Source organism: Lithobates pipiens, unplaced genomic scaffold (genome assembly GCF_037356315.1).
Source record: "Lithobates pipiens isolate NorthernLeopardFrog02 unplaced genomic scaffold, aLitPip1_a1.2 Scaffold_18, whole genome shotgun sequence".
Classification (NCBI taxonomy): Eukaryota; Metazoa; Chordata; class Amphibia; order Anura; family Ranidae; genus Lithobates; species Lithobates pipiens.
In genome coordinates, this window is record NW_027507758.1 from 613314117 (window position 1) to 613458295 (window position 144179).

The following is a 144179-nucleotide window of genomic DNA, read 5'->3' on the forward strand; positions in this document are numbered from 1 at the left end:
CGGAGAACTGCCCTGACTACATAGGAAGCGCTGGCAAGATAGTGTGGGACATGGTGTCACCCTTATTCGGAAAGGGGTACCACTTGTACGTGGACAATTATTACACAAGCGTGCCACTGTTTAGTCACTTGTTTGATCATCAGATTGGAGCATGTGGCACCGTGCGACCTAATCGCCGGGGCTTTCCCCAGCGGCTTGTAGAGTCCCGTCTTAGGCTGGGGGAGAGAGCCTGCTTGCGCAGTAATAATTTGCTCGCTATGAAGTGGAGGGATAATAAGAATGTTTTCGTTCTTACCTCCCTTCATGCAGACACGACGGTCCAAATTCCTACGGCGACTGGTATTGTGGAGAAACCCCTCTGTGTCCACAAATATAACCTTAACATGGGAGGGGTGGACCTCAATGACCAGTTGTTGGCGCCGTATCTAGTTGCCCGTAAGTCCAGACGCTGGTACAAAAAAGTGTCTGTTTATTTATTCCAATTGGCTATACTGAATGCTTATGTACTACACAAAGCTTCAGGACGGACTGGATCCTTCCTCAAATTCCAGGAGGATATCGTCAGAGCCCTTCTGTATCCAGGCGGTGCTCCACCTCACCTTCCCCTACCAGATGCAGTAAGCCGGCTGCATGAGAGGCATTATTCTTATGTCCTCCCGAGTACCCCTACCCAACGAGCCCCCCAAAGAAAATGTTGTGTCTGCAGAAAGCGCGGATTTAGGCGTGACACCCGTTCTTATTGTCCCCGCTGTCCTGGCAATCCTGGTCTTTGTCAGGGTGAGTGTTTTGAACGCTACCATGAACTAGTTGAGTATTAGCGTAGGGTACAGCATTGCACAAGCTAGGCACACGTTCACAGGGTCTCCCAAGATGCCATCACATTTTGAGAGACCCAAACTGCTGGAACCGTTACAACAGAAGTGTTAAAGTTACATAAAAAAGTGTTAAAAAAAAAACAAAAAAAAAAGTAAAAAAACCAAAAAAACCAAAAAAAATATAAAATAAAAAAACCAAAAATAGTTGTCGTTTTATTGTTCTCTCTCTCTCTCTATTCTCTCTCTACTGTTCTGCTCCTTTGTACTGTATTCTATTCTGCAATGTTTTATTGTTAACCATTTTTTGTTTTCAGGTACGCCATTCAGCTGTAGCGTGGATTTATTTATCTTGACAGCAACAGCGTTTGCTCCCACGATACGTAAAGCCACGACTCCAGCGCTGTCGGAGGTGATTTCACCACCACAGTTAAAAAAGAGCATATATGCCGAAGCATGGGGGCATAAGGGGTGGAGGATCGATTTTGCTCCTAATGCCGCGTACATACAGTCAAAATTCCAACGGAGGGCTTGCCCGTGGAAAAGTTTGAATGTATGTACGCGGCATAACTTTTTTGCGGGAGGATGCCCCCATGCTTCGGCATATATATATTTTAGGCACAGATTGTGTTAAATGTGTTATTTTTTGCGATTTTTTTTGTATTTGCTTTGCAGGTATGGTAAGTCCTACTGTTATACTGTAATGTTACTTTGTTTTATTGTTAACCATCATTTGCTTAGCAGGTACGCCATTCTGCTGCAGAGCGGATTTATTTATCTTGACAGCAACAGCGTTTGCTCCCACGATACATAAAGCCGCGACTCCAGCACTGTCGGGGGTGATTTCACCACCACAGTTAAAAAAGAGCATATATGCCGAAGCATGGGGGCATACGGGGTGGAGGAGCGATCTGCTCCTACCTTTTGCGGGAGGATGCCCCCATGCTTCGGCATATATAAATGGTGCATGTATGCCCACCATTAGAAAGTGGGTGGATGAAGGGTGGTATCTAATGGTGGGCATACCCACCGATCAATATTTTTTTTTCGTTCAGCCCACAGGCTGCATGAAAAAAAAATACAATATATGCCCAACCAGTTCCAGCAACATACTGGTATGTTGCGGGACTTTGAGTGCTTATACCAGAATGATGCCTGCAGGTTTAGGTATCATCTTGGTATCATTATTTTCAGCCAGCGGTCGGCTTTTATGTAAAAGCAATCCTAGCGGCTAATTAGCCTCTAGACTACTTTTACAAGCAGTGGGAGGGAATGTCCCCCCCCCCGCACCATCTTCCATGGTTTTCTCAGGCTCTCCTGTCCCAACAGGGAACCTGAGAATGCAGCCGGTGGTTCCGCCAGCTGACCATAGAGCTGATCAGAGACCAGAATGGCTCCAATCATCTCTATGGCCTAAGACACCGGAAGCTACGAGCATTTCATGACTTAGATTTTGTGGGATGTAAACAGCGCCATTGGGAAATTGGGAAAGCATTTTATCACACCGATCTTGGTGTGGTCAGATGCTTTGAGGACAGAGGACAGATCTAGGGTCTGATAGACCCTAATTTTTTTAAAAAAGAGTACCTGTCACTACCTATTGCAATCATAGGGGATATTTACATTCCCTGAGATAACAATAAAAATCATAAAAAAAATATATATAAATGAAAGGAACAGTTTAAAAAAAAAATAAAAAAGCAAAAAAAATAATAAAAAAAAAATAAATAAAAAAAAACACCCCTGTCCCCCCCTGCTAAGGCGCAACGCGGAACACAAGCGTTGGTCTGGTGGCATATGTAAACAGCAATTGCACCATGCATGTGAGGTATCACCACGAAGGTCAGATCGAGGGTACTAATTTTAGCAGTAGACCTCCTCCGTAAATCTAAAGTGGTCACCTGTAAAGGCATTTAAAGGCTTTTAAAAATGTACGTAGTTTGTCGCCGCTGCACGTTTCTGCGCAATTTTAAAGCATGTCGTGTTTGGTATCCATGTACTCGGCCTAAGATCATATTTTTTATTTCATCAAACATTTGGGCAATATAGTGATTTTTAGTGCATTAAAATAAAAAAAAGTGTGTTTTTTCCCCAAAAAATGCGTTTGAAAAATCGCTGCGCAAATACCGTGTGAAAAAAAAAAATTAAACACCCACCATTTTAATCGGTAGGGCTTTTGCTTTAAAAAAACACTTCATGTTTGGGGGTTCAAAGTAATTTTCTTGCAAAAAAAAATATTTTTTCATGTAAACAAAAAGTGTCAGAAAGGGCTTTTTCTTCAAGTGGTTAGAAGAGTGGGTGATGTGTGACATAAGCTTCTAAATGTTGTGCATAAAATGCCAGGACAGTTCAAAACCTCCCCAAATGACCCCATTTTAGAAAGTAGACACCCCAAGCTATTTGCTGAGAGGCAGGTCGAGTCCATGGAATATTTTATATTTTGACAAAAGTTGTGGAAAAAAATACATTATTATTATTTTTTTTTTGCACAAAGTTGTCATTAAATGATATATTGCTCAAACATGCCATGGTTATATGTAAAATTACACCCCAAAATACATTCTGTTGCTTCTCCTGAGTACGGGGATACCACAAGTGTGAGACCTTTTGGGAGCCTAACCGCGTACGGTACCCCAAAATCCAAGCACCACCTTCAGGATTTCTAAGGGTGTAAATTTTAGATTTCATTCCTCACTGCCTATCACAGTTTTGGAGGCCATGGAATGCCCAGATAGCACAAAATCCCCTCAAGTGACCCCATTTTGGAAAGGAGACACCCCAAGCTATTTGCCGAGAGGTATGGTTAGTATTTTGCAGACCTTCATTTTTGTCACAAAGTTTTGAAAATTGAAAAAAAGAAAAAAAATATACATTATTTTTTTTTTCTTCATTTTCAAAAACAAATGAGAGCTGCAAAATACTCACCATGCCTCTCCGCAAATAGCTTGGGGTGTCTACTTTCCAAAATGGGGTCATTTTGGGGGGTTTTGTGCTATTTTGGCATTTTATGGCCTTCAAAACTGTGATAGGTAGTGAGGTGTAAAATCAAAAATTTACACCCTTAGAAATCCTGAAGGCGGTTCTTGGTTTTTGGGGCCCCGTACGCAGCTAGGCTCCCAAAAAGTCCCACATATGTGGTATCCCCATACTCAGGAGAAGCAGCAGAATTTATTTTGGGGTGTCATTTCACATATGCCCATGGCATGCGTGAGCAATATATCATTTAGTGACAACTTTGTGAAAAAAAAAAAAAAAAAAAATAAGTTTGTAACTTTCCCGCAACTTGCGGCAAAATATAAAATATTCCATGGACTCAACATGCCTCTCAGCAAATAGCTTGGGGTGTCTACTTTCTAAAATGGGGTCATTTGTGGGGGTTTTGTGCCATCTTGGCATTTTATGGCCTTCAAAACTGTAATAGGTAGTGAGGCGTGAAATTAAAAATGTATGCCCTTAAAAAGCCTGAAGGCGGTGCTTGGTTTTCGGGGCCCCGTACGCGGCTAGGCTCCCAAAAAATCCCACACATGTGGTATCCCCGTACTCAGGAGAAGCAGCAGAATTTATTTTGGGGTGTAATTTCACATATGCCCATAGCATGTGTGAGCAATATATCATTTAGTGACAACTTTGTGAAAAATTTATAACGTTTGTCATTTTCCCGCAACTTGTGGCAAAATATAAAATATTCCATGGACTCAACATGCCTCTCAGCAAATAGCTTGGGGTGTCTACTTTCTAAAATGGGGTCATTTGTGGGGGTTTTGTGCCATCTTGGCATTTTATGGCCTTCAAAACTGTGATAGGTAGTGAGGAGTAAAATGACATATGTATGCCCTTAGAAATCCTGAAGGCGGTGCTTGGCTTTCGGGGTCCCGTACGCGGCTAGGCTTCCAAAAAGTCGACCACATGTGGTATCCCCGTACTCAGGAGAAGCAGCAGAATGTATTTTGGGGTACAATTCCACATATAACCATGGCATGTGTGAGCAATATATCATTTAGTGACAACTTTGTGTAAAAAAAAAAAAAAAAATGTTTTTTTGTCATAATTCAATCGCTTGCGGCAAAAAAATAAAATATTCAATGGGCTCAACATGCCTCTTATCAATTTCCTTAGGGTGTCTACTTTCCAAAATGGGGTCATTTGGGGGGGGTTTTGTACTGCCCTGCCATTTTAGCACCTCAAGAAATGAGATAGGCAGTCATAAAATAAAAGCTGCGTAAATTCCAGAAAATGTACCTTAGTTGTAGATGTGACAACTTTTGCGCAAACCAATAAATATACAGTTATTGACTTTTTTTTTTACCAAAGACATGTGGCTGAATACATTTTGGCCTAAATGTATGACTAAAATTGAGTTTATTGGATTTTTCTAATAACAAAAAGTAGAAAATATCATTTTTTTTCAAAATTTGCGGTCTTTTTACGTTTATATCGCAAAAAATAAAAATCGCAGAGTCAGTCAAATACCTTTAAAAGAAAGCTCTATTTGTGGGAAGAAAAGGACGCAAATTTCGTTTGGGTACAACATTGCATGACCGCGCAATTACCAGTTAAAGCAGCGCAGTGCCAAAGTGTAAAAAGACCTCTGGTCATTGACCAGCAAAATGGTCCGGTCTGAAAGTGGTTAAGGATATATTTTCCAAAAAACAGCGCACTGAGCGTGCCGTTAGTGAAGGCGATCATGCCGCGGGAGCCGGCAGTGCCGGCAGTGATGGCCCAAACATCCTTCTGAAATGGGCACTCATCAGAACCTAGAAAAAGTTTTGGTTCATATTGGGATAACCACTCCACTATCTTGGTGTTCCTCTACCTGGATTACAACTAGATACTCCTCACATCTCCATGCCAGTCTTATGCCACTTACACAAGATCGGAATTCTCGTCGGAAAAAGCTCTGATGGTTTTCCAGACGGAATTCCGATGGAATTCGGCTCAAGCTGTCTTGCCTACACACGGTCACACCAAATTCCGATCGTTTATAACGTGGTGACGTACAACACGTACGACGTGACTAGAAAAAGGAAGTACAATAGCTAGTAGCCAATAGCTTCTGTCTCGTAGTTGAATCTGAGCATGCGTGATTTTTGGTCGGAATTGCATACACACGATCTGAATTTCCAATAGAAAGTTTTTCCGTTGAGAAAATTGAGAACATGCTATCAAAATTCGGACAGCTAAATTCCGATGGAGCATACACACGGTCGCATTTTCCGATGAAAAGCTCTCATCGGTTTTTTTCTGGCCGGAATTCCGATCGTGTGTACGTGGCATTAGTATCTCATAAAAATCAGATTAAACATCCATCATTGAGCATCATTCATCTACTTAAAAAATCCTGATGACGCATGTGTGTGTGCGAAACACGTAGAGGCTTCTGGGTAACGGTTGACGTCACTTCCCGTCACTGACCCACATCAGATCGAGGCTTAGAACGCACGCCGATTCCGGTAATCAAATACGACCGGAGCTGAACCTTAAAACAAACTGCTGGAAAGACTCAGTGCTGGTCCAGAGGCACTTTAAATTGTGAGTGTAGATTTTAGACATTCTGGATATTGTTTTATTGGCTAAAATTAACATATTTTTAAAGCGGTAGTAAACCCGCATTTTTTTTTTTTTTTTTAAACCTGCAAAGCAAAAGGCATAATGAGCTAGTATGCACCGCATACTAGCTCATTATGAAATACTTACCTTAGAACGAGGCCCCGACATCTGGCCCGATCCACGCCGAGGGAGCCGACATGCTCCCTCAGCGTCTCTTCCGGGTATCGCGGCTCCGGCGCTGTGAGTGGCCGGAGCCGCGATATCGTCACTCCCGCGCATGCGCGCGGGAGATTGCAGTCCGGCCGGACGAGCGCTGCCGGATTTTCACGGAGAGAACCCCCTTGTGCGCATGCGCCGCTGCAGTCAGCGGCACATACCGAGGGGAATATCTCCTAAAACGTACAGGTTTAGGAGATATTTTTTTTACCTACAGGTAAGCCTTATTATAGGCTTTCCTGTAGGTAAAAGTAAAAAATGTGGGTATACAACCACTTTAAGTACATTGCGCAATGATGGATGTTTAATCTGATTTTGATGAGAAACTTAGCCCTTGTACACACGGTCGGACATTCCGACAACAAAATCCGTCGGATTTTGTCGGACGGATTTTGTCCGAAACTGGTGTTGCATACAAACGGTCGGACAAAGTTGTTAAAAAAATCTGATCGTACGTAACGTGATGACGTTATTTAGTTAGGTTGGGACTACGTTCAGGCTAGTAGCCAATAACTTTGGTCTAGGAATTTGATCTGAGCATGCGTGGCACTTTGTCCGATCGGAATTCTCTACAAACGATCGGACAAAGTCCGATCGGATCATATTGTCGGAAAATTTTTATATCCAGCTCTCAAAATTTGTCGGTCGGACATTCTGAGGGAAAACGTCAGATAAAGCCCACACATGGTCGGATTATCCGACAACACGGTCCGATCGGACATTTTCCTTCGGAATGCCCGACCGTGTGTACAAGGGCTAAGACTGGCATGAAGATGTGAGGAGCATCTAGTGGTAATCCAGGTGGAGGAAAACCAAGATAGTGGAGTGGTTATCCCAAAAAGGCAAAACTTTTTCGAGGTTCTGGTGAGGACCCATTTCAGAAGGTGGTGGTGGAAAGTTCACTTTTCTTAGAGCACGCATGTGGATTGAAGCACATTATCCACTTTGAATATATATGAGATACGGAAATGAACTCTGGGGATCGTTGAAAAATATTTATATTCTGGGGTTGTAATATTTTACCCATGATATTTTGCACATGATAATTTGCACTTTATAATGATTTACTGGCACATTGCACTTTGCAGTTTCTAGGTTTTATTGCATAAGTTGTATACAAAGTATAGAGACCGCTTTAGCGGTTATATTGCACAAGCACTTTTTGGATCAGCGCAGTTATGCCGCGTACACACGAGCGGAATGTCCGACAGAAAAAGTCCCATGGAATCTTTTCATCGTATATTCCAATTGTGTGTATGCCTCATCAGACTTTTTTTTTTTCTTTTTTTTTTATTCTAACGGACCTAGAAATAGAACATGTTTTAAATATTTCCGACGGAATCAATTACTATCGGGAAAACCGCTCGTCTGTGCGCTGTTCCGAAGGACCAAAAACGACGCATGAAGCAAGTACGAGACAGAAGCTTTTGGCTACTGGCTATTGAACTTCCTTTTTCTAGTCCCGTCGTACGTGTTGTACGTCACCGTATTCTTGACGATCGGACTTTGGTGTGATCGTGTGTAGGCAAGACAGTTTCAGAGGAACTCTGTCGGAAAAACCTTCAGAGTTTATTCCGATGGGAAAACCTGGTCGTGTGTACGCAGAATAACCCTCAAAGCTCCGACACACCTGAAGCTCAAGGCAAAGGGTCCTACTCACAATGTCCACAGAGAGCTCCTTATCCTGACATTCTTCAGTGAAAAGGGGTCAAAAATGCATGAAAATTCATCAAAAACTTGCAAACTTAACTTTTTTAGTGCATTTCTATGGGGGAAAAAAATGCTTCAAAAATGCCCCAATCTTCCCGACTTAAGCGACAAAAAAAAAAAAGCCACAAAGCTTTTTGGAGATTCAGGTGTTTGGATTCAGGCAACAAGGAGTGGAGATGTGAACCAACCATCTCCATAGGGAATAATTGATATTTTCTCCTGCGTTCTGGAGCTTCGAGCTGCAAAATGCTCAGGTGTGAATGGGACCTAATGCTAGCTAGGAGTTTGGCGCAATATGGTGAAGGGTTACAACGCCCAGCAGGTGGGTAGCTGTCCTATATAAGAAGAAGTGGGGCAGGGACTTACATGGTTTGGCACCGATCGCAGTTCTCCCTTACACCGAGCCTGCTGACTGGACAGGAGTTTTTATCAGATCCATTCAGAATTTCCAATGGGAATGAATGGGAGGTCGGCCAGATTTAATTTGCTCTACTTCATTTGATTAAACTGCAATTCTGCATGTAAAATTATTATTTTTTTTTTTTACAAAGCAACTGAATTGCCAACAAAAACGTGTGCAAAAAATTTCCAAGAAAGGAACAAACAAAAAGAGAAAAATGAGAGGAAATTAAGTTAATGTTTTGTAAAATCATAACAATAATCTGTTCAGCTCAGCAAGTTAATAATCAGCATAGATAGCAGGAACACGTCCCTTCCGCTGTCCTGGTCAAACTGGAAATGTCAGGGATAAACACCGCTGTTTGGATTACTGATCTGCAGGAATGACGGTAGAGTAAAGGTCAATGGCCCCTCTCTGCAGAAAAACAAGTTGTGTGCCTTCTACATGTCACTTCTGTAATACTGTCAAGTGAACACTAGAGGGAAGCAGAGCACTTCTTTTCACAAATCACTGCACATACATGACCTAGTCATACTGCCAATTGAGCACTAGAGGGAAACAGAGCTTCTCTCTGCACACCGCACTGTACTCATCTGATTCTTTCTGTCAAGTGAACACGAGAGGGTAGCAGAGCTCCTCATAGCACACATCTCTACACTTATTTGATTTTATGAAACTTCCAAGTGACCCCCTAGAGCACGGGTTTCCATACTTTTCAGTAAAATGGCCACATTATATATATTTCTAATTTTTGTGGACCAAAAATAAATACATTTTATAAACAAATGACTCAGAACAAAAGAGAAAGAACTTTAGTAAGAGTCCCCATCATGGTCCCCAATCAGAGTCCCCTTACATCAGGATCCCCACCAGAAACCCCTTACAGTAGGGTCCCCATCACAGTCACCCCTTACACCAGGATCCCCACCAAGGACCCCTTACAGCAGGGTCCCCAGCAGATCCCCCCTTACATCAGGGTCCCTATCAGAAACCCCCTTACATCACAGTCTCCATCAGAGTAGCCCCTTACAGAAGGGTCCCCAGCAGAGTCCCTCTTACATCAGACTCCCTGTCAGAGACCCTCTTTCATCACAGTCGCCATCAGAGTCATCCCTTAAATCTGAATCCGCGTCAGAGACCACCCTCTCCTTACATTACTGTTCCCATCACAGTCCCCCTTACATTGGGTCCCTGTCATAGATTCCCTTACACAGAGTCCCCCCTTACATTTGAGTCCCCTTACATTGGCTCCCTCTCATAGATCCCCTTACACAAAGTCCCCCCTTACATGTGGGTCCCTTGAGTCCCCATCGGAGACCCCTTACATCAGGATGCCCACCAGAGACCCCTTACATCAGGGTCCCCATCACAGTCACCCCCTTACATCAGGATCCCCATCAGAGACCCCTTAAATCAGGGTCCCCATCACAGTCACCCCCTTACACCAGGATCCCCACCAGAGACTCCTTACACCAGGATCCCCATCAGAGCCACCCTTTGCATCACAGTTCCCATCACAGTCATCCCCTTGCATCAGGATCCCCATCAGAGACCCCTTACATCAGGGTCCCCATCACAGTCACCCCCTTACACCAGGATCCCATCAGAGACCCCTACATCAGGATCCCCAGCAGAATCCCCCTTACATCAGGGTCCCTATCAGAGACCCCCTTACATCACAGTCTCCATCCAAATGTTTGTGGACTAAAAATAAATACATTTTGTAAACAAATGACTCAAAAAGAGAACAAAAGAGAAAGAACTTTAGTAAGAGACCCCATCATGGTCCCCATCATAGTCCCCTTACATCAGGATCCCCATCAGAGCCACCCTTACATCACAGTCCCCATCACAGTCACCCCTTACACCAGGATCCCCACCAGAGACCCCTTATATCAGGATCCCCAGCAGAATCCCCATTACATCAGGGTCCCTATCAGAGACCCCCTTACATCACAGTCTCCATCAGAGTAGCCCCTTACAGAAGGGTCCCCAGCAGAGTCCCCCTTACATCAGAGTCCCTGTAAGAGACCCTTTTTCATCACAGTCCCCATCAGAGTTATCCCTTAAATCTGAGTTCCCTTCAGAAACCACCCCCCCCCCTTACATTACTGTTCCCATCACAGTCCCCCTTATATTGGTTCCCTGTCATAGATTCCCTTACATAGAGTTCCCCCCTTACATTTAGGTCCCTGTCATAGATTCCCTTACACAGAGTTCCCCCCTTACATTTAGGTCCCTGTCATAGATCCCCTTACACAGAGTCCCCCTTACATTTGGGTCCTGTCATAGATCCCCTTACACAGAGCCCCCCCTTACATTGGGTCCCTGTCATAGATCCCCTTAAACAGAGTCCCCCCTTACATTAGGTCCCTGTCATAGATCCCCTTACACAGAGTTCTTCCCTTACATTTAGGTCCATGTCATAGATCCCCTTACACAGAGCCCCCCTTACATTGGGTCCCTGTTATAGATTGCCTTACAAAGAATCCCCCTTTACATTTGGGTCCCCATCAGAGTATCCCTAACATCAGAGTAATCCTCATAATATACCAGGGTCCCTATCAGAGTTTCTTTGTCATCAAAATCCCCCTTACATCAGAGTTTCCATCACATTCTCCTTACATCTCCCCTCAACCCCCTTTAATCAGAGCCTCCATCAGAGCCCCACCCTTACATCAGGATCTTCATCAGAGTCCTCCCTTACATCAGGGTCCCCATTAGAGTCCCCTTTACATCAGGTTCCCCATCAGTGTCCTCCCTTACTTCAGGGTCCCCATTAGAGTCCCCCATTACTTCAGGGTCCCCATCACAGTCCCCCCGCCCCTATAACCATTCTAATCCTTATAATATCACTATAGTAGCAGGGTGGGAGCTAGAAGGTGGAGCAGGTCTAGTCAGAGGTAGTTCTGTCCTCCTGTGAATGCTGGGGCAAGCACGTCATTGGTTGCTAGGACGCTGGCAGCCCTGGTCTCCAGAACCTGCTCTGGAGACTGTGATAAAAAAGGAGGGAGGTTAGAGGGGTAAGCAAAGACCATAGGCATCCTCTGCTGAGCTGAATCCTCATTCTGTGCACATTGAGGATTTGCCCCTGACCCTAGCCACAGGTTTGGAGACATCTACCCTAGAGGGCAGCAGAGCTCATCTCAGCACAAATCACGGCACTCACCTGATTCTGCCATACTGGCAAGTGAGCACTAGGAGGCAGCAGAACTCATCTCAGCAGTCATCGCTGCACTCACCTGATTTTATCATACTGCCAAACTAGCACTAGAGGGCAGCAAAAAGGCCAAGAATTAACCCCCCGTGTTGCTTGTATCACTTGCTTGCTTGTATCACTTGCTAAAAACTACCCATTCAAGTGAATTTGCATGGTTTTGACATGCTTATGCGAGGATCAAGGGGTTAGGGGCACCAGATTTTGGTTGGTTAGGAGACGTTTGGGGGAGGGATTGATGTGTTACTCACCCACAACAGGACAGAATCGTGTAATGAAGCCTGCAGCCTCAGAGGCACTGTGAAAAGTCTACTTAATTGGCTGTGGAAGATTATATATACAGACTGAGGTGTATAGTTTATGACTATTGCATTCTAGTTAGATTACATTATAATCATTATGTTATAATGCAGACTTCTGAGCCAACGTACAGGCACAATGCTCCGGAATGCTCAATATCCTTTAGACTGAACCGTGACACTGTAGCTTTATTATGGTGAAGGCCAGATAATCCCAAATATGAGTAAAACACAGAGAATGAAATGTAAGATCTGCTAGGGTTACACAAGAGTAGCTCACACTGCAAGCCTAGTTTCAGTTTTCAGCTGGTGTGTGTGTCAGTCAGTCAGATGTCAGGTCATGACCCTGCCTGGATTGTAAGTCTGTGTTTTCGGAGGAACTCTTGTATTATTGTCTGGAGCTGTGGAAGTGGAATGGGGTGAGAGAGCAGTGTGGGGAAAGGTAAAGGGAAAACACTGATTTTTAGGAATCTAAGCAATCAGAGGAGAGATGAGCGTCCAGAGATCAGAGTACAGCCAGGTCAGAACAATGCGCTACAGACCGATATATACCACCCGCGTCATCACTGACTGAGAACCTTCAAAATGTCCAGGAGAATTATGTACAAATCACAAACAACATGGACAGGGATTGTAGCCGTACTATGGAAACAACACAGCAGAGATCTGGATAGATAGATAGATAAATAGATAGATAGATAGATAGATAGATAGATAGATAGATAGATAGATAGATAGATAGATAGATAGATAGATAGATAGATAGATAGATAGATAGATAGATAGATAGTACATACAAACACACACAGACAGCACTATGTACAGGGTGAAGAGTTAAGGGGTGCAATATGTAATAAGTACAGAATTAAGAAGTGTGCTATGTACATGGTGCAGAATAGGGTTGAGCTTTGAGTTCGGGTCGAACTCATCTTCGACTCGAACATTGCCTGTTTGCCTGTTTGGCAAACTGAACAATTTGGGTGTTCGCGGCAAATTCGAAGTGAAACAATAAAAGTGTAATATTCCTTTAAATTTCGTACCTGGGAGGTGTGCATAGTATGCCTGTGAATGGGGCGCATGTTTCTTGTGCTTAGAACTGTCCCTTTCACAAAGTGTAATTTCTGAAGGAAAAAAAGTCATTTAAAATCACTTGCGGCTATAATGAATTGTCGGCTCCCGTAATACAGAGATCACTCATTAAAAGTCACACCGGCCAGGGTTGTGGGGATGAGGCCCTTGTCCTCATCAACATGGGGTCTAGTAGACCCCAGATCGTTTCAAAATGCGGACCTGTCATGGCCCATGCTACCACAAGGGATGTTGATCATCCCGTGTGATAGCAATAAAGTTGATAAAAAAGATACAGCGTAAAAAAATAAAAATGTTTATTAAATGTATGTAGCAACCCCTAGTATGGCTAGAGTGCTAGTGATAGGATTTTTTTTTAGTGTATGCAAATTCAGGCTTAGCTGACACCCAAGCCTGTTAGTTTATTTTCTGTGTCAGGGTTTTGAGAGACTCAGGAAGGGCTGGGTGACTCAACAGCATCTCTGGTGACTCCTCCCTGCTTGCTGGAAACTTTGAGAAGATTCCAGAAGCAGTTGGGAGAGGTCTAGGAGGCGCAGGCTGGAGTGGACTGAGGGCCCTAACCAATACCCAACAGATGGGTTGGCAGGCCCCCTCAAATACTCAGGGTCAGCCCAGGTGGGGCAGTGTGGAGTTTGGGTCAAAGATGGGTATGGAGTGTTAGGCTGTCAGAGACCTTTGAGGGTAGCCCCCTAGTCTGGGGGGTAAACTTAGGCCTGGGCTCGGATACGGAAGGGACTCTTCTTCATGACACACAGGGGGATCCTGACCAGGAGGCACAGGAGCAAGGAGAGGACAGCAGGAAGACAGTGTCGGGCAAATCACTAGGGAGGAAGACACCCAAGAGGGCTGGTAAATGGTACAGTAAGAAGACTGAGAGGCATGCCTGAAGGGACTGGATACAATTAGTCTGGGATGGATGTAGAGTCAGTCTGGGAAGACTGTGGAGAAGTAGCCAGGAGGACTAGTGAAAGGAGCAGCTTCAGCCAGGCAGGCTGGCAGTGCCTGAAGAGGTGGTACTGGGAGCAGTAGCCACAGGAAAAGTACAGCTGGCACTTTTTGCTACACTAAGGGGCCCCCGGTCCCTGCGTGCAAAGGGAATTTGCTATGGTCTGATAGCTCTTGTCAGATCTAGTGGTGACTGGTGTTTTATTTTTATTTGGGGGGGGGGGCAAACAATCTGGCTGCGTCACGGGGGCACCCCCCGTGTAGTCAGTTGGTATCTAGTGGTGACTAGTGTTTTATTTTTATTTGGGGGGGCAAACAATCTGGCTGGGTTATGGGGGCACCCCCCGGTTCAGTCAGCTGGTAGTCGGAGCCCTGCACTTACCTCATCTTGCGGGCAACGCTCTGGGTGGCTTATCTTCGGGCTGCTTCCTCACTTCCCCTGTGTCTCCGTCCCTCCTCCTTCTGGCAGCCAATCAGGGGACAGGTTTCAGGACCCACATCCTGATTGGCCGGGAGGAGACTTAATTTACCTACACTAACAAAAATTGTATCACTAGCACTCTAGTCCTGCTAGAGGGTACTACATGTATTAAATCCAATCCAATTTAGTCATATTTTTACAGTTTTTGTTTTGTTTTGTTTTTTTGTTTTTTTTTTCAATAATGTTTATTGAAAGATTTACAGGTAACAAAGATCATATAACATAAGAACACTTGTACACATCAACAGACATTAAAATCCCATAGTGGGTGAGGTACATAGTTAGATACAATTGGTACACTAGGATGTAGGTATATATGAGCGGATCTTTTAAACATGGCGTATCAAATTGACGGTTGGGAACTAGGTTAGGGGTATAGTCTTTTCCTCCCCGACACCCCAACTTGGACCACACTGTGTCGGGGAGGGAGACCACACCTCCCGCCCTCTGTTCCTTTCCATAGGCACTAAATAAATCTGATAACATACGTAACATATCTTTAGTGTTAATGTTGCATTCAGCTAGAATTCCTGTCCTATAACCCGTTTTTGCTTGTTGTATATTGTGTGTTTGGTGGAAAGTTATCGTTAGGAGGCATCTATGTCTCCTTGACTCCAAAGGTAACAAATCTTTGGAGGATGTAGAAATCCGCAATATTTGTATCATGACCTTTGTTTGTCATGTCTGCTCTGTTATCCTTATGAGGTACGCGTTAGTCTTATACAGTTGTAATTCTGTAGCATGGCGTGGTAACTTGTGGGTTATAATAGTAAAGGTAAAAGGAAATTTGGACTAGCCTAATTAGGGTCACAGGATGGAAAAGACGAGGGGAAGGGTTTCAGGACATCTGGTTGAAAACCGTGAAGAGGGATGAGGGATAGGAAGGACAGGGTTTCCATTCTCCTCCGCCTAGAGAATTTGGGGGTTTAACTCAGTTGGTTGGGTCATGAGTTTGGCGTATTCGTCTGTTGTAGTAAAGCGAACCCAGCATGACCATATCTTGGTAAATTGAACCTGAGTCTCCTTTGCTCGGTGGGCAAGTTCCTCCATCTCTGCGGTTTTATTTATGCGTCTAAGCAATTCTGCTATCGTGGGGGGGTTGGGGTCTCGCCACCAAAGTGGTATACACATCTTTGCAGCGTTTACCATGTGCATGGCTAGAGAGCAATAATATGTTTTTATCGGGGTGGTGGGGTGGTCTATTAAAAATTGTGCTGGGGAGAGGTCTAGGGAGAGTGTCGTAACTTGATTGGTAATACGGTGGATTTCCTTCAACCAGAAGGGTTCATGTTTTTACTGTTTACTGCTTGCATTTAAACTTTCTACATTTTTGTATCAATTTGTAGAGAATACAAATCATTTTGGTATTCCTTTGAGTGCCAGGAGACTGGGATAGATAGATAGATAGATAGATAGATAGATAGATAGATAGATAGATAGATAGATAGATAGATAGATAGATAGATAGATACATAGAGAGAGAGAGAGAGAGAGAGAGAGAGAGAGAGATAGATAGATAGATAGATAGATAGATAGATAGATAGATAGATAGATAGATAGATAGATAGATAGATAGATAGATAGATAGATACATAGAGAGAGAGAGAGAGAGAGAGAGAGAGAGAGAGAGAGAGAGAGAGAGAGATAGATAGATAGATAGATAGATAGATAGATAGATAGATAGATAGATAGATAGATAGATAGATACATAGATAGATAGATAGATAGATAGATAGATAGATAGATAGATAGATACATAGATAGATAGATACATAGATACATAGAGAGAGAGAGAGAGAGAGAGATAGATAGATAGATAGATAGATAGATAGATAGATAGATAGATAGATAGATAGATAGATAGATAGATAGATAGATAGATACATAGATAGATAGATACATAGATACATAGAGAGAGAGAGAGAGAGAGAGAGATAGATAGATAGATAGATAGATAGATAGATAGATAGATAGATAGATAGATAGATAGATAGATAGAGTGATGTAATGTGCCGTGGTGGAGGGTGCATGGTGTTTTCTCTCTCTCGTTGTTTTTCTTTGCAGTCAGGAAAACTTTGCTTGAAGTTTAACCAGAAAGTTTAATGATTACATTTTTATCTGATAACAACGGAACAAACAAGCCCTGTGAGAGCAGCGACTGGAGGACTGTATGAGACACAGAGGACGTGGACAGTGTGAGTATTCCTGAGGGCTGGTTGGAGATCCCTGGGCATGGGATCCATTGGGGCCCCACTGAGATGGTGGGCCAATCTGGAGTTCTTCCATTTTTGTTGTTCTTGTTATAAGTGGACATATTTTTGGTGGTCATTCGGGATTCACAATTTAGTGACATTTTGGGATCGATTTACCAAAACTGGAGAGTGCAAAATCCAGTGCGGGTCTGCAGGGAAACCAATCAGCTTCCAGGTTTTTTGTCAAAGCTTAATCGAACAAGCTGAAAATTGAAGCTGATTGGCTACCATGCACAGCTGCATCAGATTTTGCACGCTCCAGTTTTAATAAATCAACCCTTTAGTGACTGAGTTTGTTGCATTATAACTGCACAATAACCACATTCAGGGCTCAGGAGTTCCATTCATTACCAAGGAAACTCTCAGAGTTGGACACATTGATTCCCAGATCCTTGTTATTTGTGGAAGAATATGGTAATTTGTTCTATAGAACGTTGGCTTTCCTGTATAATGCTTCATATGGAGCAAAGGATGTCCAGATCAGCTTCACCTTGAGGAACTTACTACATTCTGTCCTCATGCCCTGGGTTCTAGGTATGTCCTGGACTCTGGGGAAACTGGCATGTCCTAGGTTCTAGGGGATCTGGGAATGCTTTGAACTCTAAAGGATTGGGGGAATCTGGGGATACTATAGAGGACCATAGGTTGTCCTGTGCTCATGGGGATTCTGGGATGCTCTAGGCCAGGGGTGCCCAACCAGTGGCCCGCGGAACCTTTAGTGACTGAGTTTGTTGCATTATAACTGCACAATAACCACATTCGGGGCTCAGGAGTTCCATTCATTACCAAGGAAACTCTCAGAGTTGGACACATTGATTCCCAGATCCTTGTTATTTGTGGAAGAATATGGTAATTTGTTCTATAGAACGTTGGCTTTCCTGTATAATGCTTCATATGGAGCAAAGGATGTCCAGATCAGCTTCACCTTGAGGAACTTACTACATTCTGTCCTCATGCCCTGGGTTCTAGGTATGTCCTGGGCTCTGGGGAAACTGGCATGTCCTAGGTTCTAGGGGATCTGGGAATGCTTTGAACTCTAAAGGATTGGGGGAATCTGGGGATACTATAGAGGACCATAGGTTGTCCTGTGCTCATGGGGATTCTGGGATGCTCTAGGCCAGGGGTGCCCAACCAGTGGCCCGCGGAACCCTCTAATGTGGCCCGCGACCTCCTGCTCTGGGATGGTGGTTTGACAAGCTCAGATCGCAGGTTGGCGACCCACCATCCCAGAGCATCAGTGTTGTGAATGAAGCCGGCGGTAGAGAAAGCAAGAAGCTGCAGAGCGGAGCCACATAAGCTGATGCTTCCTGTATAGCGCCACCTCCGGTCACAATCGATACCAAATGTACTCTGCCTGGGACAGCAACAGCCGGGGAAAACTGAATGGAAGACTGTTATTAAAGGTGTGTTTGTTACTGAAATCAGTGTATATATGGGCATATCTGTTCTTTAATGGTTACTAGGCTGCTGTTAAACTAATCCCGCACCTGCAGGTTACCTGCACTGAGCCATAGACTTCTGTTATTACCTGTGGGTTTGGTGAGCTTTGAGAAAGTGCACTATACCGTAAGGATATAATAGAAGTCTATGGCAAAGTGGAGCTAACCTGCACTTTGCCGGTGCATCAGTGTGAAAGCAGCCTTAGGACCCAATCGGACCTTCCATTCACCTCTATGTCCATTTACCCCTGCTTACCTTCAATCTGATACGCTAAAAAAAAAAAAAAACAGAAGGGGAGCCACCCCCTTCTATCAGATTGAATTGAAGGACTCATAGAGTAGCATGGGCTGTGTCCATATCCGTTCTGCATATGCAGCATAGATACAGACCTGTCATCCGCCCATTACACTTATTTTGGCCTGTGACTGGTTACCAAGTTGCTTCGTTCGATGGTCCTCACTCATCAAAAGGTTGGGCACCCCTGCTCTAGGCTGTAGTGAAAACGAGAATTCTCTGGGATATGGGGAATTTGGCCAAGCCCTTAGCTCTGTGAGATCTGTGGGCAAGCATATAACAAAAAGGAGGAAATCGAACCATTAAGACGGGGTACATCACAGTACCAACCGGTATTTATCCACACACTCAATACGAGCGGGGCTCAGTGACCAAAACAGCATATGAAAAAATAAGCACTGAGTCCGATAGATGACACAGTACCAAGTGCCACATAGGTGAGCCCTGGGAAATAATTACCAGAATTGTATAATAGTAAATTTAATGAATTTCAATGCCTACAGATTGAGGGAAACACATCACTAACCAAGCCTATATCTTATTAAATTGAAGGCAACGGCCGTTGTAGTATAAAAAAAAATGATATATAAAAGGGTATATGCCAGTCCGTGGCTAAAAGGGGATGGGGCTGTGTGACAGGGTCAGTCCAAGGAGTGAGAACAGAAAAAGCCGTCTGCAGGTCCATAGGTCATATGTGGTTCATTTGGCTATGAAGGGTAATCAGAGTTGCAAGTCCACAGATTAATGTCATTCAAAGGGCCCCTGCAGATGGCTTTTCTGTTCTCACTCCTTGGACTGGCCCTGTCACACAGCCCCCCCATTAGCCACGTACTGGTATATACCCTTTTATAAATAATTTTTTGGAATACTGCAACGGCCATTGCCTTCAATTTAATGAGATATAGGCTTGGTTGGTGATGCGCTTACCCTAATCTGTATATACAGTGCATTATTGGTGACAATATTTTATTTGGGTGGTGTCTATTATTTTGCCTTGTGTGTGTTTGTTGTTTGTGCTTGTGCCAAGACTTATATGTCTATTTATAGCGTTAGGTGTTGAAATGTTGTATTTTCTACAATTGGTCTTTTTTCAATAATTTCATAAAATTTACTATTATACAATTCTAGTAATTATTTCCAAGGGCTCACTTATGTGGCATTTGGTACTGTGTCGTCTATCTGACTCAGTGTTTTGTTTTTGTTTTTCGCACAAGATCTGTGGGCACCCTGGACTCCAGGAGATCTGGGCATTCCTTTGGGTCTGACAGATCTAAGGTTGGCCTGGGCTCTGCGTTATCCGTGGATGCACTGGGCGTTTGGTAATCTGAGGATGCTATGGGTTGTCCTGGATCTAGGAATGTTCTGGGCTGTGGGGAATCTGGTAATGCCCTGGGCTCTGAGGATTCAGGAATGCTCTGTGAAATTTGGCAATGCCCTAGGATTAATGGAATCTGTAGATGGTCTAGATTTTACCAGCTCAGGAGAAGTTCTGGGCTTTAAGAGACCTGGGCATCCTCTGGGGCTTAGGGAATCTAAGGCTGCCTTTTGTTCTGCAGAATCTGATAGTTCTCTGAGTTTTAATGATCTGGGGATGCCCTGGGCTTTGGGGGAACCTGGAACTGCCCTGTGCTTAAAGGGATCTGTGGATACTCTTGGTTATGGAGAATTTGGGGATGCTTTGTGCTTAATAGGATCTGAGGATGCTCTGGGTTCTAGAGGAACTGGCAATGCCCTGTGCTTAATAGAATCTAATGATGCTCTGGGCTCTGGAAGATCTGGTCGTTCTCTGAGCTTTAAGGGGTTCTGGGGATGCACGGTGCTCTGGGGGGTCTGCCATGGGTTATGGGAGATCTGGGGATGCACTGGAGCCAGGTGGATCTGGTGGTTTTCTGGTCTACAAGGAACCTGGGGATGCACTAGGCTCTGAAGCATCTGGTGGCTCTCTAAAGTTAAGAGGATTTGAGGATAGCCTTGGCTCTGTAGTATCTGGTGGTTTCCCGGGCTTTAGAGGATTTGAGTATGCTCGACACTCTGAAGAATCTGGTGGTTGACCGGATTTGTGAAGTCTGAAGATGGACAGAATGTTTTCCTCTATTTGGAAGTATTCAGAACATCTTTCTGCCAGCGTAGCTGCTACAATATATGATAAGAAATTGCTGACGCAGCAGCCTGCTCCGTTCACAAACAACTTCCATCACATGTGATGTTTTCCCCAAAGTAAAATCAATATCCACATATGTTCTGTAATTCCGATTTGAATGGAAGGGTGACGACTGTCTACAGGCCAGGAAATGAAAGGAAATCTTTCCAACCGGGACATAAATAGCACTACAAGCCCGACAGGTTGACTCATTACTGCAGGAATGTGAAGTTGGCTTTTAAATGTATTTGTATACATTTGTAATCAGAGCCCTCCTCGACACCTGAGAGCAACCTAACTAAGACCTGCATTGTGCCTCGGCCTGTAGGTCAGTATACCTGAAAAGAGGGCATACCCTGTATGAATACCTGCTTGCTTGTAAATACCGAGAAAGTGGGAACCGGGAGGGTGGGTACCCGGAAATAGTCACAGACGTCGTCACAGCCAGGGAGGGAGGCTTAAATAGTGCCCGGGCTCCTCCCACAAATACAGGCTGGCCTGCGGCCAGCCTTACAACTTGTAATCAGAGCCCTCCTCGACACCTGAGAGCAACCTAACTAAGACCTGCATTGTGCCTCGGCCTGTAGGTCAGTATACCTGAAAAGAGGGCAAAAAGACACGTGGATAGGTGAATAAATAGAGTGTTTGATGGTGCTGCACAAACCGAGATTCATTTAACGAAGAGGCGAATGCCCTGCTGACTTCTTCCTGTGGATCGGGGATATACCTGCTAAAACAGGCGGAATTCCAGCGCCCCATGTGCTTGATGATATGAGGCGGCACTCCCTGTTTGGATGCGGCAGATGCTGCCCCGATTCTGAATGAATGACCCGTGAATGATTTGGGGTCCAACCCCAACTTGGCGATTAACAACCTAACATGTGTCATGAACTGTTTGGATGTCACTGGATCGGATGGAAATGGTAACAACGGGCTGTGCTGAGGAGATGCCGCAAAAAACACGCCAAGCGCATCAAGTACCTGGAGTGGACACCACCTACTGCTGGTACCATAGAACTTAACTGCATACCCCTGACCCACCTGCTTGGGCTTGTTATTGTTAAGCTGCAGAGCGAAGTGGTCCGAGAACCTGCTAAGACTACCCTTGGACAGAAAAGGTGCATGGTTGCTGACCCGTGACACCTCCCCTGGTCTGAGGAACCCAAAGAAACTTAAATATACCGCTGCTTTGATCACCAGACTGGGACCTACGCCAAAAGTGGATGCCGAAAGTAAATCCGAAATGTCCCGAACCATCCAACCAGAAATGGGCAGCCTGGCCGCCTGAGCCTGACCCTGAGCTTTCTGCACACCCCTCAGCAAGGCTTTGAGAGGGTGAATGGCAAAAATGGACGGACTAGCAGGGTCTTGGATGGACCTAAAATGCTGAATGCCTGCGAGATAAGATTTGATGGTACTGGCGGACAAAGCCAACTCGCTGTGGCAATAGGCCGCAAATGCCATGACAGAACGGATATCCCACGGGCTGCTAGAAGGATGCCATCTCAAAAACCTGAGAAAACTCCTCCACCCCGTGGAGTAGGCTTTAAACGTATTGCGTTGGCCAAACTGATCATCTGTGTCCAGAATCTTGTCAGTCCATGGTGAGAAGGCAAAAAGGAGGGACTGGCTTGCCCAACCGTTCTGCTTCCGGATGCTGTAAGAAAAATTGACTGAATTTGAAACGTGACAAAGCATCGGCCGCCCTATTAAAATCCCCACTGATGAATTCCCCCTGAAAATGGAACCTGTGAGTCAACCCCAACCATGTCAATCTGCGCATGAAGGCCATAATGGCCAGGGACCCTGACCTGCCTTTGTTGATGATGTTGGCCGTGGCCTGATTGTCCGTGAAAAAAATAACTGAACTTCCCGTCCAGACCGGCCCCCAAGTGACAGCTGCAGCCACAATTGGGTAGATTTCAAATAAAGCCGAAGTCTGAGCGAATTTCGGTAACTGAAACACCTCCCGAGGCCAACGACCAGCCAGCCATTCCACCCCACACATGGCCGCAAACCCTCCTGATGCCGCTGCATCCGAGAACACCCTGGGTGAAGAGCTGGAAGGCTGAGGCACAAGCAATGAAATGCCATTCCAGTCCCGCAAAAAGTGATCCCACATGATCAGGTCAGCGCGTGCGTCAGCTTGCAAGCTGACACGAGCGTCCGCATCCTGGCTAAGGGGCAAGAGGGCCAAAAGTCTGGAAACAAAAGCCCTGCCTTGCGGAATGATTCGCATCGCATGATTGAGCATGCCCAAGAGTGACTGCAACTCCTTTTTTGAACAGACGGCCGAACAAACAAACGCATGGATGGTCAGACGTATTCTGTCCAGCTTCACCTTGGGCAAACTTGCAATCATGCGCCTGGAATCCAGCGTGATGCCTAAAAAATGTATGACCTTGGCGGGACCTTCCACTTTGTGGACAGCCAATGGCACGTTCAGCTCTGTAAACAAATCCATGAGATACTGCAGGTCCCTAGGAGCCCTGGATGGATCCTCCACGAGCAAAAAATTGTCGAGATAGTGCACCACCCCCTGGCAGCCTTTTTGATGACCCAGGATCCAATGGAGAGCCTGGGAGAAAATATCGAACAAACAGGGACTGCTTTTGGCCCCAAAAGTTAACTTTGTGGCAAAATAATAACAGTCCCGCCACCTGATGCCATGCCATTGCCAGCGTGCCGCACTGATTGGGAGTAACTTGAACGCATCAGCAACATCCGCCTTGGATAACCAAGCCCCTTGACCCAACTGAAGAATAAGCTGAATGGCTGAATCAACCGAAGAATACTTCAAAGAAAACTCTTCCGAAGGAATCAGTGAGTTGATGCTGGGAATGCGTGAGCAATGAGGAGCGGACAAATCGTAGATGAGACGGTATTTATTTGAAAATTTGCCACATACAACCCCAATGGGGCTAACCCTCCACATGCCGAACGGAGAGGAAGAAAAAGGCCCGATCACAAAACCTTTGGCAACTTCTACACCCAACAATTGATCAACTAATGAGGCATGTTGGTCAGCAGACACAAGGTTTCTACACTCAAACGTTTCCATAGGCAACGTGATCAACCCTGTGTGGAACCCAACCATGAAGCCATTCAACAGAAAATCCCTGACCACCGTGGATGGATGATCCTCTAAATAACCCCCTAAAGCAGCAACATTCACCCGGCCTAGTCATGTGGTCCCAAATGGTTTGACCATACAGGACGATTTGGGATGAGCCCGGAAGTAATTAGAACACACATGCAGGAGTCTGCACTGATTGTAATTGCAGCCAGCATGATTGAAATTGTTGCAAACCTGCGATTTTCCTAAAAAATGAATGGTCCTACCCAGCTTGTCCACCTGGCCTGAAGGACCCGTGGAAGAAACACCAACCCCCTGTCTGCTAACCGCTGACGGACCCGGGGCCTCAACCACAGGACACCAAGCAGCGGTATGCGTTGAAGACTGACAGGAGCTGCATACCGGGGACTTCTGATTGGCAAAATGTCTGCAAAACAGCTCCATGTCAATGTTGCTCCAACACATGACCACCTGGAACTGAGTCCAAGTGGCCGCCACCTTGGCCGAAAAGGAACGGTGATAGTCATAGAAACTGCAACCCCCATACTTGTGAGCCAGATCTACCACCTTGTGGAGATAAAGGTCCAACTCCACCCTCCTATCCGGACTGACCGCGCAAATGATGTCCCGGAAGATGCCGAAAGCCAGCACAAACTCAGCCACATTGAGTTTGCGATTGAGTCTGGGGTCTTTGACTTTCAGCACAACCGACACCTCACCGCAAGCATACGATTTGTTTTCAGTAATGTCTTGCGATGCAATTAGTAAAGAGGCTAGATTCACATCCTTCCCATCCAAAATGTCTCTCTTCAAATTGGCAGGAATGAAGTGAGACGGTGACACAGATGGGGGAGCTGCCAACGGTGATGGAGCTGTGAAAGGCAGGGGAACGGCCATGTTACCTGTGAGAGCACCGGAAAGGACTGGAGCTGGGGACACAGGAAGCACCTGCGTTCTGGCCGCATGCGCTTCCACCACCTCCATTCTATCCTGCATCTGGGACATGGAAGTGGATAATGAGTTCAACAAAGCATGAATCTGTGTAAGGGAATTCTGCACCGAAACCTGCGACATGCTGTTGTCGGGGAGTGGCTGTCCCGTGCTGGATTGCAATAGCCTAAAAAGTTCAGCTTTCCTGGCAGTAGCTGGAAAAGAAATTCCCCTGCGCCGAAGTTCCGCCGTGAGCCTGGGCACCGTCCAGCTCCTTAATGAAGGGGTGCTGCCATGCACAGACCCCCCGGTGACAGATGGCGGAATGAACGCAAATTCGTCACTCTCAGAAACATGTGACATGATGAATCTGCGGTAAAAGCACAAGAACATGAGAAACTACATACTGACCCGGCCCCCCCCCCCTCTCTCCCTGAAAGTACGGACCTAACCCTGCCAAGGATGTAATCATGTAACAATCAGTGCATGAATGAAAACCTGAAGCGCCCCCCCCCCCCCTATACCTGAATGAGTGTGCTGAGAAAGCCCGAGCGACCTGCGGCGCTACAACAGGTAAATTAATAACGAACACTCAGGGCTAAGAACAAAATACCCACAGAGCGTGGTGGGTACCGAAATAAGCGTATGAAGTGAAGTGCGACGTATGACGTATGAAATGTTGGCTGCGAGCCTGTAACCTATGAAAACTAAGTGAATCCTGGCCCGTAAGGATCTAAAGACGAGATGAAAACCTGACCTGCCCCATGTGAAAAACCCATGAAACCTGAAGAAATACACGCACCTTCTGTTTGCGAAAAGTTGCGACAAGACGAACGAGTCACCCGCAAGGTAATGTACCTAACATGAGTTAACACGGACAGAAAATCAAGCACATTACTTACCCTACTGAAGAAATGAAGCGCCTGACAAACCCCTACTAACCCTGACACCCCCCTCCCCCCATCCCTGAACACACCTGATAATGGCAACCAAAGCACGGCTTCCTGACAATCCTACAATGCTTGAGCTAGGAACAGAACCTGTGGAGCAAACGTGAAACTTTGAAAAAAAAAAAAAACGAAAAAAGGTGCAAAGCCTGGATGGCCATCAGATGCCCCCCCCCCAACACCCCCACCCCCCTCACCGACTGAGCCCACAATGACCATGCCGCATGCCCCAAACGCCCCTGCATGCGCCTGACTGCCCTGAGATGCCCCCAGTGATACCAAGCAATCCACCCCCCCCACGACCCTCCCCCCACGGTAAGACCACCAGACAGCTAAGTAGCTGCCCCCGCCATGACCCCGTCAACCTACGACTGATGAGGAATCCTAAATGTGTAGAAAAAATGCTAACCACATGCGTCGTGCTTAGGACCTGAATGAGTGATGCGAACGAATGAATGAACAAGCACTAACGCGTACTTTGAGAGAATGCTGTGATGAACTGCTCCATGGCACCACCCATGGCCGATTGACCCCACCTGTCGCATGAGTGACTGTGCGAGCACCTGGCATGGCTGAGACACATGCGACCGGGGCACTGCCCTGTACCCTGACACAGAACCAGCAATGTACCTGATGGAAAAGAACAGCAGACTGACCAAGCCAGCTTGTGCGGGGGGGGGGCTGTATCTCCCCTGACGGACGTGACTCCCCCCCCCCCCCACGGAACGGCGGCCATGCTGAAAGTGGATATGCCTTCCCGTGGGCCAGAAACATGCCCCCAAATGATCCACCAGTGATGGTTTCCACACATGGAATAAGCCCCACCATCAGCGCCATCTGCGCCATCCGCACCACCGCTGTTGTCAGTGCCGTCCTCCCCCGCCCCCCCCCCCAACACCACCTACCTCCCGCCAGTCCAACAGCCCGTCCGCCTCGCTCCACGAAAGGCCCGGTGCTGCGGTTTGCAAGAATCACGTCTGGAACGCAAACCGGAAACCGCGATACCGGAAATAGTCACAGACGTTGTCACAGCCAGGGAGGGAGGCTTAAATAGTGCCCGGGCTCCTCCCACAAATACAGGCTGGCCTGCGGCCAGCCTTACAACGTGTCTTGCTGTTTTATGCTGTGATTGGTTGTTGGGTTTGGACACCTGGGTCAGATGACATCTTCTGTTTTCATATTTCACATCCAATCTCTTTCTAAATCTTGCCGCCTTAACCTCTGCGACATCTCCAGGATTCGACCCTTCCTGACTAAGGACACCACAAAGCAACTTATGCACTTATGCACTCAGTATTCAATACAGGTTATTTCCCGCCTTGACTACTGCAACTCTCTCTTTAATGGCCTACCCTTACGCAGGCTATACCTCCTTCAGCCTATTATGAATGCTGCTGCTAGACTAATACACCTCCCTAACCGATCCATGACTGCTGTTCCTCTCTGCCAATCCCTTCACTGGCTTCCCCAACCCCACCGTATAAGATTCAAAATACTAACCACAACATACAAGGCCATGTGCAGCATCGCCCTGAGCTACATCACCAACCACATCTGCAGATATCACCCAAATCGTCCCCTCCATTCCTCCCAGGACCTCCTGCTCTTTAGCTCCTTTGTTACCTCCTCCCATACTCACCTTCAGGACTTCTCCAAAGCCTCTCCCACCCTCTGAAACTCCCTGCCCCAGTATGATGGTCATCCCCTAACCTGTCCACCTTTAGGAGAGCCCTGGAAACTCATTTATTCAGGCAAGCCTACCCCACACCCACCTAAAAACTGTACCCCCGTCAAATCATTGGCACAACTGTTGGCGCTATATAAATCGTCTATAATAATAATATTTGTCTTGGTGCACTTTATTGGACTCCTTAATGCACAAGACACAAACTACATTCTGACTGTACAATCTCCTTTCGACCTACCAACAACTATGTCGTATAAGGACCTGCTTGATTGGTTATAAATCGATTGGATAGTTTAGGTACGTTCTCATTTTGCATAGTTGTAGATTGTACAGTCAGATTGTAAGTGTATGATGAGATTTAGTCCTGATACAAGTCAAGGAAGGACAATTCCAAAGTTGAATTAACTCTCTTCTGAGGCAGTGTACTTCCAACAAACATCCATGAGCTCCTCTAGGCAGTTATTCGAGGATCTGACAATACGGATTATTGGCTCCTAGACAGTGAGGGACTCTGTGAAAGAAAATCGAAATCTTCCAGGTTGCAATTTCCACTCTTCTGAAATGTTGTTAACAAATGGAAGTCCAGGAGAACAAACAAGCTTTGGCGGTGTTTTGTTGTGTCTTTTGTAGACTGGTCAGAATAGCAACATCTCACCCACTAATAATATTACGGGGAAGCTGCTGGAAGGTCCAGATGCCACCAGGAGTGGGGCACTGGGAAACCTTATCTGTGATGACATCACAAAATTCAGCACCTGGGGAAGCCAACCCTGACATAGCACAGAGGAATCTATGGAGACAAGTGCAGTCTGTGGCCTATGCTGAAGAACATTATACAAGCCATTTGGGTACAATTGCTAAAATCACCCAACTTAACAATCAAATACTTAGTAGAATCCATTCTTCCTGTGAATGGATCCATCCAATCCATTCTTTATGTATATTTGATTGTTGCTGAAGACTAAGGTGGGTGATTTTAGCAATTGAACTGTGAAGCCTGGAGGTGGACCTCTCATTGGTTATCTGGCAGCCAGCAATACAGCAAATACTAGGCAAGTGGAATGAACAGGAAGAATGTATTCTACTATGTATCACCTTTAAGATAAAGTCATGCGTGAAGAAACCAAAGCTGTAAACAGGTCAAGCAGACCATCAGGACAATCCATAGAAAAACTTATGGCCAACTCTGAACTTCTCCAATGATCCCTACAGTGTCCAGAGAGGCCCCCCAGCCCTGAAATAGCAAAGCAAAATCAAGTAAGCCTGTGGTCTGTGCTGAGGAGGATGAGACAAGATGATTGAGTACATTTACTAAAAACCACCCACCGTGGTTTACAGCAATAATCAAAGTACACCCTGCCACATGTAAAGCCTGGTGTTGGATCCCTCACAGATTACCCAGAAGCCAACAATACAACAAATACTACACTAGTGAAGGAAATGGGAAGAATGCATTCTACTACCAACTAAACCTCTTGTGTGAAGAAACCAGAGATGTAAACAGTTCAAATAGACCATCAGGGCAATCCAAAACACAACTCAAAGCCAATTATGAATGGCTTCAGTGACCCCTACAGTGTACAGAGAGGCAACACAACATAGCACAGAGGAATCTATGGAGCCAAATGTAGTCTGTGCTGGGGGGGGGGGGGGGAGGGGGGATTCATTTGAGTAAAATTGCTAAAAAAACACCCACCTTGCTCTACGATGACAATAAAGGTACACCTTACTAACTGTGAAGCCTGGAGGTGGATCTCTTTGGGGCTGTCTTACACAACAAATATTACAACAGTGGAGGTAGAAGAGAGGACAGATTGTCCTAAATCTTAACAAAACCTTTAATATGTCTTGTGGGAAGGAACCAAAGCTGTAAGTGGGTCAAATGGACCATCAGAACAATCCAAAACATAACTTAAAGTGCACTGTGTGTCATGGTCAGGGCTCAGGCTTGGAGACCAGTAGCTATAGCAGTAGAGGGGCTCCCACCAACCAGATGGATTAATACAGAAGCAGGTCACTCTGGCAGATGACAAGGGCTAACCTGTAATCTAAGCACCAGAGCTTCTGATGATGGTAAACTGCAGTTAGGCCAAGGGTGTCCAAACCTTTCCACCCAACTGTACATTTTTAAATAGCGTTTTCACTCCGCCAGTTTTTTCCTTAGTGTATACTGACCCAATAATCATGAAAAGGTAATATAGTACATGGAATTTCTCAACAGGTTCAACTACTGACCCCCAACCATGAGAGGAAGCCGTAGATACAAGCATGTTATCGAGACCCCTGATCCTGGGAAGTGGGAGGTAAGTACACAATGAATAAGATTATGTGATATGTAATATGGATGTGATATTTGACTTCCTTATTATGGTCCCCAGTTAGCTGGATATGAGGAATCTCTCCCCATCAGTGAGAAGTCCAATCCCATCACTCGGGAACTGGATAAAGCTGACCCCAACCAGATGGTGCAACTTCTGAGAGACTGTGATGCTGAAATATTTCAAGAGGAAGACGAGGCCATTATCAACTATAAGGTGAGAGGACAATGCTTCTCCTCCAGGACTACTGGATGTACCATAGAACAGAACACTGAGTAGGAAACATCAGCCTCTGCAACTGAGGAGCTTACACTCTAATGTCCTTCCACAGTCACACACTATTACTATTCATTTATATAGCTCTGACATACAGTATACGACAGTGCTGTACAGAGAACACTGAGCCAGTCACATCAGTCTCTGCACCAGAGAAGCTTACACTCTAATGTCTCCCCCACAGTCACACACTATTACCATACATTTATAGAGTCAGTCACATCTGTTTTTGCAACCAAGGAGCTTACTCTTTAATGTTTCCCCACAGTCACACAGTATTACTAAACATTTATATAGCTCTGATATATACCACAGTACTGTACAGAGAGCAAAGAGCCAGTCACATCACAACACTGAGTAGGAAAAATCAGCCTCTGCAACCGAGGAGCTTACACTCTAATGTCCTTCCACAGTCACACACTATTCCTATACATTTATATAGCTCTGACATATACCACAGTGCTGTACAGAGAACACTCAGCCAGTCGCATTAGTCTCTGTACCAGAGAAGCTTATAATCTAATATCCCCCCACAGTCACACACTATAACCATACATTTAAATAGCTCTGACATATATCACAGTGCTGTTCATAGAACACAGAGCCAGTTGCATCAGATTCTGCACTAGAGAAGCTTAAATTCTAATGCCCTGGTCTGTTACTTGCCCTCCCAGGCGGATGGGTGGCCTAGGTATGGTCAACCTGTGGTATTCTTTACTCTGATATTTTTTAAACATAATTTTAGTAATATGTTGGCAGGGGAATCGCCTGGGTGGGTTGGTATTTTTCAGTCCTGTTTTAGGCCTTTTCTACAAAGCTGGGAGAATGGAGTGCCAATAAAAAGCCTGAGGGTCCAACATGGTAAGCACTCCCAGCTTACGTTGCCCCTTGCCTGAAAATGCTTTTGCAGTAGCAAGTGACGGCGGAGGAAATTAAGTCTCTTCCTAGGAAGACCTTGAAGAGGAGGGTTGTTGAATTTACCTTTAGCGAACCACTGGCCTTGAGGGATTGCCCAGGCCCTGTTATGAGGGAAGGTCTGCATTTGATAAATCTGGAGAGAACCCCTTTAAAGTTTTGTGGTTTGGCCTGGCTCTTGTTCCATGGCAGACTCTATCTGAAGGGCAACCTGAAGCATTGCTCTACAGAGAACCATGGTTGTATAAGGGTGGAGTGTGGTGGGGTGAAGGAGACGATGGACCATTTCTTGTTTCAGTGCCCCTTCAAAATAGAAAAGTCTATAAGTGGGTGGGTGGGGCTCTGGGTATCCCTTTCCTTTCCTGCTTGAGTTACGTGGAGTGGTCTCTAAGACCAGATTCTTGAAAAAAGGCTGCATGCATGGGATCAATGTTTAATCGTTTCTTAGCCTGATGGGGGGTTTAGGTAGAGGTTAGGGTCGTGTTTTGCATAATGTTGTAGTTTGCTAGTAATACAATTATGTTTCTTTGTATATAGTTCTATTAATACTTTTTGGCAAAAAGCTGTTTGTGTTTTTGTTATCTGCTGATGTAAGTCTGTTTGTGTTTGTTTATTTATGTATATATTCTTTTTTATTAAATGTTTGTGTATATATGTAAATGTTTTAATTACAAACTGTATGCTTGCAAGATTTTTTTTAAACAAAAATCTACACTCTAATGTCCCCCCACAATCGCACACTATTACTATATATTTACAGTGCCTTGAAAAAGTATACATACATTTTTCCACATTTTCTCATGTTACAACCAAAAACGTAAATGTATTTTATTGGGATTTTATGTCAAAGACCAACACAAAGTGGCACATAATGGTGAAGTGGAAGGAAAATGATAAATGGTTTTCAAAATATTTTACAAATAAATATGTGAAAAGTGTGGTGTACATTTGTATGGTGCCCCCCTGAGTCAATACTTTGTACAACCTCCTTTCACTGCAATTCCAGCTGCAAGTCTTTTTGGGGATGTCTCTACCAGCTTTGCACATCTAGAGAGGGACATTTTTGCCCATTCTTTTTTGTAAAATAGGTCAAGCTCTGTCAGATTGGATGGAAAGCGTCTGTGCAATTTTCAAGTCTTGCCGCAAATTCTCAATTGGATTTAGGTCTGGACTTTGACCGAGCCATTTTAACTCATGAATATGCTTTGATCTAAACCATTCCATTGTAGCTCTGGCTGTATGTTTACGGCTGTTGTCCTGCTGGAAGGTGAACCTCCACCCCAGTCTCAAGTCTTTTGCAGACTATAACAGATTTTCTTCTAAGATTTCCCTGTATTTGGCTCCATCCATCTTCCCATCAACTCTGCCCGGCTTCCCTGTCTATGCTGAATAAAAGCATCCCCACAACATGATGCTGCCACCACCATGTTTCACGGTAGGGATGGTGTGTGATGTGCAGTGTTTGCTTTCCCCCACACATAGCGTTTTTTAATTTTAGGTCAAAAAATTACATTTTGGTCTCATCTGACCAGTGCACCTTCTTCTACATGTTTGCTGTGTCCCCCACATGGCTTCTCGCAAACTGCAAAAGAGACTTCTTATGGCTTTCTTTCAACAATGACTTTCTTCTTGTCACTCTTCCATAAACGGCAGATTTGTGGAGTGCACAACTAATAGTTATCCTGTGGACAGATTCTCCCACCTGAGCTGTGGATCTCTGCAGCTCCTCCAGAGTTACCATGGGCCTCTTGATTGCTTCTCTGACTAATGCTCTCCTTGCCCGGCCTGTCAGTTTAGGTGGACGGCCATGTCTTGGTAGATTTGCAGTTGTGCCATACTCTTTCCATTTTTGGATGATGTATTGAACAGTGCTCCGTGAGATGTTCAAAGCTTGGGATATTTTTTTATATCCTAACTTTGCCTTAAACTTCTCTGCAACTTTATCCCTGACCTGTCTGGTGTGTTCCTAGGCCTTCATTATGCTTTTTGCTCAATAAGATTCTCTAATAAACCTATGAGGGCTTCACAGAACAGCTGTATTTCTACTGAGATTAAATTAAACACAGGTGAAAACTATTTACTAATTAGGTGACTTCTAAAGGCAATTGGTTCCACTAGATTTTAGTTAATGGTATCAGAGCAAAGGGGTCTGAATACAAATGCACACCACACTTTTCACATTTATATTTGTAAAAAAAAATGAAAATTGTGACAGACTCACTCGGGACAGAAGATTTTTGGAAAGGACTGAATGCCAGCCTCTTGCTTTGCGATTATGGTCCCTGGCATTTGGGGGAACAGTTCTCTTTGGGAGCTGTAAGCCTGGGGACCCCTGAGGTCGTGTTACTTTGGAGTCAGGCCAAGACACACAGACTCTGGATATGTAAATGCCATATTAGCAATAGTGACTAAATCATACTATTGGGACACATACTGTTAGATGCTAATATCATCAACTCCAGCCACCTGTCTGTTGTCTTGTATAATGTAAATTAGTCTAGTCTGGCTTGACACAAATTCTAAAGAGTATTTCACCAATTGTATTTGTGCTAATTAACCCTGAAATTGAATGAAGGAGTCCAGTGTTGATTTAGATAATTAGGTCATGTTAATTCTGTTTCTGGCTACAGTTGTTTTGTTAGAATAATATGAGTAGGAGGGAGGACCTCCTCTTCTACTGTATTATAAATACTTGTCATTTTGGTTCTAATAAATCAGTCTATGCCAGCAGTGAAACAAGTCTTGTCTTGTGCTTGGGCTTGGAATATCTGATATCTATATTCAGACTGGGAGGAAGTGGTATATAACGAAAGCACTCAAGCGGAATGTAGGGACATTTCGTCACAAGAAACATTTATCATTTTCCTTCCACTTCACAATTATGTGCCACTTTGTGTTGGTCTATCGCATAAAATCCCAATAAAATACATTTATATTTTTGATTGTAACATGACAAAATGTGAAACATTTTAAGGGGTATGAATACTTTTTCAAGGCACTGTATATAGCTTAGACATGTGCATTCGTTTTCGTCCGAATTTCAGCTATTTTCGTTTTCGTTTTGACAAACGATAACGAAAGCACAAAATCCGAAAAACGAAAGATCCGACATAAATAAATGCTTTATTTTCGTTTTCATTGTTACAACAGTTCGATATAGAATAGGAGATTCGACATGACTCTGACAACAATCCAGCGATGTCTAATGTCATCCAGCGCAGCGCAGCATCCTTCTTCTGTCTCCTCCACGGAGACACTGCAGGCATTCCGGCGGATGACGTTTCTTATATATACGGAGGGCGGGGCCACCCGTCACCTGACCCCGCCCCCCTCTGACGCAAGGGGAAACCCGGGGTTCCCCGTGACGTATGGGTGACCCCGCCCCCCTCTGATGTAACGGAAACCTGCCTGTGTTACATCAGAGGGGTTCGGGTCACCCCTACGTCACAGGGAACCCCGGGTTTCCCCTTGCGTCAGAGGGGGGCGGGGTCAGGTGACGGGTGGCCCCGCCCTCCGTATATAAGAAACGTCATCCGCCGGAATCCTTGCAGTGTCTCCTCCACGGAGACAGAAGGACGAAGGATTCGCTGCGCTGGATGACATGAAACATCGCTGGAGAGATGATCGTCCGTCGCTGGATAGCAAGAGTGGATTACCGCCGCTGGAATCTTTTTTTTATTTTTTTATTTTTAATAAAGAAATTTTTCAAAAGTGTGTTTGTTTTATTTAACCATTTTTTACACTTTCTTTGTGAAATGGTAGGGGTACTTTTGTACCCCCTTACCATTTCAAACAGGGGGGGGGCCGGGATCTGGGGGTCCCCTTGTTAAAGGGGGCTTCCAGATTCTGATAAGCCCCCCGCCCGCAGACCTCCACAACCACCGGCCAGGGTTGTGGGGATGAGGCCCTTGTCCTCATTAACATGGGGACAAGGTGCTTTGAGGGGTCACGGACCCCCAAAGCATCCTCCCAATGTTGAGGGCATGTGGCCTGGTACGGTTCAGGAGGGAGGGGGGGCCGCTCTCTCGTCCCCCCCTCTTTTCCTGCGGCCCACGCTTTTTTATTTATTTATTTATTTATTTATTTATCAATGACTTTCAATGAGTGTTCTCTGTATTACGGGAGCCGACAATTCATAATAGCTGCGAGTGATTTTAAAGGACTTTTTTTCCTGCATAAATGACACTTTGTGCTGGGACAGTTCTAAGCACGGGAAACATGCGCCCCTTCACAGGCATACTATAGACAACCCCCCCCTACGAAATTTAAAGGAATATTACACTTTTATTGTTTCACTTTAATCATTATTAAAATCACTGCTCCCGAAAAAACGGCCGTTTTTAAAACTTTTTTTTGCATTGATACATGTCCCCTGGGGCAGGACCCGGGTCCCCAAACACTTTTTAGGACAGTAACTTGCAAATTAGCCTTTAAAATTAGCACTTTAGATTTTGAACGTTGGAGTCCCATAGACTTTAATAGGGTTCTAAAGTATGCTATATACTAGCTCCGTCGAATCTTCTTTATACATTCGACAGACACCATAAGCCTTCAAAGACAGATTCGACCGTAATTCATGTGGATTTTCGGACGAATGCAATTTTTGAACGAAAAACAAAATAAATAAAAACGAATTTCGGGAGTAACTAAATAAATTAAGTTTTCAGACGAAAACGAAATTCCGAAACGAAATATTTTACTCTGCACATGTCTAATATAGCTCTGACAAATACCGTAGCACTATACAGAGAGCACTGAGTCAGTCACATCAGTCTCTGTAACAGAGGAGCTTGCACTCATATACTAATGGACCACTTCTTGCTTCAGTGCCCCTTCAATATAGAAGTCTACAAGCGGGTGGGGCTCTGGGTAAACCCTTTCCATTCCAGCTTGAGTTATGCGGAGTGGTCGTATGGGGCCGTTGAGACACATCGGGATTTTGATTTTGAGACACTTTTTCTAGTTAGCTAAGTAGTCCGTTTCTTCACATGGAATGCACAGTGTCAGGTTTCCATTCTGAAAAAAGTCCTTCCTGTCGAGGTGGTGGTGCACGACATTCTGGGTGAGGTCAGGAAGATTCGGGGTCTTGAGAAGCACAGGTGGTGGCCAGGGGCCTGGACAAAGGCGTGGAGGAATGTCAGGTCTCCGTAGCTGCTGTTTGTCTGTCTCTGGGTGTGCAGCTTTCTTTCTGTCCTTTCACATCCCCTAGATTTTTATATAAGATTGTATTTTTGGAAAAAGGCTGCATGCATGGGTTACATGTGTAATGGTTTCTTAGCCTGAGTGTGTTTTAGGTGGAGGTTATGGCTTTATTTAGGTTGGCATATTTTGTTTTCTTTATGTTTTTGCTATGCTGATGTAAGCTATTTTGTTTATATATTTTTTTATTTATTTTGTATATATGTAAATATGTTTTTATTATGTTTGTAAGATTTTTCATAAACAAAAATTTACACACTAATGTATTTCATAGCAGTGATATCTCACTTGTCTCCCCTCCCCAACAGAGGCTGTACAGTGAGTCCATCCTACAGACTGTAGGGGACATCGCCAAGCAGGTGCAGGACATCATAGAGGTAAGATGATGGTGGCTGGGGCATTTGATACATTCTGCTTGGCACTGTGTTTGGCGAGCCTACATGGATCTCTAATAAAGCTTGCTTCACAATAATGTGATACGATTTTTGTAAAATTCTCACTTTTACAGTAATAACGATATTTCAATAATTCATATTGATGAGGAAAGTTCCAAGCAAGTCTGTTCAGTTCTCATGTAAAAATTCAAGAATTTATTTAATAATAAAAATAGCAAAATATAACAAGAACAATGTCAAAGTATAGTATCTCATTAATAATGTATAATATTTTTTTCTAAAATCAGCCCCCACCTTCTCCTATAAAGGTTGGCTTAAAGGTTCTTAATTGACTTATAGTCCTACAGAAAATTGCTGGCTTTCCTGAGACTAGGGATGAGCCGAACACCCCCCCGGTTCGGTTCGTACCAGAACTTTCGAACGGACCCCAAATTCGTACGAACGTTAGAACCCCATTGAAGTCTATGGGACTCGAACGTTCGAAATTAAAAGTGCTAATTTTAACGGCTAATATGCAAGATACTGTCCTAAAAAGGGTTTGGGGACCTGGCTCCTGCCTCAGGGGACATGGGTCAATGCAAAAAAAAGTTTTAAAAACTGACGTTTTGGCGGGAGCACTGATTTTAATGATGATTAAAGTGAAAAAAAAGTGAAATATTCCTTTAAATATGGTGCCTGGGGGGTGTCTGTAGTATGCCTGTGAAGTGCCACGTATTTCCCGTGTTTAGAACAGTCCCTGCACAAAATGACATTTAACGGAAATAACGTCATTTAAAACTGCTTGCGGTTTTAATGTTATATCTGGTTCCTGCAATATGGTTGAAAATCATTGAGAAAAATGGCATGGGTAGCCCTCCCTGCCCATTACCAGCCCCTTTGGGTCTTGTACGGATATTAAGGGGAACCCCGTACCCATATTAAAAAAAGGAAATGCGTGTGGCCCCCAGGCCCTATATACTCAGAACAGCAGTATACAGGCGGTGCAAACAAGACAGGGACTGTGTAGGTTTGTTGTGTTAAGTAGAATTTGTAATTTTCAACTGGTACATTTTTAAAGTGTAGCTCCAGTCAAAAAATCTATTTTTAAGCTTTTTGGAAAACATAGGGAAGGGTTATCACCCCTGTATAATTTGTTTTGCCGTCCATCTTTTTTCATCTCACTTGCTGTTGTCTCCTTCCGTTTGCAAATAGGAGATGTTTGTAAGTTGGATGTTTGAAAGTAGGGACCTGCCCTATATGCTCTGCAGAAATGGCGGAACAAGGTGTTGGTTTTGCCACAACATTGTAAGCCCTCAAAGTGACTCTTGGTGGGCGCTAGAGTGCCCTGCTGTGAACGATTATATCAAGAATTGTAATTACATGCCATTGTTGAACAGTGGTAGAAAAATTGACCTTTGGTGGTTGTGGTGCTGGTGCCACAACACTATAAGTCCTCACAGTTATTCTCGGTGGGCACAGGAACGGGCCCTGCTGTGAAATATTATATCAAGAATTGTAATGACATGCCCCTGTTAAACAGGGGCTGAAAAATTGGGCCTTAGGCACTGGTGCTGGTGCCACGACACTGCAACCTCTCCCATATACTGTAGTTGTAGTGCAGGAATGAGCCCGGCTGCAAAGCATTGCATCAAAAATTGTAATTAAACGCCCCTGTTAAACAGGGGCTGAAAAATTGGGCTGGTGGCACTGGTGCTGGTATAGGTGGATATAATGGTGTATACTGCGGTTAGGGCACGCCGACAACACGCACAATCTCTTACAACAAGCTCTATTTAAAACGAGCAAGATAGCTAGCTATATAGGTGGATATAGCGGTGTATACTGGGTTCAGAGCACGCAGACAGCATGCACAATCTCCTACAACTGACTGCAAGCTCTATTTAACCACTTCTCGACCAGCGCACGACGATGTACGTCGACAGAATGGCACGGGCAGGCATATTGGCATACAGGTACGTCCAATATTCAATGCCGCCCTGCCATCGGGAGAGCGTCGCCGGCGGCGCGCTCCCGCGCTGGTCGGGGCCCCCGTGAGTCCGGTCGCGGGACCCGCGGACTCGATCGCCGCGGGCATCCCCGCGATCGTCTCACGGAGCGGCCAAATGGAGGAAATGCTGTGTAAACAACATTTCTCCATTCTGCCTAGCAACTAGTGACACTGATCTCTGCTCCATGTGATTGGAGCAGAGATCAGTGTTCACTAAATGAAAGCCCAACCCCCCCCACAGTTAGTAACACACCCCTAGGAACACTTAACCCCTACACTGCCACCCACTGGTTAACCCCTTCACTGCCAGTGTCATTTACACAGGAATCACTGCATTTATATAGCAGTGATTACTGTATAAATGACAATGGTCCCAAAAATGTGTCAAAAATGTCCGATGGGTCCCCCACAATGTCGCAGTCACAATAAAAATCGCTGATCGCCGCCATTACTAGTAAAAAAAATAATAATAAAAAATTATTAATAAAAATGCTATAAAACCATCCCTATTTTGTAAACGCTATAACTTTTGCGCAAACCAATCAATAATCGCTTATTGCGATTTTTTTTACCAAAAATATGTAGAAGAATACGTATCGGCCTAAACTGAGGGAAAAAAATGTTTTTTTATATATTTTTGGGGGATATTTAGTATAACAAAAAGTAAAAAATAATGCGTTTTTTTCAAAATTGTTGCTCTATTTTTGTTTATAGCGCAAAAAATAAAAACTGCAGAGGTGATCAAATACAACCAAAAGAAAGCTCTATTTGTGGGAAAAAAAGGACGTCAATTTTGTTTGGGAGCCACGTCGCACGACTGCGCAATTGTCAGTTAAAGGGACGCAGTGCCGAATCGCAAAAAGTGGTCTGGTCTTTGACCAGCAAAATGGTCCGGTCTGCAAGTGGTTAAAAAGAGCAAGATAGTTAGCTATATGGGTGGATATAGCGGTGTATACTGGGTTCAGAGCACGCAGACAGCACGCACAATCTCCTACAACTGACTGCAAGCTCTATTTAAAAAGAGCAAGATAGTTAGCTATATAGGTGTATATAGCGATGTATACTAGGTTCAGAGCACGCAGACAGCACGCACAATCTCCTACATCTGACTGCAAGCTCTATTTAAAACCAGCAAGATAGGTAGCAGTGGCGTAACTAGAACCTTCTGGGCCCCGATGCAGGAAACCATGGCGGCCCCCCCCCCCCGACCTCCGGACAGGGCTCTTTTCTCCGAGCCCGATGGTGGAACACCAGGGCCCAGTCCCAAGTGGGTGGCTGCATATAAAGGAACCGATTTAAAAAACATCAATTACAGCCACTGTGCCCATCAAACGCCACCACTGTACCATCTAATGCCACCACTGTACCATCAAATGTCACTACTGTGCCCATCAAACTCTGCCGCTGTGCCCATCAAATGCCACTGCTGTGCCCATCAAATGCCACCGTTGTGCCCATCAAATGCCGCCACTGTGCCCATCAAATGCTACCACTGTGCCCATCAAATGCTGCTACTGTGCCCATCAAATGCTGCCACTGTGAATCCCCACTGCCCGCTCACTGTCTGCCCGCCACTTACCCTGTCTTGGTGGGGCAGCGGGTAACGGCCATGAGCGGGGTCCTCCATGCAGCTACTGCCATCCTCATCTCCTGTCCTCTCCTCCTGATGGGCGTCCAATAGCTGTGTCTATCGTTTCAGCCAATCAAGTGATGGGTAAAAGACCCGCACACCTGATTGGTGGAGAGGCGGTTCAGTGTTAGGAAAGTGAATATTAATTCACTTTTCTAACACACCTGGCTGGGTAGACTGTGAGCGTCAAGCATGGCGCTCGCAGTTCACCTATTTTGAAGCCTATTACAGCCCATGGCTATACACACACACACACACACACACACACACACACACACACAAGCATGCTCACACACACACACAAGCATGCTCACGCACACACAAGCAAGCTCACACGCACATACAAGCATGTTCACACACACACATACAAGCATGCTCACACACACACAAGCATGCTTACACGCACACACAAGCATGCTCACGCACATGCACATACAAGCATGCTCACACACACATACAAGCATGCTCACACACACATACAAGCATGCTCACACACACGCACATACGAGCATGCTCACACACACATACATACAAGCATGTTCACACACACACACACACACACACACAAGCATGTTCACTCATACAAGCATGCTCACACACACACATAAAAGCATGTTCACTCATACAAGCATGCTTACACACACACACACAAGCATGTTCACTCATACAAGCATGCTCACACACACACATACAAGCATGTTTACTCATACAAGCATGCTCACACATACAAGCATGTTCACTCATACAAGCATGCTCACACACACACATACAAACACAAATACAGTAGATAGGCTTATTAAAAAAAAAACAGCAGACATTTACCTCTTCCTGGCGGGTACTGCACTCTAGGGGGAGACAAAGAGCACACACTGCTTTCACTAAGCCTAATGTGAGGAGCTGCCGCATAGTGCCGATTTCAGTTCGGCTGATTATTGTGAGCTCCTCTTAGCCTTCCCTCCTATCGCAGCAAGGGGCCCGGTTGCCATGGCGATCTTGGCGACCCCTATAATTCCGCCACTGATAGCTAGCTATATAGGTGGACATAGCGGTGTATACTGGGTTCAGAGCACGCAGACAGCACGCACAATCTCCTACAACTGACTGCAAGCTCTATTTAACCACTTACAGACCGGACCATTTTGCTGGTCAAAGACCAGACCACTTTTTGCGATTCGGCACTGCGTCCCTTTAACTGACAATTGCGCGGTCGTGCGACGTGGCTCCCAAACAAAATTGACGTCCTTTTTTTCCCACAAATAGAGCTTTCTTTTGGTGGTTTTTGATCACCCCTGTGGTTTTTATTTTTTGCGCTATAAACAAAAATAGAGCGTCAATTTTGAAAAAAACGCATTATTTGTTACTTTTTGTTATAATAAATATCCCCCAAAAATATATAAAAAAACTTTTTTTTCCCTCAGTTTAGGCCAATACGTATTCTTCTACATATTTTTGGTAAAAAAATCACAATAAGCGATTATTGATTGGTTTGCGCAAAAGTTATAGCGTTTACAAAATAGGGATGGTTTTATAGCATTTTTATTAATAATTTTTTATTATTATTTTTTTTACTAGTAATGGCGGCGATCAGCGATTTTTATTGTGACTGCGACATTGTGGGGGACCCATCTGACATTTTTGACACATTTTTGGGACCATTGTCATTTATACAGTAATCACTGCTATATAAATGCAGTGATTCCTGTATAAATGACACTGGCAGTGAAGGGGTTAACCAGTGGGTGGCAGTGTAGGGGTTAAGTGTTCCTAGGGGTGTGTTACTAACTGTGGGGGGGTTGGGCTTTCATTTAATGAACACTGATCTCTGCTCCAATCACATAGAGCAGAGATCAGCGTCACTAGTTGCTAGGCAGAATGGAGAAATGCTGTTTACACAGCATTTCCTCCATTCAGCCGTCCCGTGAGACGATCGCGGGTATGCCCGCGGTGATCGAGTCCGCGGGTCCCGCGACCGGACTCACGGGGGTCCCAACCAGCGCGGGAGCGTGCGGCCGGCGGCGCGCTCCCGATGGCAGGGTGGCATTGAAGATTGGACGTACCTGTACGCCAATATGCCTGCCCGTACATCGTCGTGCGCTGGTCGGGAACCGGTTAAAAATAGCAAGATAGTTAGCTATATAGGTGGATATAGCAGTGTATACTGGGTTCAGAGCACGCAGACAGCACGCACAATCTCCTACAACTGACTGCAAGCTCTATTTAAAACGAGCAAGATAGCTAGCTATATAGGTGGATATAACGGTGTATACTGGGTTCAGGGCACGCAGACAGCACGCACAATCTCCTACAACTGACTGCAAGCTCTATTAAAAAAGAGAAATATAGCTAGCTATATAGGTGGATATAATGGTGTATACTGCACTACAGAAAAGCAAGAACGCAAAATAAGCCGATAACAAACGGTGTATACTGTGTTGAAGGTACACAGAACACCCACTAACTCCTACAGACGCCAACACACTACACAAGGCCGCTGAACGTATGTTCGACTCGAACACGAAGCTCATTCCTTCCTGAGACATAGCTTTCCTCCCAACTCACACAAGGGTGGGGGTCAACATTCCCGAGGTGCGGGCCAAGAGGAGCTAACTAACTTTAACTAAGGCTGGCCATACAATATAAGTTTCCTTTAACTTCTAAATGAAATACTATATTTTATTTATATATATATATTCATTTAAAACACAATGTTCTTATTAATATCCTAATCAAGAAATCAAGAAATACTGTAATATAAAGGACTTACCTCTTAACTAACACATCTTTTAAATCTTAAAGTATGTGAATCCTTCCTTCTCATCTGATGGGGGAAGGTGAGAGCTCACTCTTAATTATTAACACATGATGACTCTACATAGAACTACTTATGAAGTTATAACATATACTTTCACGAGTATAAAGCTCTTATATAATTTCACTTTTCCATACATAGAAGAGATATAAACATATAACTCAATTATCCAGTAATATCTAATCCATTCATAAATATTAATATTCTAACAATTTTCATGCAACGTCCAGCAGTACTAAGTACTAAGTAGTATGACTTGCTTGCAACTCACTGCGACTTTTCTCGCAGAAGTCACATCAGCATTAAATAAGACGGGATTCCTGTGCGTCTTGGATAAGCACAGTGGGTTTTTTTTTTTAACCCTCACCTCTCCTCCCCGGTCATCCTTGCTGCCTAAAATTTCTTCTCCTAAGCACATTCCATTCAAACCTGAAAGTAGCACAATCGTGTTCCCGCTAACATTTTTTCCACGTTTTTCACTCTTAAAACACGTGTCACACATAGGGCAAGCCCGTTCAAACACCGTTGAAACACCCCCAAAACAGCTACATTTTTGGACGTGGAGCGCCCAGCGTTTTTTTTTTCAGTGTGCGTTTTGGCACATTTGTAGCACATTCGGTCATGTGACATGCTCACAGCAAAACATGAGTCTCCTAACTGAGGTTTGGGGTGTCACTAACAAATAGGCTGCATTCAAAAATGCTCATTTCAAAAATACACTGCAAATGCACGCCATGGTTCTGTCACCATAATGGCAACGGAGGCGCAATGTACATTTGCAGCACGTTTCCTAAACGCAAAGCCAACATTTTCTATGCAGGTTGCCACACGTTCAGGAAAGTGCAGATGTGAATGCAGCCTTGTTAAAGGGGTTGTAAAGGTTTGTGTTTTTTCACCTTAATGCATCCTATGCATTAAGGTGAAAAAACACCTGGCAGTGACCGGCCCCCCAGCCCCCCCCCCCCCCCATTTTACTTACCTGAGCCCTGGAACTTGATCCAGTGGGGACACACTGGCTCTCTGCCCGGGGTTCTCGGCTCTTGATTGGATAGATTGATAGCAGCGCAGCCATTGGCGGTACGTCCATAAAGGGCGCAGGAGCACCGCCCCCTCTCTCCTGGCACCGCTCTATCACCATAGATAGATTCATGCAATGCACAAATCTATCTATGGTCGCCGCTGACACCCCCTATTCAGGTGTCCGGCCCCTTTTCGGGTGTCGGACACCTGAATTACAGTGGTGGGGGTGTTTTTTGGAAGCACCTGATTAGAGCCGTAGGCTCTAATAGGCGCCCAAAAAAGGTGAACAGCGGGCACAATGCTGTGCATTCGCTGTTCACTCAGCTGTGTGCTAGCAAAGCTAACACTGAACCTCCTCTCAGCCAATCAGGTGCTCGGGTCTGTTACTTGTCACCTGATTGGCTGAAACGTCAGGCGCTGTGATTGGACACCTGATAGAGAGGATGGAAGAAGACATAGAGGAGCGTGCAGGACACCGCTGCTGACCCGCTGCGAGACAGGTAAGTGCCGGGGCGACGCACGCTGGCAGCATTTGATGGGGCACAGTAGCAGCTATTGATAGACACACTGGCAGCATTTGATGGGGCACAGTAGCAGCTATTGATGGGCACACTGGCAGCATTTGATGGGGCACAGTAGCGGCTATTGATGGGCACACTGGCAGCATTTGATGGTGCACAGTAGTGGCAATTGATGGGCACAGTGGCAGCAATTGATGGGCACAGTGGCAGCAATTGATGGGCACAGTGGCTGTGTTTGATGGTTTTTTTTTTCAGTTTGTTTGTGCCCCCCGAAAAATTTTGAGCATCATCCGCCACTGGCCATCGAATGCTGAACTCAGGAGCATGCCCGCAAGGTAACCCCCTCGGGAGAGCGCTTCTCCTAGGGGGTTATCTGATGCGGGGAGGAGCCGCGAGAGTCGCTGGGGACCCCAAAAGAGCAGGTTTGGGGCCACTCTGTGCAAAACGAGCTGCACAGTGGAGGTAAGTATGATATGTTTGTTATTTAACTGCTTCCCGACCAACCACCGTAGTTATACTATGGCAGGTTGTCTCCCCTGCGCGTGCCGTCGTAGCTATACGCTGGCTCCTGGAGTTGGGATAGCGGGCTCGGGCGTGCTGCCCAAGGCACAGTGGGGGTGCCGGTGCTCATGGCCAACGGTCGTAATGACTGCCGGCCACGAGCGATCGTGAAGAGGAGAGACAGAACAGGGACGAGTGTATGTAAACACACACTTCCCTGTTCTGTTCTGACAGGAGTGACAGATCGTGTGTTCCTATTAGCTAGGATCCATGATCCGTCACTTGCTCCAGTCAGTCCCCTCCCCCTTCAGTTAGAACACACACTAGGGAACACAGTTGAACCCTTCAACGCCTCCTAGTGTAAATCCTTTCACTACCAGTGACATTTTTACAGTAATCAATGCAATTTTATAGAATTGATCGCTTTATTAATGCCAATGGTCCCAAAATTGTCCTCCGTGTCCGCCATAATGTCGCAGCGATGATACAAAATCGCAGATCACCTCCATTACTAGTAAAAAAAATAATAATAAAAATGCTATAAATCTACCCCCATTTTTGTAGATGCTATAACTTTTGTGCAAACTAATCAATATACGCTTATTGCGATTTTTTTTTTTTTACCAAAAATATGTAGAATACATATCGGCCTAAACTGAGGAAAAAAAATATTTTTGCATATTTTTGGGGGGATAATAATTATAGCAAAAATTATCTCTCTGTTTTTGTTTATAGCACAAAGAGGCGATCAAATACCACCAAAAGAAAGCTCTGTTTTTGTTTATAGCACAAAAAATAAAAACCGCAGAGGCGATCAAATACCACCAAAAGAAAGCTCTGTTTGTGGGGGAAAAAAGGACATCAATTTTGTTTGGGTACAACATCGGACGACCACGCAATTGTCAGTTAAAGTGACACAGTGCTGAATTGCAAAAAGTGCTCTGGTCAGGAAGGGGGTAAATTCTTCTGGGGCTGAAGTGGTTAAAAAAAAAAAAGAACCCTAATGCCCCGTACACACGAGCGTACTTTTCGACATCCAAACTCCGACGGACTGAGTCCGTCAGACTATTCGATCGTGTGTGGGCTGCAACGGACTTTAGAAATGAAGCATGCTTTAAATTTTCCCGACGGAACTCCGCCGGACCCGGTCCCCTTCGAAAAATTCGCTCGTGTGTGTGCTACTCCGACGGACTAAAACCGACGCTAGGGCAGCTATTGGCTACTGTCTATGAACTTCCTACGTCGAATCCAGTCGTACGTCATCACGTTCGACTCCGTCGATGTTTGGTGTGATGATGTGTGGTCAAGTCCGTTCGGTCGAAAAGTCCGCCAGAACTCCGTCGGAACTCCGGCGGAACTCCTTTGGAGGTCTGTCAGACTTAATCCCTCTCGTGTGTACGGGGCATTACAATCACTTTAATGACACAGCATTCGTGGTAAGAATGCCATTACGGTAACAAAACAAAAATGCGTGGTGCTCCACAACCAAAAAGCTTCTTGAGCTACTTTGGGGCATTTGTCACCCATCGGGAAACCCATTCAGGAAAATGGGCTGCCTAATGGGCAACACACATTTAAAAAAGACACAGAACACGGGAACGCGTATGAGAATGGAATCTGCTTAGGAGAAGAATTTGTAGGCACAAAGGATGACCAGGGAGGAGAGGTGTGAGTTAAAAAAAAATCACTGAGCTTACCAAATTTGCACAGGAATGACTTCTTATCTAATGCTGATGCAACTTTTTGTGAGATAACATAGAGGTCTCTGGGGAGTCACACCAGAGTAGCGCAGAAACCATTTCCAAAATCGTACCTTACATTGATTAGGACTGGCATCACTAAAAACAATATAACTTCCCTTGTCGTGAGATTCCGTTCAACTCAAGAAAATAGACATGTGCACTGACAAAAAATGTGTTCATTTTCATTTCATTCTTTTTTTGCTTTTTTCACAAATTTGAAAATTCTAAATTTAGAAATTCGGAAATCCAAAAGTTTGGATTTTCAAATTTCAGAATTTTCCGAATTTTCGAATTTCTGAATTTCAAATTTTCAAATTTCCGAATTTCTGAATTTTTGAATTCTGAATTTTCGGAAATTCAGGAATTCGAAAATCCAAAAATCTGAAAAAAAGAAGGAAAATCAGTAAAATTCGAAATACTAACTAACTAATAATAACTATTAAATTATAGGTATTGGAATTTCCTTTCAAATTTTGCTTTTTGTGAACGCAACAAATACAAATTTATCTGAAGTTACAAATTATCCGAAATAATGAATGCCGCATCTAAACAAATGGAATGGAACAAATTAATAATAAATAATAATAATACAACAGTTTAATGTTATTGTTGTTGTTTATTATTATTAGATCATTATGTTCCATTTGTTTAGATACGGCATTCGTTATTTCAGATTCAATTCATTCAAATACGTTCACTAACAGCCAAATTTGAAAGGAAATTTCAATACCTATAATTTAATAGTTATTATTAGTTCGTTATTATTTCAGATTTTCAGGTTTTTGAGTTTTCAGATTCTCGTTCTTTTGAATGTTCAGATTTTCATTCTTATTTTTGGATTTTTCTGAAATTTCGACTTTCTGAACTTCGGCATTTCCAAAATTTTCAAATTTCTGAATCTTTCTGAATTTTTACATTTTGAATTTCTGAAATTTAGAATTTCCAAAATTACCAATTTCCGAAATTTAGAATTTCTGAATTTCGAATTTCCACAAATCTGAATTTCCAAAATTCCGAATTTCTGAATCTCCTAAATTCCGAATTTCCAATTTTTTTTTCGGAAATTTGGAAATTCTAAATTTGGAAATTTGAAATTTCGGAAATTGAAAAATTTGGAAATTAATGAATTTGTGAAAATTCGTTAAAAAACAAATTCGGAATTAAAGGTGTTATAAAGTAAAAATGTTTTATTTTTTTTAAATAACAAATATGTTATACTTACCTCCACTGTGCAGCTCGTTTTGCACAGAGTGACCCTGAACCTGGTCTTCTGGGGTCTCTCGGTGGCTGTCTTGGCCTCCCCCCCCGCAAGTACTTCTCACGTTCATGTGAGCTCCCTCGCTTGGTGAGAAGCACTTGCTGGCGCACTCCCATGAAACAGCCGGCTTCATTGGATGTGATGGACAGCAGCGTGAGCCAATGGCTGCGCTGCTTTCAATCCATCCACTCTAGCCAATCAGTGGCCAGGGTGATCGGTGAAGAGGACGTCAGGGGCAAGCGTGGGACTTTCGAGGGGTCAGGTAAGTAAAACGGGGGGGGCTGGGGGCGCCGGCACTGTCAGATGTTTTTTCACCTTAATGCATAGAATGAAAAAATATTTACCTTTACAACCCCTTTAAATGAATTGCAGATGTCTACAAGAAAGCTAAGAAAGTCCAACACTAGCTCTGCACCTACTGACAGCTCACTGCTGACCGGCTACTGTTGTTAAATTTTCTATTAAAATGTATTCTCTTCCCTAAATCTGACCTCCGGCCTTTCCTTCAGTCTTGCACAGTTGTACCGCCTCCTCTCCTGGACTGGAATGTGTTACTCTGATTTCACCACACACTGTGAGCTTCTCACAATATGCATTAGAAGATGCAGCAGGTCCCCTCCTGGGTGGAGGACATCTAGCTCTTTCCTCTCCAGGCTGTCTCGGGCCCCGCCCCTTTCATTCATTAGATTTAAGCTCTTTGTGTCATAATATAATAATGTCAATAAAAGGATATTCTATGGAAAGAAAGAAGAAAAGACAAAGAATGAGGGAAAGTCATAGTGTCACAATTGTCATTATTCCCCCCTGCAGAATCCCGATGATGGGCTCATCGTCCTGAGCGGATGCGGCACGTCCGGGCGTTTGGCGCTTCTCCTGGCGGTGAGCATTTCTAGTGATAAATTCCCATAAAGCAGCACAAGGCGTCACATGGTCTCCTCACTGCAAGGAGCCAAATTGCAGTCTCCAATAACATGAAACACCCACAATTGTCAAATGTAGCCAGAGATTTCCTGATCAGTAGACATGTGCACTGACAAAAAATTTGTTCGGTTTTGTTTCATTCGTTTTTTTGCTTTTTTCCAAAATTCGAAAATTCAGACATTGGGAAATTCAAATTTTCAAATTTCCAAATTTCCAAATTTTCGAACTCTGAATCTCTGAATTTTCGAATTCCTAATTTTCGCATTTTCAAATCTCCGAATTTCACATTTTTGAATTTTGAATTTTTGAATTCCACTTTCCGAATTTAGGATTTCCGAATTTAGAATTTTCCATATTTCGGAAATTCTGAGATTTGAGAATTCGGAAAATTTGAAAATTCGGAAATTCAGAAATGTGGAAATTCGGAAATTAATGAATTTGTAAAAATTTGTTAAAAAACTAATTCGAAACTAAATGAATTGCATATGTCTACTGATCATTGCCTAGGCTCACAGTCACACAGGAGGTCATTGATTTTCTGACTACCCTGTTGGATGGTGTAAAGGGTCAGCAAGGAAAACAGGTCCTTGTTTAACATTAACCTTAACCCTCCAACGCTAACCATAGCCATAACCCTAACACTATCTCTAATGCTAACCCTAACACTAAACCTAACTCTCTAACGCTAACCAACTCCAGTGCTGGCTCTAACACTAACCCTTTCTTTCTAACACTAACCGTAACAAAAGCCCTACCACTATCTCTAATGCTACCCTTAACACTAATCTTTACCCTCTAATACTATTCCCAGTGCTAACACTAACCCTAAATCTCTAACACTAACTATAACACAAACTCTAACACTATCTTTAATGCTAACACTAACCTTAACTTTAATCATATTAATGACCCTAACACTATCTCTAATGCTAACCAGAATATTAAACTTCCAACTCTAAGCATAACACTAACACTAGCTCCCTTTGCCAACCCTAACATTAACTCTCTAAATATAACCATAACAATAACCATCACACTATCTTTAATGCTAACCATAACACTAACCCCCAATCCTCTAACTCCAACCCTGAAATTAATCCTAGCCCTCTAACTTTAGCCATAACTACAACTCTAACACTATTTCTAATGATAACCCTAACACTAACCCTCTAACTCTAACCATAACCCTAATACTATTTTCCATGCTAACCCTCGCACTAACCCTAGCCCTAACCCTCTAACTCGAACTATTGACATAACCCTAACACTATCTCCAGTATTAACCCTAACACTAACCTTAGCTCTCACACCCTAACTATCCCACTAATCCTAACACTAACGCTAATGCTAACCCTATCACTAACCCTAACTCTCTAACTTTAAAGTGGTTGTATGGCCAATATTTTGACTTTTACCTACAGGAAAGCCTATAATAAGGCTTACCTGTAGGTAAAAAATATATCTCCTAAACCTTTACGGTTTAGGAGATATTCCCCTCGGTATGCGCCGCTGACTGCAGCGGCGCATGCGCACAAGGGGGTTCTCTCCTTGAAAATCCGGCAGCGCTGGTGCGGCCGGACTGAAATCTCCCGCGCGCATGCGCGGGAGTGACGATATCGCGGCTCCGGCCACTCACAGCGCCGGAGCCGCGATACCCGGAAGAGACGCCGAGGGAGCATGTCGGCTCCCTCGGCGTGGATCGGGCCAGATGTCGGGGCCTCGTTCTAAGGTAAGTATTTCATAATGAGCTAGTATGCGGTGCATACTAGCTCATTATGCCTTTTGCTTTGCAGGTTTAAAAAAAAAAAAAAAACAATTGCGGGTTTACTACCGCTTTAACCACAACACTAACCCTAACACTATCTCCAATGATAACCCTATCACTAACCCTAACTCTCTAACTCTAAACATAACACTATCTTCAATGCTAACTAGGGATGAGCCAAACACCCCCCTGTTCGGTTCGCACCAGAACCTGCGAACAGACCTAAACTTCGTGTGAACTTTAGAACCCTATTAAAGTCTATGGGACTCGAACGTTCACAATCTAAAGTGCTCATTTTAAAGGGTAATATGCAAGTTACTGTCCTAAAAAGTGTTTGGGGACCCGGGTCCTGCCCCAGGGGACATGGATCAATGCAAAAAAAAGTTTTAAAAACGGCCGTTTTTTCAGGAGCAGTGATTTTAATAATGATTAAAGTGAAACAATAAAAGTGTAATATTCCTTTAAATTTCGTAGCTGGGGGGTATCTATAGTATGCCTGTGAAGGGGCGCATGTTTCTGGTGCTTAGAACTGTCCCTGCACAAACTGTCATTTGTGCAGGAAAAAAAGTCTTTTAAAATCACTTGCGGCTAAATTGTCGGGTCTCCGTAATACAGAGAACACTCAATGAGTGCTCTCTGTATTAGCCGACAATTCATTCATTCATTGATAAAAAAAAAAAAAAAGCGTGGGGGTTCCCCTAAATTCAATTACCAGGCCCTTCAGGTCTGATATGGATATTAAGGGGAACCCCGTGTCAAATTTAAAAAAAAATTGACGTGGGGGTCCCCCTAAATATCCATACCAGACCCTTTATCCGAGCACGCAACCTGGCCGGCCGCAGGAAAAGAGGGGGGGACGAGAGAGCGGCCTCCCCTCTCTCCTGAACCGTACCAGGCCACATGCCCTCAACATTGGGAGGATGCTTTGGGGGTCTGTGACCCTTCAAAGCACCATGTCCCCATGTTGATGGGGACAAGGGCCTCATCCGCACAACCCTGAGCGGTGGTTGTGGGGGTCTGCGGGCGGGGGGCTTATCAGAATCTGGAAGCCCCCTTTAACAAGGGGACCCCCAGATCCCAGCCCCCCCTGTTTGAAATGGTAAGGGGGTACAAAAGTACCCCTACCATTTCACAAAGAAAGTGTAAAAATGGTAAAATAAGACAAACACACTTTTGAAAAATTTCTTTATTAAAAATAAAAAATAAATAAAAAAAAGATTCAAGCGGTAGTAATCCACTCTTGCTATCCAGCGATGGATGATCATATCCAGCGACGGGGGATCTCTCAGTCCAGCGCTGTCCATACATCCGTCTTCTGTCTCCACTCCGGAGACACTGCGGGGATCCCAGCGCTGATGTTTCTTATATTAGGAGGGCGGGGCCACCCGTCACCTGACCCCGCCCCCTCTGACGCTGGTGAGGAAAGCCAGGGGTTCCCCAGTGACGTATGGGTGAACCCGCCCCCTCTGATGTAACTCAGGTTTCCGTTACATCAGAGGGGGCGGGGTCACCCATACGTCACTGGGGAACCCCTGGCTCCACTCACCAGCGTCAGAGGGGGTGGGGTCAGGTGATGGGTGGCCCCGCCCTCCTAATATAAGAAACGTCAGCGCTGGGATCCCCACAATGTCTCCAGAGTGGAGACAGAAGATGGATGTATGGACAGCGATGGATGATCATATCCAGCGAAGGGGGATCTCTCAGTCCAGCTAGAGTGGATAGCAAGAGTGGATTACCACCGCTGGAATCTTTTTTTTATTATTTTTTTTTTTTAATAAAGGAATTTTTCAAAAGTGTGTTTGTCTTATTTAACCATTTTTACACTTTCTTTGTGAAATGGTAGGGGTACTTTTGTACCCCCTTACCATTTCAAACGGGGGGGGGGGGAATTGGGGGTCCCCTTGTTAAAGGGGGCTTCCAGATTCTGATAAGCCCCCGCCCGCATACCCTCACAACCACCGCTCAGGGTTGTGGGAATGAGGCCCTTGTTCCCATCACAGACCCCCAAAGCATCCTCCCAATGTTGAGGGCATGTGGCCTGGTACATTTCAGGAGGGAGGGGGGGCCGCTCTCTTGTCCCCCCCTCTTTTCCTGCGGCCTGCCAGGTTGCGTGCTCGGATAAAGGGTCTGGTATGGATTTTTAGGGGGACCCCCACGTCAATATTTTTTTTTTTTTTGGCACGGGGTTCCCCTTAATATCCATATCAGACCTGAAGGGCCTGGTAATTGAATTTAGGGGAACCCCCACGCTTTATTTTTTTAAATTTTTTTTAATCAATGAATGAATGAATTGTCGGCTAATACAGAGAACACTCATTGAGTGTTCTCTGTATTACGGGAGCTGACAATATAGCCGCAAGTGATTTTAAAAGACTTTTTTTCCTGCACAAATGACACTTTGTGCAGGGACAGTTCTAAGCACCAGAACCATGCGCCCCTTCAGAGGCATACTACAGACACCCCCCAGGTACCACATTTAAAGGAATATTACACTTTTATTGTTTCACTTTAATCATTATTAAAATCACTGCTCCTGAAAAAACGGCCGTTTTTAAAACTTTTTTTTTCATTGATCCATGTCCCCTGGGGCAGGACCCGGGTCCCCAAACACTTTTTAGGACAGTAACTTGCATATTACCCTTTAAAATTAGCACTTTAGATTTCTCCCATAGACTTGTATAGGGTGTTCCGGCTTTTCGAATTTGCTGCGAACAGCCCAAATTGTTCACTGTTCGCTGAACAGGCGAACAGGCAATGTTCGAGTTGAACATGAGTTCGACTCAAACTCGAAGCTCATCCCTAATGCTAACCCCACCACTATCTCCAATACTAAGCCTAATCCTAACTCTCTAGTTCTAACTATAACACTAACCCTAACACTATTTCCAGTGTTAACCCTACCACTAACTCTCTAACTTTAGCCACAACACTAACCCTAACACTATTTTCAATGCAAACACTAACTCTCTAACCTTAACACTATTTTCAATGCTAACCTATCACTTACCTTAACTCTCTAACTCTAACCATAACACTAACCCTAAAACGAACTTGAATGTGAACCATAAAACTAACCCTGTCTAACTCTAACCATAACACTATCCATAACACTATCTCCAATGTTGACCCTAACATTAACCCTAACCCTCTAACTTTAACCACAACACTAACCCTAAGATTATCTCCAACACTAACCCTAACACCATCTTCAATGACAACCCTAACAGTAACCTTTACTCCCTAATTGTAGCCATTAAATTAATCCTAAAGCTATCTCCAATGCTAACCCTAACTCTTTAACTCTAACTATAACGCTAACACTATCTCCCATGCTAACCCCAACACTAACCCTAAACCTGTAATATAACACAAACCCTAACCCTAACACTATTTCCAGTGTTAACCCTACCACTAATCCTCTAACTTTAGCCACAACCCTAAAACTATTTTCAATGCAAACCCTGACTCTCTAACGCTAACCTTAAGACTATCTTCAATGCTAAGCCTAGCTCTAACCTCAAAGTCCAACCATATTGCCAACTCTAACACTCCAATGATCTCTAACCCCAACACTTTGTTGATTAATTATTTTCCCTCCATAAAAGGAAATGATTTTCTTGAAAAAGTGCTAAAAATTATAATTAAAAATATATATGTTTAATAAAATATATAAAGCCCATTGAAGCCACCACAAAACACCTTCTTTCTATCTTCCCCATTGACTCCAATGAATTTCACTAAAGCAAACTAATTTTATCGAAGGTGTCCTGATGTCCACTAAAATTTCATAAAAGGTGAAAACTCAGTTTTTCTCATCTGGCTTACACATGACTTTAATAACATAAAATTAGAACTTTGTGAGAACACACATCAGCTTCCCTTTAGGCTTGACTGACTGACACACATTCTGCTGACTCCACAGAATTCCTTCAACCATCTTCTACAAGGTCTTCACAGGAAGCCATGTTACACGTACATCATAGCAGGAGGTGACAGGTGAGTGTGCGTCACTATAATTGTGTCATCACCCTCCCCCTCTGTCAGGGACATGCAGAGAGGGTGACGTCCAGTTTTCTATTTGTTTTGGCAGCAGTGGGGGTGTTTAGTGACTTATTGTCTTTGCAGGTCCATCGTGGCGGCACAGGAGGCACCTGAGGACAGTCCAATGCTGGGAGCACAGGAGCTGGAGAGGGTGAGTCCCACCGCTGAGTGGTGACCAATGAGTTTGGGTTTATTTCTGATATAAAGATTGTTCTTTGCCATAACAACTGTTTTTTTAGGCAAAGACAACCAATGAGAGTTTAAAAGTGTAGGATGACCCCAAAGCAGGATAACAGGCTACTGTTTTAACATCTCAGGGTGGGTCCTTGGGTTATTGGGGGGGTAAGGCAAATCATTGGGTGCCAGCCACCTTTAGTTTAAACTCCTGGAGAAAGCGTTAGGGGTACAAAATACTCAAAAACAGCTAAATCCCAGACCTTCAAGTTGCAGCAAAATTGATAGTGGTCCTTTAAAACAGCTTTCCAACAATACTTTGCTCTTTAATGCTATACTAACAGTCAAATGACTGGAAGTGAGTTTATGAGAGAGACATTGTGGTCTGCAGCAGTCCTTTAATAGTGGTTAACCCACCAACCCTGCGTGAGCAGCAACTTTTAAGCTGTTCTGAAAATCTTTAGCACAGCAGACTCCTCTAAAGATGTTCTATCCATACATGTAGCCACATTCGGATCCTATTTTCTCTGATGAAGCTCCCTCCAGATTTTTGTGACAGCTTTTCCAAAGATACCCCCTGAGGGTAGCCACCACCTTGTCCGCGTTTCTATGAATATGCACCTTGCAGGTTTCCACTTTCTTGTCCTGGATTCTCTGAAGAGGCTCTCCCTGGGTAGACGCCTTCTTGTTTTAGTTTCTCTGAAGATGATCTCTCCAGGTAGCCTCCTTCTTGTTCTACATTTTCTAAAGATGTTATCTCTGGGTAGATTCTTTCTTGTTCAAGATTCTCTGAAGATGCTCTCTCTGGGTAAATACCTTCTAGTTCTAGATTCTCTAAATATTCTTTCTCTGGGTAGACAGTCACCTTCTTGCTCTAGTTTCCCTTAAGATGATCCCCCAGGTAGCTACCTTCTTGTTCTAGATTCTCTGAAGATGCTCTCTCCAGGTACCCCTTCTCCCCCACTCAGGCAGTGTGGGAAAACCCTCAAAGCAGTGTGATAAACTAGAATTGTAAAATCTAATGGTGAGTCCTTGGGTTATTTTGGGGTAAAACAAATGGTTGGATGCCAGTCATTTTTGTTTTCAAATCATTAGTGATCCTTTAAAGGCAACCTCCCAATAATACTTGGCTCTTTAATCCTATGCTAGCAGTTAAGTGAGTGGAAGTGACTTTATGAGAAAGAGACATCATGGTCTGTAGCAGTCCTTCATCAGTGGTTGACCCTATGTGAGCAGTCACAAGTACCTTCAATTTTGAGTAATGAGCTCTCCATGCAATTTCCATCTGGCGGCAATTTCCTCTAAGCTCTCCTGAACAATTTTTAGCATAGCAGACTTCTTGGAACATGCTCCATACCATCTCATTATCCTAATTCTTCTGAAGATGATTCCTCAAGGTAGCCACCTTCTTGTTCTAGATTCTCGAAAGAGGGCCTTGAGTAACCATCTTCTTGTTCTAGATTTTTTGAAGATGCTTCCAAGTGTCTACCTCCCTGTTCTAGTTTTTTCTGAAGATGCTCCTTCCAGGTAGCTATTGTCTTGTTATAGTTTCTCTAAGATCCTCCCAAGTAGCCACCCAAGCAGGAAATAAATCCTTGCAGAGGACTGACAAAGACCTTTCCTGAAGGATGCTCCCCTTAGACCAGATTACTGGAACCGATCCCTCCATAATTGGCTGAGACAGATAAATATGAATACCATTGTTACTTCTCACATTAGCTGCTGAAGAGAACTCAACAAGAGCAGACAGAAATAATCAATGTCAGAGAGCTCATTGATCCATGTTGTCTGTAATCTCGGTTCTTCCTCCTCCACCAGAGAAGCCATACAGGCTCCATTTATCATTGGTCATCATTGGACTTTTGTGTAAAGACATCCGTCTATCTCCAGCCAATACTATGGCAGAGCTCCAGCTCTTCCCCATAATCAAATGACCCAGTGTGTGTCAGAGAACTCAGTGATCTCTCCTGTCTGTCATGTTGGTCCTTCTTCCTCCACCAGAAGTATTATTTTACATGTTGGTATGTATCGTTCCAGGTATGTGCTGGGAAGAAGAAGGTCATCTACCTGGGCATCTCCTGCAGCTTATCGGTGAGTACCAATCACCACAATCACCAATCACTAATATCATGGCTTAGTTATATCCACTGGATGACCTCACGTTGAACAGTGCTATGGAAGATGTTGATGCTATATCAATACTAACAATGAGTCCATTGACCTTGTCTTTTGTCCATACAGGCTCCATTCATTGCTGGTCAATTGGACTTCTGTATGAAGAATCTGGATGTCTTCCTGCCAGTCCTGGTAGGGTTTAATCCAGTTTGTACAGCCAGGTGAGTTGTGGAAAGAGGTGGACCCTGGGCTCCCCTGGCATAGAAGCAAGGCTGATCTCTCATATTACCTTGCAGGAATGAGAGGATCAAAGGTTGGACCTCCACCTTCCGGCAAGTGGCTGAGAGGATGCAGAGCCTCCATGACACACAGCGGGGCTATGTGCTGAACCCGGCCATCGGGGTAAGTCTGAAATGTTTATTCCTGGAAAGTCTGTGCAGAGACTAAAGATTTTCTTTTAGGGCCCAGTTAGGCCTTGGCATCCGGGCATGTTATTTTAATTCTGTAGAGCGACCACCCAGGATAAATGTCACACACCAACCAACTTTGCATTTTTGTTACAGCCAGAGGGCATCTGCTGCTCCTCACGTATGAAAGGTGGCAGTGCTACGAAGATCCTACTGGAGACACTGTTCCTGGTGGCCCACAAAGCCAGCTCCAACGTGGAGGTGACCGAGAAGTACGTGACCACAGGCTGAACCTACCCAACATCTTGCACTAGCCACTCATGGTGGGAGTTAGTTTATACTTGCTTCAAAATGTGGCTTTGGATGGGATTAAAAAAAAAAAAACCTGGCGGAGGATCAGCAGAGCTGTCAAGAGTGGAGCAAGAGAAACTAGTATTTTCACATGTGGTGCCCAGCATGGGAACTATATAGCGGAAGGGACGTGGAGACCAGAGAGAGAAGATGATCAGCAAGCCAGAGGCTCAGCAGAGCTGGGGGCTACTACTGAGTGGGGGATCAGAAGAGCTGTGGGTTGGCACTGAGTGGGGGATCAGCAGAGCTGGGAGTTATTACTGAGTGGGGAATCAGAAGAACTAGGGGTACTAGTATTTTCACATGTGCTGTTCAGCATGGGAACTATATAGCGGAAGGGACGTGGAGACCAGAAAGAGAAGATGATCAGCAAATCAGAGGCTCAGCAGAGCTGGGGGTTACTACTGAGTGGGGGATCAGAAGGGCTGTGGGTTGGCACTGAGTGGGGGATCAGCAGAGCTGGGAGTTATTACTAAGTGGGGAATCAGAAGAACTAGGGGTACTAGTTTTTTCACATGTGGTGTTCAGCATGGGAACTATATAGCGGAAGGAATGTGAAGACCAGAGAGAGATCAGCAAACCAGAGGCTCAGCAGAGCTGGGGGTTACTATTGAGTGGGGGATCAGAAGAGCTGTGGGTTGGTACTGAGTGGGGGCATCAGCAGAGCTGGGGGTACTGCTGAGCAGGAGCTGTGTGAAGTTGGCACCCCATGTTTGTAAAACCTGAATAAAAATATACCATTCGTTTGTGCCGCGTTTGTGCTGATTTGTGCCGCAAAAATTAGCGTTTGTGCCGGTTCGGTTTCTGAGATATTAAACATTCAATTTAATGCAAGCCCCGCCCACTTTGCACCCCACGTTGCTGAATTTGAAAAACAAACGCGCCATTTGTTTGTGCCGTGTTTGTGCTGGTTTGTGCTGTAAAAATAAACGTTTGTGCCGCTTTGGTTGCGGAGATATTGTGCGTTATAGTTGCTGAAACCCCGCCCACTTTGCACCCCACGTTACCGAATTTGAAAAACGAACGCGCCATTCGTTTGTGCCGCGTTTGTGCTGGTTTGTGCTGCAAAAATGAACGTTTGTGCCGCTTTGGTTGCGGAGATATTGTGCGTTATAGTTGCTGAAACCCCGCCCACTTTGCACCCCATGTTACCGAAATTGAAAAACGAACGCGCCATTCGTTTGTGCCGCGTTTGTGCTGGTTTGTGCTGCAAATATAAACGTTTGTGCCGCTTTGGTTGCAGAGATATTGTGCGTTATATGTTGTGAAACCCCGCCCACTTTGCACCCCACGTTACCGAAATTGAAAAACGAACGCGCCATTCGTTTGTGCCGCGTTTGTGCTGGTTTGTGCTGCAAAAATAAACGTTTGTGCCGCTTTGGTTGCAGAGATATTGTGCGTTATATGTTGTGAAACCCCGCCCACTTTGCACCCCACGTTACCGAAATTGAAAAACGAACACGCCATTCGTTTGTGCCGCGTTTGTGCTGGTTTGTGCTGCAAAAATAAACGTTTGTGCCGCTTTGGTTGCAGAGATATTGTGCGTTATATGGTGTGAAACCCCTCCCACTTTGCACCCCACGTTACCGAATTTGAAAAACGAACACGCCATTCGTTTGTGCCGCGTTTGTGCTGGTTTGTGCTGCAAAAATAAACGTTTGTGCCGCTTTGGTTGCGGAGATATTGTGCGTTATATGTTGTGAAACCCCGCCCACTTTGCACCCCATGTTACCGAATTTGAAAAACAAACGCGCCATTCGTTTGTGCCGCGTTTGTGCTGGTTTGTGCTGCAAAAATAAACGTTTGTGCCGCTTTGGTTGCGGAGATATTGCGCGTTATATGTTATGAAACCCCGCCCACTTTGCACCCACGTTACCGAATTTGAAAAACAAACGCGCCATTCGTTTGTGCCGCGTTTGTGCTGGTTTGTGCTGCAAAAATAAACGTTTGTGCCGCTTTGGTTGCGGAGATATTGTGTGTTATATGTTGTGAAACCCCGCCCACTTTGCACCCCACGTTACCGAAATTGAAAAACGAACGCGCCATTCGTTTTTGCCGCGTTTGTGCTGGTTTGTGCTGCAAAAATAAACGTTTGTGCCGCTTTGGTTGCAGAGATATTGTGCGTTATATGTTGTGAAACCCCGCCCACTTTGCACCCCACGTTACCGAAATTGAAAAACGAACGCGCCATTCGTTTGTGCCGCGTTTGTGCTGGTTTGTGCTGCAAAAATAAACGTTTGTGCCGCTTTGGTTGCAGAGATATTGTGCGTTATATGTTGTGAAACCCCGCCCACTTTGCACCCCATGTTACCGAATTTGAAAAACAAACGCGCCATTCGTTTGTGCCGCGTTTGTGCTGGTTTGTGCTGCAAAAATAAACGTTTGTGCCGATTTGGTTGCGGAGATATTGTGCGTTATATGTTATGAAACCCCGCCCACTTTGCACCCACGTTACCGAATTTGAAAAACAAACACGCCATTCGTTTGTGCCGCGTTTGTGCTGGTTTGTGCTGCAAAAATAAACGTTTGTGCCGCTTTGGTTGCGGAGATATTGTGTGTTATATGTTGTGAAATCCCGCCCACTTTGCACCCACGTTACCGAATTTGAAAAACAAACGCGCCATTCGTTTGTGCCGCGTTTGTGCTGGTTTGTGCTGCAAAAATAAACGTTTGTGCCGCTTTGGTTGCAGAGATATTGTGTGTTATATGTTGTGAAACCCCGTCCACTTTGCACCCCACGTTACCGAATTTGAAAAACGAACGTGCCATTCGTTTGTGCCGCGTTTGTGCTGGTTTGTGCTGCAAAAATAAACGTTTGTGCCGCTTTGGTTGCGGAGATATTGTGTGTTATATGTTGTGAAATCCCGCCCACTTTGCACCCACGTTACCGAATTTGAAAAACAAACGCGCCATTCGTTTGTGCCGCGTTTGTGCTGGTTTGTGCTGCAAAAATAAACGTTTGTGCCGCTTTGGTTGCAGAGATATTGTGTGTTATATGTTGTGAAACCCCGTCCACTTTGCACCCCACGTTACCGAATTTGAAAAACGAACGTGCCATTCGTTTGTGCCGCGTTTGTGCTGGTTTGTGCTGCAAAAATAAATGTTTGTGCCGCTTTGATTGCGGAGATATTGTGCGTTATAGTTGCTGAAACCCCGCCCACTTTCCACCCCAAATTGCTGAATCTTAAAAACAAATGCGCCATTTGCTTCTGCCGGGTTTTTGCTGGTATAGTTGCAGAGATATTGAGCAGTATATATTGTCAAACCACAACAACTTAGCACCTCGTTAATAAATCATACATACAACTAGATTTGTTTGTTAATGGTTTGTGCAGATTTGGTGGATATTATACATGTTTTACTTCATATGCATAGTTTTGCCACCCCCACAGGGATCCCCCCCTTTCCGATTCTCTAGTGCTGAATGAAAGAACAGACAGGGAGGGGGCAGGCACAGATGGCTCTGGCTCTAGTGAGCCAGAGCAGTTGTCAATCAGGCGGCAGGGTGGATCTCGACAGTATTGTCAGGATCTGTACCGGCTGCAGCATTAATCTGCACTGGCAGGATATAGTGGGCATTGGCCCGCCACATGCACATGAGTTTTTTTGTCACAGGAGAACATACTAAATGTCACCTTGTGAACAAAAAGAGAACTAAGGCCAAAAAAAGTTGGGACATAGTTCTCTTTTAACATAAGTTTAAACCAGACGGTAACCAAGAAAAACAGCACTCCAGCAGGAGAGAGAGGTTCGGAGTGGCCATCTACAACTTTCCAGCAAAAAAAATGAAGAACTAAGCTTGCAGGTGGGAGATACAGTGCAGATATTGGATTTGTTCCTCCAAGTGAATCCTCTGTACCACCCTTCATATGTCTCAAAGTAGGGGATATTTGCAGCTGCACATACTCATCAGAAAGAAGTGCAGATGACGGAGGGGCGGAGTTACTACATGGCGCCAAGCAGCAGCGTGATGCTGTGAGCTCCTAGGCATTCCCCCTGAGCGAATATGCTAAGTGAGCCTGATTTTCCGTGTTAAAGCGGAGGTCCACCCTAAAATGGACCTCCGCTCATCGGAATCCCCCCCCCCTCCGGCGCCACAATCGGCACCTTTCAGGGGGGAGGGGGGTGCAGTTACCTGGATAATCCAGGTAACTGCACCCACTTCCGGGCTAGCTCTCTGCGGAAAGGGGCGTACGTTACGCCCCTTTCCGCAAGCGCCCGCCCCCTTCAGCAAGTGCCCCGCTGCCTGCTGGGAAACACACAGCTCCCAGAGGCAGCGGGGACCGTCCGGATTGCGCCGCGCGGCTCGCGCATGCGCAGTAGGGAACCGGGAAATGAAGCCGAAAGGCTCCATTTCCTGATTCCCATACCCAAGATGGCGGCGGCAGGACCCGGCAGACGAGCGAGCGATCGGCTTCGGGTGCCGACATCGCGGGCGCGCTGGACAGGTAAGTGTCACTATTTAAAAGTCAGCAGCTGCAGTATTTGTAGCTGCTGGCTTTTAAAAAAAAAAAAAAAAACGCGGAGTCCCGGTGGACTCCCGCTTTAAAGCTGATTTGTGCCCCCACCATGGTAGCTGCTTATCGGTCTGTTACGTGCTGCTATCCACCTGCTACCTACCCAGTTTCCGGATCTCAGCTGGTCAGTCGTCTGTCTCCCCACTGTCCCTGGTTGATCGACCCGCAGTGAGCCATCTACTGGGCGGCAGTGGAGTAGCATGGGTTGTCAGCACCCGGGTCAAGGCAAGTAATTTGCACCCCCTAACCTGCGGACTTTTAGCACTCCCCGAGTCCCTTCAAATACAATAGCAGTGACCTACCTGATTCCTATACTGACCACTACACTAACCTACTTGATTAATTCCTTTACTGACCATTACACACTACACTGACCACTATACTATACTGTCCACTACACTGAGAACTACACTGACCACTGTACTATACTGACCACTACACTACACTGACCACTATACTGTCCACTGCACTACACTGTCCACTACACTGACCACTATACTATACTGTCCTACATTACACTGACCACTACACTGTCCACTATACTGACTACTATACTGTCCACTGCACTGACCGCTATACTGTCCGCTACACTATACTGACCACTACACTGATCACTAAACTATACTGTCCACTACACTGTTCACTAGGGATGAGCTTCGTGTTTGAGTCGAACACACATTCAACTTGAACATTGGCTGTTCGTCCGTTCGGCAAATACCGAATGTTATGGGCTGTTCGCGCCAAATTCGTGTGGCGCTCACGGCCCACAATGCACTGCGCCACCGCAGTGCATTGCTGGCTCATGATTGGCCAAGCATGCACTGTGACCCCGCATGCTTGGCCAATCACAGCGCCGACAGCAAGGAGAGCCATGATTGGCCACAGGCAGGATGCCTGTGGCCAATCATAGCTCAGGCTGTGTAGTACATGCCCCACACTATATAAGGCCGCCAGCGCGGCGGCCTTGTGTAGTGTATTGGCGTCTGTAGGAGTTAGTGGGTGTTCTGTGTACCTTCAACACAGTATACACCGTTTATTATCAGCCGATTTTTCGTTCTTGCTCTTCTGTAGTGGTTGTTGTCTGCGTGCCCTGACCGCAGTATACACCATTATATCCACCTATATATCTAGCTATATTTCTCTTTTTTTAATAGAGCTTGCAGTCAGTTGTAGGAGATTGTGCGTGCTGTCTGCGTGCCCTGACCGCAGTATACACGGTTATATCCACCTATATAGCTAGCTATCTTGCTCTTTTTAAATAAAACTTGCAGTCAGTTGTAGGAGATTGTACGTGCTGTCTGCGTGCTCTGAACGCAGTATACACCGTTATATCCACCTACATAGCTCTTCTCTAATTGAGCCATCTGTAGGAGTTAGTGGAAGTTGTGTGTGCCTCCAGCACAATATACACTACTCGAATGCTGCTTTTCCCATCTCTCTTCAGGCCATTACCATGTGTATAAGGCCAACAAGGAGAGGCAGACAGACACGAGCCGATAAAAGAGGGCAAGCAGGCTCTGTGTCTAGAGACAACAGTGCTGGTCCTGGACGCGGTGCATCGTCATCATCAGCATGTGGCCATGGGACACGCTTGTCCTTCTTTTCAGCAGCTGGACATGTTAAGCCGCAACATGCCGAAGACTTGGTATGACCAAGCCCTCTTCATCCTCCTCATCCTCTCTCACCCAGGCTCAGGGTACTAGCAAAGAAGCTGCCAACCCATCGTCTTCCCGCCTCTCAATGTCATCATCAGTGACTCCTTCCCTAGACCCACCACGTCCTCCTGAGGAGTCTCCTGAACTCTTTGAGCACAGTGTTGGGTACATGCTCCAGGAGGATGCCCAGTGTTTTGTAGGCTCTGATGATGATACTCAGCTAGAGGAAGGCAGTAGCGTGAGCGCAGAGAGAGGGGATGCTCAAGAAGGACAGCAATCTGGCAGTCATGTTCCACAAGCTGCAGCATACTGCCAGGTTTGCTCCAGAGATGAAGAGGGAGGGGATGATGAGGGCACTGACTCCACGTGGGTGCCTGATAGGAGGGAGGAGGAGAAGGCACATGTCCAACGAGGCAGGATGCCCTCCGGGGGCCAGCTTAGTGGCAGCACACCAACTGAATCACACCGCAGAGCTCTGCCTGTGCAGGGCGCTGCCTCTGCGCGTTATTCTCAAAGTTCTTTGGTGTCGGCCTTTTTTGAGACGAGTGCATCAGATCGCACTGCTGCTATTTGCAACATATGTCTCAAGCGTATCTCGCGTGGCCAAAACATCAGCCGCTTGGGCACCATATGCTTGACCAGACATATGTTGACCTGCCATGCAGCTCGTTGGCAAGCGTACCTCAAAGACCCACACCAAAGAACAAAGCGGACCTCTCCTTGCTCCTCATCAGCTGGCATCTCCAACCCCACTAGACCTTCAGTCCTCTCTGAAACCTGCTCTGAGAGGAATGAAGGTGTAGAATTAGGTGTGTCACAGCCAAGTGCTTCCGGGCACTCTGCTAGCAGTACACCCACGTCCGATTAGAGCAGGCAAATGTCCCTGCCCCAGCTGCTGGACCGTCGAAAGAAGTTCACTCCCAGCCATCCACATGCCCAGCGGTTGAATGCTAGCTTGGCTAAATTGCTAGCACTTCAACTGCTGCCTTTTCACTTGGTAGACTCGGCCCCCTTCCGTGAGTTTGTACAATGTGCGGTCCCTCAGTGGCAGGTCCCCAAACGCCACTTTTTCTCACGGAAGGCGATTCCGGCTCTCTACCGGCATGTGGAAGGCAATGTCCTTGCCTCGCTGGACAGGGTGGTCAGCGGTAAGGTGCATATTACCGCTGACTCATGGTCCAGCAGGCATGGACAGGGACGTTACCTGTCTTTCACGGCCCATTGGGTCACTCTTCTGGCAGCTGGGAAGGATGCAGGACAAGGTGCAGTAGTGTTGGAGGTTGTTCCGCCACCACGCCTCCAAAATGCTACTACTGGTTGTGACACACCTCTCTCCTCCACCCCCTCCTCTTCTTCTTCCTCCATGGCCTCTTCCAGTGCTCTGTCCTCAGAACCAGCGGTGCTCCGTAGGCGTTCCAGGGGCTACGCAAGTACGCAGGCAATACGATGCCATGCCGTGCTTGCGCTGGTTTGTTTGGGGGACAGGAGCCACACTGGGGCAGATGTTTTGTCATCTCTGCAGGGGCAGGCCGAGAGGTGGTTGACGCCACGCCAGCTTAAGCCAGGAATGGTGGTTCTCGACAATGGCACCAACCTCCTCTCCGCCCTCCGACAAGGATATCTGACCCATGTGCCCTGTGTGGCTCACGTCCTTAACCTGGTGGTGCAGCGGTTCTTGGGCAGGTACCCAGGCTTACAGGATGTCCTGAAGCAGGCCAGGAAAGTCTGTGTGCATTTCCGCCGATCATTTAATGCCTGTGCTTGGCTGGCTGAGCTCCAAAAGGAGTTGAACCTGCCCAAGAACCGACTTATAAGTGACATGCCCACCAGGTGGAACTCAACGTTGGCCATGCTGCAGTGGCTGCACACGCAGCAGAGGGCCATCAATGAGTACCTGTGCGACTATGGCACCAGGACAGGGTCAGGGTAGCTTGGTTTTTTCTCACCACGCCAGTGGGTCATGATAAGGGATGCATGCACTGTCCTGTCACTGTTTTAGGATGCCACAAGGATGGTGAGCAGTGACAGTGCATGCATCAGTGACACTGTACCTCTTGTCCACCTCTTGGAGCATACGCTGCATGGAATAATGGACAGAGCACTTGAGGCAGAACAGAGGCAGGAAGAGGAGGACTTCCTTGCCTCTCAAGGCCCCCTTTATCAGGACAGTGTTCCTGCTGTGCCACCCATCACACAGGAAGAGGATGAGGAGGAGGAGGAGGAGGAGGATGACTGTGTCAGCATGGAGGTGGATGCTGGCACTCAGCATCAGCAGCAGTCTTGTAGGGATGATTTACAGTCCCAAGAAACCCGTGGACTTGTACGTGGCTGGGAGGAGGTAGCTGCAGATCATGTTGTCATTAGTGACCCAGAGGACTCCGGACCGAATGCCTCAGCTACCCTATGCTGCATGGCCTCCCTGATCTTGCAAAGCCTGCGGAAGGATCCTCGTATTCTTCGGATCAAGGAGAGGGACCATTACTGGCTGGCCACTCTCCTTGATCCACGGTACAAGGGTAAGGTTGCCGACCTTATCTTGCCGTCGCAGAGGGAGCAGAGGATGAGACATCTCCGGGAGGCCTTGCAGAAAGGTCTGTGCAACGCGTTCCCAGAGACTGGGAGGTTACAAACTCCTGGTCCTGGACAACGTGTTGCTGAGGCATCAGTCAGAAGGAGCGGTGGAGAAGGTGCGTTCAGACAATTTTTTAGTCTGCAGCCCCAAGGTATGATCGGTTCCAGCAGCCATCGCCAGCGTCTGATTTACATGGTGCAGGAATACCTAGGGGCAAGGTCAGACTTGGACACCTTTCCCACCGAAAATCCTCTGGCTTACTGGGTCTTGAGGATGGATCACTGGCCAGAGCTTGCACAGTATGCAATTGAGCTACTAGCCTGTCCTGCATCCAGCGTTCTTTCGGAACACACCTTCAGTGCTGCTGGTGGCTTTGTTACCGATCACAGGGTGCGCCTGTCCACCGACTCAGTTGATCGACTGACCTTCATCAAGATGAATCAGTCTTGGATCACCCAGAGCTACCAAGCACCTGAAGCTGATGTAACCGAATAATTTTTTTTGAAATATCACATCCCTTCAAGACTACCTATGCTGATGCTGAGTGACTGTCCTGTTATGTTGATTGTCTATCCTCTTCCTCCTCCGCTGATATGTTGGAAGAACATTTTTGGTTCTGGGTGATGCCACCAGCCCAATTTTACAGCCCCTGCTCATTCCTGCACCACAACTAGAGTACATGGGAGAGGTTGCAGTGTCGTGGCACCAGCACCAGTGCCTAAGGCCCAATTTTTCAGCCCCTGTTTAACAGGGGCATGTAATTACAATTCTTGATATAATAGTTCACAGGAGGGCCTGTTCCTGTGCCCACCCAGAGTAACTGTGAGGACTTATAGTGTTGTGGCACCAGCACCACAACCACCAAAAGGTCAATTTTTTTTTTTTCAATTAATCGTTCACAGCAGGGCGCTCCAGCGCCCACCAAGAGTCACTTTGAGGGCTTACAATGTTGTGACAACACCAACACCTTGTTCCGCCATTTCTGCAGAGCATATAGGGCAGGCCCCTACTTTCAAACATGCAACTTACAAACATCTGCTACTTGCAAACGGAAGGAGACAACAGCAAGTGAGATGAAAAAAGATGGACGACAAAACAAATTATACAGGGGTGATAACCCTTCCCTATGTTTTCCAAAAAGCTTAAAAATAGATTTTTTGACTGGAGCTACACTTTAAAAATGTACCAGTTGAAAATTACAGATTCTACTTAACACAACAAACCTACACAATCCCTGTCTTGTTAGCATCGCCTGTATATTGCTGTTCTGAGTATATAGGGCCTGGTGTCCCCACGTCTTTCCTTTTTGTAATATGGGTACGTGGTTCCCCTTAATATCTGTACAAGATCCAAAGGGGCTGGTAATGGGCGGGGGGGGGGGGGGGGGGGAGGGCTACCCATGCCATTTTTCTCAATGATTTTCATCCATATTGCCGGAACCAGATATAACATTAAAACCGCAAGCAGTTTTAAATGGTGTTATTTCCGTTTAATGTAATTTTGTGCAGGGACTGTTCTAAACACGGGAAACACGTGGCACTTCACAGGCATACTACAGACACCCCCCAGGCACCATATTTAAAGGAATATTTCACTTTTTTTTCACTTTAATCGTCATTAAAATCAGTGCTCCCGCCAAAACGGCCATTTTTAAAAACATTTTAGGCATTGACCCATGTCCCCTGGGGCAGGACCCACGTCCCCAAACCCTTTTTAGGACAGTATCTTGCATATAAGCCATTAAAATTAGCACTTTTAATTTCGAACGTTCGAGTCCCAAAGACTTCAATGGGGTTCTAACGTTCGTACGAATTTGCGGTCCGTTCGAAAGTTCTGATGCGAACCGAACTGGGGGGTGTTCGGCTCATCCCTAGTTTAAAGTATTTCTGTATGTTACTACAATGATTTTACATTCTGGCTACCCCTGAACAAAGGATGTGTACAGTACATAGGGACATCAGTTATTAACACAACTAGTGTTGCCACCTGACCACTATATTAGGTTGATGTGCTAGTATTGCAAAAAAAATTGTTTGTATACACACAGCAAACACACGATCACCTATTCCAAATGTATTATTTTCACTGCAATTGAATACATTGCATACTTATTAATAATAAGTAAAATTAAAGATGTTAAAAATTTATTTACCCTGGATTCCCTGAGCTAGAATGAAACCATCAAGCAAAAAGTTGTTCGAGCTCCAATGCTGCCTTTTCCAGGGTACAGTATGAAGTGCAGTGCTTGGCACAGTGGGAGGAGATTTACATTAAGGAAACCCAAGCTGAGTATAGGTTCTGTAAGTTCTGTATGTAAGATGTAGTAACAAGGTGTAAAGTCAGTGTGGTTTCACAACATATAACACACAATATCTCCGCAACCAAAGCGGCACAAATGTTTATTTTTGCAGCACAAACGCGGCACAAACGAATGGCGCGTTTGTTTTTCAAATTCGGTAGCGTGGGGTGCAAAGTGGGCGGGGTTTCACAACATATAACGCACAATATCTCTGCAACCAAAGCGGCACAAACGTTTATTTTTGCAGCACAAACCAGCACAAACGCGGCACAAACGAATGGCGCGTTCGTTTTTCAATTTCGGTAATGTGGGGTACAAAGTGGGCGGGGATAACGCACAATATCTCCGCAACCAAAGCGGCACAAACGTTTATTTTTGCAGCACAAACCAGCACAAACGCGGCACAAACGAATGGCGCGTTCGTTTTTCAAATTCGGTAACATGGGGTGCAAAGTGGGCGGGGTTTCACAACATATAACGCACAATATCTCTGCAACCAAAGCGGCACAAACGTTTATTTTTGCAGCACAAACCAGCACAAACGCGGCACAAACGAATGGCGCGTTCGTTTTTCAATTTCGGTAACGTGGGGTGCAAAGTGGGCGGGGTTTCAGCAACTATAACGCACAATATCTCCGCAACCAAAGCGGCACAAATGTTTATTTTTGCAGCACAAACCAGCACAAACGCGGCACAAACGAATGGCGCGTTCGTTTTTCAATTTCGGTAACGTGGGGTGCAAAGTGGGCGGGGTTTCACAACATATAACGCACAATATCTCTGCAACCAAAGCGGCACAAACGTTTATTTTTGCAGCACAAACCAGCACAAACGCGGCACAAACGAATGGCGCGTTTGTTTTTCAAATTCGGTAACATGGGGTGCAAAGTGGGCGGGGTTTCACAACATATAACGCACAATATCTCTGCAACCAAAGCGGCACAAACGTTTATTTTTGCAGCACAAATCAGCACAAACGCGGCACAAACGAATGGTGCGTTCGTTTTTCAATTTCGGTAACGTGGGGTGCAAAGTGGGCGGGGTTTCACAACATATAATGCACAATATCTCTGCAACCAAAGCGGCACAAACGTTTATTTTTGCAGCACAAACCAGCACAAACGCGGCACAAACGAATGGCGCGTTCGTTTTTCAATTTCGGTAAAGTGGGGTGCAAAGTGGGCGGGGTTTCAGCAACTATAACGCACAATATCTCCGCAACCAAAGCGGCACAAACGTTTATTTTTGCAGCACAAACCAGCACAAACGCGGCACAAACGAATGGCATGTTCGTTTTTCAAATTCGGTAACGTGGGGTGCAAAGTGGGCAGGGTTTCACAACATATAACGCACAATATCTCTGCAACCAAAGCGGCACAAACGTTTATTTTTGCAGCACAAACCAGCACAAACGCGGCACAAACGAATGGCGCGTTCGTTTTTCAAATTCGGTAACGTGGGGTGCAAAGTGGGCGGGGTTTCACAACATATAACGCACAATATCTCTGCAACCAAAGCGGCACAAACGTTTATTTTTGCAGCACAAACCAGCACAAACGCGGCACAAACGAATGGCGCGTTCGTTTTTCAATTTCGGTAATGTGGGGTGCAAAGTGGGCGGGGTTTCAGCAACTATAACGCACAATATCTCCGCAACCAAAGCGGCACAAACGTTTATTTTTGTAGCACAAACCAGCACAAACGCGGCACAAATGAATGGCACGTTTGTTTTTCAAATTCGGTAACATGGGGTGCAAAGTGGGCGGGGTTTCAGCAACTATAACGCACAATATCTCCGCAACCAAAGCAGCACAAACATTTATTTTTGCAGCACAAACCAGCACAAACGCGGCACAAACAAATGGCGCGTTTGTTTTTCAAATTCAGCAACGTGGGGTGCAAAGTGGGCGGGGCTTGCATTAAATTGAATGTTTAATATCTCAGAAACCGAACCGGCACAAACGCTAATTTTTGCGGCACAAATCAGCACAAACGCGGCACAAACGAATGGTATATTTTTATTCAGGTTTTACAAACATGGGGTGCCAACTTCACACAGCTCTGAGCAGGGTATCTGGTGAGCGAGGGTACTAATAAGCTGGGGATCTGCTGACTGGGGGTACTACTGAACCCGTATTCTTCTTGGCCCCTTTAAAACAAATAGAAAATCAGCACACACACAGGGCATTAGCCACGCTTCATTAAAGCTTCAAAAAAGCATCACTGAAGCATCAAAAACACATAAAAAAAGCAGGATGGATCGTTAAATGAGCCCCTAAAGTATAGAAAGAGGAGGAAAAGTATTGCTCTAAGGTTGGCACCAACACTCAGAACCATCATCCCTCAACAGCCACTGTTGGATAAAGTGGACGGCATTGGGCATGGCTTAGCTATGGAGTCAGGGAAAGTAAGTACAATGTCACAAGGTGAAGCTAAATCAGAGAGGTTCACAGAAAAAAAAGTCTTTTTTAAACTGCTCTTAAAGGAAAATGTAAAACTTGTGACCTACACAAGATCCCTGAAGATAGCCTCTGGGGCCAGGATTAAGTTTTTTTTTTGTGTGATTCCTTCTCAGGTGTTTGTTGGAAATCTTGCGGACCTTTGAGAGGGCGCACAAGGTGACCTACTCCCACAGCAAGAAAGTAGCTGCATTGCTCAAGCAGTCTGCCACCAGGTGTGTACACAGCACTGTGCAATTCCTATATGCAGCCATGAGATGGCAGCAGAGCTCATGTGAAGCTTTCCATTCTGTCACAGACCAATCATATCATTACATGCACTTCTTATAGATGGCCACAAGATGGTACCAGAGCTCATGGCTGTATTACAGACCAATCATATCATTACATGCACTTCTTATAGATGGCCACAAGATGGTACCAGAGCTCATGGCTGTATTACAGACCAATCATATCATTACATGCACTTCTTATAGATGGCCACAAGATGATACCAGAGCTCATGGCTGTATTACAGACCAATCATATCATTACATGCACTTCTTATAGATGGCCACAAGATGGTAATAGAGCTCATGGCTGTATTACAGACCAATCATATCATTACATGCACTTCTTATAGATGGCCACAAGATGGTACTAGAGCTCATGGCTGTATTACAGACCAATCATATCATTACATGTGCACTTAATCTACGTGGCCACAAGATGGCAGCAGAGCTCATGTGAAGTATTCTATCACAGAACAATGATATCATAAAATGTGCACTTCCTCTAGGTGACCACAAGATGGTAACAGAGCTCATGGCTGTATTACAAAGCAATAATAGAATTACATAAGCACTTCCTTCACGTGGCCAGATGATGGCAGCAGAGCTCATGTCAAATGTTCCATTCTGTCACAGAGCAATGATAATATAAAATGTGCACTTCCTATAGGTGGCCACAAGATGGTAACAGAGCTCATGGCTGTATTACAGAGCAATGATATCATTACATATGCACTTCCTATATGTGACCACTAGATGGCAGCAGAGCTCACATGAAGTATTCCATTCTATCACAGACCAATGATATCATTACATATGCACGTCATATATGTGGCCACTAGGTAGCAGCAGAGCTTACATGAAGTATTCCATTCTATCACAGACAAATGATATTACTGCATGTGCACTTCCTACATGTGGCCACAAGATGGCAATACAGCTAATCCGAATCATTCCGACAAATTTAAGCATTGCATGTTACATTCTTTAATATAATTTTAATAAATTAATATCATTATTTAGACCAATACATCCATATACAAATATATCAGTTCTGATCGCTGCTCTCTCCCTATTGGCAGTCTACAGAAGAAGGGACATCTCTACATTCTTGGCTGGGGGACCCTGGGAATGATGGCGATCATGGAGGCGGCGGAGTGCGTGCCGGCCTTTCATGCAGGTACAGTCTATCACTCCCCTCTCACCTAGGTATTCTCTGAGATCAGTGAGTTCTATATCTTAACCAGTTCATCAGACTTGTGCTGACACACCCCCTGAACAGCTCTTCACTGGGAAGATCAGTGTGCTGCTGTTCCTCTGCCTCCCACTGAAATGCCTATCACAACTAAGCAAAGGAAATATCAGCATACTGCTGTTTCTCTGCCTCCTGCTCAAACACCTAGCACAACCAATCAAAGAGAATATCAGTGTACCGCTGTCACTCTGCCTCCTTCTGAAACATCCCCCCACACACTTAATTACTGAGAATATCAGGTTACTACAGTCCCTCTGCCTTCTCTTGACACCCCTCTTGCACAGCTCATCACTGGGGAGATCAGTGTGAGTGTACTGCAGTTTTTATGCCTCTTGCTCACATGCCCCCTGTGCAGCTCATTACTGGGAAGATCAGTGTGCTTCTGTTTTTATGCCCCTGTTCACATGCCCCCCTGTGCAGCTCATTACTGGAAAGATCAGTGTGCTGCTGTTGTTATGCTCCCTGCTTACCTGCCCCCCTGTACAGCTCATCACTGGGAAGATCAGTGCATTTATGGGGAATGATACCTAGGCACAGAGCACCTATGTGGAGCACCTATCATTCCCAATAGGTACCCTGTACCTGTATATCATTACCCACAGGTGATCTGTACCCAGGTATCATTCCCCATAGGTTCTCTGTGCCTAGGTAACCTTCCCCCGATATGCCCTATGCCCAGGTATCATTTACCACAGGTGCCCTGTACCCAGATATCATTCCCCATAGGTGCCCTTTACCCAGGTATAATTCTACATAGATGCCCTCTACCCAGGTATCATTCCCCTTAGGTGCCGTGTCCAGGTATCATTCCCTATAGGTGGCCTTTGACTGGACATCATTCCCCTTAGGTACCTTATACCTGGCTATCATTCCTCATAGTTCCCCTGTGCCCAGGTATCATGCCCCATAGGTTCCCCAGTGACCAGGTATCATTCCCCATAGGTGCCCAGATATCATTTCCCCATAGGTGCTCAGTGCCCAGATATCATTCCCCATAGGTTCCCAGTGCCCAGATATCATTCCCCATAGGTGCCCTGTGCTCAGATATCATTCACCATAGGTGACCTATAACTGGGTGTCATTCCCCATGGGTACTCTGTGACAAGGCATCATTCCCTATTGATGTCCTGTACCCAGATAGCATTCCCAATAGGTGTTCTGTGCCTGGGTATCAATCCCCATAGGGTCCTGTGCCAAGGTATCATTCCCCATGGGTGGATGAATGGCACAACAATGGGCCTCAGAATCTCCTAGCGGTATCTCTTTGCATTCAAAATTGCCGTCAATAAAATGCACTTGTGGTTCATTGTTCATAGCATAATCGAATTTGCCACGAACGCCCCATAATGTTTTGGTAATTCGCAGAATGGGCGAACACCCGATGTTCGAATCAGACTTACATTTGACTTAAACATCGGGACCATCCCTAGCAATGACTGAGTAGATGTAACGAGCATACATGAACTTGGACTCGTTATATATTAGGATTGTATGGTGAAGGGTATTGTCTACCAACCCCGGCCCCCCCGGCTGAGAGCAAACTGCAGAGACATAATCTTACCATATGTCTGGTGACTGGTGTAGCAAACCAGCTTATTTTCATATTTGCTCCTCATAGTTCCAGGGCCCAAAAACAACTTATTACCTGATTACAACAACAGAGGAGGTTTTTCTGCTCTCCCCGTTCTTCAAAAATATATAGGGTAAATGTCAGCTTCGTGTCTCAGGTCAGAGAGAGGAATTTTCTTTGAAAAACATATCAAGTTACTGAATGTTCTTTACCAGAAGAGATGCGGGAAGTGCGGGCAGAATATGCGGGGAATTTCCTAGATATTTGCCTGGCATTTGGAGCACTATGGGTTATTTCAGGTTGGAAAACCTCACAATCTACTTCCTTCTCTGCTTTTGACCTATTTCACTAAGGGACCCCAGAGAGGCCAGTCATCGAGGGGCCAAATTATTGACTGGGGATCAATAACTCTATACACCGACCTCAAAGATCTTTCTGTATTAGTTCCCATTCTACAATTAAATTGTCTCCCAGCTCCATCAGAAAAGAGCCCCCTCATGGTAGTCTCCACTTCAGAGTCAGACCACTGCACCCTGACACGCCCCCTCCCCGTGTCGGACCTACAGTTCTCCAATCAGCAATCTTGCTGAGGTAGCTAAAGGTAGCTGATCGGAGAGCTGTAGGTCTGATGCCTAAGGGGGGCGTCACACAAAGCCCAGCGGTCTGACTCTACAGAGTGCTACATGGGGGCTCTTCCCTGATAGAGCTAAGTGACAATTTATAATGAGATACAAAGGTGAGAAATGCAAATAGGACTATTTTGCTGCCCACAGATTACACCAATACAGTATAAACAGAGGCTAGAGTATGGGAATTCCATTTCTTGAAATGTAACCTTGTGGAAAGTATCCAGTAATAGGTGGTTAAACCAGTATGAGTGAGAAATTCAATCTTCTTTCAGCTCTATCCTGAGAGGTATAACTGATCATAACCCGATCCTTATGCAAATCACTTTCCTACATCTGTAGAGGAGAGATCAGCAGTGTAATGTGATCTAAGTACTTCCACATTGTGGTCACATAGAAAACCCCACTGATGTCATCTCTGAGGTCATCTTGATTTCTTGTACACTAACCCTAACACTAAATCTAACTTTAAGACTAACCATCCCTACCTCCCTAACCCTAATCTAAACTTAACTCTAACTCTACCTCCCTATCCCTAATTCTAACCCTAACTCTAGCCCTACCTCCCTATTATAATTCTAACACTGACAACTAAACTTAACGCTAACCCTACCTCCCTATCCCTAATTCTAAACCTAACCTCTAACCCTAACTTTAACCCTACTGTCCTATTGCTAATTCTAACCCTACCTCCCTAGTCCTAAATCTAACCCTAACCTCTAACCCTAACTTTTACCCTACCACCCTATCTCTAATTCTAACCCTAACCCTACCTCCCTATCCCTAATTCTAATTCTAACCCTAACTCTAACCCTACCTCCCTATCCATAATTCTAATTCTAACCCTAACTCTAATCCTACCTCCCTATCCATAATTCTAATTCTAACCCTAACTCTAACCCTACCTCCCTATCCATAATTCTAATTCTAACCCTAACTCTAACCCTACCTCCCTATCCATAATTCTAACCCTAACTCTAACCATACCTCCTAACTAGGGATGAGCTTCAAGTTCGACTCGAACATTGCCTGTTCGCCTGTTCAGCGAACAGTGAACAATTTGGGCTGTTCGCAGCAAATTCAAAAAGCCGGAACACCCTATACAAGTCCATGGGAGAAATATAAAGTGCTAATTTTAAAGGCTAATATGCAAGTTACTGTCCTAAAAAGTGTTTGGGGACCTGGGTCCTGCCCCAGGGGACATGGATCAATGCAAAAAAAAGTTTTAAAAAATGCAGTTTTTTCAGAAGCAGTGATTTTAATAATGATTAAAGTGAAACAATAAAAGTGTAATATTTCTTTAAATGTCATACCTGGGGGGTGTCTATAGTATGCCTGTGAAGGGGCGCATGTTTCCCGTGCTTAGAACTGTCCCTGCACAAAGTGTCATTTCGCAAGGAAAAAAAGTATTTTAAAATCACTTTCAATTGTCGGCTCCCATAATACAGAGAACACTCAATGAGTGTTCTCTATATTAGCCGACAATTCATTCATTGATAAAAAAAAAAAGCATGGGGTTCCCCTAAATTCAATTACCAGGCCCTTCAGGTCTGGTATGGATATTAAGGGGAACCCAGCGTCAAATTAAAAAAAAATTGACGTGGGGGTCCCCCTAAATATCCATACCAGATCCTTTATCCAAGCACGCAACCTGGCAGGCCGCAGGAAAAGAGGGGGGGACGATAGAGCGTCCCCCTCCCTCCTGAACCATACCAGGTCACATGCCCTCAACATTGGGAGGATGCTTTGGGGGTCTGTGTCCCAGACCTCATCCCCACAACCCTGGCCGGTGGTTGTGGGAGTCTGCGGGTGGGAGGCTTATTAAAGGGGGCTCCCACATTCCGATAAGCCCCCCGCCCGCAGACCCCGACAGAGTTGTCGGGAAGAGGCCCTTGTCCTTATTAAAGAGGGATTCCACCAAAAAAAAAAATATTAAAAGCCAGCAGCTATAAATACTACAGCTGCTGACTTTTAATAAATGGACACTCACCTGTCCCGGGTTCCAGCGATGCCGGCAGCCGAGGCAGATCGATCGCTCGGCTCTCGGCTGCTGTCGCCACCATTCTAGGTGAGGGAATCAGGAAGTGAAGCGAATCGGCTTCACTTACCGGTTCCCTACTGCGCATGCGCGAGCCGCGCCGCGCAATAGGAAATCTCCGCGCTGTCACTGGGACCCGTGTGTGTCCCAGCAGACAGCGCGGCAGGGCAGGAAATGGCGTAGACTCCCACGGGAGTCTATGCCCGGAGGTGGGTGAAAATACCTGTCTTTGACAGGTATCTCCACCCCCCTCCTCCCTGAAACGTGTCAATTGTGACACCGGAGGGGGGGAGGGATCCGATCAGCGGAGGTTCCACTTTAGGGTGGAATCCCGCTTTAACATGGGAACAAGGTGCTTTGGGGTGGGGGGGCGCAGGGCACGCCCCTTCCCCAAAGCACCCACCCCCCCATGTTGAGGGCATGCGGCCTGGTACGGTTCAGGGTGGGGGGCGCTCGCTCATTCCCTTTTCTGACCGGCTGGGCTGCGTGCTCGGATAAGGGGCTGGTATGGAATTTGGGGGGACCCCATGCTGAATTTTGAAGTAGGGGGTTCCCCTTAAAATCCATACTCTTAAAATCCATGGCATCACTCTAACTCTAGCTCTATCTCCCTATCCATGATTCTAACCCTAACCTCAAACCCTAACTCTAACCCTACCTCCCTATCCCTAATTCTAGCCCTAACCCAACCATAACCATAAAACTAACCGTAATTCAAACCCTCATTCTAGCCTCAACTCTAATCCTATTTCTAACCCTAACTCCAATCCTACACAGAACCCTTTTACCATCACATTGACATTTAGCTTTTGATTTAATATAAAAGTGAAGCTCAATCGGTTTATGTTTTGACTCTGAGTCTCCATGGTTGAAAGAGCTGAAGTCCAATGAATGAAAGGGGTGGACCAGGAACAGTCAGGCTGGGGAGAAATGTGCTAGGTGACGCTGGAAATCCTCCAGCCCGGAAATGAGGCCCTATCTGACTTGGTGCAGCTTGTGATGCACATTGTGAGAAACTCAGATCAAGTAATTTCAGGCCAGGAGAGAAGGCTGAATGTCAGATTTAACAACTTCTTCATGACCAAAAAAAAGTATGAAAAAAAAAGCTTTTCCTTTCTGTTTAAGTTAATAGATGGGCAGTTCTTGCACTGGGTCTCCTCCTGGGCCATGCCCTGCACTCTGATTGGTTAATTGATAATTGCTTGATTCATTTTAGCAAGGATGTTGCAAGTCAGTGGCTGACCGTGTACCATGTGACTTTTGTTGCAGATTGGAGAGATGTGCGTGGCTTTATAAATGGAGGATATCAAACAATGGAGAACAAAGAGGGGGATCTGACCTCTCTGGTGAGTGGTTGAAGGTCACTGGTAATGAAAACTTTCTAAAGTCAGACAGCTGGGCACATTTTATTTATTTATATACAATGCAAAGCCATGTTTACCCAAAACTATAATTTCACTCCCAGATGGCTTCTTATAGTATAAACTCATAGTCCTCATTTGAGTTCCTACAGTGCCTTGCGAAAGTATTCGGCCCCCTTGAACTTTTCAACCCTTTGCCACATTTCAGGCTTCAAACATAAAGAAATAACATTTTTATTTTTTGTGAAGAATCACCAACAAGTGGGACACAATTGTGAAGTGGAACGAAATCTATTGGATTTTTGAAACTTTTTTAACTAATAAAAAAATGAAAAGTGGGGCGTGCAAAATTATTCGGCCCCCTTGCGTTAATACTTTGTAGAGCCACCTTTTGCTGCGATTACAGCTGCAAGTCGCTTGGGGTATGTCTCTATCAGTTTTGCACATCGAGAGACTGAAATTCTTGCCCATTCTTCCTTGCAAAACAGCTCGAGCTCAGTGAGGTTGGATGGAGAGCGTTTGTGAACAGCAGTTTTCAGCTCTTTCCACAGATTCTCGATTGGATTCAGGTCTGGACTTTGACTTGGCCATTCTAACACCTGGATACGTTTATTTGTGAACCATTCCTTTGTAGATTTTGCTGTATGTTTGGGATCATTGTCTTGTTGGAAGATAAATCTCCGTCCCAGTTTCAGGTCTTTTGCAGACTCCAACAGGTTTTCATCCAGAATGGTCCTGTATTTGGCTGCATCCATCTTCCCCTCAATTGTAACCATCTTCCCTGTCCCTGCTGAAGAAAAGCAGGCCCAAACCATGATGCTGCCACCACCATGTTTGACAGTGGGGATGGTGTGTTGAGGGTGATGAGCTGTGTTGCTTTTACGCCAAACATATCGTTTTGCATTGGGGCAAAAAGTTCGATATTGGTTTCATCTGACCAGAGCACCTTCTTCCACATGTTTGGTATGTCTCCCAGGTGGCTTGTGGCAAACTTTAGATGAGACTTTTTATGGATATCTTTGAGAAATGGCTTTCTTCTTGCCACTCTTCCATAAAGGCCAGATTTGTGCAGTGTACGGCTGATTGTTGTCCTATTGACAGACTCTCCCACCTCAGCTGTAGTTCTCTGCAGTTCATCCAGAGTGATCATGGGCCTCTTGGCTGCATCTCTGATCAGTCTTCTCCTTGTCTGAGCTGAAAGTTTAGAGGGACGGCCAGGTCTTGGTAGATTTGCAGTGGTCTGATACTCCTTCCATTTCAAAATGATCGCTTGCACAGTGCTCCTTGGGATGTTTAAAGCTTGGGAAATCTTTTTGTATCCAAATCCGGCTTTAAACTTCTCCACAACAGTATTACGGACCTGCCTGGTGTGTTCCTTGGTCTTCATGATGCTCTCTGCGCTTTCAACAGAACCCTGAGACTATCACAGAGCAGGTGCATTTATACAGAGACTTGATTACACACAGGTGGATTCTATTTATCACCATCAGTCATTTAGGACAACATTGGATCATTCAAAGATCCTCGCTGAACTTCTGGAGTGAGTTTGCTGCACTGAAAGTAAAGGGGCCGAATAATTTTGCACGCAACAATTTTCAGTTTTTTATTTGCTAAAAAAGTTTAAAATATGCAATAGATTTCGTTCCACTTCACAATTGTGTCCCACTTGTTGGTGATTCTTCACAAAAAATTAAAATTTTATATCTTTATGTTTGAAGCCTGAAATGTGGCAAAAGGTTGAAAAGTTCAAGTGGGCCGAATACTTTCGCAAGGCACTGTAGCAGCAGCAAAACGCTGGAGCGAGAAGCACTAGTAGGAGAGCACCTAAAAACCCTTCCAGCAGCCAGCAGATCCCATCTATTAGTTTCCGCCTGATGCTGGCTGTTGGGATGGTATTTAGATCCTTCCCTACTAGTGTTTCTCACCCACTGGTGGACACCAAAACTACAACCTTCCACTCTGGGAAGTACAGTGCCACCAGCAGGTGATTCAGGTCCTGACAGTTGCAGCTGGGAACTCAGACCCCCCCCCAAAAAAAAGATCACCTAATACTGGTTTTAAGTAGAACAGCCCAAATAAATAAAACTAAATACAGATTGGTACACCAAAAATTATATTTTAGTTGTAAATGGAGCCTTCTGGGCTGATCCAGCTCCAAAAGGGAGGCTTCTTTGCCATAATTCTTAGCTCACTAAGACATAGAAGAAACTGTCAAGTACTGTAGTTTCAAATCCATTAGCTTTCAAATGCTGTAAATCAGTTTTGGGTGGAAAAGTTTGCATCTCTAAATGTTTAACTGTTCTTTAAAAGGAACTTTACTCTTTTATACAAACCATCACTTTAATTCACAAGGGTCTCACCTCCATATTGTTTTAGAGCTATGATGTGTGGACTTTTTGGCCAATAGATGGGTACGGAGGGCGGTCCCAAGCTAAATTTCAGGACAGAGGTCATGTGATGCGTGAAGTTAGAGCACAATCCTTATTACAGTCAGGTGACTAGCATTTCCACAAGCAGTTCAGCCATGGTGTAGCCCATATTGCTATTGTGACAGGTACACTTTAACACTTTACTCCTGTATTTTTCTAATACTATTGGGTTTAAAAGAGCTCTGTTGATGTCAGTGGGTCCCTTAGAGCGTCCCCCTCCAATTTAATGTTTCTGTTAACCACAGGGTGCTGAATTTGCTGTTTCCCATGAAGACTTTGTGAAGAGCATCCTCCCATCGATATCTGAGACAGACACTGTCCTCTTCCTCTTTACGATTGATGGTGAGTGAATATACCATTAAAAAATGAGATCTCCTGTCTTGTAAAGGAGTCAGCACCATTCCGCGCTCCTATATTGAACCTTGTAATCCTTTTAGAGGGGCGTGATTTACACCAGAAGTCTCCAAACGTTCTAAACACAGGGCCAGTCTTTACTGTCCTTCAGACTTTAGGGGAGGCAGACTTTGGCCTGTGGGAATAAACTATGCCCCATCATTGGTGTCAGTGGGAGGAATAGTGCCCCATTGTTGGAATCGGTGGGAGTAATAGTACCCCATCATTGGTATCAGTGTGAGGAATAGTGCCCCATCATTGGAATCAGTGAGAGGAATAATGCCTCATCATTTGTATCAGCGGAAGGAGTTGTGCCCCATCGTTGGTGTCAATGGAAGGAATTGTGCCCAATTGTTGGTGTCAGTGGATGGATTGGGGGCCCAAAAGCCAGATATAATCAAGCTAAGACATTATTTCCAACAGGGCACCAAAGTGATGTTTACAAAGCAATGGCATGTCAACATTTTAAATATTTGAGTAAAGGATTTATTGTTACCAGATGCCCAGCAGTATACACACACCATGATCATTGAAACCTTTTTGTATAAACCCCTAAACAGGATTTTCTTCTCAGACTGTAGGTGCAGGTACTGCCCCTCCACTGAGTTAACCCTTGCCTCTGCCCCTGCCCCTACCTACCTCTGTGCACTGAACCTTAGTTACACCACTAACCACCTCCTAGGACACCCCCTTTTAGAGAATACAGAACCAAGTGTTATTTTGTGGTGTTAAGTAATTTGTATGAAATGTGTTAATAATGATAAGATGAAAAGTAGTGAAATAGATCCCCTACAGCCAGCAACCATGGACCCCCACATCAAGGATAGAACCCCTTTACCAATGCACTCCCCAGCAACAACAGATGCCCCTAAGCAACAATAGAACCTCTGTAACAATATATCACCCCCCAGCAACAATGGACCCTCGCTAGCAACAATATATCCTCCCCAGCAACAATAGAACGCCTGTAACAAAATACCCCCCTGAAACAATAGAGCTCCGCTAGCAACAAGAGATCCCCCTGACAACAATAGAACCCTAGCTAACGCCTGAAAATCCCCCTCTCTCAATTTAGTGAGACTAAAATCAATGCAGTTTTTACAGGATAGAGTCACAAAATATGCAAAAGTCTGTCAGCCATGAACAGACCACTTGTTTGTGCTGAAAGCAACGCTGGACTGACTGGGTAAATGGGTGGGTGATTAAGTGGGTGAGTAGGGAGATGTCCCTCAGGTGGGGTGTGCCCAATGGTGGATACTGGTGGTGAGCCCTCTTAGGGCTTGGGCTGCTGCCTTTTTGGTATGACCTTAAAGTAATTTCCACATGCAAACTTGGAATAGTAAAAAAGGAGTGCCCATTGTTCAAAAGAATACACGTTTGATGGTGGATTAAGAGGTGTTTATTGAGAGTAGTGACAAGCAGTGTTGGTCATCTTACTTTAAAAAAGTAATTAGTTAAGTTACAAATTACTTCTCCCAAAAAGTAATTGCGTTAGTAACTCAGTTACTACATTGGAAAAGTAATTAGTTACTCAGCAAAGTAACTGTGACTTTTTTTTTTATATTCTAAGGGGAGGGTCTAGTATTACTGTAAGCAAGGGGTGCCTTCCCCCCTGCACGTCTATTTCCCCTCTGTACCGCCCTGCACATCTGTCCCCCCCCCACACATATATCTGTTCCCCCTCTGTACCCCACTACACGTCTGTCATCCCCCCCCCACAAACATATATCTGTTTCCCTTCTGTACATCTGTCCCCCCCAAACTCATGGATAGGATTGTTCCTCGGATCAGAGTCACGGATCGGATCATTTTTCAGATCAGCAAATGATAATTGAATTTGCAAAAACCTGTGAAAATTCCACCACCATATAGTCCTCACTGTAATATCCACAATCTCCCCCACTGTAATATTGACTGAGTATGGCTGGGTACGGCTGGGTATCCCTGAGTATGGCTTGGTATTACCCAGTATTGCTGAGTATGGCTGGGTATTACCGAGTATGGCAGAGTATGGCAGAGTATGGCTGGGAATGGCAGAGTATTGGCAGGGTATTGCAGAGTATTGGCAGGGTATGGAGGGATGGCTTTGACTGCAATTGTCACAGATCAGCGCTGTGGGAACTACAGACCCAGCCCACAGCGCTGCTGCCATCCGATCTCTCCCCTCCACTGTACAGATCTGTATACAGAGGGGAGAGAGGAACCAGCGTCATCATGACGCCGGTTTGTTTACAAGTGATCGCTCTGTCATTTGACGGAGCAATCGCATTGTAAATGGCCGACGGGTGCACCAAGATGGAGCTAGGCCAAAGCTGTGGCCTTTCCTAAGGCCAAAACCACGGAGCGCTCCGCAGAGCGCGGCGGGTGACGATACATTGCGCCCCTAGTGGCGGTAGATGTAATTGCGGTAAGGCCGCCCAAGTAATGGGAACGGCGTTACCATGAGGGGAAGAGTAATCAGTTAGATTACTCGTTACCCTCTAAAGTAACGACGTTAAGTAACGCTGTTTACTTTAACTCAGTAAGCTACATCACTGGTGACAAGTACATCAAGCCAACTCATTTCAGGAGAGAGGCTCTCCCTTCTTCAGGGCTATTGAACTAGTTTGAGAAATATACAGAAAACAGATATCTAAAAACGAGAACATAATGTCGAATATATAAAAGTAAAAATGCAAAAGAGAAGTGACAAGCAAGTATTCCCAAGGTAAAAATATGTTATAAAATTATAAAAAGAGTAAATCAAGAGCTAATGATCACAATAAAAATAAAAATGATCACGATAGGAATAATGATAATATTAATGCTAGGGGCAATAATAATGGTAGCTTGTTGATTATTATTTTCCGTTATTCCATTATTATTAGCACCATAATGTGTGAGTACAGTTTTGGGAACCCAGCTGCTCAACAAGTAGTGAGCCATATGAGTATTGGACGCTGTCAGTAATCCCTGTAGCTAAAGATTTGTAGTTCTTTGTGATGATGCTTTGATACATAAGACTCTAAGCCCTTGTACACACGGTCGGAGATTCCGACGGAATGTGTCCTATCGGACCGTTTTGTCGGATATTCCGACTGTGTGTGGTCTCCATCGGACTGTTTCCGTTGGAATATCCGACGGACCAACTTTTCCAACTTGCCGGTAAAATTTTCCGACAAAATGCTCCGATCGAACATACTCCGATCATGTGCAGCCTACTCCGACGGACAAAGTGCCACGCATGCTCAGATCAAATTCTTAGACAAAAGCTATTGGCTACTAGCCTGAACGTAGTCCCGTCGTAATGAAATAACGTCATCATGTTATGTACAATCGGATTTTCCGACAACTTTGTCCAACCGTATGTATGCAACAGTTTCGGACAAAATCCGTCGGACAAAATCCAACGGATTTGGTTGTCAGAATGTCCGACCGTCTGTACAAGGGCTAAGTGTACTAACTGCCTCTTACTAACTGTTGGCATCTGTCAACCCAAAGCCAAGAGCATGAGCTATTGTATATACATTGTCTATCTTATAATAATGTTCTCATAGGCTATAGGAAGATGGACAACAGGCCAGGGAACAGGTGCTAAGATTGGAAATTTGCCCCTCCTCCCCAGGTAATGGCATCCTCTGTCACTATGTCCATCTAACAGTATACATGCAGGCACCATGGGACCTCCCTCAAGGAGCAGAATCACACTACTGTCACCTAAAAACATATATAGAGAAGGAAACTCAGAGACACCTCAGATCCTGGCTTATCTGAGAGGGACAAGGTTTTATTGCATCTTCTTTGTTTGCTCAAGGAGCACTGGCAGAAGCATATTTCAGGCAATCTTTGGGGAGTTCTATGGGTACATGGATCCTGGATCCTGCCCAGTGCTCCCCTTCGGTTCAGGGATCAGTGTGCTGATGACTCTGTTCTGCCTGCAGATGAGCTCAGTGAGGTAGAGAAGCTGGTGGATCTGGTGAAGGAGAAGACGTCGAACATCTATGCTGTTTCTCATGCAACAGCAGGACAATACCTGCCGGTAAGTGAGCTGTGAGATTCTATGATTCTCTTTTCTCAGTTGTCCTATGTGTCCTAAATGTCTGTTATCTCCGCTTCCATCTAGTGCTTCTCACTCCCCTCTACACTCTAACTGATATCTAAAAATGATATTAATGTAACCTTTATTTCCATTAGAATTCTACCAAAAAGCTCATCCCAAACATCATCAGTATTACGTGGCCCATCCTGTTCCTGGAGTATGAGGGAGCCTTCATCCAGGTATACTTCATCCCTCAATCAGTGTCGTTTCTCATGACCAGTCAATGTGGTAAATGCTGGAGATTTGATAATGTCATGTGATCAATCAGAGCCAATGTAGTGAAAACTAGCAGTAGGATGATGTCAGGTGGTCATTTAGAGCCAATGTAGCAAAAGCTAGAGACGTGATAATGTCACGTGATTATGCAGAGCCAATGTGGAGAAAGCTGGCAGTGTGATGATATCATGTGATTATTTAGAGCCAATGTAGTGAAAGTTGTCAGTGTAGCGGGTGGCATGTTGTTGATGTCATAGCTCTTTTATTACTCTGTGTAGGTAGTATGATTTTCTTTTCTTCCATTCCTAACAGAAGTTCCAGAGGGAGCTGAGCAGTAAGTGGATCCTGAACACAGTCACCAGTGGGGCCCATGTCCTTAAGGGCCAAGTATACCGTAACTTCCCGGTGGATTTTAGAATCAGTAATAATAAACACTTTCATAGGGCAGTCTCTATCCTACAGGTAAGTCTCTGCAGCCACCTTCCAAATATAAGCTTCATTGTTTATCGTTCAGCCTTGTAACACAAATCTACGTCATCCACAGCGATTGACAGGACACTCCCAGACCCGGTGCAGAGAGGCTCTTCTCCAGTCCATCCATGGAGAGGAGATCTTGAGTGACCAGACTAAGAACACAGAGATATCCAGACATGTAGAGGTGGCTTTATCAAAGGACAAGGTAAGTAACATGACTCTGAGTGACCACCGAACTTGAAATGTAACCAGTAAAAGATAAGCGTCAATCTACACAAGGTTTCAGCAAACAATACATGTCACTTACAGAGATTTCCAGTATTGATATGTTTTCACCTTCACAGAGCTCCAGTGGAAATCTGTTGTCATCTTCTCAGAGTTCAAGTGGAAGGAGGATAGATTCCCCCACACTGAATTACAAAAGAGATAGGTGTCACCTTTATAGATATCCAGTTGAAGGAACCTACAACAGTTCCAGTGGAACACACAGTGGTGTCATACAGAGTTCCAAAACAAATAGGTGTCACCTCAATAGATTTCTGTTGGAAGGAAAGGTCACCTATTGATGGTTTCAATGAAAGATAGGTGTCAGTCATACAGAGTTACAAAACAGATAGGTGTCATCTTCATAGACTTCCAGTGGAAGCAAAGGTCATCTGCTAAGGGTTCCAATGGAAGACAGGTGTCAACCATACAGAGTTCCACAACAAATAAATGTAGCACTGACCCCCAAAGGAGCGGAGATTTAATTGGGCTTACCATTACCTTCTTGACCTCGTTTGTGTCTATAGGTTTCCCGAGGTAGATGGCCCAAGAACTGTCGAGACTGACGCCAGATCCACTTAAGGAATTTTTATTTGCAAAAAAGGATAAACGAACACAGTCTCTAAAATTAGGGTTAGAGGGTTTAGGTAGCAAAGTCCAGGTACTCTTAGTACTAAGTCAAATAGGAAAATGTCTCTCACACTAGGAAATCCAGAGAATAGCCATTCACAGCTGGATCCTCACTCTTATTGGATAGTCCTTCTCTCACCAGGCCTAGCAGCCAACAGGGTGTTTAAATCAAACCAAGTCTCTGCCACAGACTTGTTGTAGAACACTTGAATAAAGTCTCTGCCACAGACTTGCTGTAGAACACTTGAATAGAACTAAAAGATGTAGACAACTTGAAGAACCCTCGTATGGTACCATTGTCTTGCAGACGGTCTGCTGATACCACACAAGACCAGATTCACTTGGGGTCTTTCAACTTAGCCTCCAGGCTCCTTCTGAGAAACCAACCCTTGCAGGACCTTCTCCCAAAGTGTCCACCCCTGGATGCTTCCACGGTTGCTGGGCCTCTCCACAAACCGAGACGGCACAGGACCACCTCTAAATCCTTCTTTTGGTTTCTTTGCCTCGGGCCAGCCAGCCCCGAGATTTGGAGTTGGTGGATCCCCACCCTAGGTCATGAGAGCCCTGGGGGCTGGTCAGGAGGACTAGAAGCAAACAGTCAGAAAGCACTTCTGCACATGTCCAGTGCATTTAGGAGTGAATGGGCCCTCAGATTAAATCAGTACACCCACTGCAGAGCTAGAGCTCTTCAATCAATGAGGAGCATGAGTTTTGATGATTGGAGATCTCCATTGCTGCAGAACTTACCTGTCTCCTCCATGCCTCCTGTGGCTCAGTGTTCTCCAGAGCTATCCTGCATCCTCCATGCATACCCACCTGCTTGAGTCTATGAGTACCTCAGCCCCTGGGTCTTCCAGTGTCTCCATGTAGAAAAGCCTATCCTCTCCCAGGATGCTGCAGATTAGAATCCTTGTTCTCTATGTGGAAGCAGTGGACTCTACAGAAATCCGGCACCTCCCCCTGCTGAATCAGAGCCAGAGCTCTCCAATCATCCAAGCTCATGCTCCTCACTGATTCAAAAGCTCTAGCTCTGACTCAGTGGGGTTTTTACTGATTTAAGCACTCGCTAGATGCAATACGTATATATTCGTTACGGTCTGCAAGTGGTTTATTGGGATTATGGCTGAAGCTAGCAGCCATAACCCTGGTATCGTTTTTTTTTCAGTAGGCGGCCGGCTTTCTGATTAAACTCAGTGGCTCATGAGCCAGTGTTTCTCTGGCTTACTGTTTCCGCTGCTCCCATAGGCGATCAAAGAGTTAATAGGCTTTGATCAACTCTTTGGCCTTGGAGGACTGGTGCGACGCCATGACGTCACTTCCAGCCCAAGTTGGAAGAAATGTTTTTTTTTTTTTTTTTTAAACGAAAGAGAACCTGTCATCCTTATTTATTTTATAAGGGATGTTTGATTTCCTTGTAATAGGAATAAAAGTGATAAAAAAATAAATAAAATTAAAGGAACAGTGTAAAAATAAAAGTAAAATAAATAATAATAATTAAAAAACAATTAAAGCGCCCCTGTCCCTCCGTGCTTGCAAGCAGAAGCAAATGCATACATAAGTCACACAAGCATATGTAAACGTTATTCAAACCACACATGTGATCACTGCAAAAGTTAGACCGAGAGCAGTAATTCTAGTTACATCACTGGGTGGCCCCGCCCTTGGCTATATAACAGCTGTCACCATGAAAGGCGGAGTTTTTCCTTTTTTTTTTTTCTCGTGACCGTCTGGACCTTGATAGAAGAAGGATGGATATCTCGTTTTTACTTTTTTTTTTACACTTTTTTGGTGAAAGGGTACAATGTATCCCTACCCATTCACATGGGGGGGTGGGATCTGGGGCCTCCCTTGGTAAAGGGGGCTTCCAGATTCCGATAAGGTTGTGGGGATGAGGCCCTTGTCCCCATCAACATGGGAACAAGGTGCTTTGGGGTCCCCATGTTGAGGGCAAGTGGCCTGGTAAGGTTCAGGAGGGGGGGAGCGCTCTCTCATCCCCCCCTTTTCCTGCGGCCTGCCAGGTTGCATGCTTGGATAAGGGTCTGGTATGGATTTTGGGGGGACCCTCATGCCATTTTTAAAAAAAATGTTGGCGCAAGGTTCCCCTTAACCACTTTAATACACTGTGTTATATAAACTACACAGCGTGCATTGACTGAATATAGAGTATACACTATATATATATATATATATATATATATATATATATATATATATATATATATATATATATATATATATAGGCTACACAGAACACTGAATGCTGAAAAATAATAATAATATATATATATATATATATATATATATATATATATATATATATATACTGTATATATATATATATATATATATATATATATATATATTTATAAAATATGTAGCAAGATCCCTGGCCTCCTCTAGTCTAATGAGAACCTTTAGAGCCAAGAACTGCTGACATCCTTCCATATAGAGTGGGTTGGGCAAGTTACAAGTTTAAAGGAGATTTTTTTGCTAGAGAATAGGCATGAGCCCGCGGTTCGAGTTGAACGTAAGTTGGACCCGAACTGTGGGCTCATGCCTATTCTCTAGCAAATAATACTGTTTTAAACTTGTAAACAAAAAAGTGCCAGAAAAAACATGGTCAGGAAGTGATTAAACTGAGGGCAGCTAAAGGATTGCAATGTGTTGGTTGAAGGCTGAGCCATGCGTTGCTTCGCAATTTAAGGGGGGCAGCAAAGCAGGAGGGCTGTCCACTGATTGGTTGCTGTCCCAGTACTCCTAGATCAAGTAGTGTCGGTGGGAGCACGTCGGAGAAGAAACTTGGTGTTGGATCTCAAAAGAGGTGGGTGCTACAGTGGACAAATTACAAAAAGTGTAGCGCTAAAAAGAAAATATTGTGCATAAATCTGTGAAAACTATATCACATCCACGTATTTAGCCACGTAGACTCATGTGATTCTTATAACTTATGTTACATTGATTAACAACAAAAAGTGTTATACCACTTCCATATAAAAGTGTGCTTATATGTGTCCAGATATACACATAAATGAAAATAATCAACATGAAAAAGAAAATCGCGAATAAAGAGTCCTTTTTTAAAAAGAGAAATTCAAGTCCCACGTGTGCGATTGAATATCAGATGAACCATCCAATCCTAGAAGTATGGCATGCGAACACCCATGTGCCAATACCACCACCTTAGCAGATGCAGGCTTACCGGATATTTCTGACCCAAAAGAATGTATATTCCAAGGGTCATACACGCTTTTATGGTAACTGTAGAACAATCAAACTCGCAGGTGCTGGAATACCAAGATCAACAGAGAAATGTCTTCCAAACGCAAATGGATATAAACAGGTTCTCTCCAATCGCATAAAAGGCCCAACTCCAAATGGTGAACATATAGAATGGAAAGATAAGGCCATATAGCGTAATTCCGTTTAAAAATAAATGTATTAAAAAAGGTAATAAACTCAAATTTAAGTAGTTTATCAAGCGCTTTCAGTAAAAAATGGCAGCAGTGGAGTCCTCCCGACGCGTTTTGTCCTCATAGACATGGGTGCTACAGTGGGTCTTGGGAAAATTTGAATGTGATTACTGGTAGCAGCAGATGATCCTAAACCCCAAAAATACTGCACCTACAGTAATCATCAAAAAATATCTCCAGGCCAATAGAAGTTCAGTCCCAGTTTTCATCACCTTCACTGCTATAACTGAACTCTGGTTCAACCTCTCCCGAGTGCACAGTGTAGGGTTGACATCTTCTAGCATTTGTACATGGATTTCCCATAACAATAGGTAGCTGGTGAATCACACATTACTCATAAGAGGAATGCCCTTCCTGGCTGTATTGTATAATATTTATAGAGATATATTTTGGGTGTGATGATTTAGTGGTCATAATCTAAAGAAATTCTGCACATTGTTAGCACATTTTCTAGTTAGGTGATAATGGCAAACCTTTGATCTACCCATCAGGTTCTTCCCATGGCCATCGTGAGTTTGTTACGGAATTGCACTGTTCAGGAGGCCAAGACCCGCTTAGACTCCTCAGTGACCATCCGAGCCGCCATAGAAGCATCTTTCAGCGTTCCTGGAAGGAAAAGGGGGGCTGAGAGCACAGAGGAAGAGGGGCGCAGCTGATAGGTGCCCTGGAAGCCACATAGTTATTTTTTTATTTCTATTGTCATTTTTTTTTTTTTATGTGATCTTGTTTTTTACAAAATGAATATTCACCATATTTCAACCCACCAAAATGATAATGAACTGTGATAAACTCAATGATTGGAAGAAAATTTTGTTTTCTTAAAGGACCCTTAGGACCCTTTGGCTGAGTTCACACTGCAGCACAGAGCGGCTCACAGCAGGGGTCCAGTGCATCCCCGTTCATCGTTTCAGGTCCAAATGCTGTCAGAATTTTTGTCTGAATTTGGACCTGAAATGGACCAGAAGACGCACAGGACTCCTGTGCAATTTGCACTGGAGCCACTCCAGAGATGTGTGAAACTCTCTACGGACAATATCCTGACATGCAAATTGGATGCTGGGCAACAATAGTGTAAACCCAGCCTCAATGTTTTATTTTTCCGCTGATAGCACAGCTTATTTTTTCTAAATAGACCAACCTATGGTAGAGCCTTCTCACTTAGAGCGGAACTGAAACTTTCCCAATAAAAGTATTGTTATATTTGTAATTAACGCAATAACAGAGCCTTGGTTTTGATTTACTTCACACATTCCTATCCACAATTCATAGGGGTTTCAATCAATGTTGTACTTCTGGCTATGCAATACTAACATTGCTTTACCACTCTGTCCTCTGTCAAGTCCAGTAATGCAGCTACTCAGTGCCGTTTTTAAGGCAGGGCAAAAGGGGCAGCTGCCCTTGGTCCTGTCATTGTTATGTGGCCCAAAGCAGCTGCCTCATATTTTCCAACTATCCTGGTTAAAATTCCCTCGTCCCTTGAGGTTTTAGTCCCGCGCTGTGTCCCGAAATCTCAGTGTGAAGTGCTACTACTAATGCTGCCCAGCTCTGCCCTATTGTTGTGTTCAGATGACCCACCTGCAGACCCTGTGTTTACATGTAAATTACCGCAATTCATATGTAAATAGTGGTGGCATTCATATGTAAATAGCGGCGGCCGGCGGAATTGATATGTATTTCATGTCCCCCTGAGGTCATATCCACAGTAATCTCTAGAAACCAATCAACAAGCGAAAATCATGTGTTGTAACCTCTGGTAACTAATCAGTGAGCCGTAATGTGTGCTGTAACCTCTAGTAACCAGTCAGTGAGCGCTAATGATACACTGTAACCTCTAGCAACCAGTCAGTGAGCAGTAATGATACACTGTAACCTCTAACAACCAGTCAGTGAGCGGTAATTATACACTCTAACCTCTAACAACCAGTCAATGAGCGGTAATGATACACTCTAACCTCTAACAACCAGTCAGTGAGCGGTAATGATACACCGTAACCTCTGGCAACTAATCGCAATAGCTGCCTGATCTGATTCAGTAAACTGATTTTGAGTCTAGCTGCTATTTATTGTATGTCTCAGAGCAGGTGGAGAGCGAAACTGCATGGAGGGGGGTCCCCCAAGAAAAGTTTTTCCCAGGGTCCAATCAATATTAAAGATGGCCCTGCAGCTACTGGTTGTGGGCAGTGATGAAATAAAACACAGCTTCACACTTACCAACCCTCAACACCCACATAACTGCCCATCATCGTGCACTGAACCACCCATCACCACACATAGAACATCCTATCACTTCCACCATGCCACCATCCTGTCCAGAAATTACACTTACATAGATCCATTCGAGATGTCGTTTCCAGAAGACCAGTAAGGCAGATTAAATTATACACCGCTTCACTGTCACTGCCTTCAACACAGCCCCTCAACACAGAACCATCTATTATCCTCAGTCACTGTCCAGAAACTACACTTGGATCCCTAGGAACCATGGGATACATAACTTCTAGAGGTCCAGTAAGGCAGCTACCAGCTGTGGGAGGCGATGAAATAATCCACCACTTCACTGTCACCACCCCATAACTACCCATCATCGTGCACAGAACCACCCATTACCACCCATAGAACATCCTGTCACCTCCCACAGAACCACCTGTTGCTGTCAGTCACTGTCCAAAAACTACTCTTGGATCCCTGGGAACCATGGTACTCAGAGTTTCCAAAGGGTACCTGCTGTGGGTGGTGATGAAGTAATACACCACTTCACTGTCACTGCCTTCAACACAGCCATTCGACACATAACAACCCGTTACTCTCTGTCACTGTCCAGAATCTACACTTGGATCCCTGAGAACCAAGGGACACGTCATTTCCAGAAATAATAGAGGATCCTCCTGGTGCTCTGAACTTTCAGGAAGCCATTGTGTCTACATAATACATCACAGGTGTTTGTAAGATCTTTTTATGGTGATAGCGGCAGATATTATAAAATTTGTTTTGCAGGAGAAACAGCGGTGGTGAGAGCCAACAAACTTGGGGGAGTTGACTAGTTCCTGGAGTTGAGCTTGAACATGGAACTTTGAATTTCAAAGCGAATAGAATGCTGGGTTGTTGGCTCTTTCCCTCTGACTTTACTGCATTTTCTACTTGTTCTGTCTTCCTGTGTTCTAGTGAATTTCTGATAGCAAAATAATTCAATCATAAAGCAGGATATTTAGAGCAGTTCATTTCTGTTATGCAATAATCTCACATACATCTTGCTTGTAAAGAAGCTTTGGAAAACTTTTATTAGTTAAGAGCAACAGAAACAGCAACATGTTTCAGGAGAAAGGGATCACCTTTCTCAGGGCTTGAACTTATGGTCTGTCATAGAATTAGGATGGAATACACTGAAATGCCTGGGTTTAGGCTATCATGTCCTAATGAAAATGTGGACAGCTAGATTAATCCATTTGCCGCTAGGACGTGCTAGCCGTAATCCAGTACTAAAGGGTTGTAAAGGCAGAAGGTTTTTTTTTATCTTAATCAGATATAGCCAACATGTTTTAGGGGAAGGGCTCCCCTTCTTCGGGGCTGTATTGCAATAGGCATTGATTGGTTAACAGCATCAGATACAGCCAACACATTTTGGGAGGAAGGGAGCCCCTTCTTCAGGGCTTGAACAATGGATATTGAGTGGTGGAAATATCTTCCAGTCCTAACTCTTTGGTAGGTGTATGCTAGCACTGGACCGATGAGAATAGCATTTAGTTCTAATGAACATAGAATAAAGTGCTTTCTTCTTGAAGGAGGTAAGTCCTCAGTGAAAATGAGGTGCACTGCACCTGGTTCTAGTCCTGGGCTGCTACCTCTCTGTCCACGTTAGTCAAATCAGTCAACAGAATGAATTGCACTGTGGGGCCATAATTAATTTCTAATTTAGACTGGTTCCATCTAAAAGTTGTGTTAATGCTGGGATTTATTTGTTTAGGACATGAATGATGCATACTGGGTGGTAGAGAAATCTTTCAGTCTTAAATCTCTGGATTTTGATAGCCCTGGACCAATGAGTATGGGAATTTGTTCTAGAAAACATAGCATAAAGTGCGTTCTCCTTGCAGGAGGTAAGTCCATTATGATAGTAAGATGTTATAAACCCGATTCTGGTCCTAGGCTGCTACTTCTCTGATCATGAAAGTCAAAAAAGGTCAACAGACAGTAAACGTCTGGATGTTTGGTTAGGAAAACCTAGTACAAATGTTTTCTTACCCTGGAAAACATTTATTAGTTAAGAGACAGCCAACATGTTTCGGGAGAAAGGGATCACCTTTTTCAGGGCTTGAACTTATGGTCTGTAATAGAATTAGGATGGAATACACTCACATGCCTGGGTTTAGGCTAACATGTCCTAATGAAAAGTGGACAGCCAGATGAAATCATTTGCCGCTAGGACACATGCTAGCCCTCATCCAGCCTTAAAGGGTTGTAAAGGCAGAAGTTTTTTTATCTTAATGCATTAAGATAAAAAGCCTTCTGTGTGCCTCAGCAGTGTGCCTCAGCCCTTCTTAGACCCCTAACACCTACCTGAGGTCCCTCTCTGTCCAGCAATGTCCACGAGTGTCTTAGCCATCCAAGATTCTCCCTCCCTGATTGACTGAGACACAGCGGCACCACTGTAACCCTTCCAGACATCACAGTACTCCCCTTGACAATGCCTGCATCTGCTTTTCTCTCCAGAAGGATGGTGTCATCTTTGTTCAGCCATCATTCAAGGCCACCATCTATATCCAGGCACAAGATGCTTGTGGGCAGGGCAATTGGTTGGCACCTAGGGGCGGACTGACCATTGGGCCACTCGGGCACTGCCTGAAGGCCCTGAGCCACTAGGGGCCCCATCAGGGTTGCCAGCCTTGGTAAAACCAGGGACAGTATGTAAAAATCTGTGTTTTTTTTTTACATCTGTCTCTGAAATTTCACCTTACCGACATCCTTTTGGTCTAACAATCCCAAGATTATAGCTGCCCCACCTCTCTAGTACCTTCTCAGCCAATAGAAACATATCTGTGTATACGTTGTGTACATGTATGCGTATACTGTGTGATTGTGTGTGTGTGTATACTGTGTGACCCCCATAAACTCGGATTGCCCGGGGGCCCCATGAGTTGTCAGTCCACCCCTGTTGGCACCCAAGGTGGAGAAAAGGTCCACTGAGACCAAGTGGAGTGGAACAGGTACAGAAACTCTCAGCAATGTTATTGGCACAGTGGAATAGCCCCTATACGTATAGTGTTGCCTTGATGAAGCTTCCATTACTGGAACAGCATCTGGTTGAAGAGTGGCAGCTGTTGGGCAGTATGAGTGGCACTAAGAAGACCGATGGCCAATCCTTATCCAGCAAAGGTGTCCCTATTTTGTCCTTCCTCCTCAGGGAACTTTCCCTAGGACTACAATGCACTATTCCCAATGCACATCTTTCTCTGGCTGTATGTAAAAGTGGGTGCTGAAGCGACCACCGGCTGGAACCATGATCAGAGTGAGAGAGGTCACCAGCACACCATGGGTCTCCAAATTGGATCCAAAGCTTTATTTAGCGATCACATCATTACAACCAACAACAGCAGTTCTTTCCCTAGGACTAGATGCTCTGACCCTAGCCCATGTGGATACTCTACCTTGCCTATCCACTCTACAAATGCACGTCTACTGCAGTTAAGCAGTGCTATTTATTAACAATTCCCTCACAAAAGATGGCCGCAGAGGTCATCTAGTGTTGTAGAGTCCAGTCGGGCCACTGCTACCCTGGTGACACCAATGGAGGCTTCAGAGGAACAAAGTCCCTCTCATCCTCCATTCCCTCAGCATCACAGTACCACCTACAGAGGGGAGGATGATCCTGCCTACATGCTGGCTCACAATCATGTAAACCTGTGCAGTTCTTGCCCGTGTTCACAAATGTCTGACATGGGTCAGCTCCCGCTGTTGCTTCACACCTTGTGACTTGCTACAAACTTACAATGTTGCAGTCTGACCACTGGGGGGAGGGGAGATCAAGGAAATGCTTCCTCCTGCCTGCAGCAGAGCAATGACATCATCTCAGCCTAGACACAGTTCTCTGCAAATGCAGTAAGAAGAATTTAGATCTGTAACTGTTTAGGAAGCCAGAGGCGGCTTTGAGTCCTGGGCTATATGGTGGCCCAGACAAGCTAGCAAGTGGCAGTTCCCTTCTGAGGGATCACACAGGTATTTTCCTCGGCATCCAAATTCCAATGAAGTGGCATATTATGGACATTTATAACAAAGAATGGGTCGAGGGAAGGAATCCTCATTAAACAGAGGTCACAGGTGTGTAGAGTCACATAGTACACACAGTGCAGCCTCACCCTCTGCTGGGACGGCACAACACTTTCCATAGCCTGATAAGCACCCCTCTTATCTGAATACGGAGTCTGCATGTCTGGGCGGCCCAGAATTTCAATTATTTCACTGTAAGCACTTCTTGTTATGTATCATGGCTGTTCACAGTTTATGCCAGAGGCTGGCAAGGGGCAAGATGTAAATCTGACCTCCGGCCTTCCCTTCAGTCTTGCACAGTTGTACTGGCATCTCTCCTGGACTGAAATGGCTTACTCTGATTTTACTGCACACATTGAACTTCTCACAATGTGCATTAGCAGCTGAGGGCCCCCTTATTAAAGGGGGCTTCCAGATTACGATAAGTCCCCACCCGCAGACCCCACAACCACCAGGCCAGGGTTGTTGGGATGAGGCCCTTGTCCCCATCAACATGGGGGCAAGGTGCTTTGGGGGGGGGGGGCCCAAAGCACCCTCCCCATTTTGAAGGCAAGCAGCCTGGTGTGGTTCAGGAGGGGGAGTGCTCGCTCATATACACCTTTCCTGGCCTGCCAGGCTGCTTGCTCGGATAAGGGCCTGGTATGGATTTTGGGGGGGACCCCACGCTGTTTTTTTTAAAAATATTGCTGTGGAGTTCCCCTTAAAATCCATACCAGACCCAAAGGGCCTCGTAGGGACTGGGGGGGGGGGGGGGGGGTCCCATGCCATTTTTCTTAATTTCTTCTTAATTGTGTCATAGGGTTCCCCTTAACTACTTCAATACACTGTATCATATACTGTACAATGACTGCACTATATATATATATATATATATTAGACTGTCAGCACTGTATATGTAGTCTACACTGATTTTTTTTTATTTATATTAATACACTGCCTGCACTGTTTATATAGTCTGCACTACACCATGTGTGTGTGTGTGTATATATATATATATATATATATATATATATATATATATATATATATATATATATATATATATATATATAATACATTGGAGGGCAGGCAGGCTGTGCAAGGGGGCATGTCAGCACTAGTCTGACCATTACAGGACAGGCAGACTGTGCAAGGGGATGTGTCAGCACTAGTCTGACCATTAGAGGACAGGCAGGCTGTCAGCACTAGTCTGGTCATTGGAGGACAAGCAGGCTGTGCAAGGGGGCATGTCAGCACTAGTCTGACCATTGGAGAACAGGCAGGCTATGCAAGGGGGTGTGTCAGCACTAGTCTGACCATTGGAGTGTAGGCAGGCTTTGCAAGGGTGGTATGTCAGCACCAGTCTGACAATTGAAGTCTGGTCATTGGAGGACAAGCAGGCTGTGCAAGGGGGCCTGTCAGCACTAGTCTGACCATTGGAGAGCAGGCAGGCTGTGCAAGGGGGCATATCAGCATAAATCAGACCATTGGAGAACAGGCAGACTATGCAAGGGGGTGTGTCAGCACTAGTCTGACCATTGGAGGGTAGGCAGGCTTTGCAAGGGTGGTATGTCAGCACCAGTCTGACAATTGAAGTCTGGTCATTGGAGGACAAGCAGGCTGTGCAAGGGGGCCTGTCAGCACTAGTCTGGTCATTGGAGGACAGGCAGGCTGTGCAAGGGGGCATGTCAGCACTAGTCTGACCATTGGAGAACAGGTAGGCTATGCAAGGGGGTTTGTCAGCACTAGTCTGACCATTGGAGGGTAGGCAGGCTGTACAAGGGGGCATATCAGCATAAATCAGACCATTGGAGAACAGGCAGGCTATGCAAGGGGACGTGTCAGAACTAGTCTGATCATTGGAGGACAGGAAGGCCGTGCTCCCAGCATAGCCAGAAAACTGGCCATGCTAGGAAGGACGTGCTCTCATGCCTAGTGTGGTCAATTTGAAATAGGAAAGCAGAGGGACTGGCAAGATCACCAGGTATTTCAAACAAGGGAAGAAATACAAAGAGAACAGGATCATTTCTAATACATGGTACAGCAGGCACATGCCAAGAGCAATAGATCTTCCTTGCTGGTGAACATACCTATGACAATCCTGAGGTATGACTCAGCTGGATGACATGAGAGTGCTACCGCAACTGTAGAGAGGATGCGGTCTCTAGGTATTATAATGTGGTATCTGCATTTGATGTTTTTATTGTATTTGTTAAAGGACTAACTGTGTTAGGTCTGTGCACTTTTTCTATCTCATTGAAACCAGGGCCAGGCAAATTCTTCCAAAACCTTCCGTACTCCAACAATGCAAATGTTCATACATAACAGAATGGGAATATAAGACATATATTGAAATGCCAAAAGGCTCTGGACAGGACTAGTTGTCAATGGGGGGGACTGGAGGTTCTGAAGATGGGAGCTGGGGGGGCATTATGGGAGGTTGGGAGATTCTGATGGCTCTTGGGGGGCACTGTGAAATGTTGAGGATCACTGTAGGCCATTATAAGAGGTTGGGTGGCAAGATGGGAGCTGAGAAGCACTGTGAGGAGTTGGTGCCTACTGAGAGTTCTTATGGGCCTGGGGACATTGTGAGAGGTAAAGAGGCACTGCAGACCATTATGGGAGGTTGGGTAGCAGTATGGGAGATGGGAGGCACTGTGAGAGATTGGTGACTACTGCGGGCTCCTAAAGGTTCCGGGGGGGGGTCACTGTGAGGGGTTGAGGGGCACTGCCAGGCATTTTGGGAGATTAGGTGGTACTATAGAAGCTGGGAGGCATGTTAAGGGTCTGCAGCTAGCTGGAGGCCTGAGAGGTAGGAGGCTGTGGGTGGCAGTGGGTCTCAGGCCAGTGGTTGAGAACCACTGTTCAAGAGAACTTAAGGTCAGTTGTTATAGCCTGCAATCTTATTGATCCATGACTGACCAGCATAAAATTAAACTCTTAACCCAAGCCTTGAAACTAACTTGAAACCCCCCTAACCCACCACTTATTTCCCATGCTAAATTAACCTGTAAAAATTCACAACAGTCACACAAGATTCATGTGTAATATCTAATTGGATGTTATGTGAATGAATTTTGTAATAAAGTTGGGTTATTCTTGCGTGAAAGTTGGGTTCATCTTGGGTGAATCTTGCTTGAGGGTTGAGTGTACTTTGGGTGAAAGTTGGGTAAATCATGATTGAAAGATGGATGAAAGTTTGGTGAACCTTGGATGAAAGTTGTGTGAATCTTGGGTAAAAGTTGGAAGAAAGCTGGGTGTTTTTTGGGTTAAAGTTGGGTGAATTTTGGATGAACATTGGGTAAGGTGAATATTGGGTGGAAACTGTGATAAATCAACCTTTAAAGGGCCCCAAAAAATATTTGAACTTACCAGCACCAAACACAACTAGCAACAAAATCACTTTATCAAATCAAACATACAGACATCATCTTAAGAGTGCAAGGAAGATCGTAAAGCTGGCCTATCAGAAGAGGACAATGGGCCACCATGGATGTAGGTTCACAAAGGCTGAGACACAACAATAATCCGGCTTTAATGTAAAAATAACGTTGGTGCTCTTTTACTTTGACATTTTCTATCTGTAAATCTCATTTGTTCACATTGTGTAGAAGATGCAGAAAAGGCTACGAGATTGACAGAAAATGTCTAACACAAGAGGAAAACAATGAGGTCAAGTTCCTTGGGGAAATTCCAACCTCAGGTTAAATGTATATGTAGCAGTACCCCTGAAGGAGCTGCTGGATAGATTTGGGCTTACCGTTACCTTCTGCTCTCCTTGTTTCACGTCTAGGGGTGTCCCGTGGTAGATGGCCCAGTAACTCGAGAGACTGACAACAGATCCACTTGAATGGATTTTATTTGCACAACGTAGACAATGAACAGTGTTTTAAATTGGGATCAGAGGGTTGGAAAGGAAGTTTAACCAAAATGTTGGAGAACTTGCTTACTTTGACTGCATCCAAGGAATAGCCATTTGCAACTGGATGTTCACTCAAGTTGGACAGTCCCTCTCTCACAAGGCCTAGCAGCCAACAAGGTGCTTAATCAGGAACAAGTCTCTGCCACAGACGTTGTTGTAGAACGTACAGGATAATGTCTCTGCCACAGACGTTGTTGTAGAACACGTAGGGAAACTAAACTTAAAGAACACTCGTGTGATACATGGATCTTTCAGCCAGCTTGGTGATATCTACGAGACCGGATTCTCTTGGGTACTTCAGCCCTTCCAGGCTCTTACTAAGAAACCAACCCGTACGTGGTCTTCTTCTGAAAAGTCCTCCCCTGGAATGCTTGAAGTCACTGGGTCTCTCCCAAACTGGAGACGACACCCAACCACCTCAGAATCCTCCTTTAGTTTCCTTGCCTCGGGCTAGCCAGCCCCGAGACATCAAAATCAGGTGGATCCGCACCCCAGGCCATAGCCTTCCTGGGGGCTGGTCAGGAGGACTAGGACCATGAAGTCAGTACATCATTCTGGACCGGAACCCCCGAACCACGTGACGTCTGCATCTTAAATACCATCTCCCAGAAAGCACAGCGAGAGCGCCGCTCCCACTGGGCAGGCTCCGAGAGAGAGTAACTTAAGCATCTAACCAGACCATAGTTCCATGTTTGCCAGAAGAGACAGTGCCCCCTGTGGTCAGGCTGAACATCTCACAGTCCAGTCAGACTGATGCTGAAGTCTAATTTAGACAATTGTACCCAAACCAAACTGCAGTTCAGGCATAACTTTAACTTTGAAAAACCGCATAGCGCACGCTCTTCAGGAGCCGCCGCTACATATAATAATAATAGTGTACGACTGTGGGGGGTGGATTAGAGTGTGAGCTATGTATGTAGTATATGCCAGAGCTATATAATATATATGTATATGTATAATATGTATAATAATAATTCTGTGTGACTGCAGTGTTTCATTGGAGTGTAAGCTCCTCTGGTACAGAGACTGATGTGGCTGGCTCAGTGTTCTCTGTACAGCACTGCAGTATATGTCAGAGCTATATAAATGTATAATAATAATAGTGTGTGACTGTGGGGGAGACATTAGAGTGTAAGCTCCTCTGGTGAAGAAACTGATGATACTGGCTCACTGTTCTCTTTACAACCCTGCGGTATAGGTTAGTGCTATGTAAATGTATGAGTGGACTACAGAGAATGTAAGGAATGTAATTTCCCAGCCAGTATAAATACAATCGACCCACTTCAGCCATTGTGATTCCAGTAGAACCAGTTTTTCCAGCAAATAAGCCATCACTTCTATGCAGAGCAGAGAGAATACAACGTAGTATCTCCGAAACTGACAGCTCTCCCCCTTTCTCACTGAAGACATACCTATCCCATTCACATACCTCACCTGATTAAAAGATTAATGAAAACACAATAATACAAAGAAAGGGTTCCTTAATCCTATACATCTGTACCCACTCCTATGTCTGTACAGGAGAGAATACATGTCGCTCCCCTGTGATTAACCATTTTTAGGATAAAAGAGGCTCAGCTGAGGTTGTATTGGAGGATGGGGATCACTGGGAAGCCGAGGATGAGGATAAATAGAAAGCAAGTTATATAGTTCAATGGAACTACTACAAGAGAGGAGAAAATTAGTTTAAGTTATTATTTTAACACTTTCGGTTCTCTTTTTTTTTTTACTATTTTACTATATACTATACTATATACTATATTATATAAAAGAAAAACACATGTTAACCACTTCAGCCCCGTACCATTTTGCTGGTCAAAGACAAGACCACTTTTTGTGATTCGGCACTGCGTCGCTTTAACTGACAATTGCGCTGTCATGCAACGTGGCTCCCAAACAAAATCGACGTCCTTTTTTGCCCACAAATAGAGCTTTCTTTTGGTGGTATTTGATCACCCCTGCGGTTTTTATTTTTTTGCGCTATAAACAAAAATAGAGCAACAATTTTGAAAAAAAAAATGCATTATTTTTTACTTTTTGTTATAATAATTATCCCCCAAAAATATATAGAAAAACATTTTTTCCCCTCAGTTTAGGCCGATACGTATTCTTCTACATATTTTTGGTAAAAAAATTGCAATTAGTGATTATTGATTGGTTTGCGCATAGCGTTTACAAAATAGGGGATAGTTTTATGGCATTTTTATTAATATTTTTTGTTTTACTAGTAATGGCGGCACTCAGCGATTTTTATTGTGACTGCGACATTATGGCAGACACATCGGACATTTTTGACACATTTTTGGGACCATTGTCATTCATACAGCAATCACTGCTATATAAATGCATTGATTCCTGTGTAAATGACACTGGCAGTGAAGGGGTTAACCATTGGGTGGCAGTGTAAGGGTTAAGTGTTCCTAGGGGTGTGTTACTAACTGTTGGGGGCTGGGCTTTCATTTAGTGAACACTAATCTCTGCTCCAATCACATGGAGCAGAGATCAGCGTCACTAGTTGCTAGGCAGAACAGGGAGATGCTGTTTACAATGGCATTTCCTCGTTCAGCTGCCCCGTGAGACGATCGCGGGTATGCCCGCGGCGATCGAGCCCACAGGACCCGCGACCGGACTCACAGGGGTCCTGACCAGTACGCGATCGCGCCGTTGGTGGCGTGCTCGCGATGGCAGGGCGGCAAATTTAGAGGGACGTACAAGTATGGCCTTTTGCCTGCCTGTGCCATTCTGCCGACGTACATCGGCATGCGCTGGTCGAGAACCGGTTAAAAAATGTTTTCTGTTATAAAACTTTGCAAATATATCATCTCTCATAAACTAAAATCTATTCTGATACAAAAAAAAGAAACAAAAACAAATCACTGTATATTATTTTGTTTGTGCGAAATGTTTAGTCTACAAACTATGGAATATAATATATTGGTATATATACACTCACTGGCCACTTTATTAGGTACACCTTGCTAGTACGGATGGGCGAACGGTTCGCCCTGATGAAAACACTGCAATGCACTACACAATGCATTCTGCGCCCTCATTGGACAAATTATTGCCCAATCAGGGCGCATTGTAAACTGGTTATTAAGGAGCGGGGCCGGGAAGCTGGCCACGACATCTTTAACAACTGGCAGCTGTCAGTGGGTTTCCCTGTTGACAGCTGAATATAAAAAAAGCGTCGGTAAAAAAAATAAAGAAAAAAAATGGTATACCAGGCCCCAAAGCACCCACCCCTCATGTTGAGGGCATGTGGTTGGTATGGTTCAGGAGGGGGGGGGGGGGCACTCGCTTGCTACCCTCCATTTCCTGACCTGCCAGGCTGCATGCCCCAATAAGGGTTTTCTATGGATTTTGAGGGGGACTCCACACTGATTTTTTCTTTCTTTTGTAACCGCCAAACCTTTTTTTTATTTTTTTTTTCAGCTGTCAGCAGGGAAACCAATTGACAGCTGATGACTTATCGGTTGTTAAGGACCAGCTTATATGGCCCAATCAGGGCGCAAAATGCACTGTGCAGTGCGCAATGCATTTCAGGGCATTTGGCAGGGCAAACACCTGCTAAACACCCTGCAAATTAAGGTGTTGGACAAACGGGCCGAACAGCCAATGTTTGGCCAAAACTCATGCTCGGGTCGAAATGTTCGCCCAGCACTACCTACCTGGCAGTCATCTGTACCAGCTCTGCTCCCCACAGTGTGTTCCTGCCTGAAGCCTGCTGGGACCTCTGACAAGATACTTCTCAGGAACGTGCAGCACATTTGGAGTACCCCTTTAACCTCGGGTGGATCTCCATACACAGCTACTGTTCTTGACCTGATGTTCTGCCAGCCTGCCCGGGACCACATCTCCAGCTGCAAGCGCTCCTATCAACACCTGCTGGCACTTGTGTTCCTCCAGTCCCTTTGTACCCTCGGTTCCACCTTCAGTAGGACCTGGGCTGGAGATAGAAAAGAGAGGGCCAGCCACATAATTTCAGTCTTTGATCAGGTACATGACAATACCACACGTGTGAGACTTTTTCACTGTCGAGATGCATAGAGAGACCCAAAATCCAAGGATCACCTCCCAGATTTTAAGGGGTATAAATAATGCATCTGATTTCCTGGACACCTATCACATTTATTGGGGCCCTGAAGTGCCAGGAAAGGAGAAACACCAACAAAATGACCGCATTTTACAAAGTAGAACCTCCAATTTATTACAATAGAGGCGTGGTGAGTCTTTTGAAGATCACATTTTTGCCACAGGTTTTTGGAAAATGCACACAGCTGTCAATTAATAAGCTGTTTCTCACGCAGCATAGCCATACTTAGAATTACACCCCAAATCATGTTCTGCTACTCCTCCTGACTATGGGGATCCCCCATGTATAAGATGTTTTTGCTGTTGAGAAACATAGAGGGTCCCAAAATCCAAAGAGCACCTTTAGGCTTTCAAGGGGTATAAATTACACATCTGATTTCCAGATTACAAATTACATTTTCCCCAGGAAGTACCACACTGCTGGTGCTTGCCTGCTGCAGTTGAATAGCTTGTTATGTGCTTGCTGACATGGTATATCTGACTCTTTTAGTAGTGACCCCTTCATCATCTGAATCGGAGGTGGCCATTGCTGCTTTCCTCCTGTCTGCTGTCATCAGTCATATTCAGAAACTGAAAGGCATCCTCATTAGTGTAAATTTTTGGGGATATTCCTGGCAATGACTACTGGTACCTTCATTGGATCCCAGCAACCAGAGGCGTAACTAGAACCTTCAGGGCCCCGATGCAAGAAACCATGAAGGGCCCCCCAGATCCCCAGCCAGGGCCCTTCCCTCCAAGTCCGGGGGTGGAACTCCAGGGTGTGGTCATAGGTATGACGTTTGTGAGCCCTGTAGTTCCACCACTGGTATCAGTAGTTTTTTTTTATTATTTTTTTTAATTTTTATGTGCCCCATTGGGGGACTGTCCCTAGGCAGAATGGGGTCCCCGTCCCCAGAAGAGATGAGGTCCTTTTCCCCAGGGCAGAGGAAGTTACTGCCCCCAGGTGCAGGGCAGGACTTAGGGTGGTGGGGGCCCCAGGGCTTGAGTCACTTTTGGGCCCTACCTTCTATACATTACCCTATTTATTGGCGTATAACACACACTGGCGTATAACACGCACCCAAAGTTTAGGAAGGAATTTTAAGGAAAAAAACTTTTAGGAGGGAAGTTTAAATGAACATCAATGCAGCCTTATCAGTGTCCATCTGCAGCCTTGCCCATTCATTTGCAGCCTTGTTAGTGTAGCCTTGCCATTTGCAGCCTTGCCCCAGGGTCATTTGCAGCCTTGTTATTGCAGTCTTGAAGTTTAAAAATGGCTCTCGCGCCCTCTCGACGGCTCTTGGCGGCTCTCAGGTCCTCTTGGCAGCTCTCAGGGTCCTTTTGGCAGCTCTCGGTGGCTCTCGGGTACTCTCGATGGCTCTCCGGTCTTCTCGCAGTCCTGAGCGGAGCCGAGAGTAGCTGAGTGTACTCAGCTTGGCTCACAGTCACGCCCAGTCCCTGTGTTATGTCCATCATAGGGCGGGACTGGGCGTGACTGTGAGTGGAGCCGAGTACACTCGGCTATGTATCTCGGCGGGGCCCATGGGCTTGAGCCCAGTCAAGCCCAATGGTAAGTCCAGCCCTGCCCAGGTGAGAAGGGATAGAGGGACACAGGTCATGCGGGGAATGCACAACTAAAGAGCAGCCAGTGAGATAGTCGAGCATGGAGCTCTGCTAGTCACCCTCCACCTCCAGCCACTCGTGTGCATGGTGCACTGGTACCCCTAGCTGCCTATGCTGCTGCCGGCCATATGTAGAGGGGGCTGCATGGGCCCTCTGCATCACAGGGCCCAGTTGCGGTCGCGACTGCTGCACCCCCTATAGTTACGCCCCTGCCAGCAACATATAACACGTCCAACATAGAATATACAAAATAATATGATATTAATTATATGAATAATAATAATTCTAATAATAAAAAAATAATACATATGAATACTAATAATAATAATAATAACATTAATAATCTTATGAATAATAATGATCCTATGAATCCACTTCTGAATACTACATTCCACGCTCAACACATCCATCATTCTGTATATGCGCTTACTGTATGTGTCTTTTATGTATGTGTATACATTCCTTTGCTATCTCCTCTAAGCCATCCATTCCTTCCTTTATTTAGCAATTGACTAAGTATACAGGATTATGTTATTTACTAACACTAGAAGGGTTTCTTGATTAGCTGATCTGATGATTGCTTTGATTTCACATAAATTAAAATAATAAAATGTATACATCAGCTTCTCTATTCTGCATCTGATTCATAGGGGTTCTTATCATTATATTATTTTATATATCTCATGTTGGATGTGTCATCTTTTACTGAAATCCAGCTACTGGTTCTGGCTAACAATGGTACTATACAACACTGTACTAGTGTGGCTGGTGATCAGAAATGCTGCTACTGGCTGCACTGGTGTGGTGACACTGGGACTGGTGTGGCAGCAATAAAGAACACTGTTGTAGGCTTATACTGGTCTTATGACACTGGGACTGGTTGGTCTGCCATCAGGTTGCATTGGTCTGGTAACACTGAGGCTGGCATGGCTAGTAACCCAGAGCACTGTGGATGGCTCTGGTGGCACTGGGATTGGTGTGGCCATTCATAAGGGACACTCTTGCTGGCTTTCTCTGATCTGATGAAACCCTGACTGGTTGGGCTGACATCAGGTTGCATTGGTCGGTTGACACTAAGGCTGGCATTGCTAGCAATCCAGAAAACACTGTTGATGGCTCTGGTGGCACTCGGATTGGTGTGGCCATTGATAAGGAACACTCTTGCTGGCTTACTCTGATCTGATGACACTGGGACTGGTTTGCTGGCCATTAAGAACACTGTTGTTGGCTTACACTGGTCTGGTAACACTGGGAAAGGTGGGGTGGTGATCAGGAACACTGTTGCTGGCTCACACTAGTCTGGTGACACTGGGACTGGTATGGCAGCCATTAGGATCACTGTTTCTGGGTATGCTGGTCTGGTGACACTGGGACTGGTGTGGCAGCAATAAAGAACACTGTTGTAGGTTTATACTGGTCTTGTGACACTGGAACTGGTTGAGCTGCCATCAGGTTGCATTGGTCTGGTGACACTGAGGCTGGCATGGCTAGCAATCTGGAACACTGTTGATGGCTATGGTGGCACTGGGATTTTTTTGTGGCCATTTATAAGAAGCACTCTTATTGGCTTACTCTAATCTGGTGACACTGGGACTGGTTTGCCAGCCATCAAGAACACTGTTCTTGGCTTAAATTGATCTGGTAACACTGGGACTGGTGGGGTGGTGATCAGGAACACTGTTGCTGACTCACACTAATCTGATGACACAGGGACTGGTATGGCAGCCAGTAGGATCACTGTTGTTGGCTTAAACTAGTCTGGTAACACTCGGACTGGTGTGGCTGGTGGCTAGGAGCATTGTTTTGGGTCACACTAGTCTGGTGACACTGGGTCTGGTTTGGCAGTCATTGGGATCACTGTTTCTGGTGACACTGGTCTGGTGACACTGGGACTGGTGTGGCAGCAATAAAGAGCCCCGTTGTAGGCTTATATTGGTCTTGTGAGACTGGTTGGGCTGCCATCAGGTTGCATTTGTCTGATAACACTGAGGCTGGCATGGCTAGCAGTCCGGAACACTGATGATGGCTTTGGTGGCACTGGGATTGGTGGGGCCATTGATAAGGAACACTCTTGCTGGCTTACTCTGATCTGATGACACTGGGAATGGTTTGCTGGCCATCAGGAAAACTGTTGTTGACTTACACTGGTCTTGTAACACTGGAACTGGTGTGGCTGGTGGCTAGGAACACTTTTGACACTGGGACTGGTATGGCAGCCATTAGGATCACTGTTTCTGGGTACACTGTTCTGGGGACATTGGACTGTTGATACAGTGTTTAGGGACACTGTTTCCTGCTTACACGGCTTCTGTTGACACAGGGACTGGTGAGGCTAGTGATTGGGAACACAGGTATGGCAATACTAGGACTGGTGTGATGGTCATCAGAAACACGGTTGCTGCTTAAACTCGTCTGATGATGCTGGAACTGTCTTGGTGGTGATCAGGAACTCTGTTATGGGCTGCACTGGTCTGGGGACACTGGGACTGGGAGTAATTAGGAACACTGTTACATTAGTTTGGTGATGCCACGACTCTTGAGGTAGCCATTAGCACTGGGGCTGGCTTACACTGCTCTGGTGGTACTGGTACTTTCATGGAAGTGATCAGGAACACTGTTTCTGGCTGCAATGGTCTGGTGATGCTGGGACTGAAATGGTGGCAATCAGTAACATTGTTACTGACCTACACTGGTTTAGTGACACTGGGACTGGTATGACTGCCATCAAAAGCACTGTTTATTGGTTACACTTGACTGGTGTGGTGATGACCAGGAACATCATGATAAGGATTACATACAAAAATATCAAGTTTTTTCCCCCCCCACTTTTTTTCAATATTTAAAATACGAAAAACAAAAATAAATAAATAAATGAATAAATACAAATACAAATATAAATACTACTGTAGGTGTTAATAATGGATTATACATGATCAAAAATATAGATAATAAATATAAAAAAAAAAAAAAAAAGTTTTCTTAGTTTGTCAGTTTGCTAGAAATGACATCCTATGTATAAACAGTAGAAGGTCATTCTTTGATCTGCAGATGGATGAAACACAGAAGATATTAAATAAAAATGTTACTTTATATCTCCCTAGCTCTGTCTTAATGATGTTTATAAACAATGTTTCTTTGTATCTCTATCTCGTGCCTGATCAATGTTTATAAACAATGTTACTTTGTATCTCTCTATCTGCTGTCTGATCAGTGTTTATAAACAATGTTAATTTGTATCTCTCTATCTGCAGTCTGATCAATGTTTATAAACAATTTTACTTTGTATCTCTCCATCTCCTGTCTGATCAATGTTTATAAACAATGTTATTATTATTATTATTATTATTATTATTATTATTATTATTATTATAAAGGATTTATATAGCGCCAGCAGTTTAAGCAACACTTTACAATATAAAAGGGAGACAATACAGTTATAAATACAATAAAATGGATGAGGGCCCTGCTCAGAAGAGCTTACAATCTAATAGGGTGGGGCAGGTGGCAGTTTTTTCTTAGTTTGTCAAGTTGCCACAAATGACATCCTATGTATAAACAGTAGAAGGTCATTCTTTGATCTGCAGATGGATGAAACACAGAAGATAAGAATGTTACTTTGTATCTCTCCATTTCCTGTCTGATCAATGTTTATAAACAATGTTACTCTGTACCTCTCTATCTCCTGTCTGATACCAAGAATCACACCCAACACAGAGAACAAGAGAAGTTGTATTGTGCAGAGTCCATTAATACAGCATAAAAACAGATACTGAGAATTTCAGCCAGCATACAGGACAAGAGAAGTGGTACTGTGCAGAGCACATTAACCTCTTCCGGAACGCCTACCGTCATTATACGTCGGTAATTTGAAGAGGAATATCGCTGTTATGGAAGCAGCTAGCTGCCATAACCCCCCGGTATCCTCTTCTTCGGTGAACTGTTCGGTTTAAGATAAAAGTGGTCTCTGCGGCGGATTCGCCGCAAGATCACTTTTATCGGCGGCGGGAGAGGGCCTCCCCCTCCTGCCGCGCTCCGGTGCCTTCCGTTCGCTTACTGGAGCCACCGGCAGCGTAGAGGCGATCGAATCTTCACCATTGCTGGGTATGGAGCTGAGTGAGGGGAAGATGGACCTCACCCGTCTCCATATCATTGCAGGGCGGAAGCCACATCAAAACGTCACTTCCGCCCACAGCTCTTAAAGGGCCATTTGTTTAAAAAAAAATTATATACATTTTTTTTATTGCATTTTAGTGTAAATATGAGATGTGAGGTCTTTCTGACTCCAGGTCTCATATTTACACTACAGTCCTGTCATGCTTTTTTTCTATTACAAGGGATGTTTACATTTCTTGTAATAGGAATAAAAGTGACAAAAAAACTGTTTAAAAATAAAAAAGAAACGGTAAAATAAACTAAGAAAAAAAGTCTTAAACATGCCCCGTCCCGACGAGCTTGTGCGCAGAAGCGAACGCATACATGAGTAGTGCCTACATTTGAAAGCGGTGTTCAAACCACACATGTGAGGAATTTTCGCGATCAGTAGAGTGAGAGCAATAATTCTACCCCTAGACCTCCTTTGTAACTCAAAACATGCAACCTGTAGAACTTTTTAAACGTTGCCTATGGAGATTTTTAAGGGTAAAAGTTTGTCGACCTTCCACGAGCGGGAGAAATTTTGAAGCGTGGCATGTTGGGTATCAATTTACTCTGCATAACATTATCTTTCACAATGTAAAAAAAATTGGGCTAACTTTACTTTTTGTTTTTTTATTTTTTTATTAAAAAAAGTGTATTTTTTCCCAAAGAAATTTGATTGTAAGACCGCTGTGCAAATACGGTGTGACAGAAGGTATTGCAACTACCGCCATTTTATTCTCTGGGGTGTTAGAAAAAAATATGTTTCTTTTCATACATCAGGGGACACGGAGCCATAGTAGTTACTATGTGGGGTTAATAGGCCACCAATAGGTAATGGCACCCCCAAGACCAGAAGTGCACTTCCTATATAACCCCTCCCACTACTGGGAGTCCTCGGTTTTTACGCCAGGTTTGTTTTGTTTGCGAATGCTTCTCTTTTTAGAGAGCTGGACCCTGGGATCTAGTACTTTTTGGTAGTAAGGCCATAAAGTTTTTACTGGCAGGGTGCTGTTGCAGGTCCAGGATTGTGGGTAACCTCTAGGTTCCCCTGTTCCTGAAGGTTTTCGGAGCCCACCGTGAAGGGTGAAGATTGGGTTTATCTCAGATAACCCTGCGACGGGAAGGTAAGTGGAGATTTCTAAGATATATCTTTGGATTTCTTATGAATTTCTCCTTTAAGTTTATAATGTTGTCATGCCTATGTGTCACCACTGGCAGGGTGCTGTTGCAGGTCCAAGATTGTGGGTAACCTCTAGGTTCCCCTGTTCCTGAAGGTTTCTGAGCCCACCGTGAAAGGTGAAGATTGGGATTATCTCAGATATCCCTGCGGCAGGAAGGTAAGTGGAGATTTCTAAGATATATCTTTGGATTTTCTTATGAATTTCTCCTTTAAGTTTATAATGTTGTCATGCCTATGTGTCACCACTGGGGGTTGTATTGAGCACCCACCGCCATATGCTGGAAACAGCGCTGTGTCAGGGGCCATCATTTCCTCCTCTCCTCCGGCCAAAGCAGGCAGATCCTCCGGTAAGAAAGGGGGGACTGGTCTCTCCTCCTGCACCCCCCATGTTGAAATTAACCCCTTTGGGGGAATTGCATGCTGAAAGCATTCTTTTTTTAAAAAAACAACAAAACGTGCAGCCGCTCAGCAGTAGTTTTTACCCCCCCCCCCCCCGCCGCCATGTCAGCTGTTTGCTGGGCGCCTGAAGTCTGTCGCTTGCTCAGGAAAACGCTTTATTTTGAAAACGGGGGGGGGGCGCAATCAGCGCGGGGGCAGGGCAAACAGCGTCAGATGCCGGCTGCACATGGAGGACGTTTTTAAAAGCACTGTGTGTGTGGCTGCTGGCTGTGGAGGGACACATGAGCAGAGATTGCTTACTTCAGGTTGGTGACACAGGCATTTCCCTTTGACACATTATTGCTTTACCAGGTATTTGCTAGGTATTTGCTAGGTATTAATAGCAGATTATAGTGCTGAACTATAACCTAGCAGTGTACATTTTGTTTGGTAAGTGCCTCTGCTTTTTATGCTTCAGGCTATGAATGGAAAAGGGACCAGGAACTCCTCTAAGGGTTCTAAAGGGTCAGTGGTTTTACAACAAACTAAATCCATCTCCAAAAGAATGTCATCCTCCTCTGAGAGTGATGCGGCCGGTCAGATTGAGCCGACGGGGGAGACTGTTGTTGCAGCTGCGCTGGACACTTCAGTCCCTATATATATCACACAGGAGGTTTTTCTCTTCTACCATTTTTTAATTTGGAAAAGAAGATTGATGCTATGATCACTCTCCATAGTGAGGTCTAAATGTAGCATGATCCCCATCTAGGGCTCAGGATCCTCTTATTGAGGTGCAAGAGGCAGGGGATCAGGAAGATCTTCCAAGAAATTTGGAAAATACTAATATATCCTCTTCTGAGGATCCTAATATAGAGGGAGTAGTATCACAAGACAGGTTGCTTGTACACTCTCTTACTGAATTGGTTCATTTAACCTTTTTGCTGCCTGCAGCGCAGGCTCTTGAGGAACCCACCTCTGGTTTGAGATCACTAAAACCTCCCCCATCTGGGGGTGCCTTTCCTATTCATTCATGGCTAAAAAAGCTTATATATTCTGAATGGGAACATCCGGATAAACAATATTATCCACACTTTTTCCTATGAATGATTTCTATAAGAAATGGGGGGGTTCCAGCAATTAATGCTGCAATCACCTCAGTGAACTTGAGTCTCACATGTCCGGTGAATAATGCGCTAATGTTAAAGGATCCAACAGATAAAAATTTGGAGCTTTTTTCTAAAAGCAATATGTGTTTAGCAAGTTCTGTAGTGCAGCTGGTTCTTGGTGTATCTTAGTCCCTTAAGGCTGGGTTCACACTGCTGCGGGGGGAGATCCGGATGTGATTCGCACCGCAAATCACATCCGATCTCCGTAGCGCTGCGAGTTCAGCCATACAGATAGTATGGCTGAACTCGCAGCGGTCCCGCAGCAAACTCGCACGGGACCCTTTTTTTCGTCCGCAACAGAATCGGATCGCATGGGCGTTCACACCATGCGATCCGATTCTTGTGCGAGTCGGCAGATCGCACTGCGATATGCGATCGGATCTGGGGGTGTCATTAACATATCATTGACACTCCCAGCCGTTCGCATAGGGCAGTGTGAACTGCCGGCGGGAGTCGTGCGATGCGGGAAAACGCCGCGGATTCGCGGCGTTCCCGCATCGCAGCGGTGTGAACCCAGCCTAAGGGACAGTTTGTGGAGATACTTAAGATTCTGCCTGATCAGCAGGCCCAGCAATGGCCTGAAGTGTCCAGTGCTTAAACATAGCAGCAAAAGTAAACAAATAATAAAGTGTCTTGTGCTTTAAATATTCAAGCAAATATCTCAAAAATAGTAAAATCAAGAAAAATACATAAAACAATTCTTGTAAACAAACGTGGAACACACAGTGCAAAATAAGCAAAAAGCAGGAGAATGGAGTCTTTATGTGGGCTTAAATGGATAAAGTGACCAGTGACTTATTTAGTGCTTCTACAGATAAGGTGCCAAAAACCGTGTCTTTAATTCTTATATCTCCAGTGTTCACGGCACACCAGGTAAAGTGGCCCCTTACCTTACTGCTGTAAGGTAAACAACAGAACAAACAAGTGACAAGATCCAGGGATTATATCCCTATTCCTGGCAGGTAGGTGCTGCCCCCCACGGCTGATGTTTTGTACCTCAATAACTTCCACACAGATCTTACTGCTCAATGTTTTCCACAAGGATCTCATAGGAAAGAGAGAAGTATGCTCTGATGGTGAAGTACGTATATATATTTATTTAAAAAAGTATATTGAAAAGGTACTCACAAAACAGGTAACAGAGACAGCTTTATAAAAACAACCAAACGAGCGCTCCGCTCGTAGTATGGACGTCACTTCCGGTATCCTAGTTCGTCCTATTCCGACACGTATCGTCACCAATTACGTGACTTCCTCAGGGAATCAATTCCCTAAGGAAGTCACGTGATTGGTCTTTGAGTTGGGAAGGACATTGACGAATTTGCGTTGTTCATCCTTAGTTACAACTTGTACGTGTTCATAGGATTGCTTCAAGTTTCGAGTCAATGTGCTGACTGCCATGATCTCTGGCTAGAGATCTGTTCAGCCTTAAAGTGCCCAGCTGTGAGTGGCTACTCTCTGGGTGGAATTAGAGACTTTGCTAGACTTGCAGTTCAAGGTGCCTGAGTTCTTCACCCGTGCCCTCTTGTTACCACAAGAGACTGTGTTATTGGATGTTATTACTGCAAAATAAAACCTTTCAAAAGGACTTTATTTGTGTCAGCATTCAAGTCGTTAGGTATCAACCCTGGGAACCCCTAGATGTGGAAGAGCAGGCCAAGAGGAGGTAACTGGTAAGCCCAATAAGTCAAGGTCGCCCTGCAAGGGTTTCTGGCCGCTACGGTATTTAAGTTCAAATCTCTCAGAAAGCGGCTCGGTCCTTAAGTGGCTAATACAGAATAAGAGCAGATACTGAGAATTATACCCGGCATACAGGACAAAAAATGTGGTACTGTGCAGAGCCCATACATATAGAATAAAAACAGATACTAAGAATTACACCCCGCATACAGGACAAGAGAATTGGCACTATGCAGAGGGTGTGGCTGCTTGTGGAGCAGCTAAAGTCTGTGTGGTGCTGAGCTGCTATGATGTCTGGTACAAGCCCAGGGTTGGGCTACCCTGGGTGGGGATCTCTTCCAGGAGAGTCCCAGGCTTTCCGGCCTACACAAGGATGGTCAGGTGAAGCTGTGGTTGGTGGTGAAGCGGGAGGACAGAGCTCTGGGAATGGGAAGACGCTTGCAGAGATTGTAAGTAGATGTGCAAATGTTTGCATGAAAAGTACCAATAATACTGATAAGAGGAAGTCCGGTAATGTTATTCAGCAAAAGAGTTCTCAATCCAGCCAGCCATTGCAGGCCCAGCAAGCCCAGCACAGTGCAGCTCAGTCTGTTCAGCGACATAATATTATTGCTCAATGCAGTCCAAACTCTGGAAGTGCAACTCAATCCAGCCAAGCATTACAGTCAAGGCAAACCCTGCAGAGTGGGGCTCTTTCAGTCCAGCAACATACTAATGCCACCCAGTACAGTCCAATTTCTGGAAGCATGATCTAAGGCAACCACAGCAAGCTCAGCAGAGTGCAGCTCATAGATCTCAGAGTGGAGCAGAGACATCGGTTTCTTCCAGTACTCCTCGAAATATACACCAGAACTTCATTAGAACAGAAAACCATTAAAGAGAACTTACAACAGTGCGTAATGGTGGGCAGCGGCCAGGAACGTCCCTCGTGCTCTAAGCTGCAGCAGAATAAAGAGGAGGGTGGTCATTTTTCCACAATCTGCCCCAGTGAAACCATCTACACCCAGCAGAGACCCTCAGCCCAGTACTGGTAATGGGAAGGTGGATCAAGATTTCAAGCATCCTGCAACCACGAAGCAGAAGGGGTTAAAGCCTGAACCTGTGCTGCACCTGGCTGATAAGCTTCCTTTCCTGGTAAAAAGAATGGACACCCTGAAAAAAGCCAAGGTTAAAATCCAGAAGCAGATTGACTCTGTCTATAGACTTAAAGCTGGCAACACCAGGAAGGAAATTTTATATGACAGCAAACTGCATTGAACTGGCCGGCGTGTCAAAGGATATTGATGCTGTTCTGGAAGATCTGGGACCAGTGGTGGAGGTGTACCGCAATCATGAATTGAGTGTAAGGATTGATTCTTCTACAGAGTCAGACTCTGGGGAATCAGTCCAATGCACGCAGTGACGCAGCCACCAAATGTGTCTCCTGAAGAGAAGACTGTGCAGCCTCTGGAGGACAGTGAGGAGCAAAACCAGGTTGGAGCTGATTTTCCTGCTGGACTTCCAGCTCTGGAGAGTTGTGGAAACATCAGTTTAACCCAGCACTGCAGACATTCACAGTATAGGAGACTCAAAGGAGTCACATGATGGACTCCCAGCTCATGGATTGGGAGAACAGTGTTGCTGCCACTAGTACCCCTGGTGGGAGCCATGCTGGTTTGACTGGTGTTCATGGTGGGAGTAACACTGGGGAAACTAATAATGATGCTGCTATTAATGATATGATGTGCAGTGATGTCACTAATATTGATGTGGTGAAGAATTCTGATGTTATTAATACTAATGCTGGTATATCTGAATGGGGTCATCAGCAGTCTGATGCCGCGTACACACGATCGCACACTCCGACAACAAAATCCATGTTTTTTTTTCTTTTTTTTCTTTTCAATTTTAAAGATTTTATTGAAGATAAAGCATAATGTACATCAAGTTTCACAATGTGTTAGCAGTACAGATTTTATGCCACAATAGCATAGCACTAGCCAATACAAGAGTCACAAAACAGAATATTGAAAGGGGAAGAACAAGAACATTGAACAGCAGTGCATAGTAACCATTTTGGAAGACGGCTACTGGGAGGAAGGGATTATCTCCATCCCTACCACCCAGAGTATCCACACAAGGATCAAGAGCATATAGAAAGAGAATGATCGTACAGGGTGAAGTAGGCTGCGAACTATGGCCTGGAAGTACCTATAAGAAAATTGCACTTCATAGCACAAACTGCAATACAATAAGGTAAAATAAGATTAGATTAAATAAGGCCGAAACCACCGCAGAGGGCTCTTCTTAATCTATGAGTAGCACAGATGTGTCTTAGTTGTTTCTAAAAGAAGAATTATAGTGTCGGGCAGAATGTGAAATAAAAAAATTAAGTGCATAGCACAGCTCTAGGGTTAGACATCCAATATTGCCAATTGTTGTAAAATTTCCCTAAGGACAAGTGCGCCTTTGCCAACAGGAATTCCATCAATAGGTGTTCATTTAGGATCTCAATGGCGTCGGAAATGGTTGGTGGACAGGTTTGTTTCCAACATCGGGAAATGGCCAATCTCGCTGCAATGAGTATATGTGTGATAATGGGGTGGAATTTTGAGGGCCATGGGGCAATGTCAAGACCAAATAGGGCCGTCTGCGGTGTCAAAGTTAAAGATAGACCAGTAACCTCCTGTATGCAGGAGGAAACGTCCGTCCAAAAATACTTAATGGGCGGACATTCCCACCAAATATGGAAAATGTGCCCTTCCTGGTCGCACTTTCTCCAACATTTACTCGATTGGGATGGAAAAATCTTCGCCAGTTTCGTTGGAGTAAAGTACCATTTGTAGAGGATTTTCATAACCGTTTCCCAGTGGGAAATGTTCCTAGAGACCACCGCAGGCAGTCTGATTGCCCGGTACCTAAGTAAAGGTGGGATTTGTATTTGCAGAGTACGTTCCCAAGAGGATATCACCGGGATGGTTTGATCCGTATGGGGTTTCATTAGGAGTCCGTAAAAGTGTGATATGCCTCGTATCTTGAGGTTAGTTGTGGAAAATGTTTGTATTATGTCTTTAGTTATAGAGTTGGTTGAGGTCCGGATAGATGTTAGAACATGGCGTATCCTTAAGTAGACGTAGAAGTCCTTGCTGGGGATATTAAATAGTTGTGAGAGCTGTTGAAAGGACCTAAGTTGCCCTTTTTGAAATAGGTCCCCTATGGTTCTTATGCCTTTCCGGACCCATTCAAGAAGTGGAAGATCCTGCGCTAGAAGCGAGATGGAGGCGATCGGAAAGTGAAAAAGGGCTTGGGCATGTACACCACCTGATGATTGCACAATCGCCTTCCAATTATTGATGAGGGCCTTGACAGTTGGGAGATGAAATTGTGCAGAGTGTAAACCCATCCAAATAGCTGCCAGCAACTGAGAGGGGGAATGTGACATATCTGCAGATTCGATCAAGGTCCATGGTTGTGACGAAGCCGAGTCCCACAGTTTTCTAGATTGGTCCAATATAATGGCCTTGTAATAGGCTCTGAGGTCTGGGACTCCCAACCCAGCAAATCTAGTTGGAATATTAAGTAGTGTGGCTCTAATACGTGGTTTGCGGTCCGCACATACAAAGTTGTTGATGATTCTTTGCAGTAAAGCAATATCTGGTTTCAGCATAGGCACAGGTATCGTTCTAAACATATAAAGAACATGCGGCAGTAGGAACATTTTTGCTGAAGCAATTCTGCCTGCCCAGGAGGCTTTTGTGGAAAGAAGCGATGTAACCGTTTCCTGAAGTCTCCTGGTCAGCAGAGCAGTGTTAGTACGCAGAATTAGGGAGGCTGGGGAAGTCAGCTGAATACCTAAGTAAGATATGGAATTATTGGGCGCCCAGGAGAAGGGTGATATTGACGTAATATTCGACTTAAGTTGTGTAGAGAGGGAAACCCCTAACATTGCGGACTTGGAAGGATTCAATTTATACAAAGAGATTTGACTAAAGTTGTGTAGAAGAGCACAGAGAGGAGGAAGAGAGTGGGTGGGATTGGTGAGCCAGATGACAATGTCATCAGCGTATAGGCCAATCTTGTGAGAAGTTTGATTAATTTCAAGGCCTGTTATTTCGGGGTTAGCCCTAATGGCTTGTGCTAAGGGTTCAATCATCAATGCAAAAATTATTGGTGACAGAGGGCACCCTTGGCGAGTCCCATTCGAGATCTGAAAGGAGGGTGACAGTAGACCTGACGTCAGTACTCTAGCACTGGGGGTGGAATATAGGCCTAGTATGGCTTGATGGAATGTGCCCAAGATGCCAAATTTTTGGAGGACCAAGTCCAAATAGAGCCAATTGACCCTATCAAATGCCTTCTCTGCGTCTAAAGAGATCAACAGAGAAGGCACCTGACGGCGTTCAGCCCAGTAGAGCATGTCAATCAGCCTGCGAGTACCATCCGGGGCTTGTCTGGAAGGGATAAATCCCACCTGATCCGGGTGAATCAAGGATGAGATGAACCCGGCTAGCCTGGTGGCTAATAATTTTGCGTATATTTTAGTGTCAGTATTTAGTAACGATATGGGCCGATAATTAGCTGGGTCATGGGATGGTTTCCCCGATTTGTGAATAGTGGTGATGACTGCTTCTAGAGATTCCGATGGAATTTCCCCGGTTGTTAAGAATCTATTAAAAGAGGAACATAAATGAGGTAGTAACTGGTCTAAGTAGGTTTTATAATAGTCGTTTGTATAACCGTCAGGTCCGGGGGCTTTATGTAGGGGAAGGTCTTTTATCGCCTTAGCGAGTTCTTGATGAGTGAAGGGTTGGGCCAGTGATTCCAATTGTGTAAGGGAAAGTGAGGGGAGCTGAAGGGGGGCCAAGAATGCTGCTATTTGTTCTGATGTGGGCTTTGGCTCTGAGGTAGAATTGGTAAGATTATATAATTTCGAATAGAAGTGACTAAATTCATCGGCTATATCCTTGGGATTACTAAGTTTCTGTCCTTTTTGGTTTAGCAGGAAGGGGATCCTATTCTGTGCTGCTCTTTTTTTGTACTGCTGGGCAAGGTGCTTCCCAGCTTTGTTATTTTGGGAGTACCAGGTGAGTCGGAGACGTCTAAGATAATAATCAAAGTTTTTGTGGAGATATGAGCTAAGGTAATTTCTTAGGGTGGTGATTTCTTTCACAACCGAGAGGGAGGGTGCTCTTTTATTTATAATTTCGAGATTGCGGATTTGATGTAAGAGGGAGACAATGGTCGCTGTACGTTTTTTCTTCTCCTGAGCACCCAATTTCAAACATATTCCACGGATAACCGCCTTATGGGCATTCCAAAGCATTGTGGGATTGGTCACAGATCCAGAGTTGGAATCAAAGAATGATGAAATCTCGGATCTAATCAATTCTCTAGTCTCCGGAACACTAATAAGTGCAGGATTCAGACGCCATAGAGAATGTCTGACCGTGGGTGGGGCGAAAGCAATATTAATCGATACTGGTGCATGATCTGACCACGTTATGAGGCCTACTGTAGCTTCACTAATTCTCTGAAGTGCAATTTTGGAGACTAGGAATAGATCAATCCGAGAATATGACTTTTGTGCATGAGAATAAAAGGAGTAATCCCTCTCGGTACCATGAAGGCACCTCCATGGGTCATGGAGGTCCTCCTGCAGGACTACAGCAGATAAAGCAGTGGTATGTCTACGTTTCGCATTGGAGCTGTCCATATGAGTATCTAGGACATCGTTAAAGTCCCCACAGAGCACCAAGTGCTCCTTGGGAAAGGGTTGGAGTTTGCTTAGTATGGACTTATAAAAATCTCTTTGGCCAGTGTTCGGGGCATAAATGTTAACCAGAACTAGCGGTTGATTATTAAATACAGCTGAGAGTATTAAATATCTGCCCGCAGGATCTTGTTCAATATGTGTGAGGGAGAAGGTAACGGATGAACGCACTGCGATCATCACTCCTCTTGTTTTCTTATCGGCGCGAGCATGGAAGCAATGGGGAAAGAGTCTGTGGGAACAGAGTGGGGGATTTAATTCAGAGAAATGCGTTTCCTGAACACATAATATGTCCGCTTTTTGGGTTAAGGCTTCTCGCCACAGTAGCGATCGTTTAAAGGGACTGTTAAGGCCTTTTGCATTTAACGACACAATCTTTTTTATTTTTTTTTATTTTTTAACGACACAATCTTAATCGACATGACTGATGGTGATCAGGGGCTGCTATTAGTCTATGCTGTGGTACAGAGAGAGATAAACCCCGTAATAGAAGAAGACTCCAGGGGTGTCGCAGCGAAGCAGAAACGCAGTGAGGAAATCGGAATATCTCACTTGCTGCGTAATCAGTAGATATAGTTATCAAGTTAGACAAATTTCCTCAGAATAATGGCTGAGCCACTCACACCCCTGTAGCAATCAATACAGTTGTAACTTAAATATAAGAATAATGCAGAAAAAAAAAAAAAACACATAAGGAAAAAAAGTTGTGAACTATAGGGCAGTGAGCCCCACAACAATTGAACTCTAACCAACGGATGTGCTTAGCACATCAAAAAGAAGTGGAACGTGGAAGGGATATAATATCAGCTTCCACTCCTCCACAGCGACATTAAACAGGTGCAATTAAACATAAACAGAAACAGAAAAGGCAGCAGTATTCACCTACAGTATCTACTAGTATATAGTACCGCATAGAGCCAGATGTGGTCTTTTTAAGTGAGAGTATGGGAGTCCCACGGGGTGACCATCCTGGATGAGGGTCTCGGACCTGGAGTAGCAGGAGAGGGTGCCTGGCTGATCAGACCCCAGTTGTGAAGTTGCTTAAGGCCCTCTTTTGGAGACATAATGGTAACTTGTTGGTTGCGATACGACACCAAGAGCTTTGTAGGGTGTCCCCATTTGTATATGATTTGACGTTCAATCAAGATGGAAGTCACTGGGGCGAATGCTCTACGAGCTTGAGCCGTGGTGGCAGAGATATCATTGAACAGCAATACCTTATTGAATGGCTCTGGGAGGGCTCATAAGGCTCTTGCAGCACGCATGATGTCCTCTTTTACATGGAAGAAGTGCACTCGTGCTAGTATGTCTCTGGGAATTGAAGGGGAAAGGTGTTGCGGCTTATGCAATCTGTGTGCTCGGTCAATTAGCATGTCCTGAGTCGTCAGAGATGGGACAAGTTTGCGGAATAATTGGTGTAGGTAGGGAATAATATCTGTTGCTGCCAGGGACTCTGATACCCCCCTTATTTTTATATTATTCCTGCGTGAGCGATCTTCGAGGTCTGCGACTTTTAATCGCAGTTGGGATATTGCTGCAGCCTGCTCATCTTGTATATCAACCATCATGTTATGCGCGTTGGTAGCTTCAGAGAGGTGCTGCTCAATATGCTCTGTGCGCTGCTCTAAAGAGTTAACTGTGTCCTGCATTTGGTTAATAGAGATCTTTAACTCTCTGTGTAGTTCAGCTTGGAGGGACATAAGCATGGCTTTAATGCTGTGTTCTGAGGCAGGGTTGTCTGTAGTGGGAAAAGCAGCAAGTGACTGTGCCTGAGATTGTGCTGCAGAGGGACTACAAGTCTCAGCGCCATGTTGTCTTTTAGAGGGAGGCTGTTTGTCAGGAGAAGGTGCAGGAAAGTCAGCTAGCCTCTTACCTCTGCCTCCTGGGGACGAAGTGTGGTTGTCCAGGTGGTCCATATCCTCCAAATGTTCAGGGCAGTCAGGAGGAACACTTGCCTGCATATTCGGCGGTATCTCAGGGCTGCTGCACGCGCGGACAGCGCGGCCGGCGCCATCTTGGCTCCCCTGCCGAGGAGGCTTCATGTAAAAGTCTAAGAGCCTACGGGGTCCCTTCAATTTAGATTTTTTGCGGGACATACTCCGCGGGACGTCCCCTGGCTGTGTCCCCCGATTTGGAGGCAGTGCGGTGGGATTAGAGCTGCCTTAATGCTAGATGTGGCTGCGGAGGAGCGGAGCAGCTGAATCAAGCGGCCATCTTCACCGGCGGCCAGGCCACGCCCCAAAATCCATGTTTTTTTTTTTCAGATGGATGTTGGCTCAAACTTGTCTTGCACACACACGGTCACACAAATCTTCTTGGAAATTCCGAACATCAAGAAAGTGGTGATGTACGACGATACAAGAAAATTCAATATCCAGTGCGGGCGGCTCTTCTGCTTGATTCTGAGCATGCGTGGAATTTTGTGCGTTGGAATTGTGTACACGTGATCAAAATTTCCGACAACGGATTTTGTTGTTGGAAAATTTGAGATCCAGATCTCAAATTTTGTTTGTCATAAATGTCCGATGGAGCCTACACATGGAATTTCCAACAACAAGCTCCCATCGAACATTTGTTGCCAGAAAATCCAACCGTGTGTACGCAGCATAAGAGCTCTGAGAATGTAGCGATGGAGGAGTCAGTTCAGAAGAACTCTCAGGACTTCCTCTCCTCTGGTGGATCCACCACCTGCTCTACAAGGGAATGCTGGTCCATCTGGTCACATCCCTCCTCAGAATGCCTGGAGCTGTGGGGCCCAGGGGCGTAACTATAGGGGGTGCAGCAGTCGCGACCGCAACTGGGCTATGTGCTGCAGGGGGCCCATGCAGCCCCCTCTACATATGGCCGGCAGCAGCATAGGCAGCTAGGGGTACCAGTGCAGCGTGCACACGGGTGGCTGGAGGTGGAGGGTGACTAGCAGAGCTCCATGCTCGACTATCGCACTGGCTGCTCTTTAGTTGTGCATTCCCCGCATGACCTGTGTCCTTGGCCAGCTCCTCAGAGTACCCCTCTCCTGCTCCATACATTGCCGCTCAGTGCGATGTCTGTTCTCCCCAGCCAGAGTCCCACCCCCCCCCCCCGAGTCCGGCCCACACTGCACTGCATACTTCTCCCAGGTAAACAAACTTTAAGCACACAGATGCAGTGCAGCCCTATGAGAGCCGGCTCCCGGAGGACACTGCAGGCTTGTCTGCCAGCCCCCCTCCTCCCCCGTCATACACAGATGATGAAAGATCTTTCTGGGAGATATGCTGATCGCCCGTCCAACACACTGGATGGAGCCCAGGCCAACATGGATGAGTGCGTGGCCTGCAGCTTGGTCATGGTGAGTGAGAGGACCCCATCCCCCACACACCATTACATACCCCCTCCATCTCCCCCTGGGGATAGGGGCCCCTTCTCACATGGGGACAGGGACCCTCATCACCCTTGGGGACAGGGACCCCTTCTCACCTGGGGGCAGTAACTTCTGCCCTGGAGAAAAGGACCTCATCTCTTCTGGGGACGGGGACCCCATCCTGCCTAGGGACAGTCCCCCAATGGGGCACCTAAAAATAAAAAATAAATAATAAAAAAAACTACTGATGCCAGTGGTGGAACTACAGGGCTCACAAAGGTCATACCTGTAACCACGCCCTGGAGTTCCACCGCCGGACTCGGAGGGAAGGGCCCTGGCTGGGGTTCAGGGGGGCCCTTCATAGTTTCTTGCATTGGGGCCCTGAAGGTTCTAGTTACGCCACTGGTGGGGCCCCTTCTTTTTCCACCAGTAACAGTCATACTGGTCAGGCCTTTAAGAGGAGAAATGTGTCAGATTTAAGCATAGGGGTTCCAGAGAGGAACTCCCTGATAGAAGGTTTGTAGTAAGGGAGTTGCTGTGTCAGCAGATGGGGTTTGCGCCTGCAGGCATACTGGCAGTCATCAATCTCCCTGACATACAAGGTTATGATGTCAGCTTTAAGCTCATGTCTGACAGATTTTTGGCCAGCTTCAGTAGGTTGTGGGACAACGAGGGTTGGAGGAATTTCATCTTTATTTCCATCTCCAAACCTGACACAGCAAAAATGTTAACATCATTTTCTGGAATGAGTCTGTGCCCCCCCCCCCCCCCCCCCCCAGGATATTGTCATCTGGCTTAGAAGACATTGTGAAATGGTTTCTGAGTTGACAAAAACTAAAGACAGTGATGGGATCTGGACTGGTGGCTGGAGGGTTCTTGTTAAGTTGGGGCAAAGTAACAATGTTATATAAATGGATGACTGCCGCGCTGTCTAAAAATAGAAGAATATGAAAACCTAGGGGACACTGCAACAAACACCTGGTAAACTGATCCTCGACAGAAAATAAATGAATAAAATAATGATGTTGCGCTGTGTAAATATAAATTACAAGTACACAAAAGTGCGATAAATAACCACTTCAGCCCCGGACCATTCGGCTGGCCAAAGACCAGAGCGTTTTTTTTGCGATTCGGCACTGAGTCGCTTTAACTGACAATTGCACAGTTGTGTGACGTGGCTCCAGACAAAATTGATGTCTTTTTTCCCCCACAAATAGAGCTTTATTTGGTGGTATTTGATCACCTCTGCGGGTTTTTATTTTTTGCGCTATAAACAAAAAAAGCGACAATTTTGAAAGAAAAACTCATTATTTTTTACTTTTTGCTATAATAAATATCCCCCAAAAATATATAAAAAAAACAATTCCACAGTTTAGGCCGATACGTATTCTTCTATATATTTATGGTAAGAAAAGCATTTATTGATTGGTTTGCGCAAAAGTTATAGCGTCTACAAAATAGGGTAGACAGTTTTATGACATTTTTATTGATATTTTTTTAATTTTTACTAGTAATGGCGGCGATCAGCGATTTTTATCATGACTGCAACATTATGGCGGACATATCGCACACTTTTGGCACAATTTTGGGACCATTCACATTTATACAGCGATCAGTGCAATTAAAAATGCATTGATTACTGTGTAAATGTGCCTGGCAGTGAAGGGATTAACCACTAGGTGGCACTGTAGGGGTTAAGTAAATCCTAGGGAGTGATTCTAACTGGGGGGGGGGGGGGAGTGGCTGTGTGTGACAGGACACTAATCACAGCTCCCGATTACAGGGAGAGCTGATCAGTGACAGTGTCATTAGGCAGAACGAGGAAATGCTTTTTTACATTAGCATCTCCCCATTCTTCCTCTCCGTGAGACAATCGTGGGTACCCCCGTGGACATCAAGTCTGCAGGACCTGCGATCACGGTCACGGAGTACCCAAGGGGCACGTGCCCACAAGCCGCCTCTTTAAGGGGCCGTACAGGTACGTTAATCTGCCTGTACATGCCCTTCTATATCTGCGTGAGGCGGTCGGAAGGCTGTTAATAAATAAAACATTAATGGTGTACTAATAATGATAAAGCATGTAGCATGTGTAGTGGTGTAGTTGCTACTAGTAACAGACAATCCACCAATTCACCCCACTGCCAGACTCCATACATTACTTGCAGAGACAATGAACAGTATTTTGCTGGTTTTGTTTTTTTGTTGTTTTATTGGGGGGGGGGGGGGGAGGGGGCAACTTGGTTGGGGAAAAGGGTATGTGGGATTCCCATAGGACTGATTGCCATCATATTCTAAAGATCACTCACACAAGCATATAGTTAGAGCCAGAAGAGTTCATGTGCATTTTTACTGAGTATGAATCTCCTCCTGTATCTCCATGCAGACTGTTGCTCCTTCTCTGCTTAACTCCCGCAGACTATTCCTTCCAAGAATTCCCCATCCCTCACTGTGTAAAGGATGAGGACATCACTCTTGACTAGGGATGAGCCGAACACCCCCCGGTTCGGTTCGCACCAGAACTTTCGAACGGACCCCAAATTCGTATGAACTTTAGAACCCCATTGAAGTCTATGGGACTCGAACGTTCGAAATTAAAAGTGCTAATTTTAATGGCTAATATGCAAGATACTGTCCTAAAAAGGGTGTGGGGACCTGGCTCCTGCCCCAGGGGACATGGGTCAATGCCTAAAATGTTTTTAAAAATGGCCGATTTGGCGGGAGCACTGATTTTAATGACGATTAAGTGAAAAAAAAAGTGAAATATTCCTTTAAATATGGTGCCTGGGGGGTGTCTGTAGTATGCCTGTGAAGTGCCACGTGTTTCCCGTGTTTAGAACAGTCCCTGCACAAAATGACATTAAACGGAAATAACATAATTTAAAACTGCTTGCGGTTTTAATGTTATATCTGGTTCCTGCAATATGGTTGAAAATCATTGAGAACAATGGCATGGGTAGCCCTCCCTGCCCATTACCAGCCCCTTTGGGTCTTGTACGCATATTAAGGGGAACCCAGTACCCATATTAAAAAAAGGAAATGTGTGTGGCCCCCTGGCCCTATATACTCAGAACAGCAGTATACAGGCGGTGCAAACAAGACAGGGACTGTGTAGGTTTGTTGTGTTAAGTTGAATCTGTTTGTAATTTTCAACTGGTACATTTTTAAAGTGTAGCTCCAGTCAGAAAAACTATTTTTAAGCTTTTTGGAAAACATAGGGAAGGGTTATCACCCCTGTATAATTTGTTTTGTCGTCCATCTTTTTTTCATCTCACTTGCTCTTGTCTCCTTCCGTTTGCAAGTAGGAGATGTTTGTAAGTTGGATGTTTGAAAGTAGGAGCCTGCCCTATATGCTCTGCAGAAATGGCGGAACAATGTGTTGGTTTTGCCACAACATTGTAAGCCCTCAAAGTGACTCTTGGTGGGCTCTGTGAACGATTATATCAAGAATTGTAATTACATGCCATTGTTGAACAGTGGTAGAAAATTTGACCTTTGGTGGTTGTGGTGCTGGTGCCACAACACTATAAGTCCTCACAGTTACTCTGGGTGGGCACAGGAACGGGCCCTCCTGTGAAATATTATATCAAGAATTGTAATTAAACGCCCCTGTTAAACAGGGGCAGAAAAATTGGGCCTTAGGCACTGGTGCTGGTGCCACCACACTGCAACCTCTCCCATATACTCTAGTTTTATTGCAGGAATTAGCCCTGCTGCAAAGCATTGCATCAAAAATTGTAATTAAACGCCCCTGTTAAACAGGGGCAGAAAAATTGGGCCTTAGGCACTGGTGCTGGTGCCACCACACTGCAACCTCTCCCATATACTCTAGTTTTATTGCAGGAATTAGCCCTGCTGCAAAGCATTGCATCAAAAATTGTAATTAAACACCCCTGTTAAACAGGGGCAGAAAAATTGGGCTGATGGCATCACCCAGAACCAGAAATGTTCTTCCAACATATCAGCGGAGGAGGAAGAGGATAGACAATCAACATAACAGGACAGTCACTCAGCATCAGCATAGGCAGTCTTGAAGGGATGTGATATTTCAAAAAAAATTATTCGGTTACATCAGCTTCAGGTGCTTGGTAGCTGTGGGTGATCCAAGACTGATTCATCTTGATGAAGGTCAGTCGATCAACTGATTCGGTGGACAGGCGCACCCTGTGATCGGTAACAAAGCCACCAGCAGCACTGAAGGTGCATTCCGAAAGAACGCTGGATGCAGGACAGGCCAGTAGCTCAATTGCATACTGTGCAAGCTCTGGCCAGTGATCCATCCTCAAGACCCAGTAAGCCAGAGGATTTTCGGTGGGAAAGGTGTCCAAGTCTGATCTTGCCCCTAGGTATTCCTGCACCATGTAAATCAGATGCTGGCGATGGTTGCTGGAACCGATCATACCTTGGGGCTGCGGACTAAAAAATTGTCTGAAAGCATCAGTCAGACAGCCACCTTCTCCACTCCTTCTGACCGATGCCTCAGCAACATGTTGTCCAGGACCAGGAGTTTGTAACCTCCCAGTCTCTGGGAACGCCTTGCACAGACCTTTCTGCAAGGCCTCCCGGAGATGTCTCATCCTCTGCTCCCTCTACGATGGCAAGATAAGGTCGGCAACCTTACCCTTGTACCGTGGATCAAGGAGAGTGGCCAGCCAGTAATGGTCTCTCTCCTTGATCCGAAGAATACGAGGATCCTTCCGCAGGCTTTGCAGGATCAGGGAGGCCATGCAGCGTAGGTTAGCTGAGTCATTGGTCCGGAGTCCTCTGGGTCACTAAGGATAACATAATCCGCAGCTATATCCTCCCAGCCACGTACAAGTCCACGGGTTTCTTGGGACTGTAAATCATCCCTACAAGACTGCTGCTGCTGATGCTGAGTGCCAGCCTCCCCCTCCATGCTGACACAATCATCCTCCTCCTCCTCTTCCTCCTCCTCATCCTCTTCCTGTGTGATGGGTGGCACAGCAGGAACACTGTCTGGATAAAGGGGGCCTTGAGAGGCAAGGAAGTCCTCCTCTTCCTCCCTCTGTTCTGCCTCAAGTGCCCTGTCCATTATTCCACGCAGCGTATGCTCCAAGAGGTGGACAAGAGGTACAGTGTCACTGATGCATGCACTGTCACTGCTCACCATCCTTGTGGCCTCCTCAAATGGTGACAGGACAGTGCATGCATCCCTGATCATGCCCCACTGGCGTGGTGAGAAAAAACCGAGCTCCCCTGACCCTGTCCTGGTGCCGTAGTCGCACAGGTACTCATTGATGGCCCTCTGCTGCATGTGCAGCCGCTGCAGCATGGCCAACGTTGAGTTCCACCTGGTGGGCATGTCACATATAAGGCGGTTCTTGGGCAGGTTCAACTTCTTTTGGAGCTCAGCCAGCCGAGCACAGGCATTAAATGATCGGCAGAAATGCACACAGACTTTCCTGGCCTGGACATCCTGTAAGCCCGGGTACCTGCCCAAGAACCGCTGCACCACCCGGTTAAGGAGGTGAGCTACACAGGGCACATGGGTCAGTTGTCCCTGTCGGAGGGCGGAGAGGAGGTTGGTGCCATTGTCGCAAACCACCATTCCTGGCTTAAGCTGGCGTGGCGTCAACCACCTCTCGGCCTGCCCCTACAGAGCTGACAAAACATCCGCCCCAGTGTGGCTCCTGTCCCCCAAACAAACCAGCGCAAGCACGGCATGGCATCGTTTTGCCTGCGTACTTGCGTAGCCCCTGGAACGCCTACGGAGCACCGCTGGTTCTGAGGACAGAGCACTGGAAGAGGCCATGGAGGAAGAAGAAGAGGTGGGGGTGGAGGAGAGAGGTGTGTCACAAACAATAGTAGCATTTTGGAGGCGTGGTGGCGGAACAACCTCCAACACTACTGCACCTTGTCCTGCATCCTTGCCAGCTGCCAGAAGAGTGACCCAATGGGCCGTGAAAGACAGGTAATGTCCCTGTCCATGCCTTCTGGACCATGAGTCAGCGGTAATATGCACCTTACCGCTGACCGCCCTGTCCAGCGAGGCAAGGACATTGCCTTCCACATGCCCGTAGAGAGCCAGAATCGCCTTCCGTGAGAAAAAGTGGTGTTTGGGGACCTGCCACTGAGGAACCGCACATTGTACAAACTCACGGAAGGGGGCTGAGTCTACCAACTGAAAAGGCAGCAGTTGAAGTGCTAGCAATTTAGCCAAGCTAGCATTCAACCGCTGGGCATGTGGATGGCTGGGAGTGAACTTCTTTTGCCAGTCCAGCAGCTGGGGCAGGGACATTTGCCTGCTATAATCGGACGTGGGTGTACTGCTAGCAGAGTGCCCGGAAACACTTGGCTGTGACACACCTAATTCTACACCTTCATTCCTCTCAGAGCAGGTTTCAGAGAGGACTGAAGGTCTAGTGGGGTTGGAGATGCCAGCTGATGAGGAGCAAGGAGAGGTCCGCTTTGTTCTTTGGTGTGGGTCTTTGAGGCACGCTTGCCAACGAGCTGCATGGCAGGTCAACATATGTCTGGTCAAGCATGTGGTGCCCAAGCGGCTGATGTTTTGGCCACGCGATATACGCTTGAGACATATGTTGCAAATAGCAGCGGTGCGATCTGATGCACTCGTCTCAAAAAAGGCCCACACCAAAGAACCTTTAGAATAACGCGCAGAGGCAGCGCCCTGCACAGGCGGAGCTCTGCGGTGTGATTCAGTCGGTGTGCTGCCCCTAAGCTGGCCCCCGGAGGGCATCCTGCCTCGTTGGACATGTGCCTCCTCCTCCTCCTCCTCTCTCCTACCAGGCACCCACGTGGAGTCAGTGCCCTCATCATCCCCCCCCTCTTCATCACTGTAGCAAACCTGGCAGTATGCTGCAGCTTGTGGAACATGACTGCCAGATTGCTGTCCTTCTTGAGCATCCCCTCTCTCTGCATTCACGCTACTGCCTTCCTCTAGCTGAGTATCATCATCAGAGCCTACAAAACACTGGGCATCCTCCTGGAGCATGTACCCAACACTGTGCTCAAAGAGTTCAGGAGACTCCTCAGGAGGACGTGGTGGGTCTAGGGAAGGAGTCACTGATGATGACATTGAGAGGAGGGAAGATGATGCGTTGGCAGCTGCTTTGCTAGTACCCTGAGACTGGGTGAAAGAGGATGAGGAGGATGAAGAGGGCTTGGTCATCCACTCTACCAAGTCGTTGGCATGTTGCGGCTCAACATGTCCAGCTGCCGAAAAGAAGGACAAGCGTGTCCCATGGCCACGTGCTGATGATGACGATGCACTGCGTCCACGACCAGCACTGTTGTCTCTAGACACAGAGCCTGCTTGCCCTCTTTTATCGGCTCGCGCCTGTCTGCCTCTCCTTGCTGGCCTTCCAGACATGGTAATGGCCTGAAGGGAGTTGGGAAAAACAGCAATTGGGTAGTGTATATTGTGCTGGAGGCACACAACACCCACTAACTCCTGCAGATGCCTTTATTATAGAACACCAGCAATAAAGTGTAAATTCAGATGTATACTGTGCTGTGCTGGAGGCACATACAACTTCCAATAACTCCTGCAGATGGCAGATGGCTCAAATAGAGAAGAGCTATGTAGGTGGATATAGCGGTGTGTACTGGGTACAGAGCACGCAGACAGCACGCACAAGCCCCTAACACTGACTGCAAGCTCTATTATAAAAGATAGATATATCGCTAGCTATATAGGTGAATATAGCGGTGTATACTGCGGTCAGGGCACGCAGACAACAACCACTACAGAAGAGCAAGATCAAAAAATCGTCCGATAACGATCAGTGTATACTGTGTTGAAGGTACACAGAACACCCACTAACTGCTTCAGACGCCAACACACTACACAAGGCCGCCGCGCTGGCGGCCTTATATAGTGTGGGGGGTGTACTACACAGCCTGAGCTATGATTGGCCACAGGCATTCTGCCTGTGGCCAATCATGACTCTCCTCGCTGCCGGCGCTGTGATTTGCCAAGCATGCGGGGTCACAATGCATGCTTGGCCAATCATGAGCCAGCAATGCACTGCGCCATCGCAGTGCATTGTGGGCCGTGAGCGCCACACGAATTTGGTGCGAACGGCCCATAACGTTCGGAATTCGCCGAACGGGCGAACAGCCGATGTTCGAGTTGAACGTATGTTCGACTCGAACACGAAGCTCATCCCTACTCTTGACCGTGTAAAAGTGATGGTCCCAGAACTTCTTCTCCTCCTGCACATAACTTCTTAATACTGAGGTAAAATAATGTCACATCTTCTTCTATGGGCAAGAAGGACCCACTCTGAGTCCTTAAGCAGGCTCTGGTTGCTCGCTGCTACTAGGCTTGAGGCCTGCAGTACCTCTCCCTGGAGGCCTAGTAGTTTAAAAGCATTCTTATGGATGGTGGACTACTGTTGCCAGCCCAACTTGTAAATCCTGTGCCCTCGGGCCACATCGATTTGACACGGATCCCCACAGTCTCACCACTGATCTAGGAGACTAGGACTCCTCATCATTCACCATGTAAATGATGAAGACTTTGCTAATGACTGTGTAGAAGCAAAGTTCCCTCACAGGCTTCCTGGCACATCCAGCCCTCCACTGTGGTAACACTCACCGACCTTTCGCTACCCCGAATCCTTGATGAAGAACTTGACCAGACCATACATTCCAGTAGCTTCACCTGCCCCTTTGCTCCAGGAGTTCTTTATCAATGACCGTGTGATGATAAAGACATTGCCAATGACCGTGTAGAGGCAAAGTTCCTTCACAGCTCTCCCTGGGCCTCCTCCTGCTATCGGTACCCCCCCCCCCCCAGATGGGGGTGCCCTCCTGCTGCTGCCTCGTATTCCATTCTTCACTTCACTCAGCCGACATCTCCCCCCAGTGGCATGTTAGCTTATATAGCAGGCCTGCCCCCTGCCAATACCAATTGGGGATTGGTCAGGGCTCCCACATGAGCTGCCTGCCACTCCATTTCTAGGCCCAGCCCCTCTTCCAGAATATTCCCTGGAAGCAGGGAAGGCGCCTCAGAGGAGCACAGGAGCACCTCTGGCACAGGTGGCCACACCCACTGCTACTCTAACCACTCCCAGCCCCCAGATCAAAACAGACAGGCCTAGCTTGCAGCATAGGCCTGCCTAAATTTGCCTATGCTGACAGTTCCTTGTAAAAAAAAAAAAAAACATTACTAGAATCTACCTATTGGTAGAGGGTGCTACACATGAAACTTGAAAATGATCAAATAAACAAAACAGACTGACAAAGGTCCATGTGCAAAGTCTTAATCAAAGAAGTGAAGAATCAGACGGTGTGATCCAGAAAAAGTCTGTGACAATAAGTCTGTGACCTGTTGTCCTTCACGACGTGTCTCGGTATGTGGGCTTTAAACATGGGAAAGAGAGATACCCGTAGCGTGATCCCATTTTTAAAAGATGATTTATTATAATAATGTTACTATTATAATAAATCATCTTTTAAATCGGGATCACGATATGGGCATCTCTCTTTCCCATGTTTAAACCCCACATATCGAGACACGTCGTGAAGGAGAATAAGTGTTACCAAGGCTGGATGGAAGCAAACGAGCGTGAATATAGGCAACGAGTGTAACTACTTTTGTCTACCACATCCACCTCCCCTTCTTTTAATGGGATTAAGCTATGGGCATTTTTTTTTTTTTCTTTTGTGCTTAAACCCTGCATATTGAGACTATTCGAGAAGGATTAAGCCGTCAAACCAAGAGGGAACTTCTGAAGGCTTTCACCTGTGATTGATTCATGCTGTACACCTTAAGGCAGTAAGGTGAGAGGCTAGCAGATACACAGGTGTCTTCACAGAAGATTTGTTCAGCACTGGCCATTGGCCATGTATGGTGGAGGGATTCACTTTGTATGCAATATACACTTCTAAACTGTCACAGACTTTTTTTCTGGATCACATCGTCAGATTCTTCACTTCTTTGATTAGGACTTTGCACATTGACCTTTTGTCATTCTGTTTTGTTTACTTGATCATTTTCATGTTTCATGCTACATGCTTTATTATTATTAGTACACCGTTAATGTTTTATTTATTAATTATTGTACTTTTGTGCACTTTGTAATTTTTATATTTATACAGTGCAAAGTCATTATTTATTCAAACTAACAATGTTACCCATCGCCTGCCAAACTCCTTTTTCATTGTGTCTGTTTTCCAGGGCTCAATGGGTGGAGTCGTGATGTCAGTAGACTCCCCGCCCACCTCTACACTCCCCTTATCAACATGCATTTTCTCCTGTGTATTTCTTCTTTTTTTTTTTTTTTTTACTTTCAAAAGATTTTTATTTTATGAAAAAGGCACTTACAAGAACATACTTATAAAAGCAAACAAACTCCAGCAGGGTAGGCCTGCTGCCAAAGTGCAAGTAAAAGTACAATAAGACAGTTGTATAAACCAGATAGTGGCAAATAAGTACAGACATCCTGCCCCGCCAAAGCGAAGGGGCCCTACGATAAACCAAAGGGTTGCGCCCCGTGAGGAGCCCATCTCAAACATCTGTCTGGGGGAGCAACCAGGAGACCCCCCCCCGACACCCCTTTTAGGGAGCTTGCTGTGTCAGGATGGGGGCGTATTCTCCCGGGTCCCCCCCCTCCCACAGGGAGATAGTATCCGATGAGCAGCCCACAGGGAGCACCTCTACAAGCAATTTGTCTATACGGTAAATCTGTCAATTATAGCACCGTTGAGATAATCACAAAAACAGGTAATCAAGAGGGACAGAAGAAAGAAGGGGGGAAGAAAAGAGGAGAACAGAGGGGTATAGGGGTAAGCTATTTCCGAAAAGGGTGGAGGGGTACGGAGTAAGAATGCCTAACACTCAGTGAGAGAGGGAGAGCTTTAAGAATTAGATCGGGACGATAGGGAAAAGCCTGGGGGCACTCCCGGCAGAAGGGATATGCCCATGTACCGGGCCCAAGGATCCCACACCTTTCTAAATTTAGGCGTGGTATCCAACAGAATACCTGACAGTTTTTCTTGGGACATTATCCAGGATATCTTCCTCTTCACTGCGAGGAAGGAGGGCCTGGGTTGCTTCCAAGTGGAGGCAATAGCAATTTTGGCACCTAAGAGGATAAAGTGGGTTAGTTTCTGAGTGTTTGCAGGCAACAAAGGAGCAGGGGCATTGAGCAACGCAACCTCAGGAGTTCTTGGAACCCGGCAGCCTGTGACCCTGTGAATCAAGTTAAAGATTTTAGTCCAGAACGATCGAAGCCTAGGGCATTCCCACCAGATGTGGATCATGGAGCCACGAAGTTGACACCCTCTAAAGCATAGGGGGTTTGCCGTGGGATAAATTTTGGCCAGCTTGGCTGGAGTGAGATACCACCTGGTTATCAATTTGATGCTAGCTTCCATGAGTGATATGTTTTGGATCCCACGAAAGGATCTGGCTAGGGCCAACTGCCAGGCTTCAAGACTGCCAGAGGTCTGGAGGTCAGTCTCCCATGCTGTCATGTAGGGGGAATTTGCCCGTTGGGGCAGTGAGAGCCGCATAGATTACTGATATACCGCCCCTCTGCTCCCCGATCCTACCACACCAGGCTTCATAATCAGTAAAGGGGGGAGGTAGGGGCTTGTTCTTCCAAAGTGAGTGTAAGAAATGAGATATTTGCTGGAAGCGGAACCTCTCTGAGTCAGGTAGCTCTAAGTGTTCGATACAATAGGCTAGGGAAATTGGACCCCTTGGGGTGAAATAATGACCTATCCGGTATAGTCCCTTGTCCAGCCACCATTTGAAGGCCCCGATATTCAGGCCGGGGGGAAAATCGTGATTACGGAAGATGTGAGCAAGGGGCCGTAAAATGGAGACCAGGGAAGGCTCTCTGCGGAGACCATCCCACAGGGCACAGGAGTGAGAGAGGGAGGGAGACATGATGGGCGGCCTAGCTTTGGGTGGGCACCACAAGAGATAGTCTAGTGTGAATGAGGGCACGGAACAGTGTTCAATGGACAACTAATCCGGTTTCTCGTATTTGGAGTAGAGCATGGAGAGTTGGGCGAGGCGGGCTGCAAGGTAATATTTGTGGAGGTTAGGAAGACCCAACCCACCCCTGCGTCTGTGTAGGAAAAGCGTGTTTTGCGAGAGACGGTACCCTTTGTTACTCCATACGTATTTCAATATTTTGCTTTGCAGAGAGCAAAGATGGTCCTTCCGGACCGGTATGGGGAGGGCTCGAAAGTAATACAAGATTTTGGGAAGAAGGGTCATTTTTATGGAGTTAATCCGGCCAAGCCATGATAATTCGTGTTTAGACCATGAACAGAGGTCAGCTTCCAACTGTCTGTATAGTTTGGGATAATTGTGAGCATACAACATCTCCGTCCTAGGTGTAAGGGAGACACCTAAGTATTTAATGGCAGTGTCACTCCATTGGAACGGGAAGGATTGTTTGAGTGAGTTGACTTGATGGGTGGGAAGAGATACATTAAGTGCCACAGACTTAGAGTAGTTAACTTGTAAGCCTGAGACCTTGGCAAAGTCGTCTAATACTCGGGATAAATTGGGCAAGGTGGTGAGGGGGGAGGTAAGGAATAACAATATGTCGTCTGCAAAGAGTCCGCATTTGTGTGTTTGGATGCCACACTGGACACCTCTAATGTCCGTATTGTGGCGGACTGCTATTGCTAGCGTTTCAATGGCTATTGCAAATATGAGGGGTGAAAGGGGGCACCCTTGTCTAGTCCCTCTAGTAATGGGAATGGGAGTGGATAGGTATCCCTGAAGTCGAATTTGGGCCCGCGGCTGAGAGTATAAGGCCCGCAGTAAGCCAAGGAAGCGAGCCAAAATTCCCCACCTATCAAAGAGCTGGAAGATGTACTGCCAGGAGACCGAGTCAAAAGCCTTCTGGATATCTAAGGAAAGGAGAAAGCCAGATTGTTTGGGTCCCCCTTCCCAATTAGACTGCAGTATGGAGATAATGTTGACCGCCCTCCGTATTTGGTCAGGTCCCTGCCTGCCAGGGATAAATCCGACTTGGTCCTTGTGGACGTAGCGTCCGATAAAGGAGGCCAGCCTATTGGCCATTACCTTCGTGAGAATTTTGAGATCATTGTTAATGAGGGATATCGGTCTGTAGTTACTGACATCCTCCAAGTTCTTATCAGGTTTGGGTATGACCGTGATGTACGCCGTATTAAGGTGGGGATCCAGGGGGCTTCCATTAGCTTCATGATTGCCGAGATTGGCAAGGTGGGGGGCAAGCGTGTTGGCAAAGGCTTTATAATAAGGGATCGAGAGACCGTCAGGGCCTGGGGCGGAGCTTTTTTTGAGTTCCCTTATGACTCCCAAAATCTCCTCTGTCTGAATGGGGGATTCCATGAATTGTTTGTGAGCGTCCGACAAGACAGGGATGGGGAGTCCCTCCAAAAACCGTGGAAGAAGGTTTGTTTTGGGAGATGGGGGGCTGCTGTAAAGAGATGTGTAAAAGTCCTGAAAGGCATTCAGAACTGTGACCGGGTTAGAGGTGGGCGGGTGACCAGCACTTCTGATCCGGGGGAGGGTGCTTAGCTTGGTTCTAGGGGAGAGTCTATTAGCTAGGAGTGTGCCTATTTTGTCTGCCTGTGAATAAAATTTGTGGCCGGACCACCTAATAGATTTTTCTGCTTTTGTGGTTAGAGCGAGATTGAGTTCTAAGCGAGTCTTGTCAAGCAAGGTGGTGGGAGTTCGGAGAGGGTCCCGTTTGTGAAGAGCCCTGAGTCTAGAGTATTCCTCTTCTAGCTTAAGGATAGCTGATTGCCTTTCACATTTTATTTGAGTTCCTAGCTGAATGAGTTTCCCCCTAATAAATGCTTTGTGCGCCGCCCACAAGGTTTCGGGGGAGACATCAGGTGTCGCATTAATAGAAAAATATTCCTGTAGTGCTTTGTCAAGATCCATTATTCGTGATGGTTCAGACAGAAGAGATTCGTTTAACCTCCAATGTCTGGGGTGTCTCCCACTCGAACCCCCGAGGATCGTCACAATTACCAGGGAGTGATCCGAGACTATCGTGTCAGTGATGGAGGCTTTGACAACCCGGGGTAGGAGCGAAGAGGGAACAAGGACGTGGTCAATCCTTGCATAGGATTCGTGTGGTGCTGAAAAGCGTGTATAGTCTCTCTTTGTGGGGTTTAATTCCTGCCATGTGTCGGATAAACCATATGCGTGGAGCAATTTGGCGATCCGCAGGCTTGCCTTCGTGGGCCGGGTTAATCGGGAATGAAAGGTGGAGGATTTGTCAAGGCCTTGATCGAAGGCAACATTAGAGTCTCCTCCGACAATAACAGTCCCTTCTAAATGAGGCGCAAGGGTGCGCAGCAGGGATTCAAAGAACTTGACTTGGCCCGTGTTCGGGGCATAGTAGGAGACCAGAGAATATAGGTGGTCTCCCACAGTGCCCTTTAGAAGTAAAAATCTGCCCCCCGGATCCGCCTTTTCAAAACTTTTGTTGAATTTGCATGTTTTGGCTATCAGGATGGCCACCCCCTTGGTTTTGGATTCTGCGTTGGCTAGGTAGAACTGAGGGAAGTGGGCGTGAAGGAACTTGGGACTATACCGGACAGGAAGGTGCGTTTCCTGAAGTAGGATTATATCCAGTTTCAGGGACTTATAATAGTCAAGAGCTTTTCTGCGTTTAATGGGGGAATTGAGGCCCTGGATATTGTGAGTGGCTATCTTGAGCCTAACATCTTGTTGATCAGTCATGGAGCAGAGGGGGAGCCCAGCATCTGAAGACGACCTCACTTACCCAGTCAGTGGCGGAGTTCCCGGCATCAGTGGTGGGATCGACAGCTTGTGATTTTCTCGTGGAATGTATTGCCAACAGGGTTAGCTCAGACATACCTGAAAGATACGACAGTGTCAAGCAAACATTAAAAAGGAATAGCTTACCATCTAGGGGGGAGACAGAAAGAGATAGAACAAGGAAAGAAAGTGTTCCTGGGAAAGGAAAGAGGAGATCAGGGCAGGAGACACCCCCCGAAATCCTGAGAAAGAACAATGTTAACAGCTGACCCATAGGGTCAGATGTCCCGACCCTCAGGCACCCGAGAGACACCGAGGGAGGGGGAGTTGCGCAAGTGGTCCCTCGCAGAACTGGGGACCCCTAGTCGGGAAACATCCCGATCTGTTGATTTAACATCATACAACGATAGAAATTAAACAATAATAAAGAACTTGAGGCACGGCCAAACTTTGCGTTTAGGGGACGCGGGGGCAGGCCAGTAAAAGAGAGTCATTAACCATAAAGTGAGAATACATATCTGGGGAGGTTGCTGAAATCTGCAGCCCTCTATAGTGACCGTTTAGAGGCCCGGAGGGCCACACTAGAGGGGGCGCAGATCATGCGAGGGGTTGTGGATAGTCCAGCAGGGGGTATGGAAGACTGCATAGCGTCCAGGGTTATTGAAAGCAAGGGGAAAAGAGGTCAGCGTAGGACCTAGGAAGGGGGAGGGCAACAAAGGTGGAGGACCAAACTTCCAATGGTTGGGGAAAAGTCCTCTGGCCCTCTCCAGGACCTCGGACGGTCAGTCACACAATGGAGAGTAGAAGTTGAGGCCTGGATGTTATTCAGGTGGGTGCATTGTCCTTGACCTTCTTGGCTCTTCCGGAGGTCCACAGCGGGGATCGTGGGCTGTTGGGTGTGGGCTGTTTGTGTGAGCCCTGTCCAGAGTTAGAAGTGTCCATGTCAGCTTCTTGAGAAATAATTTTCAACCTGGTGAGGAGCTTCTCCCCCTCGGGGAATGTGGAAAAAGCGTATGTTTTCCCTTTGTCCGTGAACCGGACAGCAAATGGGAATGCCCACTTGTATTTTATGTCTCTTTGTGTCAGTGCAAGCAAGAGGGGTTTCAGGGCTCTCCGTCTTGGTATGGTGGAGGGGGAGAGGTCCGCAAAGATCTGAACCTGGTGGCCCTGGTACGTGACGTGTTGCATGGATCTGGCTCTCTTCATGACTTCTTCTTTCACAGAAAAATGGTGTGGCTTGGCCAGTACATTACGTGGAGTGCCGTCCTTCCTAGGGGGGCCAAGGGTTCTGTGGACCCTGTCGAGTTCCAGCTTCGGAGCTGGGATGTCAGGGATTAGCTGAGTAATTAGGTCGTGAACTGTTTTGGACACATCAGTTATCAATTCTGGAAGCCCTCGGATTCTAATGATGTATCTGCGTGACCTGTTTTCAAGGTCATCAATACGGGCCATGGCTAGGTCTAGTTGCTCCTGCACCAAATAAATGTGTCTGGAGTTTTGGATGGATCTGGCAATTGTATCGTCCATTTTGTGTTCGATCGTTTCGATCCGGGAGCCCAGGTTAATAAAGTCAGCTTTCAATTCCCCTGTGATTTTCAGGGCAGTTTGGGAGAGTCCCTTTTCCAACAGTTCAGAGAACTTACCGAACAGGGCATCCATGTGTGAAACTGGATCTGCATGAGCAGCCTCATGTGAGGCCATGGCAGCCTGGGAGGCCCTGTGTGTCCCTGCGGGGGATGGGGAGAATTCCTGGAGGGTGCGTTCCAGCAGGGATACCGTGGAGGTCGGGGACGGCGTGGCATCCTTGGGTGGGCCCCTGAGGTTGCCAGGGGTGGAGGAAAGTCTGTGTCTGACCTGTAATCTGCCAAGCCTGTGGATCTGTGTTCCTGGGATAGGAGCTGTGCTGCGGTGGCCATCTTGGATTTCTCCCACACATCCAGCGATGCGAACAGCGGGCCCAGACTTCGTTTAGCCGGTCCCGCGGTCATTCAGTGGTGTGCCCCAACTCTCCTGGAGTCTGTCCTTGCTGCTCGGTAAGCGGAAGGGTGGCCATGTATCGTGCGGTAGGGGTCCCGTTGTTCCGCGAGGCAGCGGGGCTTTAGATGATCGCGGCCATCTTGGAAGCCTCGCGCATGCGCACTCTGTGTCTCCTGTGTATTTCTTACACTGAACTTCTGCTATGATCACTATTATCCAGTCAAAACCCAAGTCCCCACATGACTTTAGCATGCTAAATCATGCTGAGGTGTGGATCAGCCAATCCTTGCAGAGGAGCAGAAGAAAGGGGTGGGAATTAAAAATAATGCATGTCTCTTATAAAAAACCACCTGTCACTCACAGCAAGGGGGAGGAAAAAAAATTGTGATTTACATCCACTTTAAGTGCAATCTGTGTGGTTGGCTTGGCCATTTCCACAGGGATTGCCTGGAGGCCTTCCATAATATGGGTGGGGAATATGCAGACAATGAATTGTTGGCTGCAGCAGAACAACTGGAGGAGGAAGCCTTAATAAATGGGGCTGTATTGACTAGGGAGGAGGTGGTCCAGGAGGTCCAGGAGACTACCCCTGGGCAGGCGGACAGTGTTCAGCTAGCTGCACACCCTTCGTCTGTTCCGGTTCCTGTCTCTGTGAAGATCACTGGTCATAAGAGGAGGAATGAAAAGGATAAATCTACCTGTAAACCCTAAAGTGACTGGAAATTAGTGCAGAAGCCAGCTAAAAAAGTGTAAGGGGCACCAGAAGTGGGTATGGCAGTTTCTACCAATAGGTATGAAGCTTTATCAGATTTGGATGCCAACTCCTATTTTCTAGAAGCCGGGAACTGGTGCAGGAATTAAAAAGAGTGGAAAAGGAGTATGCGACTGGCTCCGAGGATAACCCTCCCAATAAAAGGCATCTGCCCCCCGATCTTGTATCCGCAGAATCTGATATGGATACTGGCAGAGTGACTCCGATTCTGACTTATAATGATGGGGGTCTTATTTTTTTTCTCCTCTTTTTTTATTTTATTTTTTTAACAAATGTTTTTTATTAAGTTTTTACAGAGAATACAGGTTACAAGAACAATATTGTAACACGGAATGAAAAAAAATTTAACTTAAGGAGTACGCAGACTCCATCTCCTCCAGCAAATTAAAATGAAAAATACAGAATAATGTCACCGCAAAAGAGTTTAAGGAATGTACCAACATTCAACAATGTTTACTGAACATAGGTTCCCATAGTTTCCATCTCTTATAAAATGGCTTAATATTGTTTTCTTTAAAAGCAATAGTTTTTTCGTAAGAGTAAGAATCATCAACTAAATACAACACTTCTCTTAAGGTAGGTGTAACCGTAGACTTCCACTTACGCAGGATAATCAATCTGGCTGCAAATATTATGTGCATGACTACAGTGCGACACGAGGGAGGATAAATATCCATATCTATACTTAGAAGAGCTTGTTCTGGTTTGAGCGGGTTCAGGATACCTGTCAGTCGTGCTATTACCTTAGATATTGAATCCCAAAAACATCGTACAGACACACAGTACCAGAGCATATGTGCCAACGTGCCCACCTTATTACATTCCCTCCAGCATAGATTTGAACCTTCTTTGTTATATTTCCCTATAATGTAAGGGGTTTTATACCATCTCCAAATTATTTTCTGGGCTGTCTCTCTAAAATTTGAACATCTGGTAAGTGTATAGTTATATTTAATAGCCGATATCCATTGGGTACGTGTGATCCTGATGTTTAAATCTTTCTCCCATTTAAATAATGGGGGCAACACTTCAAAACTTGACTTGCTCCCAATGATGCTGTACAATCTTGTGATTCCTCTCCCGCGACCAAACTCCGGCTGCCACATTTCCCACACAATTTCTGGAATTTCAAGATGATATTTCTCCATTCTAGGTACTATACTCGCCAATCTGGCATAAGTCAGGAATTCAGTCGCGGGTAAGGAAAATTGGGACTGGAGAGCGTTAAAGGACTTTACTTGTGAGCCTGCTATTAAATCATGTATATAGGATACACCATTATCTGACCAAGTTTTTAAGTTTAAGTCAGTAGTAAAAAGCGATAATGTTGACGAAGGGACGGGAATAGTTCTATGTTTAACCGTCATATCTCTATTATACATAAAAGAGTTCCATGCCTGAATAGTTGCAGCTATCGTAGGATGTTGAGAGTGTAATTTTAGGTCACCTATAGTTGAGGCGTAGATTAGTTCTTTTAGAGATCCTCGGGTTATTTGATTTTGTTCGCAGCTACACCAATGTTTTGTTTCAGAGGATTGGAACCAGAATCGAAGCTGATCTATAATGGCTGCAATATGATAGTCTTTGAGGTTCGGTACTCCCATTCCCCCAGCCTTAGTGTGTTTAGTTACAGTGGAGAATTTGCACCTTGCTTTTTTCCCTGCCCAAATAAAGTTGGCTAATTGGCCTTGTAGCTTACGGTAGTAGGCTGAAGGCAGCCGTATGGGGAGCGCCCTAAACAAATATAGCAGTTTAGGGAGTAAGAACATTTTATAGGCCGCTAATCTCCCTGACCAGGTTAAATAAAATTTCCTTAGTCTATTTACCTCTTTTTCTAGTACTCCTATCATGGGTTCAAAGTTAAGAGTGTATAGTTGAGATATGGATTTGGACACTTTGATTCCCAAATATTGTATAGCCCCATCCGTCCAGGGATATGGCGTCTTACTTCGAATTTGCTCTTGAGTTAACATGTCTACTCCTAGATTCAGGACGTTGGACTTTGAAGCATTTATCTTATAATAGGAAATGTGGTTGAATTCTGTCAATATGTCGTGAATGGCATATAATGATCTTGCTGGATTTTCAACTGATAAAATCACATCATCTGCGAATAATGAGATCACATGTCTAGAGCTTCCAATCTGAATACCTTTTATTTGAGGGTGGGTCCGAATTCTCTCCGCCAACGGCTCCATCAGTAACGCAAAAATTAAGGGTGATAACGGACACCCCTGTCTCGTTCCATTTGTGATGCAAAATTGTTCCGAGAACATGCCTTCAGTAAAAACATGCGCTGATGGTTTCGAGTATAGAGCCGAAATGGCGGAGAGAACCGGACCTTTAAATCCAAATCTCGAAAGGACCGCCGAGAGGTACCCCCAGTGGACACGATCGAAAGCTTTTTCGGCATCCAGGGACAGGAGCACAGCCGCACTCCCGCCCCCGGACGCCGAATGGATCAGATTCAAAACCCTCCTTGTAGCGTCAGTTGCTTGTCTGCCTGCCACAAAACCTACTTGGTCTTTTTGTATCAAGGAGGGAAGCAATCTTGCAATCCTGTTCGCCAACAGTTTGGCGTACACCTTCAGGTCCACATTCAAAAGTGATATGGGCCTAAAGTTCTGTGGCCTGTCCGGTTCCTTCCCCGGTTTTGGAAGCGTAATGATTGTGGCTTGCAGCATTTCCTCTGGGAATGAGGCCGAGGAGGCAGCAGCATGGAACATCCCCTGCATTCTAGGAATCAAAGATTCAGCAAAGCATCTATAGTACTCTGCTGAAAAACCGTCTGGACCAGGTGCTTTGTTAAGTGGA

At 45.4% G+C, this 144179-nt stretch overlaps 1 protein-coding gene across 1 annotated transcript; it reads left to right on the top strand.

The window, feature by feature from the left end:
- The first annotated feature begins 16789 nt into the window (after window positions 1-16789).
- On the top strand, window positions 16790-91613 carry GCKR (glucokinase regulator). Its single transcript, XM_077489328.1, has 20 exons — window positions 16790-16911; window positions 29704-29785; window positions 29861-30016; window positions 36499-36567; window positions 48864-48932; window positions 54662-54735; window positions 54865-54931; window positions 56992-57045; window positions 57196-57290; window positions 57366-57471; window positions 57633-57748; window positions 71446-71544; window positions 72681-72778; window positions 78357-78433; window positions 81123-81219; window positions 85191-85288; window positions 85444-85527; window positions 85877-86026; window positions 86109-86243; window positions 90894-91613. The coding sequence occupies exons 2-20, from the start codon at window positions 29726-29728 to the stop codon at window positions 91056-91058; spliced, it is 1869 nt and encodes a 622-aa protein (XP_077345454.1). The 5' UTR covers window positions 16790-16911; window positions 29704-29725; the 3' UTR covers window positions 91059-91613.
- The last annotated feature ends 52566 nt before the right edge of the window (window positions 91614-144179 follow it).

Coding starts and splice junctions, on each gene's coding strand:
- GCKR (XM_077489328.1), top strand. CDS start 29,726: ATGAGAGGAAGCCGTAGATACAAGCATGTTATCGAGACCCCTGATCCT. Junction 29,786..29,860: donor CTGATCCTGGGAAGTGGGAG/GTAAGTACACAA, acceptor TATGGTCCCCAG/TTAGCTGGATATGAGGAATC. Junction 54,736..54,864: donor ATCATAGCAGGAGGTGACAG/GTGAGTGTGCGT, acceptor TTGTCTTTGCAG/GTCCATCGTGGCGGCACAGG.